The sequence below is a fragment of the Gossypium arboreum genome, chromosome 13, assembly GCF_025698485.1.
Source record: "Gossypium arboreum isolate Shixiya-1 chromosome 13, ASM2569848v2, whole genome shotgun sequence".
NCBI lineage: Eukaryota > Viridiplantae > Streptophyta > Magnoliopsida > Malvales > Malvaceae > Gossypium > Gossypium arboreum.
The window spans coordinates 33576400-33720578 of NC_069082.1; positions in this window are offsets into that span (position 1 = coordinate 33576400).

Below are 144179 nucleotides of genomic sequence, written 5' to 3' on the forward strand. Positions count from 1 at the left end.
AAGTTCTAACGAGTAGACTGAGAGTAACTTGTGAGACGCTGCCTATCAGCCCAATTATTGTTTGGCATATAGATTGGATGTATAGTAAGTATTAGAATATTAAATAAGCATTGTACTCATAATGCATTAAGTTATAAAGAAGAAGAGATTGGTAAGAGTGTTGAGGCCCTTGTAAGTAGGGGTTAAAGCCTAAGTTAATGTACGCTCAGTTCATTGGGTTATTAAACTAGTTATGTTTTAGATTTTTTGGTTAGAAGCTAATTGCACAAATGAACCAGAAACATGTCATATTGGGTTTTAACATTTTTAAACCATTTATAAAGGTAGTCCTTGAAGTCAGTGACACATGTCAAGTTCCACTAAGGACTCAGGTTATATTAATGGATATTCAGGTTAAGAAGGGGAAGTTTTACTACTTCCTTCTTCAAGAAGTACTTCTATCTAAATCTTAAGGAACCTAAAGTATGGCTTTTCATGTTACTCCATGTCAAGGAATGTTATATGGCTTTTCATGTTATGTTATGAAATATTAGGTCTGTAAGAGTGCATGAACAGTAAGATGAAGAAGTAAGGCTTTACATGAGCATTTTTTGGGTTTCAGATGATGGTAACAGCTTTAGAAATAAGTTTTAATAGTGTTATTCTATTTTTGAATAGTGGTTGTTACAATTTCTTATTGGATCTGAAGTTCAAACTGCTAATTGTGGATGTCAAGTAAGTCTTCATACTAATTCATGCATGTAGACTACTCATACGAGGTATTTTCGTAATAATTGACCGAAATATGAAACAAAAACCAGAAGAAAATATAGTTCGAATGTTTGTTGGGTTTGCATGTATAGTTTGTAATAATCTGACTAGTTATAGTATGATAGGTGTGTGACTATATAAGATATTATTTATGGATATTTGTGGTTGTGTGTTTGTTTGTTGAGGATGATAGATACATATGGTATACAACTAATGAATTCAAGTAATGTGATGGGAAGTATGATCGTGTATGTGTGTCTCAAATATATGCTATATAATATGTTTTGTTACGAGTCTGTCTTTGTCCCTGCAGTATTGTCAAAAATGGTATGTTAGGACTTTAAACACGAAATTTGAAAGGAAAAGCCCATGGCCATGGCACTCTCTCTAAGGGACTAATGGATGTTTATTACCCAATATGGATTTCTTCGTGTTCCAAGATATTGATGGGCAAACCTCACAAAATATAGGAAAATGTATATCACAAACATGTCAGGAAAGAAAATACCCTTACGGAGAACCTTGAAAGGAACACCATTGTGGCATAATATAAAAAGAAAACCTTTGTGGCTTAATATAAAAGGAATGCCTTTGCAGCGCAATATGAAAGGAACGCCTTTGTGACGCATTATAAAAGGAATGCCTTTGTGGTGAAATATGAAAGAGTAGCCTTTATAGTGAATTATGAAATAGTAGTGTAGCATCCCACTCGGTGAAGCGTTGGATGTTTGAGTGTTTTTTTTATAGAAATAAGGCCTATGGAGTGACTTCTGAGCATTTGATGTTAGGATGTAGGAACTCTTTGAGTGCACCTATAACACCCTAGTTCTGGCGAACACAAGATTGGGCACATATTCCTAAAGAAATAAGATTAGCAAAGTAATATTAGCCCAAAAGACCTTTCTAAAATATAAAGTGTGTAATGCCCTAAATTTTGGGCCTAGAAGTTTTAGGTTTTGAGCAGAGGAACAATTAGGAGGTAGCACATAAATGTTTAATTGTGTAAGAAAGTGACACAACAGTGTATTTGCTTCATTGGCTACATCTTCTGGGAAGTGTCTGAGAAGTCTTGGGTTCAAGCCTGGGCAAGTGCAAAAAGTTTTATTTTTAATAGATAAAAACCTTGCCTCTAATTAGTAGGCTTTTAAATAAATGTGGGTATTTTATGACAAAAAGGCTTACTGGTCTGGTGGATAGGGGCGTATGGAGTATTCCAAGAGGTCTGAGTTTCGAATCCTTGCATGCGCAAAGGGATTAAAATTTTACAGTGCTGGATGGCTAAAGTTTGTGTTTCATTTAAAGTCTAAATAGTAGGAAGGTTGGAATGATTTTAGGAGGAAATATGGGAAGTGGATGGAGGAGTGATTGGTTGAGGGATTTGAAGAAGGTTTTGAAGTGAGATTTCAGGAGAAACTTGTGGGAAGTTGAAGTGAGACGAAGTAGTGTGCCAATTTGGGTTTGTGGGCACTCAAAAACTTTGGCTAAGGTTGGTTTTCTCTCTAACTTTCAGTTTCTAATTGCTTTGGATGTTCTCTTTTTGTCTGGTGGCCGAATACTACTAGGGCTCCTTCCGAGTATCTTGCTGATTTGCATATTTGACTTTTACAGTTACTTCTTTCCTCTTCTGAGAGATTTGCTGCTCTCCTTGGCCAAACCTTCACTCGTTTCCCTCTTAACACTTTCAGGATTTCACAACTTCTTTTTTTAGTTTCCTTCTTGACCGACTACTCTATCTTCTTGCTCCCTCATTCGATTTGTTGCTTGGCCGAATACTTCTCTTCCCTTATTTGCTCTTTTTCCTTCTCCAATCGTTGCCCTTGTCATCTCTTCTCCTTTTGTTTACTTACCGAATACACTTTTCTTTTCTCCTCTCTTTCTCAACACTCTTTTCTTGTTATCCATTCATCTTAGTACCTTGACCATTTACTGCATCTCTCCTCTCCTTTTTCTCTCTATCAATTTTTAAGGTAATCACAATTTCTCAGTTTTACGTTCGATTGTATTTGAGGGCTTGGGTGATCGTCCTTTCTCGACTGATAAGGTGAAAAGGGCTTCAATTGATTTAGTCAAGGTAAGGGGTATCGATTGAATGTTTTAGTGTATTAGTATAATGTTATTTGATGCTGGTTGGTTAATTGTTTACCTATGTTCGATTAGTGTATAGGAACTTTCGAAGGAGAGGGAAATTGTCCTTAGTTGGCATAGAGTGGACGGATCTCTCCTCGTGGCTGGTTTGAAGGTATGTTGTGTGTGTTTAACGATTGGGATAATAGTGTATATGCGATTGGGTACTGGATTAAGTGTGTAACTGGAGACAGTTGTTTAAGTATAGGATTCAGAAGTGCGTGCATTCTCTTCTCTCAGAAAATAGAAGCAAGGTGTTTGTAACAATAATGCCATAATCGTAAATCGGCAAAAGTCGAAATAGGTGACCGCCGATGCTACATGAATGTGCACTCGTTCGTGTGGTAAATCGAATGCATAACCATGGGAATTTGATCGTAGAGGCCACCATGAACGATTTCATGGACTTAGCCCGTTTTGGACCATGTTGGACCGGAATAGGCCGTGTAGGCCTCACGAACTTGAGGGCCCCACATGGGTAAATTGCACGAATGTGTAGAGAATATTGGGCCAGATAGTGTATCCACAAGGCCATGGCCATTTCAGGGCTGTGTGGGTTGTACGGGCGCATGGGCCCACATGGGCCCGCAATATGGGCCTTGGGCCCATTTTCTCTATTTGACTGTTAAGGTTCCACGGGTCGCCCAAGATGACTGTGGACTTTTTGTTGGGTTGGTAAGTGTACCTAGACCCCTAAATGATAGAATGACTTTTTTACCCTTATGTGGTAAAATGACTGTTTTGCCCTTATGTGGTAAAATGACTGTTTTGCCTTATATGGTAAAATGACTTTTTTGCCCTTATATGGTAAAATGACTGTTTTACCTTTATGTTGCAAAATGACTATTTTGCCCTTATGTGGTAAGATGATTGTTTTGCCCTATGTACAATATATATATATGTGTACATTTATGATTGTATTTTAGCATGTTATTTAAACTGTAATGGGTACATGTATGATTCTATAATATGACATGACCTGTCTGTATGATGCATTGCATAGGGATGGGTTTATATTGATTGGAGGAAGTGTACAAAAAGGCTTCATGCCTAAGTTACTGGCATCTCTACTGTAAATACTACATAGTGCCACAACCAGTGCTACTTGGAGTGTAGGGATGGGTGGGTTGATTTTATCCCCACATAAAGTGTAGGGTTGGACAGAGATGGACTGCAGAGGTTGAATGGGTAGGAATTGCATACTGTTTACTGTTACTGCACTATTTACTGTTACTACAATGGGCCAAGGCCCGAACACATAACTGGTTCTGTATTGAGATGGGCTAAAGCCCAAACTGATATTGTCACTATTTCAAAAACGGGCTTAGGCCCAGACTGTGCTTGTTTTCTAGCTATGCTTATATGGGATTACACACTCAGTTTTTGTAAACTCACCCATCTGTTTATCTGTACAAGCAATCCCCAAGCTTAGGCGGATCGATGCTGAGAGGGACTCAAAGGCGGCCACACAACCACATTTACTATCTTATTTGCTTTATTTTTATAAGTAATAGTGTTTTGTGTATTTTTACTGTAATAAGGCCATTGTGGATTTTAACTTAAATTTGGGTTTTTATTTGCTTTGGCTTGAAACTACTAGAGATAGGAAAACTCGAGTTTTCAAAAGAAACAATATGTTTACAAAGTAAACGCAAGTACACAACAGTTTTAAAAAGCTTCTGCTATAAAATGATATTTTTGGAAATGAATAACAATTTTAAAGTAAATACTTTTTGGTTAGTGACGCAAGTTTTGAAATGAATGACTTAACTCAAAAACACACAAAGAGGTTAAATATATAGTAAGAGTTTTCATCGATATAACACTTTACGAAAAACACCCAATTTGACATCACCAGATTCAGCCATAACGTCCAGGCCGGGTTTGGGGTGTTTCATTTAGTTGTATCAGAGCAAAGTTGCAAAACTCGGCTATGGATTTGGGTTTCTTTAAAAACTTGGAATTGCTAAAAAGGAACTGTTTCAAATGATTTGAAGTATTTTTAAATATTTTCCTGAATGTGTGGTACACTAAGTCTCCACGCCGATCCTGTAAGTTCTCTCTGAAATCTATATTTTGATTTTGATTGAAACTACCATAGGTAGGATTACTGAGACTATTGTAGGTAGTATACTGTATTGCAAACTCTTTAGTAGTGTAGACTGAAACTGTAGAAAAATCGGTAGACATCGATAGACACTGCGTTGTGTGAAAATAAAACTCTATACTTGTGATACTGCCTTCATAAAATATTAGTTAATGAACAACTGGAACTGTAAAATGATGCATAAAACTGTTAATTCAAGATAAAATGCAATTCGATAATGAGCACCAGAGGTACTGGGTCTCTTGATCGTGCGGTTGGGGACGACACATTGTTCCAAGCTATGTTACGGATTCTAGAGAGGGTCGCTGGCCCAATACTAGATCTGAGGGTTGAGGGTTGGTCGAAACGACTCCAGTCTAATGGAGCTGAGTTTTTTAGGGGTATTGGTAGTGTCCCCCTTCATGTGGCTGAGTATTGGATTGACGCATTGTCCCAGTCTCTCTATAGACTGTAATGAAAGCACTCAAGTTAAATGTTGTAGAGCTTTGGCACCAGAGTGCGGAACGGGGACGTAGTGGTGTAGTCTATGTTATGCGACTAATCTGATAGCTGGAAATTTTGGGGATGAAATTTTTTTAAGGAGGGGTGAATTATAACGTGTGACAGCCCTAATTTGACCCTAGTCGGAATGTGGTTTCGGGACCACAAAACCGAGTCAAAAATGTATTTAAAATTTATTTGCATAACTTCTATGTGTGATAGTGCATATGTGAAAAATTTGATGTTTTAATTTAGTCTTATGAATGGGAATTTTACTTGAAAGGACTTAGTCGAGAAACCTTGAAATTGGGATAGGCAAATGTGTAGTAGCCAAACATTTTATGTTTTAGTATTATGGGGGACTTGCATGTCAAATAGACCAATTTTGAATGCAAATGGCCGGCCAACATGCATGTAATCATGGGTTCTATTATTTTTATTTTAATTGGTGGGAATTATATAATATAGAAATAAGCATATTAGGAGAATGTTTTTTTTTATGGGGAGAAGAACATTCGGCCACTTTGTTTTCATGCCTTAGAGCTGAATTTGGTTGAAAGAATTTATGAGAGGAGAGGAAAGAGAGCTTGATCTTCTTCTTTGTTTTTTTTTGGCTGTTGATTGGAATGGAGAGGGAGACCATGACACCGGCTGCATGGAGGGAAATCCATTTTCTTTTACTCCTCCATTGCCGTAGCTTGAAGTGAGGAGAAGGAAATTCCTTTGCTTAAATTTTCAGCTTAGGTGATGGCTATAATGAGAATGGCGAGGTGGTAGGTTGCATGAGGAAGCTAAAGGAAGTGAGGAGGACATGGGCAAGAAGGGAAGGCAAAGGTTGGGAGCTAGTTTCGCCTTGGGAGAAGAAAATTCGGTGAGTTCCTTGAGCACTTGTTTATTGATTGCATACTTAAGATTTTCCTTCAACAAGGGTGGTACATGCTCGTGAGGAAGAAAGTAATTAAATGGCTTGACTTCTATGCTTGAATTCGGGTATGTTTGATCATGGTTTAAGCTTATTTTGGTTAAAACGCTACATGCCATGCATGAATGGTATTTGTGATATGCTTGGTATAAATATGTTCTGGCATGAGATAATTGTATATGGCTTATGATTAGTTCTTTTGAAAATAAAAGCTTGACATATATATTTGTGGTTGATGAATCTGTTTTGGATTATTGATTGTTTATGTACTTATGTATTCAGTTACGTGATAAAATATAAGTGATGGTTATGAGCTATTTTGATTCGGCATGAGTAGCTAGTTGTGATTCGGCATTTATATTCATGAAATATGATGAATGGTTTGATATTTGATTCGGTTTAGTAGGGTAAAGAATGTTATACTTTAAATGTTATGTAAGGAAGTTATTAAGGACGGTTGAATATATATATTGAAAGATGAGTGATTTTGTGTATGCATTATTGAGCATGAAAAGTAACATATGAATTGGGTATATTTATCATTGTTAAATGTGCTTAAAAGGGTTCATTTATAATATGGTCCTATGCACATAAAATATGTAATAAGAGAAGATGTACAATTGGTATAGTTTTAAAGTCATTTTATGTGTAATATATAGGGATAAGTGTATATATATATCTTGTATATCGTGTATGTGAAATAAAATGCTGGTAATCCGGTATATTATGAATCTATCAATTGTGATCGAAAAAGGTGGTTGGAATAATAGTCGATGGATATAAATTATTGGTTAAATTGTTGGTTGTTTTGTTCATAGTAAATGGATAATAATGGATATGACTTGTGCTTAAAGCTTGATTGGTGTTTTGGTTATGTGTTTGTCTTTCAAATATGGTAATTTTGGCATGTGAATTGGCACATGGTTTTGTGACTTAAATAAATGTGTAAAGTATTCTTGTTCATAAAGACCATTATCAATGCCGCTTATGATAATAGATATAAAGATTGATATGTGATTTGTTTGGTTTGATGAGTGCATGAATCATGAAATAGGCATAGTTACTCTAGTAACAGATGCAGACACACAGCAGTGATGTGAAATTGAAAATCACTAAAATAGTAGAAATGGAATTAAATAATGAATAAATTGTGTAATCGAAGCTTAATGAGTTTATTTTCATATGGAAGAAACGAAACGACCATATGAGCTATATGTTATGAGGTGTTTAAATTCTTGTGAAACAGGGCCAGACCGATATCTGGATCCCCTGTTCTGACTTAGAAAATTCACCATAAATTTTATCGAGATAATTAAAGGTCGTGCTTTATATGTACAGATTTTTCATCGAGTCTAGTTTCATTAGAGATAAACGTCATAGACATTGAATCCCTGTACAGGGAGATATTTAAGATGTAATGCATAGAGGTCAGAGTAGTCGAACCTTGAAACAGGGGAGACTTTAACAAATAAACTGTACTGATTGGCCCAACCAAAAATTCTACAAAAATTTTCTCATATAGATATATGAGTCTATATTCAGGGAAAATTAACGAAACTTCATTTGGAGTTTCGTAGCTCCATTCTGAATAATTTAATGACTGTTTCTCGGGAAAAACAGCTTGTCTTGAATTTGTGATTATGTTGTAAACCTTAATAAAACTATTTGAGTTGCTTATAAGCTATCGATTAAATATTGGGAATCAAAGTACCAAATCCGTATTAAAGTTAAGCTATAAGTCGTAAATGACTAGTATACCTAGTCAATTTTGTTATGATGAAATTGATGAATGTGAAAGTGTATATATGTGATAAGGCCGAATGGCCAATGTGATGAATGTGAATGTGTATATATGTGATAAGGCCGAATGGCCGATGTGATGGATGTGAAGGTGTATATATGTGATAAGGCCAAATGGCCAATGTGATGGATGTGAAAGTGTATAAATGTGATAAGTCCCGAAGGGCATTTGTGTCAGTACTATATCCGGGTTAAAACCCCGCAGGCTTTATGCGAGAATATTATCTTGATTAATGTCCGAGGCTTCGCGGTTCGTACTATATCCGAGCTTTAAAGACCCGACGGCTAAATGCTAGGATTCAAGTAAGACTTTGATATTGAGTATCTGAAATAAGTTACCATCAAATAAGTGTTATGTATTTAAGATGTTCAGGTATGTATTACTAACTCATCGGTGGAGTGATTTCGAGGTGGATTATCGAGATCAAAGAGGTAGGTAAATGTGATTAATATTATAACTCTAAATATGAGAATGATCTAATTGGTAATGGTATGCTTGTATAATGAAGTATGTGATGAAATATTCTTATGTATTAGTGCATATTCGCCCAAAAGCCTTATGATTTGAGTATGGGTTGGATTCACTAGATGTGCCAAGACGAGGTAAGGATTATGTTTTGTAAGCTTACGATATGTGATAAGGAATATGTTTGGTTCTTTATGTGCCTACGGTAATTTAGTACTTGTCATGTTGAAATACTTAAAATATGGATGTGATTATGAACAAGTGGAAAGGATTATTGAAAGTTGAAAATTGATGAAGAATGTACTTCGGAAATATTTGACCATCTAGGTCATTATTATTCGAAAGTATATATGTGACAGCCAAGTGATACGTTTATTGATATTATAGTTTGAGGTGAAGCTCTAGATTAACTTCATCGAACGGTTGAAATGAATGACCAATGATAGTGAATGAGAACACTTTGTTTTGCTTAAAACTTACTAAGCATTGTAATGCTTACTCGCTTACTTTGTTTTCTCTGTTTTATAGATCTCATTTCAAGCTACAGGCTCGGGGATCGTCGACAACTAGTCACACTATCACTATCCACCGCTTGTTCTGTTATGTTTTGAATTATCTTATGGCATGTATAGAATAGACCAAAGGGTCAAGAATATTTCGGTTAATGTATATAAGCCATGCGAAAATGGCATCTTTTGAATGTGTACTTATAGAAGTTTAAATTGTATCACTGACTCTCTTTAGTACTTATTTAGATGAATGATCTTTATTTCAAGAAAAAGTTCAAAAATTTTACTGTTCTGATATGAGTTTCAAGTCCGGAATGCCCCTTTACCTATTCCACCGACGGATACGAGATTGGGGTGTTACATTTAGTGGTATGAGAGCTACGGTTTAGTCGATTCTAGGACTAATGTAGCACATGTGAGTCTAGTTATACATGCCATAGAGTGATAATAAGATAGTGTGATGATTTCTGACAGTTAAAAAGTGTTTCTCATATTGTAATGGATTCCGATCCCAATCGAGCTGTAGCTGATGGTATTGAGAGTACTGAGACATGCTTATGATGTGTCAATATTGAGAAAGGTATAATATAAGTAAGTTTTGAGAAATTGAATTTGGTATTTAATTTAAAATGCCATGATATACATGTATGATTGATGAATGATATCCTATTGTCCTTACCATAATAAGGTTATTGAGAAAGAAATCATAAACATGCTTGTGATGTAGCCGAATGGCTATTAGAGAATTTAACAAAGAATAAAATAGGGGATATATATATATTCTTATGTGTGTTTGCTCATTGAGTTGAAAGTTTGGTAAAAGGGGTATACATGTATCAGATTTGAATGATGTTTAGAACACAAAGTCAATGAGCATGTTATATGCCTATATGCGAATGAGTGGACTTGAATTTCAAATATGATTTTGCTATGTGAACCGTGGTAACATGTGAATGAATATGTATGAGTCAGTGATGTGAATCCGGGCTTAAGGACCCGATGACTATATGTGCGGAGATTATGTCTGGATCAAGATCCGCTGGCTTCGTGTGGAGATTTCATTTGAGCTAAAGATCTCGATGATGATTTGGGCTAAGTCCCGAAGAGCATTTGTGCTGGTGATATAGATATCCGGGCTAAGTCCCGAAGAGCATTCGTGCCGGTGATATGTATTCGGGCCTTCATGCCTAGCAGGCTTTGAGCCGGTGATATGTATTCGGGCCTTCGTGCCTAGCAGTCTTTGTGCCGGTGATATGTATTCGGGCCTTCGTGCCTAGCAGGCTTTGTGCCGGTGATATGTATTCGGGCCTTCGTGCCTAGCAGGCTTTGTGCCGATGATACGTATTCGGGCCTTCGTGCCTAGCAGGCTTTGTGCCGATGATATGTATTCAGGCCTTCGTGCCTAGCAGGCTTTGTGCCGATAATATGTATTCGGGTTTTCGTGTTTAGCGTGCTTAATGCCGATGATTCGAGCAAGGTTTAAGTGTTCATTACTATATGAATTCAAAGTTAAATGAAAGAATACATTTAAAGTGTACATATATGATGTTTTATAGACTTGGTTAAGTCATTTCAATGTGTAATAACGAATGAATATGGGCACTATGTGTGGGAAATCAGTAATTGAGGCACTGTGTATGCGAGTTCTTCAACTGAGCACTATGTGTGCGAGATCGGTCAGTGGGCACTAAGTGCGTGAAATAAGATTTATGTAAGACATCGTATGAAATGAAGGCATTGATTTTAGATGGTAGATATGTTGTTAAGAAATGAATTCATGTTATAAATTTATTACAGATTTGGTTTATGGGATGCTTGGTATATGAAGTCATATGTACTATTGCTAATGACCCCTATTTTTGTTAATCATGTTCAAGAAATTAATTCGAGTAAGTTCGACATTTAAAAGTCTGCAAGAATTTTTGATAAATGCTGATAATGTTGGATACATGGGTTATGTGCTAAAATAAATCCCATGCCGATGTACTATATGAGGCTTTATACCTAATCGATTGTATACGGGTATCGTTAACGGTGATTGAATGTGCTAAATGAATTCAATGCTCGTGCACGTGGAAGTTGATTTTCGATGGAAATAAGTTAATTTGAATAGTGAGATATGATGGAGCTATAAAGGATATTCATTGGGATGTGTGAGTAGGTGTATACTTTTGGCCAGGTTACAGCTTTTACATGAATGAAAATGTGGGGTATGAATATGTGAGTTGATATTATGTATTATACATGTTAATATGTGATTTATATGTGTTTGAAATGCAAGTATAAATTCAATTAAGTGATTATTACTTATGAAATCAAGAAAATGAGATGTATGTGCATACTTGTAGAAATGTTTATGTATTTGTTTTAAGATAAGAAAGTGATTTTGTAGATCGATGTGAAAGCAGTAATGAATTACAATAGTTATTGATGAGCTAATATTTATATGGTTATAATTCAATAAGAGGACGTTATCCTAACCTAGTCGTTACTAAGATTTTCGGGGACGAAAATCCCTAAGGAGGGGAGAGTTGTGACAGCCCTAATTTGACCCTAGTCGGAATGTGGTTTCGGGACCACAAAACCGAGTCAAAAATGTATTTAAAATTTATTTGCATAACTTCTATGTGTGATAGTGCATATGTGAAAAATTTGATGTTTTAATTTAGTCTTATGAATGGGAATTTTACTTGAAAGGACTTAGTCGAGAAACCTTGAAAATGGGATAGGCAAATGTGTATTAGCCAAACATTTTATGTTTTAGTATTATGGGGGACTTGCATGTCAAATAGACCAATTTTGAATGCAAATGGCCGGCCAACATGCATGTAATCATGGGTTCTATTATTTTATTTTAATTGGTGGGAATTATATAATATAGAAATAAGCATATTAGGAGAAAAATGTTTTTTTATGGGGAGAAGAACATTCGGCCACTTTGTTTTCATGCCTTAGAGCTGAATTTGGTTGAAGGAATTTATGAGAGGAGAGGAAAGAGAGCTTGATCTTCTTCTTTGTTTTTTTTTGGCTGTTGATTGGAATGGAGAGGGAGACCATGACACCGGCTGCATGGAGGAAATCCATTTTCTTTTACTCCTCCATTGCCGTAGCTTGAAGTGAGGAGAAGGAAATTCCTTTGCTTAAATTTTCAGCTTAGGTGATGGCTATAATGAGAATGGCGGAGGTGGCCGGTTGCATGAGGAAGCTAAAGGAAGTGAGGAGGACATGGGCAAGAAGGGGAAGGCAAAGGTTGGGAGCTAGTTTCGCCTTGGGAGAAGAAAATTCGGTCAGTTCCTTGAGCACTTGTTTATTGATTGTATACTTAAGATTTTCCTTCAACAAGGGTGGCTGTTAGTGAGGAAGAAAGTAATTAAATGACTTGACTTCTATGCTTGAATTGGGTATGTTTGATCATGGTTTAAGCTTATTTTGGTTAAAACGCTACATGCCATGCATGAATGGTATTTGTGATATGCTTGGTATAAATATGTTCGGCATGAGATAATTGTATATGGCTTATGATTAGTTCTTTTGAAAATAAAAGCTTGACATATATATTTGTGGTTGATGAATCTGTTTTGGATTATTGATTGTTTATGTACTTATGTATTCGCCACGTGATAAAATATAAGTGATGGTTATGAGCTATTTTGATTCGGCATGAGTAGCTAGTTGTGATTCGCATTTATATTCATGAAATATGATGAATGGTTTGATATTTGATTCGGTTTAGTAGGGTAAAGAATGTTATACTTTAAATGTTATGTAAGGAAGTTATTAAGGACGGTTGAATATATATATTGAAAGATGAGTGGTTTTGTGTATGCATTATTGAGCATGAAAAGTAACATATGAATTGGGTATATTTATCATTGTTAAATGTGCTTAAAAGGGTTCATTTATAATATGGTCCTATGCACATAAAATATGTAATAAGAGAAGATGTACAATTGGTATAGTTTTAAAGTCATTTTATGTGTAATATATAGGGATAAGTGTATATATATATCTTGTATATCGTGTATGTGAAATAAAATCTTTGGTAAACCGGTATATTATGAATCTATCAATTGTGATCGAAAAAGGTGGTTGGAATAATAGTCAGATGGATAAATTATTGGTTAAATTGTTGGTTGTTTTTGTTCATAGTAAATGGATAATAATGGATATGACTTGTGCTTAAAGCTTGATTGGTGTTTTGGTTATGTGTTTGTCTTTCAAATATGGTAATTTTGGCATGTGAATTGGCACATGGTTTTGTGACTTAAATAAATGTGTAAAGTATTCTTGTTCATAAAGACCATTATCAATGCCGCTTATGATAATAGATATAAAGATTGATATGTGATTTGTTTGGTTTGATGAGTGCATGAATCATGAAATAGGCATAGTTACTCTAGTAACAGATGCGCAGACAAAGAGCAGTGATGTGAAATTGAAAATCACTAAAAATAGTAGAAATGGAATTAAATAATGAATAAATTGTGTAATCGAAGCTTGATGAGTTTATTTTCATATGGAAGAAACGAAACGACCATATGAGCTATATGTTATGAGGTGTTTAAATTCTTGTGAAACAGGCCAGATCGATATCTGGATCCCCTGTTCTGACTTAGAAAATTCACCATAAATTTTATCGAGATAATTAAAGGTCGTGCTTTATATGTACAGATTTTTCGTCGAGTCTAGTTTCATTAGAGATAAACGTCATAGACATTGAATCCTGTACAGGGAGATATTTAAGTTGTAATGCACAGAGGTCAGAGTAGTCGAACCTTGAAACAGGGGAGACTTTAACAAATAAACTGTACTGATTGGCCCAACCTAAAATTCTACAAAAATTCTCTCATATGGATATATGAGTCTATATTTAGGGAAAATTAACGAAACTTCATTTGGAGTTTCGTAGCTCCATTTACGAATAATTTAATGACTGTTTCTCAGGAAAAACAGCTTGTACTAAATTTGTGATTATGTTGTAAACCTTAATAAAACTATTTGAGTTGCTTATAAGCTATCGATTAAATATTGGGAATCAAAGTACCAAATCCGTATTAAAGTGAAGCTATAAGCTGTAAATGACTAGTATACCTAGTCAATTTTGTTATGATGAAATTGATGAATGTGAAAGTGTATATATGTGATAAGGCCGAATGGCCAATGTGATGAATGTGAATGTGTATTTATGTGATAAGGCCGAATGGCCGATGTGATGGATGTGAAGGTGTATATATGTGATAAGGCCAAATGGCCAATGTGATGGATGTGAAAGTGTATAAATGTGATAAGTCCCGAAGGCATTTGTGTCGAGATTATATCCGGGTTAAAACCCTTGAGCTTTATGCGAGAATATTATCTTGATTAATGTCCGTAGGCTTCGTGCTCGTACTATATCTGAGCTTTAAAGACCCGACGGCTAAATGCTAGGATTCAAGTAAGACTTTGATATTGAGTATCAGAAATAAGTTACCATCAAATAAGGGTTATGTATTTAAGATGTTCAGGTATGTATTACTAACTCATCGGTGGAGTGATTTCGAGGTGGATTATCAGTATCAAAGAGGTAGGTAAATGTGATTAATATTATAACTCCAAATATGAGAATGATCTAATTGGTAATGGTATGCTTGTATAATGAAGTATGTGATGAAATATTCTTATGTATTAGTGCATATTCTGCCCAAAAGCCTTATGATTTGAGTATGGGTTGGATTCAGCTAGATGTGCCAGTACGAGGTAAGGATTATGTTTTGTAAGCTTACGATATGTGATAAGGAATATGTTTGGTTCTTTATGTGCCTACTGTAATTTAGTACTTGTCATGTTGAAATACTTAAAAATATGGATGTGATTATGAACAAGTGGAAAGGATTATTGAAAGTTGAAAATTGATGAAGAATGTGCTTCGAAATATTTGACCATCTAGGTCATTATTATTCAAAGTATATATGTGATGACCAAGTGATACGTTTATTGATATTATAGTTCGAGATGAAGCTCTAGATTAACTTCATCGAGCGGTTGAAATGAATGACCAATGATAGTGAATGAGAACACTTTGTTTTGCTTAAAACTTACTAAGCATTGTAATGCTTACTCTGTTTACTTTGTTTTCTCCGCTTTATAGATCTCATTTCAAGCTACAGTGCTCGAGGATCGTCAACAACTAGTCACACTATCACTATCCTTTGCTTGTTCTTGTTATGTTTTCAATTATCTTATGGCATGTATAGAATAGACCAATTGGTCAAGAATATTTTGGTTAATGTATATAAGCCATGCGAAAATGGCATCTTTTGAATGTGTACTTATAGAAGTTTAAATTGTATCACTGACTGTCTTTAGTACTTATTTAGATGAATGATCTTTATTTCAAGAAAAAGTTCAAAAATTTTACTATTCTGATATGAGTTTCAAGTCCGGAATGCCCCTTTACCTATTCCGGCGACGGATACGAGATTGGGGTGTTACATAACGCCCTAAATTTTGGGCCTAGAAGTTTTAGGTTTTGAGCAAGGGAACAGTTAGGAGGCAGCACATAAATGTTTAGTTGTGCAAGAAAGTGACACAACAGTGTATCTGCTTCAGTGGTTACGTCTTCTGGGAAGTGTTTGAGAAGTCTTGGGTTCAAGCCTGGGCAAGTGTAAAAAGTTTTATTTTTAATGGATAAAACCCTTGTCTCTAGTTAGTAGGCTTTTAAATAAATGTGGGTTTTTTATGAAAAAAAGGCTTGCTGGTCTGGTGGATAGGGGCATATAGAGTATTCCAAGAGGTCTGAGTTTCGAATCCTTGCATGCGCAAAGGGATTAAAATTTGGAGTAATTTTAGAAGGAAATATGGGAAGTGGATGGAGGAGTGATTGGTTAAGGGATTTGAGGAAGGTTTTGAAGTGAGATTTCAGGAGAAACTTGTGGGAAGTTGAAGTGAGAGGAAGTAGTGTACCAATTTGGGTTTGTGGGCACTCAAGAATTTCGGCTAAGGTGGGTTTTCTCTATAACTTTCAGTTTCTAATTGCTCTAGATGTTCTCTTTTTGTCTAGTGGCTGAATACTATTGGGGCTCCTTCCGAGTATCTTGCTGATTTGCATATTCGACTTTTACAGTTACTATTCTGAGAGATTTCCTGCTCTCCTTGGCCAAACTCTCACTCGTTTCCCTCTTAACACTTTCAGGATTTGACAAGTTCTTTTTTTGGTTTCCTTCTTGACTGACTACTCCATCTTCTTCCTCCCTCATTCGGTTTGTTGATTGGCCAAATACATCTCTTCCCTTCTTTGTTCTTTTCCCTCTCCAATCAATTCCCTTGTCATCTCTTCTCCTTTTGTTTACTTACCGAATACACTTTTCTTTTCTCCTCTCTTTCTCAACACTCTCTTCTTGTTATCCATTCATCTTAGTACCTTGACCGTTTACTGCATCTCTCCTCTCCCTTTGCTCTCTATCAATTTTTGGGGTAATCACAAGTGTTCAGTTTTGCGTTCGGTTGTATCCGAGGGCTTGGGTGATCTTCCTTTCACAACTAATATGGTGAAAAGGACTTCGGTTGATTTAGTCAAGGTAAGGGGTATTGATTGAATGGTTTAGTGTATTAGTATAGTGTTATATGATGCTGGTTGATTAAGTGTTTACCTATGTTCGATTGGTGCGCAGGAACTTTCGAAGGAAAAGGAAAATGTCCTTACTTGGCATAGAGTGAACGGATCTTTCCTCATGGCCGGTTCGAAGGTATGTTGTTGTGTGAGTTTAACTATAGGGATAATGGTGTGTATGTGATTAGGTACTAGATTAAGTGTGTAACTGAAGATTGTTGTTTAAGAGTAGGATTCAGGAATGCTGCCATTCTCTTCTCTCGGTAGAAAAAAAGCAAGGTGTGTGTAACAACACTGCCATAATTGTAAATCGGCAAAAGCCGAAATAGGTGACTGCCAACGCTACACTAGCGTACGGTTGCTCATGTGATATATCGAATGTATAAGCATGGGCATTTGATCGTAGAGGCCACCATGAGCGATTTCATGGGCTTAGGCCGTTTTGGACTGTGGGGGGCCTACCGACTTGTGGGCCCCACACGGGTGTGTAGAGAATATTGGGTCAGACCGTGTATTCACACGGCCGAGGCCATTTTAGGGTTGTGTGGGCCACTTGGGCATTTGGGCCCACATAGGCCCATAATATGGGCCTTGGGCCCATTTCTCTATTTCACTGTTAAGGTTGCACAGGTCGTCTAAGGCGACTGTGGACTTTCTATTAGGTCGGTAAGTGTAGCTGGACCCCTAAACAATAGAATGACTGTTTTTCCCTTATGTGGTGAAATGACAATTTTGCCCTTATGTGGTAAAATGACTATTTTTCCCATATGTGGTAAGATGACTATTTTGCCCCTAAGTGCAGTATATATATATATATGTGTGTGTGTGTGTGTACATGTATGACTGTATTTTAGCATGTTATTTAAACTGTAATAGATACATGTATGATTCTATGATATGACATGACATGACTGTATGATACATTGAATGGGGATGGATTTATATTGATCGGAGGAAGTGTCCTAAAAGGCCTCGTCTCTAAATTACTGGCAGCTCTACTGTAAATTTCGTACAGTGCCTCAACCGGTCCTACTTGGAGTGTAGGGATGGGTGGGTTGATTTTATCCCCACATGGAGTGTAAGGCTGGACGGAGATGGAGTGTAGAAGCTGGATGGGTAGGACTTGCATACTGTTTATTGTTACTGCACTGTTTATGATTACTACAATGGGACAAGGCCCGAACACATGACTGGTTCTGTATTGAGATGGGCTGAAGCCCAAATTGATATTGTCACTATTTCTAAAAAGGGCTTAGGCCTAGACTGTACTTGTTTTCTGACTATGCTTATACGGGATTACAGACTCAGTTTTCGTAAACTCACCCACATGTTTATCTCTACAAGTAATCCCCAGGCTTAGACAGATCGATGCTGAGAGGGACTCAAAGACGGCCACACAACCACATTTACTATCTTATTTGCTTTATTTTTATAAGTAATATTGTTTTGAGTATTTTTACTGTAAAAAGGCCGTTACGGATTTTAACTTAAATTTGGGTTTTTATTTGCTTTGGCTTGAAACTGCTAGAGATAGGAAAACTCAAGTTTTCAAAAGAAACAATATTTTTACAAAGTAAACGCAAGTATGCAACAGTTTTAAAAAGCTTCCGCTATAAAATGATATTTTTGGAAATGAATAACTATTTTAACGTAAATACTTTTTGGTTAGTGACGCAAGTTTTGAAATGAATGACCTAACTCAAAAACACACAAAGAGGTTAAATATATAGTAAGAGTTTTCATCGATATAACAGTTTACGAAAAACACCCAATTTGACATCACCGGATTCAGCCATAACGTCCAGGCAGGGTTTGGGGTGTTTCATTTAGTGGTATCAGAGCCAAGGTTTAAAACTCGACTGTGGATTTGAGTTACTTTAAAAACTTGGAATTGCTAAAAAGGAATTGTTTCAAATGATTTGAAGTATATTGAAATATTTTCCTAAATGTGTGGTACACCAAGTCTCCATGCCGATCCTGTAAGTTCTCTTTGAAAACTATATTTTGATTTTGATTGAAACTGTCAAAGGTAGGATTACTGAGACTATTGTAGGTAGTATACCGTACTGCAAACTCTTTAGTAGTATAGACTGAAACTGTAGAAAAATCGGTAGACACCGATAGACACTGCGTTGTGTGAAAATAAAACTCTATACTTGTGATACTGCCTTCATAAAATATTAGTTAATAAACAACTGGAACTGTAAAATGATGCATAAAACTGTTAATTCAAGATAAAACGCAATTCGATAATGAGCACCAGAGGTACTGGGTCTCTTGATCGTGCGGTTGGGGACAACACATTGTTCCGAGCTATGTTACAGATTCTGAAGAGGGTCGCTGGCCCAATACTAGATCTGAGGGTCGAGGGTGGATCGAAACGACTCCAGTCTAATGGAGCTGAGGTTTTTAGGGGTATTGCTAGTGTCGCCCCTAATGTGGCCGAGTATTGGATTGACATGTTGTCCCAGCCTATCTATAGACTGTAATGAAAGCACTCAATTTAAATGTCGAAGAGCTTTGAAACTAGAGTGCGGAACGGGGACGTAATGGTGTAGTCTATGTTATGCAACTGATCTGATAGTTGGAAATTTTGGGGATGAAATTTTTTTAAGGAGGGGTGTATTGTAACTCCCCAAATTTTGGGCCTAGAAGTTTTAGGTTTTGAGCAGGGGAACAGTTAGGAGGCAGCATATAAATGTTTAGATGTGCAAGAGAGTAACACTACAGCGTATCTGCTTCAGTGGTTACGTCTTTTGGGAAGTGTCTAAGAAGTCTTAGGTTCAAGCCTCAGCAATTGCAAAAAGTTTTGTTTTTAATGGATAAAACCCTTGTCTCTAGTTAGTAGGCTTTTAAATAAATGTGGGTATTTTATGACAAAAAGGCTTGTTGGTCTGGTGGATAGGGTGTATGGAGTATTCCAATAGGTCTGAGTTTCGAATCCTTGCATGCGCAAAGGGATTAAAATTTTGCAGTGCTAGATGGCTAAAGTTTTTGTTTCATTAAAAGTCTAAATAGTACGACGGCTGGAGTGATTTTAGGAAAAATATGGGTAGTGGATGGATGAGTGATTGGTTGAGGGATTTGAGGAAGGTTTTGAAGTGAGATTTTAGGAGAAACTTGTGGGAAGTTGAAGTGAGAGGAAGTAGTGTGCTGATTTAGGTTTGTGGGCACTCAAGAACTTAGGCTAAGGTGGGCTTTCTCTCTGACTTTCAGTTTCTAATTGCTCTAGATGTTCTCTTTTTGTCTGGTGGCCGAATACTGTTGTGGCTCCTTCCGGGTATCTTACTGATTTGCATATTCAATTTTTACAGTTACTTCCTTCCTCTTGTAAGTGATTTCCTGCTCTTATTGGCTGAACCCTTACTCGTTTCCTTCTTAACACTTTCGGGATTTAACATGTTCTTCTCGTAATTTCCTTCTTGACCAACTACTCCATCTTCTTCCTCCCTCATTCAGTTTGTTGATTGGCAGAATACTTCTCTTCCCTTCTTTGTTCTTTTTCCCTCTCCAATTAATTCCCTTGTCATCTCTTCTCCTTTTGTTTACTTACCAAATACACTTTTCTTTTCTCCTCTCTTTCTCAACACTCTCTTCTTGTTATCCATTCATCTTAGTACCTTGACCGTTTACTGCATCTCTCCTCTCCCTTTGCTTTCTGTCAATTTTTAGGGTAATCTCAAGTGTTTGATTTTACATTCGATTGTATCCGAGGACTTGAGTGATCGTCCTTTCTCAACTAATATGGTGAAAAGGGCTTCGGTTGATTTAGTTAAGGTAAGGCGTATCGATTGAATGTTTTAGTGTATTAGTATAGTGTTATTTTATGCTGGTTGATTAAGTTTTTACCTATGTTCGATTGGTGCATAGGAACATTCGAAGGAAAAGGAAAATGTCCTTACTTGGCATAGAGTGGACGGATCTCACCTCATGGCCGGTTCGAAGGTATGTTGTTGTGTGAGTTTAACTATAGGGATAATGGTGCTGAAGACTGTTGTTTAAGAGTAGGATTCAGGAGTGCTGCCATTCTCTTCTCTCGACCAAAAAAAAGCAAGGTGTGTGTAACAACATTGCCATAATCGTAAATCGGTAAAAGCTGAAATAGGTGACTGTCGACGCTACACGAGCGTGCGCTCGCTCATGTGATATATCAAATGTATAAGCATGGGTGTTTGATCGTAGAGGCCAACATGAGCGATTTCATGGGCTTAGGCCGTTTTAGACCACGTGGGCCCCATCGACTTGTGGGCCCCACACGTGTAGATCACACGGGTGTGTAGAGAATATTGGGTTAGACCGTGTATTCACACAGATGAGGCCATTTTAGGGTTGTGTGGGCCGCACGGTTTGTGGGCCCACATGGGCCCGCAATATGGGCCTTGGGCCCATTTTCTCTATTTCACGGTTAAGGTTGCACAGGTCGCCCAAGGCGACTGTGGACTTTCTATCGGGTCGGTAAGTGTACCTGGACCCCTAAACAATAGAATGACTATTTTACCTTTATGTGGTGAAATGACTATTTTGCCCTTATGGGTAAAATGACAATTTTGCCCTTATGGGGTAAAATGATTATTTTGCCCACATGTGGTAAGATGACTATTTTCCCCCTATGTGCAGTATATATATATGTGTACATGTATGACTATATTTTAGCATGTTATTTAAACTGTAATGGATACATGTATGATTCTGTGATATGACATGACATGACTGTATGATACATTGCATGGGGATGGGTTTATATTGATCGGAGGAAGTGTACTAAAAGGCTTCATGCCTGAATTACTGGCAGCTCTACTGCAAATTTTGCATAGTGCCGCAACCGGTCCTACTTGGAGTGTAGGGATGGGTGTGTGATTTTATCCCCACATGGAGTGTAAGGTTGGACGGAGATGGAGTGTAGAGGTTGGATGGGTAGGACTTGCATATTGTTTATTGTTACTGCACTGTTTACTATTACTACAATGGGCTAAGGCCCGAACACATGACTGGTTTTGTATTGAGATGGGCTAAAGCCCAAACTGATATTGTCACTATTTCTAAAAAGGGCTTAGGCCCAGACTGTGCTTATTTTCTGACTATGCTTATATGGGATTACACACTCAGTTTTCGTAAACTTTCCCATCTGTTTATCTCTATAAGTAATCCCCAGGCTTAGGCGGATCGATGCTGTGAGGGACTCAAAGGCGGCCACACAACCACATTTACTATCTTATTTGCTTTATTTTTATAAGTAATAGTGTTTGTGTATTTTTACTGTAATAAGGCCATTATGGATTTTAACTTAAATTTTGGTTTTTATTTGCATTGGCTTGAAACTGCTAGAGATAGGAAAACTCGAGTTTTCAAAAGAAAAAATGTTTTTACAAAGTAAACGCAAGTACGCAACTATTTTAAAAAGCTTCCGCTATAAAATGATATTTTTGGAAATGAATAACGATTTTAAAGTAAATTTTAGTTAGTGACACAAGTTTTGAAATGAATGACTTAACTCAGAAGCACACAAAGAAGTTAAATATTTAGTGAGAGGTTTCATCGATATAACACTTTATGAAAAACACAGAATGTGACATCGCCAGATTCGGCCCTAACTTCTAGCCGAGTTTGTGGTGTTACAAAGTGGGTGGACCCTAGTATGAAGATAAAAGAATAATGGTTCCATGCCAGATTTCAATAAGTTTCAAAATAAAATTTATTGTTAAGAAAAATGATTTTTAGGGCATGAGTTTACTCCATTGGTATAGTACACCTTATAATAATTATGGTCCTGTGCCAGTTAAGTTAGAAGGTAAGCTGACTAGGAACTAACTGAACATAAACTAATAAAAGTTAAAACGTAAAGAGATAATAGTGGCAAATTTTGTATAAGTTTACTTAGTATGGATGTGACGTTCACCAAGTTCCAATAGAAACTTGGGTTAAGTTAAAAGAGTACTCTGGTTTTGTTAAGAGGATTTATCTTCTTCCTTCTTTCCTCTAAGGTATTAAGATCTAGAGCTGGAGGAAACAAGAAGTACTTTTTTTGTTTAAGTAGGATCTAAAATTTTAGGATTTACTAAGTGATCTTTCTCCATGTCGAAGTGAGTTTTATGGATCTAGAAAAGTAGATCTACATGAATGTCTAGTGAAGTAAGGCTTTGTTTATGGGTTATTTGGGTTTGAAATGATTATAAAAGCTACTCGAATGGGTATTAATGGTGATCTTCTGTTGTACAAGGCAGTGTTTGCTGCAATCTCTTGTTGAGTGTGGGATTTGGAGTTTAAGTTTCCCTTCAAAGTTATTAGGTGAGTCCCTAAGTTGACTCTTGCTTGTATGTTATGTGTTCTGGAAATTTTTATGAAAAGATAATGAAACATGAATTAGAAACTAAATGAGTATGGTATAACAATTCTGATGTAAAAGGAATGTTTGATAGACCTTGTATATATGTTTGATAGACCTTATATATATGGATAGTATGAGATCTGACTGGTCGAAGTATGTGATATGAATTTTAAGGCTAAAGGATGATTTTTTATGAATGATTGAAATACATGTGTGTATGTGTCTTGAAAACATGCTATGGAATGTGTTTGTTATGAATGAGTCAGTATGTGTGATGAGTCTATGTTTGTCTCCATATAGTCGTTTAAAGGAGTTCGTCGGGATTTTAAACATGATTTCTTAAGAGGAAAACTCCATGGCACCATATCGTGTAAGACCATGACTAGACTATGGCATCATTTGGAAAGAAATAAAGGAAGGTTATTACCCAAAAGGGGGTTCTCTACGTGACCCCTAGCAATGAGGCGCTAAACCCACGTAAGGTGAGTTTACGCAAATTTTGTCGCATAAACATTAGAAAATGGAAAGCATTTGTGGTGAACCTATGAAATAGAAGCCTTTGTGGTGTATTTGTAAAGCAAAGCCTTTGTGGCAAATCTTTGCAAAGGAAAAGCCTTTGTGGCAAGCCTATGCAACGAAAAAGCCTTGGTGGCGAGCCTCTGAAAGGAAAGCCTTTGTAGAGAACCTTTGTACAAAAAGACTTTATGGAAAATCTCTGTAAAGGAAAAAGTCATTGTGGCAAACCTCTCTAAAGAAAGCCTTTATGGCGACTTCTGATCAACGAAGCCTCACGGCAACCTCTAGAATGAAAAGCCTATTTGGTGATTCATGAGAGGAAATGCCCTCATGGCACAGTCTAAAAGGGAAGCCTTGGTGGCAATTCTAAAATGAAATGCCTTTAAGGCATAATGTGAAAGGAAAGCCTCAGTGGCATATCATAAAAAGAGAAGTTTTTATGACATAGTATGAAAGAAAATCTTCTATGGCAAACTCGAGAGAATTTGTAGGTATGGTGAAGTCTTAAGGGTTAAATATTGTAGTGAGCCATAAAATGAATGGATATGGCACAACCAGTAAGACTCGTATGAGTAATTAGTATAATTTACATGATTTAGAATTAATTCACTTTGGTAAAGTAGAATACTAGATTGTTCTGATAAGGATAACAGATTGAAAGATTATAGAGAAGTTATAAGCTAACTTATGGAAGCTAATTTTCAATAAAGGATTTTAAATCCTGTAATTTGAATGAGTATTGATTAACTATGGGTAACCGTTAAAGGTTCCGATGAGACAACAACCAAGGGTTGATGAATGCTGAAATGCCAACGTTTTGGATGAATAGATCTCTAACAAGGAATAAATAGAGTAATTAGATGAGTAATCTCCAGAGTATGTGGTGAACACAAAAGAATGAGTCATTTAAGCTTGAAGGACTAAACTGAGTAAGGGCGATGTCTGGCAAGGTAAGGAATGAAAAATCTATAAGTCACTATGAACTACATGAATAGTTAAGGAAAAGGTGTTTTAGAATAGGGACATAAAAACAATAGTATTGTACCTAAATGGATTTCTAAAGTGAGTTTGGTTAAGGAAAGACATGGGAAGGTTAAGTGACGAACATGAGTATTGCATAAGGAAAGGAATAGATGTAAGGTATGATGTCAGGGTAAGGCACAACACCACGGTACGAAGAAGGAAAAACCAAGAATGATATATGCCAAAGTTTAGTTAAAGAATAAGTATAAGGAGGTTGATAAAGGAAGTGTCGAACGCAATTTAGGTCATTGATGTTTGCCTCCCTAATATCGCATGAACTTATTTCAGTGCTTTATATTTCAGGGGAGCTAGATTGGGTTTATGCCTGGAGGGACACTACCAAGACTATGCCAAAGAAGTGGCGTGTGAAAACTTGAATACATGGTTGTAAATCAGCATCTTATAGTAATTCGGTTTGATTTCGAAGTTAATCATAGGCGACACTGAAATTTAACTACCATATGTCATACTTGTAATCATGCATTGTATATATATATGCTTAGGTAATTCAATTTGAAGCTCTCATAACTATGTAAATGTTCTTGAATTGAAACTTTTTATTTAAGTACACAGTTAAGTTACATTCGTACTAGGGTGTGATACCCAATATTTGGGTTTGGATTATTGGAACGGGTTTAGGGCGTTACAATTAGCTTCTGTGGAGAAATATGAAAAGTAGCCTTTGTGGCGAAAAATGAAAAGTAGCCATTGTTGTGAAATATGAAAGCATAACCTTTATGGAAAAATATGAAAGAGTAGCCTTTTGTGGCGAATATGAAAGAGTACACTTTTTGGCGAATATGAAAGAGTAGCCTTTAAGGCTAAACATGAAACATAAGCCTTTGTGGCAACTTTGAAGGAATAGCTTTTGTGGCCCATTTTGAAGTAATGGCTTCTATGGAAAACCCTGTTAGAGATGCCTGTCATGGAGTACCCTAATGAAATATTTGTTGTGGCGAGTTCTGTACTAAGCTAGTTGACATAAACAGTGTGGTCCTTAAGAGTAATCAATATGTTATAATGTAACAGCCCGATTTAGACCTTAACATGTAATATCCCGAATTAAGGCCTAATCGGAATAGTGGTTTTGTGACTAAAAATCCGAGAAAGAAATAATTATTTTATAATTATTTTGAGGTTTGTGATATGATTGCATAATTGTGTGAAAATTTCGTGAAGAAATTTTTGGCATAACGAGTTTAATTTAAAGTTAGGGACTAAATCGAATAAGTTGCAAAACTTGCATTCTAGAAGTTTTTAGTATGAAATTGTTTTGAAATATTAATTAGGAGGTCTTAAATGGTACTTTGACCAATTTTAAGTTCATGGACAAAATTAGGACATGGAAGGAATTTTTTTTGAAAGTTTAGTAAGGAGGGCCATTTTGGTTATTTGGATATTAAATGAAATAAAAAGGGAAAAATAACACAAAATTGGTTATCATCTTCCTTAGTTGCTGCCGAATGCTACCTCTCTCCATAGCTAGGGTTTTTTCAACTTTCAAGCTTCATAGTAAGTGATTCCAAGCCCCGTTTTTAATGATTTTTACGTTTTCGAAATCCCGGTAACTCGGTATAGCTTATGATAGTAATATTTTGAGTTAGAGTTCATATTTGGAAAAATACCCATAGGTGAAATTTGTGAATTTTGATGTTTTATGATAGAATATGAGGTTTTAAATTATGTTAGACAACTTGTGCTACTCGGTTTTGAGTGAAAACGAGTAAAAGAGCTTAATCGACAAAAATACCTAATAGTCATAAGTACATGTTAGAGTGAGAATTTGATGTTGCCATAGAAGGGAAAAGTGATCAGCATGTTATAAAACATAAGAATAAGGAATTAAGTTTAATTCCCGATATTTGGGGCAAAAGTGTAAATATGCAAAAGTTTAGGGGTAAAATTGTAATTTTGCTAAAATTTGAATTAAAGACTAATTTGATAATGTGAGTATTAAATAAGCTAAATATGTTATTTTAGATCAATAAAGACTTGGAATCGACCCCAATCGAGGAAAAGAAAAGATTGTGGACTAAATTGCTAAATCATTATATTTTGGAACCAAGGTAAGTTCATGTGTGAATAATGTAGCATAATTGTTATTTATAAGTTATTGATGTTAATTATATGATATGCTGATTTTTATCATGAAATATATTATTTGTGGTTATTTTCGAATAAAATGCAAATTATGTGTATTATTTGTTAAATATAAAGTGCTACCGAGTATTGGTTTCGGTATTTTACGGAATATGGCAAGGATATGTGTTCGATGAAAATCTCGTTTGAACCTTAGGAATAGATTAGGATACAAGTGACATGTCACTAGGATGGTTGAGCATCCAAACTTGTTGAGTTGAGTCCGAGTTCGTGAGATGTAACTAGGCATCCTAACTCGTTGAGTTGAGTCCGAGTTCACTTATGGATGCGAACGCCAGAGCTTGTTGAGTTGAGTTCGAGTTCACTTAGGGGCGGGTTACATGACTTTACATATGTGGCACTTATGTGCAAATTATCCATGTATCCGAGTTATATTCCGATGTGTTCAACGGGTAAAATTTCTAGTGAAATGGAAGAACACTTAAGATGCAAGTGACGTTTTGGTAAGTGCTGTGAAATGGACACTTTGTAAAGGTATGTACTTAACCCTCGGGTTGAAAATAGATACAACAACGATAAGGTGGTAAGATGATGAATGACGTTTAGAAATGTGATATATGTTTTGGTGATACTATGATAAGGTTTTTTGGTATAATTGTATTGTTATGTTACTTGATATTTGCATAGGAACTTACTAAGCATTTATGCTTACTCCCTCCTTTTTATTCACTGTAGTTTTGAACAAGCCAGCTCGGGAATCAGGACAGGTCCAAGGTTCGATCACACTATCCGAAGGACACTTTTTGGTAAATGGCTTGTAAAACTTAAGTATGGCATGTATAGCAATATACCTATTTCGTGTAAATAATTTTGTGATATGGCGGTGATTTGGTTGAGAAAATGCTTGATAATGATAGGTCATGGAAATGACTAATTTAGAGCATGTTTGATGTCATGGAAAGTTAATAGGTCATCTAGTCCATAAAAACTCATGAAAAGATGAAATTTTCCATAAGCGAACATTGCAAACAACAACGGCGTGAGTTTGAAAATTTACTAAAATCATAGAAATCGAATTTGGTGATAGATTAAATATGAAATTGAAGCTCAGTATGTCTATTTTCACATAAAACAAACGAAACAGGTAAAGGAATTATATGTTAGAAGATATTTGAATTTTTATGAAACAGGGCCAGAGTGATTTCTGGATCCCCTGTTCCAACTTTAGGAATTCACCATAAATTGTACAGAAATAATTAGGTGTTTTATTGGAATCCTTATTGAGTCTAATTTCAGGATAAACAAACGGCACAGTCATATAAATTTTTCACAGAGAGATATATGGTTCGTAGTAAACAGAGGTCAGTCTAGCCAAGTCCTGAAATAGGGGTAACTTTAACTAATAAACTGTACTAATTGGCCCAACCAAAAATTATAGAAAAAGATTAGTAAATAGATATATGATTCTAGATTTAGGGAAAATTTACGGATCTTGATTTCGAGTTTTGTAACTCGAGATATGATTTTTCTTGTAACTGTGACGCAGGTAACTAGAAAGCTGTGTATGTAGAAACAAATGATTCGAAGTTCTTAATTTGATAAATTATGTTCGGTAACACCTCAAGCTCGACTCTGGTGACGGTTTCGGACTACGTGTTTATAAGAGCAGGTTTAGTGGTATCAGAGCAGGTTTAGTCGGTTCTCAGACTACGTGTTGTGCGTACGGATTTTGCTATACATGCCATATGTATAAATTGTGATAGTGTGACGACTTCTGACCTTTTTAAATGATTTTTTTATATATTAAATGGATCCCGATCCAGCTGTGGCAGATGAAGTAGAGAGTAATGCACCAGCTCCGACTGAAGGGGCAGCGCTGACTGAAAATCCACCCCCTACTGTTGGTCAGGGAGGAGGAGAAAGGGATCGGGAAGCCTTTCTCCAACTGATGAGTGCATGGAATACTGAGTTCGTTCGTACAAACCCAAATGTACGACCTCCCCCACCTCCCCCAATTCCTCAACCTACACCCCCGATGCCTCAGGGAGTGGATATGATAAAATTTCACAGAACTCCAGTTGACAGAATTCGTAAACAAGGGGCCGAAGAATTTAGGGAAAATATTGATGATGATGCCGAGAAAGCAGAGTTTTGGCTTGAAAATTCTATCCGAGTATTTGATGAATTATCTTGTACACCTGAAGAATGTTTGAAATGTGTTGTATCTTTGTTGAGGGATTCAGCCTATAATTGGTGGAAGACTTTGATTTCGGTGGTACCGAAAGAGAGGGTAACACAGGAATTCTTTCAAGAAGAGTTTGGAAGAAATATATTAGTGAAAGATTTATTGATCAGAAACGTAAAGAGTTTCTTGAGCTGAAGCAAGGTAATATGACAGTCACAGAATATGAAAGAGAGTTTGTTCGATTGAGTAAGTATGCCAGATATTATGTTCCTACAGAGGCCAAGATGTGCCGATGATTTGAAGACGGCCTCAACGAAGACATCAAGGTATTTGTTGGGATCCTTGAACTAAAAGAAATGGTGGTACTTGTCAATTGAGCTTGCAAGGCTGAAGAACTACTTATGGAAAAGAAAAAGGTAGAATCTGAGACACGAAATTGGAAGAAAAGACCAATGAGTAATGCACCCTCACAGCAACCCGGAAAGTCAAGAAATATGAATCCTCGTCCCCAAGTTTCAGCTGGGCAATCATATGGGAATTTTAAGAAGCAAAATGTGGGTCCTAAGTCCCAGACTACTTCGGCAACTAGTGTAGGGAACTCGATATTTGTTAAACCCGAGTGCCAGCGGTGCGGTAGAAATCATTTTGGTCCGTGCAAAGCAAATGAATGTTTTCGATGTGGTTCTCCAGATCATTTTATTAGAGACTGCCCAGAGAGAGCTGAGAAAGAAAAATTTTAGTATACAAAAGCAAGTGGTGCGGATTCGAGGGGAAGGTATCCAAGAAAAGCTGGGAGTGAAGCAAGTAGTAAGAATGTAGCCAGAGATGCAGCAGTTAGACCTGAAGGAAAAGCTCCAGCTAGAACTTATGCTATTAAAGTACGTGAAGATGCTTCCTTACCCAATGTGATTACCGGTATATTTTCTCTTTATGATGTTAATGTTATTGCTTTGATTGATCCCGGTTCTACTCATTCATATGTATGCATGAAACTGGTATCTAGCATGAATACACCTTTTGAGAACACAGAATTTATGATTAGAGTGTCGAATCTGTTAGGCAAATGTGTGATAGTTGATAAAGTATACAAGAAATGTCCTTTAATGATTCGGGGTCATTACTTTCCGACCGACTTGATGTTGTTGTCGTTTGATGAGTTTGATGTTATTTTGGGTATGGATTGGTTGACGTTGCATGATGATATAATAAATTGCAAAGAAAAGGTTATAGAATTATAGTGTGAAAATGGTGAAACTCTGCGGGTTGAATCAGATAAATCAGAGGCATTGTCTAGTGTGATTTCTTCAATGTCGGCTCAAAGATATTTGAGAAAGGGTTATGAAGCTTACTTGGCGTATGTAATTAATACAAAAGAAGTTGAAAAGAAAGTTGAATTAGTTCCGGTTGTGTGTGAATTTGCGGATGTATTTCGGAAGAATTCTTTGGGTTTGCCTCGGTCGGGGAAGTAGAATTTGGTATTGATTTGATACCGGGAAAAACTCCGATCTCGATTGCTCCATATAGAATGGCACCAACAGAGTTAAAAGAGTTAAAGTCATAGTTGCAAGAGTTGATTGATAAAGGCTTTGTGAGACCGAGTTTTTCACCTTGGGGTGCTACTGTGTTATTTCTGAAAAAAAAGGATGGTTCTATGAGGTTGTGTGTTGATTATCGGCAGTTAAACAAGATGACAATCAAAAACAAGTATCCGTTGCCAAGAATTGATGATTTGTTTGATCAGCTAAAAGGAGCAACATGGTTTTCAAAGATTGACTTGAGATCTGGGTAAAAGAGTCGGATGTGCCTAAAACTGCTTTTAGAACAAGGTACGGTCATTAAGAATTTTTAGTTATGCCATTTGGGTTGACAAATGCTCCTGCTGTGTTTATGGATTTAATGAATCGCATATTTTGGCCATACTTGGACAAATTTGTTGTGGTGTTTATAGATGATATTTTAATTTATTCAAAAGATGAGACGAGCATCTTGAGCATTTGAGGATAGTTTACAAACTTTGAGAAATAAGCATTGTATGCTAAATTTAGTAAAAGTGAATTTTGGCTCAGGAAGTTGGATTTTTGGGTCATATTGTTTGGTGATGGTATCGGGTTGATCCTAGTAAAATTTCAGCCATTTTGATTGGAAACCATCGAAAAATGTAACTGAAGTTAGAAGTTTTTTGGGGCTAGCTGGGTATTATCGGCAGTTTATAAATGGATTTTCTATAATTGCTGCTCCTATGACTAGACTACTCCGAAAGAATGTTAAATTTGAAAGGACGGAAGAATGTCAATAGAGTTTTGAAGAATTGAAAAAGTTATTAACAGAGGCACCAGTGTTAGTACAGCCCGAATCAGGTAAAGAATTTGTGGTGTAGAGTGATGCTTCTCTAAATGCTTTGGGGTGTGTACTTATACAAGAAGGAAAAGTGGTGGCTTATGCTTCGAGGTAGTTAAAACCTCATGAGAGGAATTATCCTACTCACGATTTGGAATTGGCTGCGGCGGTGTTTGCTTTAAAGATTTGGCGACATTATTTGTATGGTGAAAAATGCCGAGTATATACCGACCACAAAAGTCTTAAGTACTTGATGTCCAAAAAGACTTGAATTTGAGACAGCAAAGATGGTTGGAGTTATTGAAAGATTATGAGCTTGTTATTGATTATCATCCGGGAAAAGTGAATGTGGTTGCCGATGCTTTAAGCAGAAAGTTGTTGTTTGCTTTGAGAGCTATGAACACTGAGTTGAAAATGTCAGATGATGGTTCAATTCTAGCAGAGTTAAGAGCAAGACTGATGTTTTTACAAGAGATTTTTGAAGCTCAAAAAAATGATCAAGATTTGCAAGCCAAGAGAAAGCAGTGTGAAGCTGATACGGGATCAGATTTCAGAATCGGTTCTGATGGTTGCTTGATGTTTAAAAATAGGATTTGTGTACTGAAAAATGATGAATTGATTCAAAATATTTTACATGAAGCACATAATGGCTGTTTGGCGGTTCATCCGGGCAGTACGAAAATGTATAATGACTTGAAGAAAATGTACTGGTGGAGTGGAATGAAAAGAGATATTTCCGAGTTTGTATCAAAATGCTTAATTTGTCAACAAGTGAAAGCTGAACACCAAGTGCCTTCGGGATTACTTCAGCCTATTATGGTTCCTGAATGGAAATGGGATCGGATTACTATGGATTTTGTTTGAGGTTGCCATTGACTCGGAGACGTAAAGATGCAATCTGGGTAATAGTTGATGATTAACTAAAGGCTCATTTTATCCCGGTACGTATGGATTATTCTCTTAACAAGTTGGCTGAACTGTATGTTAGAGAAATTGTTAGACTACATGGAATACCATTGTCGATCATTTCGGATAGATATCAGAGGTTTACCTTGCGGTTTTGGCAAAAGTTGCAAGACGCGTTAGGTACGAAGTTAAATTTCAATACTACTTTCCATCCACAAACTGATGGGCAATCAGAGAGAGTAATTCAGATTCTTGAAGATATGCTTAGATGTTGTGTATTGGAATTTCAAGAAAGTTGGGAAAGATATTTACCGTTGGTAGAATTTGCTTACAATAATAGTTATCAGACGAGTTTGAAGATGGCACCTTATAAAGCATTGTATGGTCGTAGGTGTCGAACGCCTTTGTATTGGACTGAACTCAAGGAAAATTTGATATATGGAGTTGATCTAATAAAAGAAACCGAATAAAAAGTGAAGATAATTCGAGATTGTTTGAAAGCTGCTTCAAATAGACAGAAATCTTATGCAGATTTAAAATGAAAAGACATTGAATTTCAAGTTAGTGATAAAGTATTTTTAAAAGTGTCTCCGTGGAAGAATGTTCTTAGATTTGGACGGAAGGGCAAATTAAGTCCGCGTTTTATCGGGCCGTATGAAATAATTGAAAGAGTTGGACCGGTAGCCTATCGGTTAGCATTGCCATCTCAATTGAAGAAGATTCATAATGTATTCCATGTGTCTATGTTATGTCGGTATCGTTCGGATCCTTCACATGTGGTTTTACCGATAGAAATTGAACTACAACCAGACATGACCTATGAAGAAGAACCGATTAAGATTTTAGCTCGAGAGGTCAAACAGCTAAGGTATTGCACTTGTGAAAGTGTTGTGGCAAATGAATGGAATAGAAGAAGCTACATGGGAACCCGAAGAAACTATGAAGAATCAATACCCACATTTGTTTACCGGTAAGATTTTCGAGGACGAAAATGTTTAACGGGGGGGAGAGTTGTAATATCCCGAATTAAGGCCCAATCGGAATAGTGGTTTTGTGACCACAAATCTAAGATAGAAATAATTATTTTATAATTATTTTGAGGTTTATGATATGATTGCATAATGGTGTGAAAATTTTGTGAAGAAATTTTTGGCATAACGAGTTTAATTTGAAGTTATGGACTAAATCGAATAAGTTGCAAAACTTACATTCTAGAAGTTTTTAGTATGCAATTATTTTGAAATATTAATTAGGAGGTCTTAAATGGTACTTTGACCAATTTTAAGTTCATGGACAAAATTAGGAAATGGAAGGAATTTTTTGAACGTTTAGTAAGGAGGGGCATTTTGGTCATTTGGATATTAAATGAAATAAAAAGGGAAAAATAACACAAAATTGGTTATCATCTTCCTTAGTTGTTGTCGAATGCTCCCTCTATCCATAGCTAGGGTTTCTTCAACTTTTAAGCTTCATAGTATGTGATTCCAAGCCCCGTTTTTAATGATTTTTACATTTTCGAAATCCCGGTAACTCGGTATAGCTTATGATAGTAATATTTTGAGTTAGAGTTCATATTTGGAAAAATACCCATAGGTGAAATTTGTGAATTTTGATGTTTCATGATAGAATATGAGGTTTTAAATTATGTTAGACAACTTGTGCTATTCGGTTTTGAGTGAAAACGAGTAAAAGAGCTTAATCGGCAAAAATACCTAATAGTCATAAGTACATGTTAGAGTGAGAATTTGATGTTGCCATAGAAGGGAAAAGTGATCAGCATGTTATAAAACATATGAATAAGGAATTAAGTTTAATTCCCGAGATTTGGGGCAAAAGTGTAAATATGCAAAAGTTTAGGGGTAAAATTATTATTTTGCTAAAATTTAAATTAAAGACTAATTTGATAATGTGAGTATTAAATAAGCTAAATGTAACACCCCTATCCCGTAGCCGTTGTCGGAATAGAAAAGGGGTATTACCAGACTTGTAACTCATGTCGGAACAATAATTTTTTTTTTTTTAACTTTTTCTTGAAATAAAGATCATTCATTTAGATAAATGCTAAATACAGCCAGGGATAAAATTAAACTTCTATAAGTACACATTCAAAAGATGCCATTTTTGCATGCTTATATACATTAACCAGAATATTATTCCGCTACTAGTTTATTCTATACATGCCATAAAATAATCCAAAACATAGTAGCACCAAACAGTGGATAGTGATAGTGTGACGAGTTGCTGACGATCCCCGAGCAAACGCCAAATTTGATAATCTATAAAGCAGAGAAACGTAACAACAGAGTAAGCTTTCAAGGCTTAGTAAGTCTTAAGTAAAACAATTAACTTTGCTGGATTAAATACATTTATAACTTACACAAAATCCAAGTGAAGTCTCGATGGGCTTAATAAGCCTACACAAGTACATAATACATACCTGGCCAACTTAATGTGCTGATCATCCGTAATTGTTGATTTATTACTAAGTCGCTTAAGATTAGGCCTTACACAAATCACATTTTGAAATGTCAAGATATATCACCATTCGGTCAAATAGATTAAACCCTATGTATGCACATGTAATTCATCTATTTCATCCAAATTTAAGAGTATATACCCCTTCGCATTTAAAAATATCCATGCTACTTTTAGTTTAATCAGTCGAACTAAAACATAACACTATAATCACATTCGGTTTCCATATTTGGAAGCACATATTCATGTTTTCATCTTACATAAACAATTTGATAGAGTCAATACTCATTGAATATAACTTATAACCATCTCATAAGTTATTCCTCAAGTACATTTGTAATACAAACGAAATCGAGTTCACATAGCAAGTAAGTGTCACTTACCATATACTTAACCTTTGTACACTTACCGTTTCCATAGTTACCAATTACCAATTCAATCTTTCAATACCTCTAACCACTTAATCATATGCACTCATTTCGTGCACATACATAATTGTATATATGTATTTAGGAGCTTAGTTCTTTAGTTCATATTCACATTAATATTTCAAATAATCAAATCATGACAAGTATTAAAGTTTCGTATACGTATATAAAGGACCAAACATATTCCTTATCACATATACATAAATGACCAAACGCAATCCATACCTTGTATTTGCACATCCTGCCGAATACAACTCAAATTAGTAAATTTTTATGAAACTAATTAAATCCTTATCTTAAAGATATACAAATGGTCTTCGATTTGAAATATTTGAGGCACTTAGCCATAGCACGCTGAGTTTTAAAAAATCGAATCCGATTACGATTACCAAGCCTGCAGGACTTTAAGCTGGATATATCATCATAGTTAATTCACAAAGTTGTATACACATCAATTCACATACCTTCGATTTTTCCAACACGGAAACACATTAATAAGGTATCACTTCATTCGAACTTATTAGTATCTCAATATAGCTAGTCTCATTTCACAAGAGCCATTAGGCCACATCACGTAGTCGTGAGTCTTAACTGGATACTTTCCAAATTCCATGTATATTTAATCACATGTTACCACATTTCACACAAACTATCACCATTGTAATTCATTAACCTCATTTGAATATAAGCATATAGCATGTACCTTAACTTCATGTCCTAATATCATTCGACTTTAACACATATTTATATATATATATATATATCCCTTTCAATAAACTTCCAACTAAATAAGAAAATACACACATGACTTACATTCTTCTCATGACAATCATTCGGCTAAACAACATTTAAGTCACCACACCTTCAATTTATAAAACTATCAACACATATTACATATACATTGCTTACGTTTATAAAATAGCCATTCGGATAACTTGCACACATTTAAATTTTAGCCATTTTGGCCTCACCACCTATATACTTATCTTGTACATCAAATCAGCAATAGCTTATAAGCAATTCAATTAGTTTCATCAATGTTTACAACAAAATCATAGATTCACTACAAGCTGTTTTCTTGAGCAACAATCATTAAATTATTTGTAACTGGAGCTACGAAACTCCCAATGAAGTGCCGTAAATTTTCCCCGAAAATAGACTCATATATCTTCTATTCGTAAAATTTTCAGGATTTTTGGTTTGGCCAATCAAAATCAGAATTTTCTTAAAGTTTCCCCTATTTCACTATTTGACTATACTGAACACTCTTCACTACGAATCAAATTTCTCATTGTACAGATTTCAAAATATGTTCTTGTTTATTTCATTTGAAACTAGACTCATTAAGGAGTCTAAGAATATAAATTTTATCTTATAAAATTTTTGTACTATTTATAATGATTTTCTAAAAACAAAACAGGGATTTGATTCATTCGACCTTTGTGACACACAACTTTAAATATCTCTCTATAGGAAATTCCTTTGCTTGCCCTATTTATTTTATAAGAAACTAGACTCATTGATATTTGATTACATATTTTATTCAGTCTCTAATTCTACTCCAACAATTTATGGTGATTTTTAAAAATCACGCTACTGCTGCTGTCCTAAGTAGATTATTACAATTTGCTCTTAAATTTCCAAGTCCAAACACTTAAGAACTTACCATTTGAGTTTAAAACATATCATCATATATAAGTACTTCTTATTATCACATACAAATCATAATTTAAATATCACTTTTCTAATAACCAATCAGCTAAGGCTCATAGAGGTAACTTATTCCTTATCATTTTGCTACAGGTAATTACACCAATTCATAGTCCCATCTTTACCCGTATTCCATATCATTCTTCATTATAACTAAACTTATATGCTAGAAACTTATTTATTTCAATATGTAATTCAAGTAGAACCATTAGGTCACATTTTATTTATTATGTTCATATAAATATATATCATCGTTTATCAAATCTTAAGCTAAGTTCCATTACTCAAAGACTTACCTTATGTCGGATGAAAGCGGTTCCAAACGGCTACTCGATACACTTTGTTTTGCCCTTGCTTGATTCTCCTCCTTTGGGTTCTTGAGCTTAAATAAATAAATTAACTAGTTTAATTACCTTGCTAGTTATTTATATCCCATAACATTAATAGTTTCATATCAAAAGAATCATACGGCAACATTTGATTTTTATTCACCTTATGCTTTTACTAACTTTAAGCCATTAGGCTATTGATCACCTAAGATCCAATTACTATAATTAACCCAATAAATATTTCAATAAAACACACATAAATATTATATACATGGCAACCACCCTTGTTAATTACTCATATATATTTTAATAATTTTCGTTTCATCTTACAACCATTCTTGTTCAAAACATCAAAACCTTAACTAAAACTTATAGATTGTCTCAAGGCCGAATGCATTCTTACTTCCAAAGTAACATAGTCTATGATATATTTTATTTCAAGGTACATATTCATAAATCAAATTTAACCATATAAACCAATATCACCCACTTGATCAGTTATAGAGAATTAAAGTTAATATCACAATGTGTACCCTATATGGCCCATTATACATAATCAAATTTAACATCATCTATATATTTACTCATATGGCCGAATATACATACCCCCATATAATATCATTTTCATTTCATTTAACACTAAATTTCCACCACATAAACACTTGGCAGAATAATCCTAAACTAGCAAAACTCCATATTTGTTCATACCATCTTTTAAATTCACATATATCTATTTAGGTAGCTCATATTTTCCCCTTTCTAATATTTCTATCCAAAACATCAAAACACTATCCTTTTAGCATTTATCCAATAATACCGTATGCACAATTTGTCACCAAAACTAAAGAAAAATCAACATATGGGTTACAATAAGAGCTTGACTACTAACTAGATTCTCATAAAAATCAATAGAAATAACATGAACTCCTACCTTATTTAACCTCCAAGATAGCCGAATGCCCTAGACAAATTCCTTCCTCTTTCCCTTTTGTTTCTGCTTTGCAAGAAGGTAACGAAGATGAACACACTCTTACCTTTATTTCTTATTTTATTCATCTTTTTCTTATAAATTTATTACATCATTTCATGGCCGGCCAATACATGCTTTAAGGGTAAATTGACATGCAAACCCAAGCTTTCTCACCTCATTGTTTTTGGATCCTTACAAATTACCTACCATCTTTTCTAAAATTTTCAACTAAGTCCTTTCAAGAAAAATTTACATTCCTAAGACTAAATTGAAACTTTTAATTTTTCCTACATACTATCACACATAAATATATGCTACAAAAATTAAAATGAATTTTTGTGACTCGATTTTGTGGTCCCGAAACCACATTCCGACTAGGGTCTAATTAGGGATGTCACACTAAATGTGTTATTTTAGATCAATAAAGACGTGGAATCGACCCCAATCGAGGAAAAGAAAAGATTGTGGACTAAATTGCAAAATCATTATATTTTGGTACCAAGGTAAGTTCATGTGTGAATAATGTAGCATAATTGTTATTTATAAGTTATTGATGTTAATTATATGATATGCTGATTTTTATCATGAAATATATGCTTTGTGGTTATTTTCGAATAAAATGCAAATTATGTGTATTATTTGTTAAATATAAAGTGCTACCGAGTATTGGTTTCGGTATTTTACGGAAGATGGCAAGGATATGTGTTTGATGAAAATCCCGTTTGAACCTTAGGAATAGATTAGGATACAAGTGAAATGTCACTAGGATGGTTGAGCATCCGAACTCGTTGAGTTGAGTCCGAGTTCACTTACGGATGCGAATGTTCGAACTCGTTGAGTTGAGTCCGAGTTCGTGAGATGTAACTAGGCATCCGAACTCGTTGAGTTGAGTTCGAGTTCACTTATGGATGCGAACGTCCGAGCTCGTTGAGTTGAGTCCGAGTTCACTTAGGGGCGGGTTACATGATTTCTTGATTACATATGTGGCACTATGTGCAAATTATCCATGTATCCGAGTTATATTCCGATGTGTTCAACGGGTAAAATTTCTAGTGAAATGGAAGAACACTTAAGATGCAAGTGACGTTTTGGTAAGTGTTGTGAAATGGACACTTTGGACAGGTATGTACTTAACCCTCGGGTTGAAAATAGATACAACAACGATAAGGTGGTAAGATGATGAATGACATTTAGAAATGTAATATATGTTTTGGTGATACTATGCTAAGGTTGTTTGGTATAATTGTATTGTTATGTTACTTGTTATTTGCATATGAACTTACTAGGCATTTATGCTTACTCCCTCCTTTTTATTCACTATAGTTTTGAACAAGCTGGCTCGGGAATCGGGATAGGTCGAAGGTTCGATCACACTATCTGAAGGACACTTTTTGGTAAATGGCTTGTAAAACTTAAGTATGGCATGTATAGCAATATACCTATTTTGTGTAAATAATTTTGTGATATGGCGATGATTTGGTTGAGAAAATGCTTGATAATGATAGGTCATGGAAATGACTAATTTAGACCATGTTTGATGTGTAACACCCCGTACCCAAGTCCGTTACCGGAGTTGAATACAAGGTGCACACAGACTTAACTTAATTGTTTTCACAGTCCATAAAAAAAAAATTTCCAGACAAGCTGGTTACTGCATCACTGTCCCCTTAAAAATCATATCTGGAGTTTCAAAACTTGAAAATCATTTTTGTAATTTTTCCATGAAACTAGACTCATATTTCCATCTACAAATTTTTTTCTAGAATTTTTGGTCGAGCCAATTAGTTCAGTTTATTAGTTAAAGTCTCCCATGTTACAGGGGTCGACTACACTGACCTTCGTGCATTACAACTTGAATATCTCCCTGTGCAGGGCTTCAATACTGATGCCGTTTATTTATATAGAAACTAGACTCAAAGAGGAATCTATACATATATGGTATGACTCCTAATTATCTCTGGTTAATTTATAATGAATTTCCAAATTCGGAACAGGGAATCCAGAAACCGTTCTGACCCTGTTTCACGAATACTTAAATATCTCTCAATATACAACTCATATGACCGTTTCGTTTCTTCCATATGAAAGTAGATTCATCAAGGCTCATTTACATAATTTATTTGCTATTTAATTCCACTCCTGCTATTTTTAGTGATTTTTCACATTCACACCACTGCTGCTGTCAGCATCTATTACTAAAACAAACTATGCCTATTTCATGACTTTTCCTTGATTTAACTAATAATTCATCATGCATGTCCCAAATTATAACCATGATTGTGTCCAAACATCACAAAACCAATTCCAACCGAAAATTTACGCCATTTTCGCATGGCTAAAAGTTTACATACCAAATTTCAACAAAGCATAACAGCCTATACATGCCGAAATGTACTCCTAGACCAACTACGAAGAAAATACCAAAAGTTGTTAGCCGGTGTGATGACTTCGATGACGGTCCCGAATGCACAAAAAGTCGAGTCCAAGGAACCTAAAATAAGTGACAAGCAATCACCGAATGAGTATATAACTCAGTAAGTCATAAGCAATGCACTATCATCCATTAATAACATTATTACAAGAGGAAACAAAATGGAACGAGGTTAATTACTCCATCCAAACCGAACTATACCATAGTTCCTTAGACCTTTCGGTTCAATCTCATACCAAGTTACACATTCACATTCCATATACTAATCAATAGGATATTAGAGGCATTTTTATACATCATTTTGTTCTCGTTACAATCATACAACTAAATGACCTCTCACTTATTCCACGATAAGTCTTATGTACGTGACTTCAATTAAAATTGTCACATAGGTTCAAAACTTACCGAACTCAACTCCAAATATAAACACAGCGCCTATTAGCCATGAGCGCAAGGTACTTACCCGATCCGCTGTCCGTGATCAACTCAATAATGTCGCACACTCAGTGTCAATAGTGATTTCAAAACATATAGTGAGTCCGCACACTTAGTGCTATATAATCAACTCGCACACTTAGTGCTATATAATCAAACTCGCACACTTAGTGCTGTACAAATTTTAAACCTGCACACTTAGTGCCAATCTCATGATCATAAATGTTTATACCCGCACACTTAGTGCCGAAATCAACAACTCAATACATCTCACCTCTTTTCTTTTCATTCAATACTTTCATCACCACATACATACATGTATATAAATTTATCATTCCTTTCGGCATAATTACATAGACATTATGTCTATTTAAATCAATACAAAATATATGCTTAGTGACCTACCTTGTGTGGTGTAAAATAATTCCAAGTCGGCTACTCGATGACCTTCGATTTCCCCTTGTTGGACGCCTCTCCTTTAGGATCTTGAGCTTAAACAAATAAATTAACTCATTCAACCGCTTTGCTACACATATTGATAGTCACAATTTAATGATTTTATGACCTACGGAACGTCATGGTAAAAATTTTTATCTTGCTACCTCATGCTCTTAGCTATTCGGCTCATAACCATATGCTATAGCCCTACTATCAATAATCCAATCACACAAGCATATATATATATATATATGGCCGAATGTACAAAGCATAGACTCATCATCACCTATGCTCTTAATTTGATGGCCGAATATGCATACATGTATATACACTATTAATCAATCACTAACATTGCACTTCACCTTAATAGCTAGCTTAGCAAACCTCGATTTAACACATAGTTGTTCATAACACAACTTAAGCATACTCTCCATTCCATCAATTCCAAAACTTAATGTCTTACTCAAAAATGCTAAAAAGAAAATCCAAGAGTCATCAATCCACCATCACATGTATCATTAACAAGAAACTTAACACATCCATATAACTAACACGTTAATAGCATCAAGGTATCAACTAAAATTTTTAAGCTTCTTTGTCAAATCCCAACTCTCCAACAACCCCAAATCCAACCATGGGATAGATAGAATTCAAACTAACAACTAAAAACATGCATGAATCTCATGGACAACATCAAACATACCTTGGTCTAGCAACTACCATGGCTGATTTTCTCAAGCTCTTCCCCCCCTTCTTCTTAGGACATTCGGCCAAGCAAGGGAAATGAAAGGATCGACACTTTTTTTTTCTTTTCTTTGTTTTCATCATATTTCTTTTTTTCTTTTTTTTTTCATTATTTTATCACCCATGCACCTTATTTTATTTATTCCAACATAAAGCACTTACACAACATGTTTCATGACATGTTTTGCCCATAATTCCTTGTCATGGCCGGCCACTAGCACTTGGGGGGGGAAATTTGACATGCAAGTCCTCCCTTTTGACTACATGCACTATTAGGTCCTTATAGATTAGCCTATCACTTTTCAAAAGTGTCACACAAGTCCTACTAACTGAATTCACATGCAATCGACTAAATCGAAGCTTGAAATTTTCACACATTCATAAATACATATTCTAGACAATAAATATTATGTTCAAACATTTCGGTGACTCGGTTTAGCGGTCCCGAAACCACTTCCGACTAGGGTCAATTTTGGCTGTCACAACTCTCCCCACTTAAGAAATTTTCGTCCCGAAAATCTTACCGGTAAATAGGTTTGGGTATCGCTCTTTCATAGAGTTCTCGGGTTCCCAAGTAGCTTCTTCCATCCCGTGTTTGAGCCATAACACTTTTACTAACGGAACCCTTTTGTTTCGCAACTCCTTCACTTCACGAGCTAGGATACGAATCGGTTCTTCTTCATAACTCATATCGGCTTGAATTTCAACCTCTGATGGACTAATTACGTGTGACGGATCAGATCTATAATGTCGAAGCATCGAAACATGGAAGACGTTGTGAATCTTTTCAAGTTAAGGGGGCAAAATCAAACGATACACAACTGGACTGACTCGTTCGGATATCTCATATGGCCCGATGAACCTCGGACTCAATTTGCCTTTGACCAAATCGAGTATCTTTTCCAAGGCGAAACTTTAAGAAACACTTTATCTCCCACCTGATACTCAATGTCTTTTCGTTTCAGATCCGCGTATGATTTCTGGCGATCTGTGGCCGCCTTCAGACTTTCACGGATTACCTTTACTTTCTGTTCAGCATCTTTAATCAAATCAACTCCGAAAATTTTACTTTCACCGAGCTCGGTCCAAAACAATGGTGTACGGCATTTACGACCGTACAAAGCCTCGTAAGGTGCCATCTTAATACTTGATTGAAAACTATTGTTGTAAGCGAATTCAATCAAAGGTAAGTACCGTTCCCATGAACCACTGAACTCGAGGATGCAACATCTCAACATATCCTTAAGTATCTGAATTATCCGCTCGGATTGACCATCGGTTTGGGGTGAAAAGCGGTCTTTGAAATGCAACTTGGTACCTAAAGCTTCTTGCAATTTCTTCCAAAATCGCGAGGTGAATCTCGGATCTCTATCCACACACTGTAAATCGGTACCCCATGTAATCTCACAATCGAGAAGCGTACAATTCAGCTAGTTTATCAATGAAAAATCCGACGCACGGGGATAAAGTGAGCCGACTTAGTCGGTCTATCAACAACAACCCAAATCGCATCCTTCTTACTTGCGGACAATGGCGGTCGGACACAAAATCCATGGTGACTCGATCCCATTTCCACTCGGGTATCATGATCGGTGAAGTAACCACGAAGGCACTTGATGTTCCGCTTTCACTTGTTGACATATTAAACATCTCGAAACAAAGTCGGAGATGTCTCGTTTCATACCATGCCACCAAACCGACATTTCAAATCGTTGTACATCTTCGTACTCCGGGTGAATTGACATTCGGCTACAATGAGCTTCGTTCGAATCATCGAAATGAGTTCGAATTTCTTGGAACACAGACGATTTCGAACCTCAAACAATCGTCATCATCAACTTGAAACTCGATTCCACATTCGGAACATATTCAGCCCGTTTTGCAACCAATTCATCATCGACTTTCTGAGCTTCACGAATTTGACGAATCAACAAGGGTTTGGCCTTTAATTCCGCCACTAGTACATTGTCGAATAGAACGGACAAGTGTACATTCATCGCTCGCAAGGCAAACAGTGATTTACGACTTAAGGCATCCGCAACCACATTAGCCTTTCCCGGGTGATAATCAATGACAAGCTCATAATCTTTTAAAAACTCGAGCCAACGTCTTTGTCGCAGATTCAAGCCTCTTTGAGTCATGAAATATTTGAGACTTTTGTGATCCGAATACACATGGCACTTCTCCCCAAATAGGTAGTGTCGCCATATTTTCAAAGCGAATACGATGGCAACTAGTTCGAGATCATGGGTCGGATAATTTTTCTCATGTGATTTAATTGTCTCGACGCATAGGCCACAACTCAACCTTCTTGCATCAATACGCAACCCAACCCAAGTAGGGAGGCGTCACTATAGATGACAAACTCTTTGCACGATTCGGCTGCACTAAAATTGGAGCTTAGTCAAATAAGTTTTGAGTTGATCAAAACTTTTCGACATTTTCCGTCCATTCGAACTTAACATCTTTTGAAGTAGCTTTGTCATGGGTGTGGCTATCATCGAGAAACCTTTCACAAACCGTCGGTAGTAAGCAAGTCCCAAAAGCTCGAACCTCGATAATATTTCTCGAGATGCTTCCGGTTGAGTATGGCTGAAATTTTGCTCGGGTCGACTCGAATACCGATCTGCAGATACCACATGACCCAAGAAGCTAACCTCCCTTAACTAGAACTCGCACTTACTGAACTTAGCATATAACTGCTTATCCCGTAAAATTTGCAACACTAATCTCAGGTGCTCAGCATGTTCGGTCTCATCTCTTGAATAGACCAAGATGTCATCAATGAACACAACTACGGAACCGGTCCAAATACTGTATGAAGATCCGATTCATCAAATCCATAAATACCGCAGGGGCATTAGTGAGCCCAAACGGCATCACTAAGAACTTGTAGTGACCATATCTCGTTCTGAAGGCAGTTTTGGGTATGTCCGAATCTCGAATTCGCAATTGATAATAGCCGATCTCAAATCTATTTTGAGAACACCGAGGCTCCTTCAGTTGATCGAACAAATCATCGATCTGTGATAGCGGATATTTGTTCTTTATTGTCACTTTATTAAGGCGGCGATAGTCGATGCACAACCTCATGGTTCCGTCCTTCTTTTTTACAAACAACACAGGTGCACCCCAAGGTGAAAAACTTGGTCGAGCGAAACCTCTATCCGTCAACTCTTGCAGCTGAGCTTTCAACTCCTTCAACTCGGTTGGTGCCATACGATACGGAGCTATCGAAATTGGCGTAGTCCCAGGTACAAGCTCAATACCAAACTCTACTTCCCGAACAGGTGGTAAACCCGGTAATTCTTCGAGAAAAACATCCGGGTATTCACAAACCACCGGCACAGATTCGAGTTTCTTTTCTAACTCTTTATCATCAAGTACATACGCAAGGTATGCTTCGCACCCCTTTCTTACATATTTCTGAATCAACATTGATGATATTACAGCTGGCAACCCCTTTAAGTCCGTAGACTCAACTCGGATTATCTCGTTATTTGCGCACCTTAAATCAATGGTTTTTCTTTTACAACTCACCACTGCGTCATATACGGTCAACCAGTCCATACCAAGGATAACATCAAATTCATCAAATGGTAAAAGCATCAAATCGGTAGGAAAAGCGATTCTCGGATCATTAGAGGCATCTCTTACACACTTTGTCAACAAGCGCATATTGACCCAAGGATTTGACACTCAGTTACAAACTCGAGAGACTCAGCGGTGAGAGTCTTCTTTGGATGCTAAGGTTTCACATACATATGAATGAGTAGAGCCGAGGTCAATCAACGCAATCACACTAGTATCAAAGAGAGTGAAAGTACCGGTGATAACATCGGGGAGGATGCCTCCTCTCGTGCATAAATGGCATATGCTCTAGCAGAGTCTGGGTCTCAGATCGAGCAGTCGTGTCGAGGCCCCTCTCGACTACCACCTCTACCTCCTGAAATTCTCGGTGGTCTACCTCTAGTTGTCATTCCACTAGGTCTTGCACCTGCATCCTATTCTTCTCATCAAGCTCAGTGCAATCTCTAATGAAGTGGTCCTTGAACCGCATCCGTAATGAGCCCTGTTGGTAGACCTACCCCAACATTCACCCATGTGTCTTCTCCCACATTGGGGGCATTGAGTTTCTCTTGACGGTTATTGCCCACACTAGCTACCGAAGTAGCTCGGAGTCCGTCGATGGTCGTGCTCTAATGGAAATTCCCTGATCGTCCTCGATTTATTAGTGTCCTCTGAACTTCTTTACTGCCGAGAACGGAGCTTTACCGTCGATCTTTTGTAATAGTCTCTAGCTTCAAATTCAGCCTTCTTCTTCTCCTTTCCAAGTTCCTCCGCCTTGCAGCTCGTTCAACTAGTGTTACGAATTCTTTTATATCCGAATACCCACTAGTAGCTTTAAATCTTCATTCAATCCTTCTTCAAATCTCTTGCACATAGCAACCTCATCACCACACACTCCCGGGCATACCGGTGAGTCTTATGAACTCATGTTAGATTCAGAATCTTGTCAAACAGCCTTGCTTGAGTTCCAAGAATTCCTTACACTTTTGATCGATGAACCGTTGACTAATATATTTCTTTGAAATTCTATTTGAAAGAAATCCCAAGTAACTCGTTCGTTTGGGACTATGGAAATCAAAGTCCTCCACCAATAGTAAGCTGAGTCTCGCAACAAGGATATAGCACACTTTAGACATTCATCGGGTGTGCATGACAGTTCATCAAACACCGAATGGTGTTATCAAGCCAAAACTTCGGCCCTTTCGGCATCATCAAGTAACTATGGCCTTGAACTCCTCAGCCCGCTTCCTAATCAAGTCTCTGGTGGCTTACTCAGCCTCACAGGATCGATGGCGATGGCATTACGGGCTCTTGGGGTGGATTATTCAAATTCGGAATTGTTGGACAGCCGGATTGGTTCGGGCATATTCGCGACCCACTCATTCATCATGGTAAAGAAGGCTTGTTTAGCCCCTCACCTTGATTATTCGCAGATGACCGAGGTTCAACAGCGGCATCCCTTGTGCGGGAGCAGCCGCTACACTTTCAACGTCATCCGCCAAGGTTCTCTCTACACGGGATCCATTTACTAATCAAAACAAAAATTTTAACCGTCGAAGTTCTCACACATTTAAACATTAACATTAAGGCATGTATAGCTAGACTCATACGTGCTATGGTTAGTCCTAGAACCAACTAAACCATAGCTCTGATACCAATAAAATTACAACACCCCGTACCCGAGTCCGTTACCGGAGTCGAATACAAGGTGCACACAGACTTAACTTAATTGTTTTCACAGTCCATAAAAAAAATTTCCAGACAAGCTGGTTACTGCATCACTGTCGCCTTAAAAATCATATCTGGAGTTTCAAAACTCAAAAATCAGTTTCATAATTTTTCCCTGAAACTAGACTCATATGTCCATCTACAGATTTTTTTCTAGAATTTTTGGTCGGGCCAATTAGTACAGTTTATTACTTAAAGTCTCCCATGTTACAGGGGTCGACTGCACTGACCTTCGTGCGTTACAACTTGAATATATCCCAGTGCAGGGCATTAATACTGATTCCATTTATCTCTATAGAAACTAGACTCAAAAAGGAATCTATACATATATGGTATGACTCCTAATTATCTCTGGTTAATTTATAATGAATTTCCAAAGTTGGAACAGGGAATCCAGAAACTGTTCTGGCCCTGTTTCACGAATACTTAAATATCTCTCAATATACAACTCATATGACCGTTTCGTTTCTTCCATATGAAAGTAGATTCATCAAGGCTCATTTATATAATTTATTTGCTATTTAATTCCACTCCTGCTATTTTTAGTGATTTTTCACATTCACACCACTGCTGCTGTCAGCATCTATTACTAAAACAAACTATGCCTATTTCATGACTTTTCCTTGATTTAACTAATAATTCATCATGCATGTCCCAAATTATAACCATGATTTGTGTCCAAACATCACAAAACCAATTCCAACCGAAAATTTACGCCATTTTCGCATGGCTAAAAGTTTACATACCAAATTTCAACAAAGCATAACAGCCTATACATGCCGAAATGTACTCCTAGACCAACTACTGAAGAAAATACCAAAAGTTGTTAGCGGTGTGATGACTTGATGACGGTCCCGAATGCACAAAAAGTCGAGTCAAGGAACCTAAAATAAGTGACAAGCAATCACCGAATGAGTATATAACTCAAGAAGTCATAAGCAATGCACTATCATCCATTAATAACATTATTACAAGAGGAAACAAAATGGAGCGAGGTTAATTACTCCATCCAAACCGAACTATACCATAGTTCCTTAGACCTTCGGTTCAATCTCATACCAAGTTACACATTCACATTCCATATACTAATCAATAGGATATTAGAGGCATTTTATACATCATTTTGTTCTCGTTACAATCATACAACTAAATGACCTCTCACTTATTCCACGATAAGTCTTATGTACGTGACTTCAATTAAAATTGTCACATAGGTTCAAAACTTACCGAACTCAACTCCAAATATAAACACAGCCCTATTAGCCATGGCGCAAGGTACTTACCCGATCCGCTGTCCGTGATCAACTCAATAATGTCGCACACTCGGTGTCAATAGTGATTTCAAAACATATAGTGAGTCCGCACACTTAGTGCTATATAATCAACTCGCACACTTAGTGCTATATAATCAAACTCGCACACTTAGTGCTGTACAAATTTTAAACCCGCACACTTAGTGCCAATCTCATGATCATAAATGTTTATACCCGCACACTTAGTGCCGAAATCAACAACTCAATACATCTCACCTCTTTTCTTTTCATTCAATACTTTCATCACCACATACATACATGTATATAAATTTATCATTCCTTTCGGCATAATTACATAGACATTATGTCTATTTAAATCAATACAAAATATATGCTTAGTGACCTACCTTGTGTGGTGTAAAATAATTCCAAGTCGGCTACTCGATGACCTTGATTTCCCTTGTTGGACGCCTCTCCTTTAGGATCTTGAGCTTAAACAAATAAATTAACTCATTCAACCGCTTTGCTACACATATTGATAGTCACAATTTAATGATTTTATGACCTACGGAACGTCATGGTAAAATTTTTTATCTTGCTACCTCATGCTCTTAGCTATTTGGCTCATAACCATATGCTATAGCCCTACTATCAATAATCCAATCACACATGCATATATATATATATATGGCCGAATGTACAAAGCATAGACTCATCATCACCTATGCTCTTAATTTGATGGCCGAATATGCATACATGTATATACATTATTAATCAATCACTAACATTGCACTTCACCTTAATAGCTAGCTTAGCAAACCTCGATTTAACACATAGTTGTTCATAACACAACTTAAGCATACTCTCCATTCCATCAATTCCAAAACTTAATGTCTTACTCAAAAATGCTAAAAAGAAAATCCAAGAGTCATCAATCCACCATCACATGTATCATTAACAAGCAACTTAACACATCCATATAACTAACACGTTAATAGCATCAAGGTATCAACTAAAATTTTTAAGCTTCTTTGTCAAATCCCAACTCTCCAACAACCCCAAATCCAACCATGGGATAGATAGAATTCAAACTAACAACTAAAAAATGCATGAATCTCATAGACAACATCAAACATACCTTGGTCTAGCAACTACCATGGCTGATTTTCTCAAGCTCTTCCCCCCTTCTTCTTAGGACATTCGGCCAAGCAAGGGAAATGAAAGGATGGACACTTTTTTTTTTCTTTTCTTTGTTTTCATCATATTTCTTTTTTTCTTTTTTTTTTCATTATTTTATCACCCATGCACCTTATTTTATTTATTCCAGCATAAAGCACTTACACAACATGTTTCATGACATGTTTTGCCCATAATTCCTTGTCATGGCCGGCCACTAGCACTTTGGGGGGGAAATTTGACATGCAAGTCCTCCCTTTTGACTACATGCACTATTAGGTCCTTATAGATTAGCCTATCGCTTTTCAAAAGTGTCACACAAGTCCTACTAACTGAATTCACATGCAATCGACTAAATCGAAGCTTGAAATTTTCACACATTCATAAATACATATTCTAGACAATAAATATTACGTTCAAACATTTCGGTGACTCGGTTTAGCGGTCCCGAAACCACTTCTCGACTAGGGTCAATTTTGGGCTGTCACATGATGTCATGGAAAGTTAATAGGTTATCTAGTCCATAAAAACTCATGAAAAGATGAAATTTGTCATAAACAGAACATTGCAGCAACAGTGATGTGAGTTTGAAAATTTACTAAAAATCATAGAAATCGAATTCAGTGATGGATTAAATATGAAATTGAAGCCCAATATGTCTATTTTCACATAAAACAAACGAAACAGGTAAAGGAATTATATGTTAGAAGATATACGAGTTTTTGTGAAACAGGGCCAGAGTGATTTCTGGATCCCCTGTTCCAACTTTATGAATTCACCATAAATTGTACAACGATAATTAGGTGTTGTATTTTATATTCTTGAAATCCTTATTGAGTCTAGTTTCAGGATAAGCAAATGGTACAGTCATATAAATTTTGCACAGAGAGATATATGGTTTGTAGTAAACAGAGGTCAGTCCATCCAAGTCCTGAAACAGGGGTAACTTTAACTAATAAATTGTACTAATTGGCCCAACCAAAAATTCTAGAAAACAATTAGTAAATAGATATATGAGTCTATATTTAGGGAAAATTTACAGATCTTGATTTCAAGTTTCGTAACTCGAGATATGATTTTTCTTGTAACTGTGGCGCAGGTAACTAGAAAGTTGTGAATGTAGAAACAAATGTTTCGAAGTTCTTAATTTGATAAATTATGTTCGGTAACACCTCAAGCTCGACTCCGGTGATGGTCTCGGGTCTGGCGGCGTTACATAACAAGAATGGTGGTTTCAGGACCACAAATCCGCATTAGAAAAATATTTAAAAACTATTTTCTGCATTTATTTTGTGTGAATATATATCTGTGAAATTTTCGTTATTTAATTTCGTCGTTTAGGTGTCCGATTAAATAAAAGGACTTAATTGCATAAAATAAAAATTTAGTGGTTAAATGTGGAAGTGCCTAATTGTTGTTGTCTTTATTAGTGAAGGTACTTATAATGCAAATAAACCTTTGAAATTTTGCACGGACACATTCAATCAAGAGTAGGTGAATTATAAATAGTTTATATTAAGGTTAAAATAGTAATATAAGATATATCATAAAATAATAAGACAAAACATAATGTGTGCATATTTCCTCATTGCCGAATATCAAAATAACCAAAGAAAAGAAAAGAAACCTAGGTTCGGCCATATTCAAGCTTAACCAAGGTATGTATCTAGATCGGTTTGTGATAATTTTTACGTTTTTGAGATCGTTGCTTAGTAACCTTCAAGACCCATGCTTTAATTTTTTATTTTGATGAATATTTTGAGTTGTGCTGTTGTTGATAGCTTGTGATTTTTGTTATTTGATGATGAAAAATGGAAGCTATGTTTTAGATTAACATATTTTGTATTGGAGTTTTTGATGATTTTGAGTAATTAGGACTTAATTGCAAAAAATTATAAATGTTAGGGGTAAATGGTAATTTGCGTATTTATGTGTTTTTGGACTAAATTGAATGAAAATATGTTTGAATGAGCTTAATTTGAATACGTTTAGATCAAGTACCAAAGAAAACGGATTTGGATCGGGGAAAAGCGAAAGTTGTTGACTAGCAGCCCTGTCCCGTTTTACGACGTCCAAGGTAAGTTTATAAGCAAATAGACGTGCTTATCATTAGTTTAATGTTATAATCATATGCTATTATGAAATGTTATAATTGAATTATGCTATGGCCGAATATGTTAAATTTGGCTATGACATTTTCGAGTTTGATACGACCGAGATACGACGTCTGAAAGCCCCGTATGAACCTTAGGAATAGCTAGGAAACATATGTCATGACATAGGATTCTGATATATGTGTGCGAGTAAGTCCATGGCATCGATTTGTGATTCTGATATGTGTTTACAAGTAAGACTCTGTCTAGGACAGTGGCATCGATATGTGGTACGTGTAAGACCACGTCTGGGTTGTTGGCATTGTACGGATTATGTGATTATCTGAGTGTCCTATCCAATTTCGAATGGTTTATCAGGAAAAGGTAATCGTGTATGGATTGTGTAATATGAGTTAAATGGCCATGTATGAGTTAGTTTGATTATTAATGAAAATAAGGTAAGTATATTCGGTCTATTGTACATTATTGAATAAGTGATAATTTTGTGTATGTGCATTTATTTGTATTTGGTCAAATGATTTAACATAGGTACATGGGATTATATTATGAACATGTGAACTAGGTACTTATTGATCATCCATCCTTAAAGGTTAAATAATGTTTGTTAATCTTGATTATATAAGCATTCGGTTTAAGTAAAGTACTATTGTATACAAATGTACATGATATTGTTAGTTAAATTCTTGTGTTTATGCGAATAAGTATATATATGTATTTAAGTGTATAGTGATATCATAACCTAGGAAGTTGGTTTCACATTCTGCTATTGTGGTTGTGATAGCATTTGGTTAAATACAAATATGCAAGATAATGCTACCATTTATTTCTCTTATAAATTCGAAGTTAAATTTTGTTTAGTTTATAACATTTGGCTTAGCTTGAAAGGAATGATTAAATCTTGAAATTGTATATTTGTTTTAAACTTACTAAGCTATGTTAGCTTACTCGTGTATTTGATTCTTTATTTTATAGATTTTGGAACCAAGCTACAAGCTCGGGAGACCGTCAGCCAAGTTTATCACACTATCTACCGTTTTGGTATCTTATTAGCTAATCTTAAATTATGACATGTAAAGGCTGGAATATACTTTTGAAATGTTGATTTTGGCTATGTAACTAAGGCCATGCAAAAATGGCTAGTTACTTATGTTTAGTTTTAGTTTTATATGTGCTTAGTTTTGCTGTCCATGATTTGGGCTTGATATATGCTATGATGCTTGGTCATGGTTTGGTAGGTGGTAAGTATTTTGTGCAATGATAATGACTTTATGTCTTAGGTGGAAATCGGTTTGGGGTTGAGTTATTGTTCAAACCTTTTGATAATTATATTACATGTCGTGGTCTTTAAAAATACTTGTGGTTCGGTCATATGTTTATAAATGATGATATTTTTGCTAGGGTTTGTCATGTCTTTGCTAGGTAACAACTATGTCATGTGCTTGTAATAAATTAAGAACCAGCAACGTATATACTAGGATATGTGTATATGAAATATTCGGTCACCTTAATTGAGTTGAAAATTTACTTATACTTTACTTGGGCATACAATGATTATATTATAGATGTTACATATATATATATATATGTAAATATGCGTATGGTTGATTTTATTAAATGTGTAGGTTGCTTTTATATTATATATGTTAGGTGTTATATACTTGAATCGGTTAAGTGATGAATATTGTATGTGTCTTGTGAATAAATGGTCAATTTTCCTACCATGTGTTTAATGCTAAATCTGACCGCTACCTTAGTGCTGATTGCATATTATGTATAAGTATATGTTAGCCTATTCGGCTATGGTCTAATGTATTAAACATTTATTTGTGATTATTTATTAAAATATATAATATGGTGGCATGATTTGACATGGATTCTAAGGATTTTCTCTTAAAGTTAAATTTTGAATGGTATTAAAGATTAATAGTTAAGAAATCCAATAGTTGATTCACTATGTATTAAAGAATAAAGCATGCAAGTTCATTTTTCCTATTATCTAAGTTGCATACGTGGTGGTTTGTATACGTTTTATGGCTTACTAAATTTAAAATGTGTATATGATTTGGTTACCATATGAATAACCACATAACTAGTATTAGAAGTATGTTTGACCTTGTGGATGTTAGTTAATATTGCACATGCAAATACTTTAATGCAATAAGTAATAAGTGGAGTTTAGTTGCGACTCGTATAGGCAAGATATAAGTCATTACTTGTTTTGAAATGTTAAATTGATTTTATTTCCAAATATAGATGAATTTGACTTGAACAAATATATATATATATACATAAATGTCTGGAATTGAACTATTGATCAGTAATGCCTCCAAATCCTAATCCGGCGACGTATACGGACTAGGGTGTTACATTTTATTGGTATCAGAGCTACGATTTAGTCGGTTCTAGGACTACGTAGCGTGTGTGAGATTAGCTTTACATGCCATAATTATATATTATGATAGTGTGATGACTTCTGACATTTGAAATGTGTTTTCATATAGTAAGTGGATCCCAACAGAGCTGTAGCTGATGATGTCGAGAGTGTAACGCCTGCTCCCGCGCAAGGAACAACGCAAGCTAATTCTTGACCAACTTCGAGTAATCCAGAAAGTGAGGCTAAACAAGCCTTCTATCAAATGATGAATGACAAGTTCACTCAATATATTCGGACTAATCCGGCTGCATAACAACCACCACCCCTGATTAATCCATCTTCCGTGCCTACTGTACCTCAAGTAAGTGATCCATTGCAAATGAATAGGCCACCTGTTGATAAAATCAGAAAATATGGAGCTGAAGAGTTTAAAGCTACTGATGATGATGACGCTGAGCTGGCTGAGTTCTGGCTTGATAATACCATCCGTGTGTTTGATGAGTTGTCCTACACTCAAGATGAATGTTTAAAATGTGCTATATCCTTGCTCCGAGACACAGCATACCACTGGTGGAATACCCTAGTATCCGAAGTTCTGAGAGAGCAGGTCACCTGGGAATTCTTTCAGACTGAGTTCCGTAAGAAATATATTAGTCAGAGATTTATCGACCAGAAGTGTAAAGAATTTCTGCAGCTGAAATAGGGTAGGATGACAGTGACAGAATACGAACAAAAGTTCGTGAGACTCAGTCAGTATGACCGAGAGTGTGTTTCTACTGAAGCCATAATGTGTAAAGGATTTCAAGATAGGCTGAATGAAGTTATCAAACTGTTAGTTGGCATACTTGAGATAAAAGAGTTTGTGGTACTTGTTGAGCAAGCCTGCAAAGCTGAAGAGCTCGGGAAAGAGAAAAGAAAAGCTGACCTTGAAGCTAGAGATCACGCAAAAGAACATCCAATAAGTCATTCTAGTCGACATCAAAGAAGTTTCGAGATGATTTTAGCCATTCCAAAACCACTCCAGGTTACTCCAGACGGGATCAGAATAGACCACCAGTGAGCTCGAGAGCTACCTCAGTAGCGAGTGTGGGTAATGTCAGATCGAATCAACCCGAGTGTAACCACTGAAGTAAATGACATGCCGACAGTTGCAGGTTGCATGATCGGGCCTGTTTTAAATGCGGATCGACATATCATTATATTCAAGCTTGCCCAATGTTTGCAGAGGAAAATCGAGTGCATAATACAAGATCGGGTAACACTGGAGCTCGAGATAGACAACCCAGAAATGCTGGTAATACGAGTGGTAGTCAGAGAGGGACTAAAGATACGACAATCAGATCTGAGGCTCATCCACCTGCCAGAGCTTATGCTATACGTGCAAGAGAGGAGGCTTCATCCCCAGATGTTATTACTGGTACATTTACTCTTTATGGTACTAATATAATTGCATTGATTGATCCTGGTTCTACTCATTCATATGTATGTGAGACATTAGTATTCAGCAAGACTCTGCCTGTTGAGTCTACTGAGTTTGTGATTAGAGTATCAAACCCCTTGGGCCAGTCTGTTATGGTTGATTAAGTGTGTAAGAATTGTCCCTTGATGGTTCAAGATTTGTGCTTTCTGGTTGATTTGATATTTCTACCATTTGATGAATTTGACTAAATTCTGGGTATGGATTGGCTGACTTTACATGATTCCATTTTAAACTGCAAAAGAAAGACCATTGATCTAAGGAGCCAGAATGATGAAGTCATTCAGATTGAATCTAGTGATTTGTGTGGTTTACCAGCAGTGATTTCTTTGATGCTTGCTCAGAAATATGTGAAAAAAGGATGTGAAGCTTATTTTGCCTATGTGCTCGACAGTAAAGCGGCTAAAAGAAATGTTGAACCAGTACCTATTGTGTGTGAGTATCCGGATGTGTTTCCTGAGGAATTATCGGGTTTGCCACCTATTCGGAAAGTAGATTTTGGTATTGAGTTAATGCCTGGGACAACTCTGAGAGCTATACCACCGTACAAAATGGCACCTACAGAATTAAAAGAATTGAAAGCTCAGTTGCAAGAATTGACAGATAGAGGTTTCGCAAGACCGAGTTTCTCTCTTGGGGTACACCTGTGTTGTTTGTGAAAAAGAAAGATGGAACTATGAGAATGTGCATCGATTATAGACAGCTTAATAAGGTGACTATAAAGAATAAGTATCCGTTGCCACAGATTGATAATTTGTTTAACTAACTAAAAGGGGCTACAGTATTTTCAAAGATAGATTTAAGATTAGGCTACTATCAGTTGCGAGTTAAAGATTTAGATGTTCCAAAGACTGCTTTCAGAACGAGGTATGAACCCTATGATTTTTTGGTTATGCCATTCGGACTCACTAATGCACCTGCTGTTTTCATGGATTTGATGAATCGGATATTCAAATCATATCTGGACCGGTTTGTGGTTGTGTTTATAGATGACATTTTAATCTACTCTCGTGATGAAGCTGAACATGTCGAACATTTAAGACTTGTGTTGCAAACCTTGCGAGATAAACAGTTGTATGCAAAATTCAGTAAATGTGAGTTCTGGTTAAGTGAAGTCAATTTTCTGGGTCATGTGGTATCAACATCGGGTATTCGGGTTGATCCGAGTAAAATTTTAGCTATACTAGATTGGAAACCTCCAAAGAATGTTTTTGAAGTCCGAAGCTTTTTGGGACTTGCTAGTTATTATAGACGATTCGTGAAAGGTTTCTCTATGATTGCAGCCCCAATGACAAAGCTATTGCAAAAAGATGTTAAGTTCGAGTAGTCAGAAAAGTGCCAAAAAAGCTTCGATCAGTTGAAAGCCCTTTAGACAGAAGCTCCAGTGCTAGTTCAGCCAGAATCGGGTAAAGAATTTGTTATTTATAGTGATGCATCATTAAATGGTTTGGGCTATGTTTTGATGCAGGAAGGCAGAGTGATAGCTTATGCCTTAAGATAGTTGAAGCCACATGAAAAGAATTATCCGACACACAACCTAGAACTGTCAACCATTGTGTTTGCATTGAAAATTTGGTGTCACTATCTGTTTGGTGAGAAATGTCATCCTTATTCTGATCATAAAAGCCTGAACTACTTGATGACTCAGAAAGATCTGAATTTGAGACAACGCCAATGGTTAGAACTACTAAAAGACTACAAGCTTGTGATTGACTATCACCCGGGAAAGGCTAACGTTGTTGCTGATGCTTTAAGCCGAAAATCATTGTTTGCTTTGCGTACAATGAATACGCATTTGGATATATCTGATGATGGTTGAATAGTGGCTGAATTGAAAGCTAGATCGTTGTTTGTTCAACAAATATGTGATGCCCAGAAAGTTGATAATGAATTGGTTGCAAAATGAGCTCAATGTGAGATGGACGCTAATTCAGAGTTCAGAGTTTTTGCTGATGACTGCTTGAGGTTTAGAGACCGAATATACATCCTAAGGAATTTAGAATTGATTCAGATGATTTTGAACGAAGCTCACAGCAATTGGTTATCTGTTCACGCAAGTAGTACAAAGATGTATAATGATCTGAAATAGTTCTATTGGTGGCCTGGCATGAAACGCGACATCTTTGACTTTGTTGCAAGATGTTTAGTCTGTCAACAAGTAAAAGCCGAGCATCAGGTGCCTTCAGGGTTACTTCAGCCGATCATGATACCTGAGTGGAAATGGGATAGAGTTACGATGGATTTTGTATCTGGTTTACCGTTGACACCGAACAAGAAAGATGCAATCTGGGTTGTTGTTAATAGATTGACCAAATCAACTCATTTTGTCTCGATACGTACAGACTACTCACATGATAAGCTGACTGAATTGTATGTTTCTCAGATTGTGAGACTACATGGTGTGCCTATATCTATTGTTTCGGATAGAGATCCGAGATTTACATCGCGGTTTTGGAAGAAATTGCAAGATGCACTAGGTACGAAATTACATTTCATACTGCTTTCCATCCGTAAATAGATGGCCAGTCTGAGCAAATCATTCAGATGCTTGAGGATATGTTGAGATGTTGCATTCTCGAGTTCAAAAGTACGCGGGAACGATACTTGCCTCTGATTGAATTTGTGTACAATAATAGCTATCAATCGAGTATCAAAATGGCACCTTTTGAAGCTTTGTATGGTCGAAAATGTCGTATGCCATTGTACTGGACTGAGCTCAGTGAAAATAAGATACACGGGGTTGACTTGATTAGAGAAACTGAACAGAAAGTGAAAGTGATCCGTGAAAGTTTAAAAGCAGCATCAAATCGTCAGAAATCTTACGCGACTTGAAACGTAAAGATATAGAGTTTCAGATTGGAGATAAAGTTTTCTTGAAAGTCTCACCATGGAAGAAAATACTCAAATTCAATCGTAAAGGCAAATTGAATCCGAGATTTATTGCGCCGTATGAGGTAATAGAGCGTATCGATTGCCACCTGAGTTAGACAAGATCCACAATGTATTCCACATTTCGATGCTTTGGAGTTATCGATCTGATCCTTCACATGTGATAGTCCGTCTGAGATTGATATTCAGCCTGATATGACCTACGAGGATGAACCGATTCGCATTCTGACTCGTGAGATTAAAGAGTTGAGAAATAAGAAGATTCTGTTAGTTAAAGTATTGTGGCATAAGCACGGTGTCGAAGAAGCAACATGGGAACCAGATGATACAATGAAAGAACGCTATCCGAACCTATTCACTGGTAAGATTTTGTGGATGAAAATCCCTAAGGGGGGAGAGTTGTAACAGCCTAATTTAGACCCTAACTGGAATGGTGGTTTCAGGATAACGAATCCTCGTCAAAAAAATTTTAAAAGTTATGTTCTATATTTATTTTGTGTGAATTTATATCTACGAAATTTTCGTGATTTAATTTCGTCATTTAGGTGTCCGATTAAATAAAATGACTTAATCGCGTAAAATAAAAATTTAGTGGTTAAATGTGAAAGTGCCTAATTGTTGTTGTCTTTATTAGTGAAGGTACTTATAATGCAAATAAACCTTTGAAATTTTTCATGGACACATTCAATCAAGAGTAGGTGAATTATAAATAGTTTATATTAAGGTTAAACTAGTAACTTATGAAATAAAATGTTATAATATAAGATATATCATAAAATAATAAGAAAAACATAATGTGTTCATATTTCCTCATTGCCGAATATCAAAATAACCAAAGAAAAGAAAAGAAACCTAGGTTCGGCCATATTCCAGCATAACCAAGGTATGTATCTAGCTCGGTTATTGATAATTTCTACGTTTTTGAGATCGTTGCTTAGTAACCTTCAAGACCCATGCTTTAATTTTTTATTTTGATGAATATTTTAAGTTGTGCCATTGTTGATAGCTTGTGATTTTTGTTATTTGATGATGAAAAATGGAAGATATGTTTTAGATTAACATATTTTGTATTGGAGTTTTTGATGATTTTGAGTAATTAGGACTTAATTGCAAAAAATTGTAAATATCAGGGGTAAAATGGTAATTTGACTATTTATGTATTTTTGGACTAAATTGAATGAAAATATGTTTGAATGAGCTTAATTTGAATATTTTTAGATCAAGTACCAAAGAAAACGGATTTGGATCGGGGAAAAACGAAAGTTGTCGACTAGCAGCCTCGTCCCGTTTTACGACGTCCAAGGTAAGTTTATAAGCAAATAGACGTGTTTATCATTAGTTTAATGTTATAATCATATGCTATTATGAAATGTTATAATTGAATTATGCTATGGCCGAATATGTTAAATTTAGCTATGACATTTTCGAGTTTGATACGACCGAGATACGACGTCCAAAAGCCCTATATGAACCTTAGGAATAGCTAGGATACATATGTCATGACATAGGATTCCAATATATGTGTGTGAGTAAGTCCATGGCATCGATTTGTGATTCTGATATGTGTTTACGAGTAAGACCCTGTCTAGGACAGTAGCATCGATATGTGGTACATGTAAGACCACGTTTGGGACGTTGGCATTGTACGGATTATGTGATTATCTGAGTGTCCTATCCAATTCTGAATGGTTCATCGGGCAAAGGTAATCGTGTACAGATTGTGTAATATGAGTTAAATGGCCAGGTATGAGTTAGTTTGATTATTAATAAAAATAAGGTAAGTATATTTTGTCTATTGTACATTATTGAATAAGTGATAATTTTGTGTATGTGCATTTATGTGTATTCGGTCAAATGATTTACATGGGATTATATTATGAACATGTGAACTAGGTACCTATTGATCATTCGTCCATGAAGGTTAAATAATGTTTGTTAATCTTGATTATATAAGCAGTTGGTTTAAGTAAAGTACTATTGTATACAAATTTACATGATATTGTCAGTTAAATTCTTGTGTTTATGCGAATACGTATGTACATGTATTTAAGTGTATAGTGATATCATAACCTAGGAAGTTGGTTTAACATTCAGCTATTGTGGTTATGATAGCATTTGGTTAAGTAAAAATATGCATGATAATGCTACCATTTATTTCTCTTGTAAATTCGAAGTTAAACTTTGTTTAGTTTATAACATTCGTCTTAGCTTGAAAGGAATGATTAAATCTTGAAATTGTCTATTTGTTTTAAACATACTAAGCTATGTTAGCTTACTCGTGTATTTGATTCTTTATTTTATAGATTTTGGAACCAAGCTACAAGCTCGAGAGACCGTCAGCCAAGTTCATCACACTATCTACCATTTTGGTATCTTATTAGATAATCTTAAATTATGGCATGTATAGGCTGGAATATATTTTTGAAATGTTGATTTTGGCTATGTAACTAAGGCCATGCGAAAATGGCTAGTTACTTATGTTTAGTTTCAGTTTTATAGGTGCTTAGTTTTGCTATCCATGATTTTGGCTTGATATATGATATGATGCTTGGTCAGTTTTGCTATCCAAGATTTTGGCTTGAAATATGCAGTGATGCTTGGTCATGGTTTGGTAGGTGGTAAGTATTTTGTGCAATGATAATGACTTTATGTATTAGGTGGAAATCAGTTTGGGGTTGAGTTATTGTTCAAACCTTTTGATAATTATATTACATGTTGTGGTCTTTAAAAATAATTAGGGTTCGGTCATATGTTTATAAATGATGATATTTTTGCTAGGGTTTGTCATGTCTTTGCTAGGTAACAATTATGTCATGTGCTTGTAATAAATTAATAACTAGCAACATGTATACGAGGATATGTGTACATAAAATATTCGGTCACCTTAATTGAGTTGAAAATTTACTTATACTTTACTGGGGCATACAATGATTATATTATAGATGTTACATATATATATGTAAATATGCGTATGGTTGATTTTATTAAATATGCAGGTTGCTTTTATATTATATATGTTAGGTGTTATATACTTGAATCGGTTAAGTGGTGAATATTTTATGTGTCTTGTGAATAAATGGTCAATTGTCCTACCATGTGTTTAATGCTAAATGTGACCGCTGCCTTAGTACTGATTGCATATTATGTATAAGTATATGTTTGCTTATTCGGCTATGGTGTAATGTATTAAACATTTATTTGTGATTATTTATTAAAATATATAATATGGTTGCGTGATTTGACATGGATTCTAAGGATTTTCTCTTAAAGTTAAATTGTGAATGGTATTAAAGATTGATAGTTAATAAATCCAATAGTTGATTCACTATGTATTAAAGAATAAAGCATGCAAGTTCATTTTGCCTATTATTTAAGTCGTATATGTGGTGGTTTATATACATTTTATGGCGAACTAAATTTGAAATGTATATATGATTTGGTTACCATATGAATAACCACATAACTAGTATTAGAAGTATGTTTGACCTTGTGGGTGTTAGTTAATATTGCGCATGCAAATAATTTAATGCAATAAGTAATAAGTGGAGTTTAGTTGCAACTCGTATATGCAAGATATAAGTCATTACTTGTTTTGAAATGTTAAATTGATTTTATTTCCAAATATAGATGAATTTGACTTGAACAAATATATATATACATAAATGTCTAGAATTGAACTGTTGATTAGTAATGCCTCCTAATCCTAATCCGGCAATGGATACGGACTAGGGGTGTTACATATAAACTCTCTAAGAATTACACAGTGGAGTATTTTATGATCGTGTAAATTGATTGGAAATAATAAATTAAAGTGATATAAAGAAGTAAAGGTTTAGTACTGAAAATGTGTTCTGCAAAAAGATATAAAATTTTAATGTTTGAAAGAAGAAGATGTCATCCGAGTATGAGTTCTTCTTGAATTGTGATGAAGTAATGGTTTAGGGTCTATAGGATGTGTATGATGTATCGATGACATTGAAAGGAAAGAAATAGACTCAAAGTAAGATATAGTAACAGACGAGCATAAAAGAAAGAACTTGAGAGAGAATTCAACAGAGACAAGGTTGAAGGTTAAGAACAATGGGATCACCAATTTAAATGATCAGTTTTAGTTTGCCAATACAACTCAGGGTAATGAAGTTTTCCGCACTAAGTTCTTATGAACTTATGTATGTGTGTGTTATGTTACAGGCGAGATGATGTGGGTCCGTGTAAGGAGGGACAATGCCAAGAGTAAGCCAAGAAGTGGCGTATCAAGTTATTATGCATACAGAGCGAGTTTGATGGTGTGTCTGAGGTTTAAGGTGTCACTAGGAAATCCCTACTTTGGGGCTTCTATAATGGATTAAAATTTTTATAATCGACATCGCATTTTTTTCGTGATAAGTTTTAAATATTTAAATTAATCGTTCTTGAAACTAACTATTATCGCGATGTAGGCAAGTGTACCTATCGAACAGTAGTATAGTTTTAGCAAGACCGATTTGTCAAACCCAAAGGAACTAAAAGTACTAGTAATGACTGTCTTTTTTTTATCTAGCCTAAGAATAATGGGGTTTTGTTTTAATTAACTAATTATCTAAACTAAGAACTCACAGAGAAAAGAATTGGGGAATTGCTTTTGGGAAAAATCGATTGACTTAAGACAATACCTAAGGAAAAATCCACCTAAACTTTACTTGTTATTCTGGCTCCGAATCGGACGATTTATTCATTCAACTTGTTCCGTATAGATCCCTAAGTTATGTTATTATCCCTATTCAAGACTAATAACATCTAATCCCTAGATTGAATAACCAAGACTTTTCTCTAATTAACACTTTAGGGTTGCATTAACTCGATCTATGGATCCCCTTACTAGGTTTCACCCTAATCCGGCAAAATCTTATCACCCTATGTCTAGGCGCGCAATCAACTCCGCTTAATTATGATAAATGTACTCTTAGCCACGGTCTATTCCTCCTCTGAATAAGAGCTTATCTTGAATCAGTATCCTGGGATATCAAAACAAGAATTAAGAACACATAATTAAGAACAAGTTAAATATTTATCATATAATTCAGAAAATAATAACAAGATTCGTCTTAGGTTTCATTCCCCTTAGGTATTTAGGGGATTTAGTTCATAACTAAATAATAAAACATCTCAGAAAAATAAAGAATACAAAACATAAAGAAAACCCAAAACTCCTGAAGTGGAATTGAGGAGAGATCTTCAGTATTGATGATGAATCCGGCTTCTGAGATCAATCAATCGGCTTCATTGGTGTAACACCCCTAACTCGTGACCGACGCCGGTGTCGGACACGAGGGGTTAACGGCCAAACCCTCTCAAGATACCAACCAATTTGACATTACCAGTCAGGCTGGAAAACTGCATCACCGTCACCTTAAAAATCATATCTCGAGTTTCAAAACTTGGAAACTGGTTTCGTAAATTTTCCCTGAATTTAGACTCATATATCCATCCATGGATTTATTTTTAGAATTTTTGGTTGGGCCAATTGGTACAGTTTATTAGTTAAAGTCACCCATGTTACAGGGACCGACTGCTCTGACCTTCGCGCGTTACAACTTGAATATCTCCCTGTACAGGGCTTTAATACTGGTGCTGTTTGTTTCTAATGAAACTAGACTCAAAATGGAATCTTTACATATAAGGCATGACTCCTAATTCTTTCTGGATAATTTATGGTAAATTTTCAAAGTCGCGACAGGGGACCCAGAAACCGTTCTGGCCCTGTCTCACGAGAACCTTAATATTTCTCAGTATACCGCTCATATGGTCGTTTCGTTTCGTCCATATAAAAATAGATTCATCAAGGTTCAGTTCCATAATTTACTTACTATTTAATTCTACTTCAACTATTTTTAGTGATTTTTCAATCTCATCTCACTGCTGCTGTCCGCAACAGTTACTGCAGTAGACTATGCCAATTTCATGAATTTTTCCTTGGCCTTAATCATCCATCATACATGACACAAACTATGGCCACCTTATCAAGATTTGAGTTTCTAAGACTCGTGGCTATAGGTTCTAGCATCCCACTCGACAACCACATAGGCCATTTTCACATGGCTTAAAGTTTACAACCCACAATTCGACAAAATATAATAGCCTATACATGCCAAATGTTCTTCAACAACAAAAACAATACCACAAGATTTCAGCCGGTGTGATGACTTCAACGACGGTCCCGATCACGCAAACAATACGAGTCCGAGAGACCTAAAATGGGTGACAAGAAAAACACCGAGTGAGTTTACAACTCAGTAAGTCATAAGCATTCATCAATCCACTGATAAAGTTATTACAACATGAAACAATAAACGAGGCTAGGTACTCATCCATATCGAATCTATACCATAATTCCTCGGACCTTTCGGTCCAATCTCATACCAAGTCATACATCCACATTTCATATTCTACACAACAAGATATTTGAGGCATTTTCACACACTAACTCATTTCCACCACAATCATACAATTTCAATCATCACATAGATTTAAGGCTTACCAAATTCAACCCCGAGCATGAACATATTTTCTATTCGTCAAGAGCTCGAGGTACTTACCCGATCCGCTGTCCGGATTAGCTCGATAATGTCGCACACTCAGTGCCAATTGTAATGCAAGAACATATAGTGAATCCGCACACTTAGTGCTATATGTATTCAACTCGCACACTTAGTGCTATATAATCAAACTCTCACACTTAGTGCTGTACAATTTTAAACCCGCACACTTAGTGCCAATCTTGTCACCGTGTCCATTTATACCCGCACACTTAGTGCCGAGACCAATACCTTATGTATTTTGCTGCCTTTATACATTCAACAATGGCATCATTCCATACACATACATTTCCATTTACACACCAACTCATTTAAACACGTTTGCATATATATATTGATCATTTAAATCAACACCAAATATACGCTTAATGACTTACCTTGTGTTGGGTAAAACAGTCCAAGTCGGCTACTCGATGACCTTCGTCTTTCCCTTGCTTGATTCTCCTTCTTTAACTCCTTGAGCTTAATCAATAAATCAACTAGTTTAACCCTCTTGCTAAACATTCATAATTCAATTACACATGCATATGTATGTTTGTATATTCGCAACCATCCTCACTTATTACCCATTTGGTCAACAATCTAAGCCAAGATAAGGCTTCAATATGGTTGCCTCTAACCGAATACATGCACACCAATCTACTTCCTTTGGCGAATATGCATGTCTATGTGGAGGCTAACTTTACTCTTAATACTACACAAAAAAACAGCATACATTTTCCTAATTAACGCATTACATATTGTAGTTCTATACACATCTCTCATTTATTTCATAACAGAAACAACATCACAAGCAAATAGACACCTTAAAATAGTATACATGTCATACCAATTCATCATGTGCAAACATATATTCATGTAGGTGCAATGGCGAATTCTCAAGTGGCTTATATCCAAATATACACACATATCCAAAGCTTAAATCTTACTTACCATGCAACATGCATGAATCATACTTATGGATACAACATGGCGAATACCACAACACCATACCGTTTCAATTTGGTCATGGTTAAACAAAGAACTTAGTATCTCATTCAAAATGCTAAAAGAAAATCTAAGAATCCTCAATCCACCATCACATGAATCATTATCAAGCTTGATATTTAGCATGCAATGGCATTAACACCATATTCACTTTGGCGAATTTCATTCCCATGACATAACAAAGATTTGAACCATGGGCTAACAAGAACATCAAGCTAGCAACTAAAATATACATGAATCTCATGGCAAAACATCAAACTTACCTTAATCTAGGTACAAGTATGGCCAAACCTCCTCCTAAACCTCTTCCAAACCAACATGAAACAAGAATTCCTTCCTTCTTCCTTAGAATTTTCAGCCCAAAGGAAATGAAAAATGATGAACAAAAATTCTTCTTTCTTTCTCCACACTCACGGCAATGGGCATGCATGAGACCATTTTTTTCTTTTTTTTTTTTGTTCCCTTTCATTATTAAATTCCCATGCTCACTATTTTATTTTTTTCTTACATACACCATTGTCCCAACATGTTTTATGACATGTTTTTACCCATAATCTCTTGTCATGGCGGCCACTAACTATTAGGGGGAAATTTGACATGCAAGTCCTCCCTTTGACTACATGCACTATTAGGTCCTTATAGATTAGCCTATCACTTTTCAAAAGTGTCACACAAGTCCTACTAACTGAATTCACATGCTATCGGCTAAATCAAGCTTGAAATTTTCACACATTCATAATTACATATTCTAGACAATAAATATTACGTTCAAACATTTGGTGACTCGGTTTAGCGGTCCCGAAACCACTTCCGACTAGGGTCAATTTTGGCTGTCACAACTCTCCCCACTTATGAAATTTTCGTCCCCGAAAATCTTACCGTAAATAGGTTTGGGTAACGCTCTTTCATAGAGTTCTCGGGTTCCCAAGTAGCTTCTTCCATCCGTGTTTGAGCCATAACACTTTTACTAATGGAACTCTTTTGTTTCGCAACTCCTTCACTTCACGAGCTAGGATACGAATCGGTTCTTCTTCATAACTCATATCGGCTTGAATTTCAACCTCTGATGGACTAATTACGTGTGACGGGTCAGATCTATAACGTCGAAGCATCGAAACATGGAAGACGTTGTGAATCCTTTCAAGTTCAGGGGGCAAAATCAAACGATACGCGACTGGACCGACTCGTTCAGATATTTCATATGGCCCGATGAACCTCGGGCTCAATTTTCCTTACGGCCAAATCTAAGCACCTTCTTCCAAGGTGAAACTTTGAGAAAGACCTTGTCTCCAACCCGATATTCAATATCTTTTCTTTTCAAATCCGCATACGACTTTTGGCGATCCGAAGCAGCTTTCAAACTTTCACGAATTACTCGAACTCTTTGCTCGGCATCCTTAACCAAATCAACCCCGAAGAATTTACCTTCACTAAGTTCAGTCCAGAATAATGGGGTACGGCATTTACGACCAGTATAAAGCCTCGTAAGGCGCCATCTTAATACTTGATTGAAAGCTATTGTTGTGCGAATTTAATCAAAGGCGATACCGTCCCATGAACCACTAAACTCAAGGATACAACATCTCAACATATCCTCGAGTATTTGAATTATCCGTTCGGATTGACCATCGGTTTGGGGTGAAAGGCGGTCTTGAAATGCAACTTGGTACCCAAAGCTTCTTGAAATTTCTTCCAAAATCGCGAGGTAAATCTCGGATCTCTATCCGACACAATAGAAATCGGTACCCGTGTAATCTCACAATCGAGAAACGTACAATTCGGCTAGTTTATCCAATGAAAAATCCGACGCGGGGATAAAGTGAGTCGACTTAGTCAGTCTATCAACAACAACCCAAATCGCATCCTTCTTACTAGCCGACAATGGCAGCCCGGACACAAAGTCCATTGTGACTCGATCCCATTTCCACTCGGGTATCGTGATCGGCTGAAGCAATCCTAAAGGCACTTGATGTTCCGCTTTCACTTGTTGACATATTAAACATCTCGAAACAAAGTCGGAGATGTCCCGTTTCATACCATGCCACCAAAACCGACGTTTCAAATCGTTGTACATCTTCGTACTCCGGGTGGATTGCCATTCGGCTACAATGGGCTTCGTTCAAAATTATTGGAATAAGTTCAATTCTTTGGGACACAGACGACTTCGAACCTCAAAAATCGTCATCATCGATTTGAAATTTCGAGTCCTTGTTCGAACACACTCATCCCGTTTTGCAACCAACTCATCGTCGACTTTTCGAGCTTCACGAATTTGACGTATCAATAATGGTTTGGCTTTCAATTCAGCTACTAACACATTGTCGGGTAGGATAGACAAGTGTACATTCATCGTCATAAAGCAAATAGTGATTTCGGCTTAAGGCATCCGCAACCACATTAGCCCTTCGGGTGATAATCAATGACGAGCTCATAATCTTTTAACAACTCGAGCCATCGCCTTTGTCGCAGATTTAAGTCTCTTTGGGTCATCAAATATTTGAGACTTTTGTGATCCGAATACATGGCACTTCTCACCAAATAAGTAATGTCGCCATATCTTTAAGGCGAATACGATGGCACCAATTCGAGATCATGGGTCGGATAATTTTTCTCATGTGGCTTTAATTGCCTCGACGATAGGCCACAACTCGCCCTTCTTGCATCAATACGCAACCCAACCCAAGTAGGGATGCGTCACTATAAATGACAAACTCTTTGCCCGATTCGGGTTGCACTAGAATTGGGGCTTCAGTCAAATAAGCTTTCAGTTGATCGAAACTTTTCGACATTTCTCCGTCCATTCAACTTAACATCCTTTTGGAGTAAGCCGTCATTGGCGTGGCTATCGTCGAGAAACCTTTACAAATCGTCGGTAATAACCAGCAAGCCCCAAAAGCTCCTAACCCGGTAACATTCCTTGGTGGTTTCAATCGACTATGGCGAATTTTGTTCGGGTCCACCCGACACCGATCGCGGACACCACGTGCCCCAAAAGCTAACCTCTTTCAACCAAAATTCACATTTCTTGAACTTTGCGTATAATCGCTTATCTCGTAAGATTTGCAACACTAGCCTCGGTGTTCAAGATGCTCGGTTTCATCTCTCGAATAGACCAAAATGTCATCGATAAATACAACTACGAACCGATCCAAGTATGGCCTAAAAATTCTATTCATTAAATCCATAAACACCGAGGGCATTAGTGAGCCCAAACGGCATCACCAAGAATTCAGTAGTGACCGTACCTCGTTCTAAAAGCGGTTTTGGTATGTCCGATTCTCGGACCCTCAACCGATAGTACCCGACCTCAAATCTATCTTTGAAAACACCGAGGCTCCCTTTAATTGATCAAACAAATCGTCAATTCGTGGCAATGGATATTTATTCTTTATCGTCACTTTATTGAGTTGACGATAGTCGATGCACAACCTCATGGTTCCGTCCTTCTTCTTCACAAACAATACAAAGCGCCCCATGGAGAAAAAACTCGGTCGAGCGAAACCTCTATCCGTCAATTCTTGCAATTGAACCTTCAATTCCTTTAATTCCGTTAATGCCATACGATACGGGGCTATTGAAATCGGCGTAGTACCGGTACAACCGATGCAATTCCACTTCTCGAACGGTGGCAATCCGGTAACTCCTCGGAAAAACATCTGAATACTCACAAACCACTGGTACCGATTCGAGTTTCCTTTCCGTCTCTTTACTTCCAAACACATACGCAAGGTATGTTTCACACCCTTTTCACATACCTCGAAGCGGTCATAGAAGATATTATCATTGGCGCTCCTTTTAAATCGAGAGACTCGACTCGGACTACCTCATTATTTGCACTCCTCAAATCAATGGTTTTCCTTTTGCGATCCACCAACGCATCATGTACGATCACCAATCCATACCAAGAATAACATCGAATTCATTAAATGGTAGAAGCATCGATCGGCCGGAAAAGCGGATTCTCGAATTGTTAGGGGCATCTCTTGCACACTTTATCAACGAGCACGTATTGACCCAAAGGGTTTGACACTCGAATTACGAACTCAAGAGACTCAACGGTAGAGTCTTCTTTGGATGCTAAGGTTTCACATACATATGAGTGAGTAGAGCGGGGTCAATCAATGCAATCACAATAGTATCAAAGAGAGTAAAAGTACCGGTGATAACGTCGGGGAGGATGCCTCTCTCGTGCGCGGATGGCATATGCTCTAGCAGAGTACGGGTCTCGGATCGGACAGCCGTATTAGAGGCTCCTCTCCGATTACCACCCCTACCTCCAGAGATTCTCGGGGCCTACCTCCACCGTCGTTCCACTAGGTCTTGCACCTTGCGTCTTATTCCTCTCATCTAGCTCGTGCAATCTCTAATGAAGTGGTCCTTGAACCGCATCCATAACAGCCCTATTAATGACTTACCCCAACATTCACCTAGGTGTCGTCTTCCACATTGGGGGCATTCAGGTCTCTCTTGACGATTATTGCCCACACTAGCTACTGAAGTAGCTCGGGAGTCCGTCAATGGTCGGGCTCTAATGGAAATTCTCGCAGTCGTCCTCGACTTACTGGTGTCCTCCCTGAACCTCTTTATAGCCGAGAACGGAGCTTTACTCGTCGATCTTTTACGGTAATCTCTTGCTTCAAATTCAGCCTTCTTCTTCTCCTTCCCAAGTTCTTCCGCCTTGCAGGCTCGTTCGACTAGTGTCACGAACTCCTTTATCTCCAAAATTCCCACTAGTAACTTTAACTCTTCATTCAATCCTTCTTCAAATCTTTTGCACATCGCAACTTCATCAGCCACACACTCCGAGCATACCGACTAAGTCTTACGAACTCATGTTCAGATTCAGATCTGATCATCCGGCCTTGCTTGAGTTCCAAGAATTCCTTACGCTTCGATCGATGAACCGTTGACTAATGTATTTCTTTCAAATTGGATTGGAAGAAATCCCAAGTAACTCGTTCATTTGGGACTATGGAAATTAAAGTCCTCCACCAATAGTAAGTGAGTCTCATAACAAGGATATAGCACACTTAAGACATTCATCGGTGTGCATGACAGTTCATCTAACACTCTAATGGTGTTATCGAGCGAACTCGCCTTTTCGGCATCATCAAGAACTATGGCCTTGAACTCTCTCGCCCCACGCTTCCTAATCAAGTCCATGTGTGGTTTACTCAGCCTCACGGGATCGATGAATCGGAGGCATTGCGGGCTCTTGGGGTGGAGTATTTAAATTCGGAATGGTTGGACAGCCAAAGTTGGTTCGGGCATATTGCGCGACCCACTCATTCATCATGGTGAAGAAGGCTTGTTTCGCCTTCATTTTGATTATTCGCGGATGACCGAGGCTCAACGGCGGTGTCCCTTGCGCAGAGCAGCCGCTACACTTTCAACGTCATCCGCCAAGGGTCTCTCTACCCGGGTTCCATTGCTAATCAAAACAAAAATTCCAACCGTCAAGTCATCACATTATTAAGCGCTAACAATTTGGCATGTATAGCTAGACTCACACGCTATGGTAGTCCTAGAACCGACTAAACCTGGCTTTGATACCAATAAAATTGTAACACCCTAACTCGTGACCGACGCCGTGTCGGACACGAGGGGTTAACGCCAAACCTCTCAAGATACCAACCAATTTGACATTACCAGTCAGGCTGGAAAACTGCGTCACCGTCGTCTTAAAATCATATCTCGAGTTTCAAAACTCGGAAACTGGTTTCGTAAATTTTCCTGAATTTAGACTCATATATCCATCCATGGATTTATTTTTAGAATTTTGGTTGGGCCAATTGGTACAGTTTATTAGTTAAAGTCACCCATGTTACAGGGACCGACTGCTCTGACCTTCGCGCGTTACAACTTGAATATCTCCTGTACAGGGCTTTAATACTGGTGCCGTTTGTTTATAATGAAACTAGACTCAAAATGGAATCTTTACATATAAGGCATGACTCCTAATTCTTTCTGGATAATTTATGGTAAATTTTCAAAGTCGCGACAGGGGACCCAGAAACCGTTCTGGCCCTGTCTCACGAGAACCTTAATATTTCTCAGTATACCGCTCATATGGTCGTTTCGTTTCGTCCATATAAAAATAGATTCATCAAGGTTCAGTTCCATAATTTACTCACTATTTAATTCTACTTCAACTATTTTTAGTGATTTTTCAATCTCATCTCACTGCTGCTGTCCGCAACAGTTACTGCAGTAGACTATGCCAATTTCATGAATTTTTCCTTGGCCTTAATCATCCATCATACATGACACAAACTATGGCCACCTTATCAAGATTTGAGTTTCTAAGACTCGTGGCTATAGGTTCTAGCATCCCACTCGACGACCACATAGGCCATTTTCACATGGCTTAAAGTTTACAACCCACAATTCGACAAAATATAATAGCCTATACATGCCAAATGTTCTTCAACAACAAAAACAATACCACAAGATTTCAGCCGGTGTGATGACTTCAACGACGGTCCCGATCACGCAAACAATACGAGTCCGAGAGACCTAAAATGGGTGACAAGAAAACACCGAGTGAGTTTACAACTCAGTAAGTCATAAGCATTCATCAATCCATCGATAAAGTTATTACAACATGAAACAATAAACGAGGCTAGGTACTCATCCATATCGAATCTATACCATAATTCCTCGGACCTTTCGGTCCAATCTCATACCAAGTCATACATCCACATTTCATATTCTACACAACAAGATATTTGAGGCATTTTCACACACTAACTCATTTCCACCACAATCATACAATTTCAATCATCACATAGATTTAAGGCTTACCAAATTCAACCCCGAGCATGAACATATTTTCTATTCGTCAAGAGCTCGAGGTACTTACCCGATCCGCTGTCCGGGATTAGCTCGATAATGTCGCACACTCAGTGCCAATTGTAATGCAAGAACAAATAGTGAATCCGCACACTTAGTGCTATATGTATTCAACTCGCACACTTAGTGCTATATAATCAAACTCGCACACTTAGTGCTGTACAATTTTAAACCCGCACACTTAGTGCCAATCTTGTCACCGTGTCCATTTATACCCGCACACTTAGTGCGAGACCAATACCTTATGTATTTTGCTGCCTTTATACATTCAACAATGGCATCATTCCATACACATACATTTCCATTTACACACCAACTCATTTAAACACGTTTGCATATATATATTGATCATTTAAATCAACACCAAATATACGCTTAATGACTTACCTTGTGTTGGGTAAAACAGTCCAAGTCGGCTACTCGATGACCTTCGTCTTTCCCTTGCTTGATTCTCCTTCTTTAACTCCTTGAGCTTAATCAATAAATCAACTAGTTTAACCCTCTTGCTAAACATTCATAATTCAATTACACATGCATATGTATGTTTGTATATTCGCAACCATCCTCACTTATTACCCATTTGGTCAACAATCTAAGCCAAGATAAGGCTTCAATATGGTTGCCTCTAACCGAATACATGCACACCAATCTACTTCCTTTGGCCGAATATGCATGTCTATGTGGAGGCTAACTTTACTCTTAATACTACACAAAAAAAACAGCATACATTTTCCTAATTAACGCATTACATATTGTAGTTCTATACACATCTCTCATTTATTTCATAACCAAACAACATCACAAGCAAATAGACACCTTAAAATAGTATACATGTCATACCAATTCATCATGTGCAAACATATATTCATGTAGGTGCAATGGCCAATTCTCAAGTGGCTTATATCCAAATATACACACATATCCAAAGCTTAAATCTTACTTACCATGCAACATGCATGAATCATACTTATGGATACAACATGGCGAATACCACAACACCATACCGTTTCAATTTGGTCATGGTTAAACAAAGAACTTAGTATCTCATTCAAAAATGCTAAAAGAAAATCTAAGAATCCTCAATCCACCATCACATGAATCATTATCAAGCTTGATATTTAGCATGCAATGGCATTAACACCATATTCACTTTGGCGAATTTCATTCCCATGACATAACAAAGATTTGAACCATGGGCTAACAAGAACATCAAGCTAGCAACTAAAATATACATGAATCTCATGGCAAAACATCAAACTTACCTTAATCTAGGTACAAGTATGGCCAAACCTCCTCCTAAACCTCTTCCAAACCAACATGAAACAAGAATTCCTTCCTTCTTCCTTAGAATTTTCAGCCCAAAGGAAATGAAAATGATGAACAAAAATTCTTCTTTCTTTCTCCACACTCACGGCAATGGGCATGCATGAGACCATTTTTTCTTTTTTTTTTTTTTGTTCCTTTCATTATTAAATTCCCATGCTCACTATTTTATTTTTTCTTACATACACCATTGTCCCAACATGTTTTATGACATGTTTTACCCATAATCTCTTGTCATGGCCGGCCACTAACTATTAGGGGGAAATTTGACATGCAAGTCCTCCCTTGACTACATGCACTATTAGGTCCTTATAGATTAGCCTATCACTTTTCAAAAGTGTCACACAAGTCCTACTAACTGAATTCACATGCTATCGGCTAAATCGAAGCTTGAAATTTTCACACATTCATAATTACATATTCTAGACAATAAATATTACGTTCAAACATTTCGGTGACTCGGTTTAGCGGTCCCGAAACCACTTCCCGACTAGGGTCAATTTTGGGCTGTCACAATTGGAGTAATTCCATACTCCCTATGGTGTATTTATAGGCTTTGGAATGCCTAGAAGCCCTCAAAATTAGCTTTTTTTGAATTGGACTCAACTTGGGCTCGGCAGGGACAGGCCCGTGTGACACGCCCGTGTGCGATTACTTCAGGCCATGTTCGAGCCTGTTAGAATGGCATGGGCATGTGCTATACTCATGTGAGTCATGCTTCGATTCTGCCAGATTGGCAGGGACATGTGGTCTACCCGTGTGAGGAAGTCTAGGTCATGTTAAGTTCGTACCTTGGCCCATTTTCTCTGTTTTTGGCCCGTTTCTCATTCCTTTCGCTCTCCTATGCTCTCCTAAGTATAAAACATGAAATTAAAGCATTAGGAGCATCGAATTCACCAATTCTAATGAGAAATCATCCATAAAATGCATTAAACATGGGGTAAAAATATGTATAATTTACGGTTTATCAATCGACGTGACCTTTTATACATGTTGAAGTTGTATATATAATCATGCATCTTAGTTTCAAAACTTTGTAATTATTTAACTTGTAAAAGTAGATTCAGTTTTTGTTTGTATTAGAGTGGTCATACCTAAGATTCAGATACGGCCAATTTGATCAGGTTGAGGGTGTGACAGTGTTCTCAATGAACTTAGCCACTCATCTCTTACTTTGCAGGTAAGTAGGTCGTGTAACACCCCCTACCCGTGTCTGTCGTTGGGACAGGATACGAGGCAAGCAATCAAGAAAATCGAGCCATAAAATTTTATTTATTTTTTTAAACACTCAATCACATTAACATAGTCCCTTATTTAGGTCTACGAAACCCAAAACATACTTTAGAAAACATTCGAGACTAAATTGAGGACTTTGGAAAGTTCTGGGAAAACTTAAAAATTTTTCACATGAAACAAGGTCACACACCTGTGTAGACACAGGGGCACGCCCCTGTCCTCAGGCCGTATAACTCTCTATTTATGACGTCAATAAAAAAATTGAATCACATGACCAGGCCACATGCCTGTGTCACCAAGTCGTGTCCCTCACACAGTTGAGACACACAGCCGTGTCTCAACCCGTGTAGTCAATACTTAGGCTATTTTCCAAGCCTTCATGTTACCCATGAACCCTTACAAACTTATATACATTAAAGCCACAAATCATGGCATCACTTTAGTGATTAAATACTCTTTATCAAGACATATTCATAACATTTACATGTCCTCTTGCATGCAATGCATCTACTCATGAAATACCAAGTTTAGATTCCTTAATTCACATTCATAAGACTTGTCATAATGATGACCACTTTTACCATTATACTATGGTTACTAACTTATCCATCGAGCACTGATGTTCAACCATTATCATGTTTTTTTTATAGCATACAATTACTTCATGATTATGACCACCTCAATTGGTCATAGAGCATACATCCAACACACATATCATACCACCAAACATGCATGTCAAACAACATATTCAAATTATCCCATTATATGCATTAAAATATGACATGATTAGTTATACTTACAAACCATAATCAATATGAGCCACATCTCATGGCCATATATAATAGCTCGATATGGACCAATACATTAAGCCAAATCAGAATAACACATGTCATAGAACTAGGTCTCTATACATGTAACTCACTTGATAATTTCTACCATATGTATCAATACTCTGAAGGTATTGGCTTGATAGTGAGATACTGCCTCCGATGATCTCCAACCTCGAGCCAACTTGAGAACACTAAGGAAATGGAAAGGAGGGGGACGCTTAGTAAGCTCGCATGAAAAATAATAAGCAATGTATTAACATGCCATTTTCAAATTCTTTCTATTTCTTCAAAGTCCAGTCAAGTTGTTTTCTCGAGTCACAGTGATTAAATTATTTATATCTGGAGATACAGAACTCCAAACTAAGATCCACTAATTTTCCCTGAAACTAGACTCACATATCGTCTTACCATAAAATTTTTGGAATTTTCTAGCCAATAAGTACAGTTTATTCTTCAAAGTTACCCCTGTTCTGCTGTTTGACAGCTTCGACCTTTCTTTACTAAAAATTAATTATCTCACAATACGAGATTTGGATAATGTTCCCATCTATTTATCTTGAAAATATACTCATTAAGGATTTAGTCATATGAATTCTAACCCATAATTATCTTTGTACAATATCTAGTGATTTTCCAAAATTGAGATAGGGGAGCCCGAAATCACAATGACTCTATCTCACAAAAATTTAAATATCTCATAATATGAAATTCTTTTTCTTACACCATTTCCTCTATGTGAAACTAAACTCAATAAGATTTAATTTCATATTTTATTCAGCCTCTAATCCAACTTCCACAATGTTTGATGGATTTTCAAAGTCGGACTACTGCTGCTGTCCAAAACTGTTTTAGTGCAACAAAATGATAATCATCATAAGATTACCATAAAAATTATTCACATATGAATCACTTATTCATTTGTATTCTTACCACAAATCCATTTCATTTCACATGTCAAACACATGTTCATGGGTTTCGAGTACGTACCTATGCTATCTCTTAGCACAACCACTTGTGCAAACATGACAATCATATATATATATATATATATAGTAAGAACTTTTAATTCATTTCCCGTATTAATCCCTTTGAATTTCTCAAAATCTCGATGGATGTCCCATTTACCATCAATCTGTATAAGTGATCATTTCAAGTATGCACTCTTGTGAACCTCGCATCCTACGGCGAGATTACCTGTCCAGGCTAAATCTCCCGTAGTATAAACTCATAGAGTAAATGTCGGGATTACCAGTCCAGGATAAATCCCCTGCAACGACAAAAACTCCAATGAGCCCAGATCTGAATTACAAGTCCAGGCTAAATTCAGATCCTAAATCGGATTACCTGTCCGGGCTAAATCCATATTGCACACATATTCTTCGGGAGGCTAGATCACTTTAGGAACACTTGTTCGGGCTAGATCATTTTTACCGTTAATTCATTTCTAGAAATCCATCGATTATCCTTTTCATTCAACTAGGATTTTCTTCCTCTTTTTATTAATTACATCATTGTTTCATAAATTTCTTATACAATGGGCATTCAATTCATACTCACATCAACAACATACAATTCAAGCATTTAAGAATATAATTCATCATGTTAATAAAACATTATAACATGATACATCATTGCATTAACCAAGTTAACATTTATCATAAAATTTTCAAGTAAGCATTCAAAAAGCATTATGTTCACAATATATTCATTACATGAACTATCAAACATTTCATGCATTACTAGTCATGTACCATTATAATTACAAGTTCATGTACCATTCCTTCATAGCATTTTCTCACATTATAAATTCATTCCACCACCTTTTCAATATACTTAATTATACAATTTATGCCTTATTAACAAAGAATTTAATTCTTAAATAACATTGCACTATTATTAACACACGAACTTACCTCGAATACGAAAATGGAAAATTTATCATTTTAGTCCATAACCTTGTATTTTCTCAATTTAAGCTCGAATCTCGATTTCCTTGATCTATCATTTCAAATATATAGCCAATTTAGGACTCACATTATTCAAATTGACCCAAAAATCATATTTTGGCAAATTTACAATTTTTCCCTTAAACTTTCACATATTTACAATTTAGTCCCTAGGCTCGTAAAATGAAATGTATTCAATTTCTTGATTACCCAAGCCTAGCCAAACCATATTCAAGGTTATGGTAGCCCACATTTCTCATTAAAACAGATTTTTAGTTACCTATTTTACACATTTTTCAATATAGTCCTTTTTAGGCTTTTTCATGAAAAATCACTTAGTAAAAGGTGTTACAACACTCCAATCTTTCTTATTCTACCATTAAACATCAAAATACTAGCATGCCATGCATGGTTAAATTTTCAAACATAAGCCTTAGCTCAAAATAATGTCTAAAATGAATAGGTCATGTTACCGGGACTTCAAAAATGCATGAAACGTTAAAAACGGGGCTCGAGATCACTTACAATTGAGCTTGGAAGCTTGGAAACCCTAGCCATGGCTCCCCTCTTGATTCACGCAGCCATGGGAGGAATATGGACACTAATTTGGCTTTTATTTTGTCTTTTAGTTCATTTTACCCCTAAATGACCAAAATGCCCTTTTACTATTCGTTCAATTTTTACCCATCCAAGGCTATTTTTGTCCAAATTTTTAAAACTTGGTCAAATTACTCTTTAAGGACCATTAACTAATATTCTAATTCAATTTCAAGCAAATTGCTTCTAGAACACAAGTTTTATAAATTATTCGATTTAGTCCTTAAAGTCTAATTAAGTACTTTTCACATAAAGTTTCCTCATCAAATTTCCACACAAACATAGAGACATAGCATAGACCTTAGAATAATCACAAAATAATTATTACCATCTCAGATTTGTGGTCTCGAAACCACTGTTCCGACTAGGCCCTAATTCGAGATGTTTCAGAACTAGATCGAGGAAAGCAAAAGGTTTCAGATTAGTTCAAATTCAAATACGAACCATTTTCAAGTTAAGTTTGTGTAACTTAAAAATGCATGTTTGTAACAACCCATTTTTTAGTTAAATCAGAACAATGGTTTCGAGACCACAAATTTGAAGTCAAAATTTTTAATTTATTATTTTATTAAAGTTTACAGCATGATTGAATTATTGTTTGAAAGTTTCATAAAGAAATTTTACCGTTTAAATGCTCAATTTGTAAAAAAGAGCTAAAGAGCATAAAATGTAAAATGCATGTTCTATTAGTTAAAGGAGTCAAATAGCTTTGGCTTTTAATTAAGATGGCCTTAAGTGGTAATTAGATCATTTTAATAGTAAGTGGACATTAATGGACATCAAATGGATTATATAAATGTTTTATCATTAAGGTTAGTTTGGTAATTCATGAAATAATGGTTAATTAGTAAAACAAAAACAAAATTTGGTTCATTCATCTTTATCTTTCTTATTGCTAAAAATAGAATAAGAAAATATTCATGAAAACTTGCTAGGGTGAGTAAATTTTGTCCCATTTTTAATGAGTTCTATGTTTTTGATATCGTTGTAGCTAGTACTCGCTAACCCAGGGACTAATTTGTAAAACTGTTAAAGATTTTGAATGATGTCATTAATGAATAAGCATGTGTTTTGAAGTTTCTTGATAGATTATGAATGTTTGTTAATAGATATACAAGTTTTGTTAAGTGTTTTTTAGTGAAAATGTAAAATAGGGATTGAATTGAGAAACATGTAAAGTTATTGGTTAAAATGTGAAATAAATGAAAAATATGGGCTACTAGGGCATATTAGTAATTCGGCTAGCATGGGTATATTTTAAATTTCACTAATTTGTGATTTTATGAAATAAGGACTAATTGTGAAACATGTGAAATATGTGGGGCAAAAGTGTAAATGTGTTTTAAAGTGTGTTTTGGATTAAATTGAATGAATAGATGATTAAATAAGTCAATTTTGAAAATATTTAGATCAAGAAAAGTGAAATAAGGACCTGTATCGGGGAAAAGTTAAAGTTATCGACTAATCAACTTATTTCTAGTTCACACGTTTAAGGTGAGTTCTTATGTATTAAGCACTATAATAATTATGCTTTTTGTGCTTTGATATTGCATAAATTGTATATACGGGACTACATTTATGTTTGATGACAAATCAGCTATTTCTGGCACTTAGTGTGATATTCAACATAGTTTTGGCTATATATGACACTTAGTGTGTGATTTGACATAGCTTCAGGTATATATGGCACTTTGTGTGTGATTCAACATAGCTTCAGCTATATATGGAACTTAGTGTGTGATTTGACATAGCTTCAGCTATGTACGGTACTTAGTGTGTGAGACATTGAGTATTCAACAGTATTCCATGTATGTATGAACTTGTTAAGGATTGGTACGGGTATGTACATGTAAATTATGAGCTTAAAATCGAAGAAGTTACAAAGTTTGTATATAAGCTTATGAATAAGCAGGTGAAAGGTTTGATAGAAATCATAAAGTACATGATAATATGTTTGGATTGATGAATGTTGTATTTGTGATTAGTTAATTTTATATCATACGAGATTACTAAGATTATTAGCTTACTTTGTATATTTTCCCGTGTTTTATAGTGATATCGAAGATAGCTCAAACTCGTGATCGTCGGAGACTACGTCACACTATTCAACCATCACTTTGGTACTTTTAAGCTCTTGGTTTGGTCATATGGAATGTATAGGATTATGGTCATTTTGGTTATGTTTTGATAGTGAATTTTTCCATTTGAAAAGGCTTGCGAATGGTTATGTTTTGTTTATATATATAGCCATGAGATTTGGCTTAACTTGGTTAGTTAGGTTGTATATATATGTCTGTTTATGGTTTATATTATGAGATTTTTGGAATTGGTGTTATGCTTGTGGATTGGAACAATGATGTATGTTTGGTATATGTTATTAGATATGTTAATGCCATTTTATAATGTGCTTAATGATATTTGAAAATGGTATGAATTTGTCCTGATTGTGACTGAATTGAGTGATATTTATGTTATGATTTGGAACCATTTGGGTTGTTTAGGTATATGCATATATAAGGTGGCAAAATGGCTTTTTAAATGCCTATATTTGTCCACACAGACAGAGACACGAGCATGTGTGACACACGGTCATGTTACATGGCCGTGTGTCCCCTGGTGTTGAAATTGAAATGAAGTCAGTAAGCTCCACACGGTCTCTCACACGGGCGTCTGATCGGCCTTGTGGTACAAGTCAATATACCCCTTATTTTGCACACGACCTAGCACACGGGCGTGTAACTTGACTTTGTTGCATAAGTCTGTATACCCTACAGGTTTGGCACGGCCTAGTACATGACCTGGCACACGGGCATGTGTGGCCACTTCGAAGGGCACATGGGCTAGACAGACTGGTGTGTGGTTGGCCATGTGACCCAAGTCAATATGTACCCCTTGTTTTCACATGGCTTGTGACATGGGCGTGTCTGGTGGTTGTGTGAGACACACGACCTTCCCACATGGGTGTGTGTCCTCTATTTTGAGAAAAATTTCAAAGTTTTGTGAAAGTTTTATAAGTTATTGGTTTAGTCCTGAACCGCTCTCAAAGCATGTTTAAGGCCTCCTATGCTATTATAAGGGACCAATTAATTGAGAATGAATGATGATTGTATGAATTGATTGAATGTATGAGAAAAGTACAAATCTATGTGTTATAAGTTCGGTAATGCTCGTAACCCCATTCCCGCATGAATTTTTATTTTATTTTATTTTATGGTTGGCACCATGATTGGAAAGTCACATGAAAATTGTGGTACGAAAATTTTACCGATTGTGTGTTCAATTAGGGAAAAGATTAAATTGCATAAAATGCAAAAGTCGAGTTCTAGTAGCTATAGGTATCAAATAGCTATGGAATTTAAAACTTCAGGTCCTTATATGGTAAGTAGACCATTGAAGAGTAGTTAGTAGATATTTTAATAACTCATCCATGGAAAAATAAAAAAGGGTAGGGAATAAATTGGAAATCAATAAATTATTAGATGATAATTAATTAAAAAAAATCATCTAATTTGATATCATCTTCCCCAATTTTTCTATGGAAACCCTAGGAGAGAGGAAGAAAACTTTTCAAGCTTAATAAGGTATGAAATCAAGTCCCATTTTTAGTAATTTTTATATTTTTGGAATCGGGATAGTCTAATCTTTCTATTTAGGCGATTTATTTGAAAAGTTATAAGGTATGAAATTTGGGTCATGGATAAATATGCTGAAAATTAGAAATTTATGATAGAAAATGAAAAGTTATTCATAGATAAACAACATTTACAAAGCAATTTTTGATGAAAACTTGATTTAAGGACTAAAATGAAAAAGTGATAAAACCTATGGAAAGTTTTAAAATTTGTGAAATGTATGTGTTGTAATTGTAATATATAAATTTTGGCTAGGCTTGGAAAGAGGGTTGAATTTCATGAATATCATTTTCTAAACCTAGGGATGAAATCGAAATTTTTGAAAAGGATAGGGGCAAAATGATAATTTTGCCTAGGATATAATAGGATGCAAATGTATATGAAATGTGATAGATTAATAGCTAAATTCACCCATATAGATCCAAAAAGGCCAACCATGGAACTTGTAACACCCCTTACCCGTATCCAAGGCTGGGACAGGGTTCGAGGCGTTACCGAACTCAAGGATTCACAAACATGCAAAGCCGAGTCATAAAATTTTGTTCAAATTTAAAAATTTTCAATTTCTACCTTAAAGTCTCTTATATGGGCCTACAAGGCCTTAAACATGCTTTGAAAATAATTAGGGACTAAACTGAGAACTTTGGAAAGTTCGAGAAAATTTATAATTTTTTTCCATGAAAGAGAGTCACATGCCCGTATGGACACAGGGAGAAGCCCGTGTGTCTTCAACACGCCCGTGTCCTCAGGCCGTGCAACTCTCTGACTATGACGTCATCTTGCAAAATGGACCACACAGCCAAGCTACACGCCCGTGTGCTAGGTCGTGTCCTCCACACGGCTGAGACACATGGCCGTGTCTCTGCCCGTGTGGCCAACACTTAGGCTATTTCCAAGCTTTTTGTTGTCCTTAATTCTCTCCCATACTCAAACACATCATAGACACAAATTATAACATCAATTTGATGGTTAATCATCCTTTAGTAAAATTCAATTAAAGCATGTGCATGTTGTCATACATGTGTTTATCACAAATACTCATGTTACACCAAGTTGGGCTTACCAATTCGCACCCAATAGTCTTATCATATTGATGACCATTTTTACCAATTAACCATAATATTTTACCCAACACTCAATCTCTACTTAATCAACAATGTTTATGTTCAATTCTTATCAACTTATTACCATGCCACACATTTATTCCATGGCCATGACCACCTCGAATGGCCCTAGGGTATTCATCACGTACATATGCTATGTACTACCCATACATAGTAATAAGCATAATCACATTACAAGGTATTAACACATAGCATGGATAAATAGGCTTACAAGCCATAACTATTATAAGCCACATCTCATGGCTATATACAATGAATCAGTATAAGCCAATACATTTGGCTAATCATAACAACACCTATCATAAAAACTAAGTCCCTATACATGCCACTCACTTGAAGGTGCTTATTACACATATGCCAATACTCCAAAGGTGATGGCTTGATAGTGTGATGCTGCCTCCGACGATCTCCAACCCCGAGCAGAACTGAGAACACTAAGGAAATGGAAAGGAGAGAGTAAGCTTTATGCTTAGTAATCTTTATGCTTAGTAACCTCGCATGAAAAATAATAAGCAATGTATTAACATGCTATTCTCAAATTCTTTCTATTTATTCAAAGTCCAGGCAAGCTATTTTCTCGAGTCGCAGTCATTAAATTATTTATATCCAGAGCTACGAGACTCCAAATTAAGATCTGCTAATTTCCCTGAAACTAGACTCACACATATTATTACCATAAAAGTTTCAGAATTTTTGGTTTAGCCAATAAGTACAGTTTATTCTTTAAAGTCTCCTCTATTTTCCTATTTGACAGCTTCGACCTTTCTTCACTAAAATTTATTTATCTCTTAGTACGAGATTCAGATAATTTTCTTGTCTAATTCTCTTGCAAATAGACTCATTAAGGGTTTAGTCATATGAATTATAACCCATAATTATTTTTGTACAATTTCTAGTGATTTTCCCAAGTCAGAATAAGGGATTCTGAACTCATTCTGACTCTGTCTCACAAGAATTCAAATATTTCATAATATTAAATTCTTTTACTTAAAACGTTTCTTTTATATGAAACTACACTAAATAAGATTTAATTTCATATTTAATTTAGTCTATAGTTCAATTTCCAAAATGTTTAGTGGATTTTCAAAGTCGGACTACTGCTACTCTCCAAAACTGTTTTAGTGCAACATAATGATAACCATCACAAATTTGTCATTAAATTATTCTCATAAATATCACTCATCCATTCGCATTCTTATCAGAAGTCCATTTCATTTCACATGTCAAACACATGTTCATGGGTTTCGAGTACGTACTTGTGCTATCTCTTAGCACAACCACTCATCCAAACATGACAACCATATGCATCATACTAGTATCATCTAAGCATCGATGAGTTTATCATTTCAAGTATTTCCATTCCATTTCTCATATTAATTTATGTTGAATTTCTCGGAATCTCGATGGGTATCCCATTTATCGTCAATTCATACAAGTGCTCATTTCAAGTACGCACTACCCGCGAACCTCAGTCCTTACGGGGGGATTACCAGTCTAGGCTAAATCCCTTGCAACGACAATTACTCTAATGAGCTCGGATCTGAATTACTAGTCCAGGCTAAATTCAGATCCTAAATCGGATTACTCGTCCGGGCTAAATCCATATTGCACACATATTCTTCGGGAGGCTAGATCACTTTAGGAACACCCGTCCGGGCTAAATCTTTTTTACCGTCAATTCATTTCTACAAATCCATCGATTATCCTTTTCATTCAACCAGGATTTTCATCCTCTCTTTTTTTTATCAATTACATAATTGTTTCATAAATTTCTTATACAATGGTCACATAAACAACATACAATTCAAGAATTTAAGAATATAATTCATCATGTTAATAAAACATTAAAACATGATACATCATTGCATTAACCAAGTTAACATTTATCATAAAATTTTCAAGTAAGCATTCAAAAGGCATTATGTTCACAATATATTCACTATCATAAAGCAAGTCATCATTACATGAACAATCAAACATTTCATGCATTTGTAATAGTCCGATATAGACCCTAGTCGGAATAGTGATTTTGGGACCACAAATTCGAGTCTGAAAAATATTTTAATATTATCTGTGATATGTGAATTTATGTTTGCTAGATTTTTGTAATTTAATTTGTTTGTTTATGTTCTTGATTTGGAAAAAGGACCAAATCGCATAAGTTGTAAAAGTTGCCTTCTAGTTGCCTAAGTGCCTAAGTGCTATGGTTTATTAAAGTTGAGGCCCTTGCATGTCAATAAGACCATTATATGATAGTGGGAGACATGGTTGGCAATATAGTAAATAGATAAAGTTTTAAAGGATGGTTAGGTAATTAGGTAATATATGCTACTAAATAAAACAAATACATGAAAATTTGTTCATTCATGCATATCCTTCCTGAAAATACAAAAGAAAAAGAGAGGAAAAGAACAAGCTAGGGTTTGGCAATTTGATCCTTGATTAAGATCAAGAACAAAGAAAATCAGACTTAGATCAAGGGAAATCCAAATTTGTAACACCCCGTATCCGAGTCTGTTACCGGAGTCGAATACAAGGTGCACACAGACTTAACTTAATTATTTTCACAGTCCATAAAAAAAAATTTCCAGACAAGCTGGTTACTGCATCACTGTCACCTTAAAAATCATATCTGGAGTTTCAAAACTCAAAAATCAGTTTCGTAATTTTTCCCTAAAACTAGACTCATATGTCCATCTACAGATTTTTTTCTAGAATTTTTGGTCAAGCCAATTAGTACAGTTTATTAGTTAAAGTCTCCCATGTTACAGGGGTCGACTACACTGACCTTTGTGCGTTACAACTTGAATATCTCCCTTTGCAGGGCTTCAATACTGATTCCGTTTATTTCTATAGAAACTAGACTCAAAGAGGAATCTATACATATATGGTATGACTCCTAATTATCTCTGGTTAATTTATAATGAATTTCCAAAGTCGGAACAGGGAATCCAGGAACCGTTTCGGCCCTGTCTCACGAATACTTAAATATCTCTCAATATACAACTCATATGACCGTTTCGTTTCTTCCATATGAAAGTAAATTCATCAAGGCTCATTTAAATAATTTATTCACTATTTAATTCCACTCCTGCTATTTTTAGTGATTTTTCACATCCACACCACTGCTGCTGTCAGCATCTATTACTAAAACAAACTATGCCTATTTATTGACTTTTCCTTGATTTAACTAATAATTCATCATGCATGTCCCAAATTATAACCATGATTTGTGTCCAAACATCACAAAACCAATTCCAACCGAACATTTACGCCATTTTCGCATGGCTAAAAGTTTACATACCAAATTTCAACAAAGCATAACAGCCTATACATGCCGAAATGTACTCCTAGACCAACTACGAAGAAAATACCAAAAGTTGTTAGCCGGTGTGATGACTTCGATGACGGTCCCGAATACGCAAAAAGTCGAGTCCAAGAAACCTAAAATAGGTGACAAGCAAACACCGAATGAGTATATAACTCAGTAAGTCATAAGCAATGCACTACCAACCATTAATAACATTATCGCAACAAAATGGAACGAGGCTAATTACTCCATTCAAACTGAACTATACCATAGTTCCTTAGACCTTTCGATTCAATCTCATACCAAGTTACACATTCACATTCCATATACTAATCAATAGGATATTTGAAGCATATTTATACACCATTTTGTTTTCGTTACAATCATACATCTACATGACATTTCACTTATTCCACGATAATTCTTATGTACGTGACTTCAATTTAAATTGTCACATAGGTTCGAAACTTACCAAGCTCAACTCCAAATATAAACATAGCGCCTATTAGCCATGAACTCAAGGTACTTACCCGATCCGCTGTCCGTGATCGACTCAATAATGCCGCACGCTCAGTGTCAATAGTGATTCAAAAGCATATAGTGAGTCCGCACACTTAGTGCTATATAATCAACTCGCACACTTAGTGCTATATGATCAAACTCGCACACTTAGTGCTGTACAAATTTTAAACCCGCACACTTAGTGCCATTCTCATGATCACAAATGTTTATACCCGCACACTTAGTGCCGAAATCAACAACTCAATACATCTCACCTCTTTTCTTTTCATTCAATACTTTCATCACCACATACATACATGTATATAAATTTATCATTCCTTTTGGCATAATTACATAGACATTATGTCTATTTAAATCAATACAAAATATATGCTTAGTGACCTACCTTGTGTGGTGTAAAATAATTCCAAGTCGGCTACTCGATGACCTTCGATTTCCCTTGTTGGACGCTCTCCTTTAGGATCTTGAGCTTAAACAAATAAATTAACTCATTCAACCGCTTTGCTACACATATTGATATTCACAATTTAATGATTTTATGACATACGGAACGGCATGGTAAAATTTTTATCTTGCTACCTCATGCTCTTAGCTATTCGGCTCATAACCATATGCTATAGCCCTACTATCAATAATCCAATCACACATGCATATATATATATATATATATGGCCGAATGTACAAAGCATAGACTCATCATCACCTATGCTTTTAATGTGATGGCGAATATGCATACATGTATATACACTATTAATCAATCACTAACATTGCACTTCACCTTAATAGCTAGCTTAGCAAACCTCGATTTAACACATAGTTGTTCATAACACAACTTAAGCATACTCTCCATTCCATCAATTCCAAAACTTAATGTCTTACTCAAAAATGCTAAAAAGAAAATCCAAGAGTCATCAATCCACCATCACATGTATCATTAACAAGCTTCATATTTAGCATGCAATGACATTAACACAAAATCTACCTTGGCCGAATATCATCCCCATGATATAGCAAAGTTTTGAACCATGGACTAATTAGAACTCAAGCTAGCAACTAAGAACATGCATGAATCTCATGGCACAACCTCAAACATACCTTAATCTAGACACAAGTATGGCCAAACCTCCTCTTAATCCTCTTCCAAACCAAGCATGAAGCAAGAACCCCTTCCTTCTTCCTTATAATTTCAGCTCAAAGAAATGAAAAAAAGGATGAACAACAAATTTTTTTCTTCTCTTTTCTTCAACTCACGGCAAGGGGGTGGGACACTCACCATTCTCTTTTTTTTTTTGTTCCCTTTCATTATTAAATTACCATGCTCATTATTTTATTTTTTTCTTACATACACCATTGTCCCAACATGTTTTATGACATGTTTTTACCCATAATCCCTTGTCATGGCCGGCCACTAGCTATTAGGGGGGGAAATTTGACATGCAAGTCCCCCCTTTTGATTACATGCACTATTAGGTCCTTATAGATTAGCCTATCACATTTCAAAAGTGTCACACAAGTCCTAATAACTGAATTCACATGCAATCGACTAAATCGAAGCTTGAAATTTTCACACATTCATAAATACATATTCTAGACAATAAATATTACGTTCAAACATTTCGGTGACTCGGTTTAGCGGTCCCGAAACCACTTCCCGACTAGGGTCAATTTTGGGCTGTCACAACTCTCCCCCACTTAAGAAATTTTCGTCCCTGAAAATCTTACCGGTAAATAGGTTTGGGTATCGCTCTTTTATAGAATTCTCGGGTTCCCAAGTAGCTTCTTCCATCCCGTGTTTGAGCCATAACACTTTTACTAACGGAACCCTTTTGTTTCGCAACTCCTTCACTTCACGAGCTAGGATACGAATCGGTTCTTCTTCATAACTCATATCGGCTTGAATTTCAACCTCTGATGGACTAATTACGTGTGATGGATCGATCTATAACGTCAAGCATCGAAACATGGAAGACGTTGTAGAATCTTTTCAAGTTCGGGGGCAAAATCAAACGACACGCGAATCGGACCGACTCGTTCGGATATCTCATATGGCCCGATGAACCTCGGACTCAATTTGCCTTTACGGCCAAATCTGAGTATCTTTTTCCAAGGTGAAACTTTAAGAAACACTTTGTCTCCCACCGATACTCAATATCTTTTCGTTTCAGATCCGCTGCACGATTTCTCGACGATCTCGCCACCTTCGACTTTCACGGATTACCTTTACTTTCGCTCAGCATCTTTAATCAAATCAACTCGAAAATTTTACTTTCACCGAGCTCGGTCCAAAACAATGGTGTACGGCATTTACGATCGCACAAAGCCTCGTAAGGTGCCATCTTAATACTTGATTGAAAACTATTGTTGTAAGCTTAATTCAATCAAAGGTAAGTACCGTTCCCATGAACCATCGAACTCGAGGATGCAACATCTCAACATATCCTCAAGTATCCGAATTATCCGCCGGATTGACCATTGGTTTGGGGTGAAAGGCGGTGTTGAAATGCAACTTGGTACTCAAAGCTTCTTGCAATTTCTTCCAAAATCGCGAGGTGAATCTCGGATCTCTATCCGACACAATGTAAATCAAGACCCGTGTAATCTCACAACTGAGAAACGATAACAATTCAGCTAGTTTATCCAATGAAAATCCGACGACGGGATAAAGTGAGCCGACTTAGTCACCTATCAACAACAACCCAAATCGCATCCTTCTTACTTTGCGGACAATGGCGGTCCGGACACAAAGTCCATTGTGACTCGATCCTATTTCCACTCGTATCTTGATCGGTCAAGTAATCCTCAAGGCACTTGATGTTCCGCTTTCACTTGTTGACATATTAAACATCTCAAACAAAGTCGGAGATGTCTCGCTTCATACCATGCCACCAAAACCGACGTTTCAAATCGTTGTACATCTTCGTACTCCCGGGTGAATTGACATTCGGCTACAATGAGCTTCATTCGAATCATCGAAATGAGTTCGAATTTCTTGGAACACACAGACGATTTCGAACCTCAAACAATCGTCATCATCAACTTGAAACTCGATTCCACATTCGAACACATTCAGCCCGCTTTTGCAACCAATTCATCATCGACTTTTCGAGCTTCACGAATTTGACGAATCAACAAGGGTTTGGCCTTTAATTCCGCCACCAAAGACATTGTCGGATAGAATGCATAAGTGTACATTCATCGCCATAAGGCAAACAAAGTGATTTACGACTTAAGGCATCCGCAACCACATTAGCCTTTCGGGTGATAGTCAATGACAAGCTCATAATCTTTCAACAACTCGAGCCAACGCCTTTGTCGCAGATTCAAGTCTCTTTGAGTCATCAAATATTTGAGACTTTTGTGATCCGAATACACATGGCACTTCTCCCCAAATAGGTAGTGTCGCCATATTTTCAAAGCGAATACGATAGCAGCTAGTTCGAGATCATGGGTCGATAATTTTTCTCATGTGGCTTTAATTGTCTCGACGATAGGCCACAACTCGACCTTCTTGCATCAATATGCAACCCAACCCAAGTAGGGAGGCGCCACTATAGATGACAAACTCTTTGCCCGATTCGGCTACACTAAAATTGAGCTTCCACAAATAAGTTTTCAGTTGATCAAAACTTTTCGACATTTTTCCGTCCATTCAACTTAACATCTTTTGAAGTAGCTTCGTCATGGGTGTGGCTATCATCGAGAAACCTTTCACAAATCGTCAAGAGTAACCAAGAAGTCCCAAAAGCTCCGAACATCGAATATTTCTGAGGCTTTCGATTAAGTATGGCTAAAATTTTGCTCGGTCGACTCGAATACCCGATGCAGATACCACATGACCTAAGAAGCTAACCTCTCTTAACCGTAAGTCACACTTGTTGAACTTAGCATATAACCGCTTATCCCGTAAAATTTGCAACACTAATCTCGTGTGCTCCACAAGTTCGGTCTCATCTCTTGAATAGACCAAGATGTCGTCAATGAACACAACTACTAATCGATCCAAATATGGTCCAAGATCCGATTCATCAAATCCATAAATACCGCAGGGCATTAGTGAGCCCAAACGGCATCACTAAGAACTCAGAGTGACCATATCTCATTCTCAAGGCGGTTTTGGGTATGTCCGAATCTCGAACCAAGAATCGATAATAGCCCGATCTCAAATCTATTTTGAGAACACCGAGGCTCCTTTAGTTGATCGAACAAATCATCGATACGCTGTAACGGATATTTGTTCTTTATTGTCACTTTATTAAGTCGACGATAGTCGATGCACAACCTCATGGTTCCGCCCTTCTTTTCACAAACAACACAGTGCACCCAAGGTGAAAAACTTGGTCGAGCGAAACCTCTATCCGTCAACTCTTGCAACCGAGCTTTCAACTCCTTCAACTCGGTTGGTGCCATACGATACGGAGCTATCGAAATTGGCGTAGTCCTGTACAAGCTCAATACCAAACTCTACTTCCGAACAGTGGTAAACCCGGTAATTCTTGGAAAAACATCCGGTATTCACAAACCACCCAAGACCGATTCGGGTTTCTTTTCTAACTCTTTGTCATCAGTACATACGCAAGGTATGCTTCGCACCCCTTTCTTACATATTTTCGAGTCAACATTGATGATATTACGGTGGCAACCCTTTAAGTCCGTAGACTCAACTCGGATTATCTTGTTATTTATGCACCTTAAATCAATGGTTTTCTTTTGCAACTCACCATCTGCGTCATATACGGTCAACCAGTCCATACCAAGAATAACATCAAATTCATCAAATGGTAAAAGCATCAAATCATTAAAAACAGATTCTCGGATCATTAGAGGGCATCTATTACACACTTTGTCAACAAGCGCATATTGACCCAAGGATTTGACACTGAATTATTTAATTCAAGAGACTCAATAGGTAGAGTCTTATCGATGCTAAGGTTTCACATACATATGAATGAGTAGAGCTAGGGTCAATCAACGCAATCACACTAGTATCAAAGAGAGTGAAAGTACCGTGATAACATCGGGGAGGATGCCTCCTCTCGTGCGCTGAATGGCGATGCTCTAGCAGAGTACTGGTCTCGGACCGAACAGCCGTATCGAGGCCCCTCTCGACTACCACCCCTACCTCCTGAAATTCTCGGTGGTCTACCTCTAGTGTCATTCCACTAGGTCTTGCACCTTGCATCCTATTCTTCTCATCAAGCTCGTGCAATCTCTAATGAAGTGGTCCTTCAACCACATCCGTAATGAGCCCAGTTGGTAGACTTACCCCAACATTCACCTATGTGTCTTCTCCCACATTGGGGGCATTCAGTTTCTCTTGACGGTTATTGCCCACACTAGCTACCAAGTAGCTCGAGTCCGTCGATGGTCGTGTTTCTAATGGAAATTCCCGCAATCGTCCTCGATTTATTAGTGTCCTCCCGAACTTCTTTACACCGAGAACGAGCTTTACCCGTCGATCTTTTGCGATAGTCTCTAGCTTCAAATTCACCTTCTTCTTCTCCTTTCCAAGTTCCTCCCTTTGCGTGCTCGCTCAACTAGTGTTACGAATTCTTTTATCTCCAAAATACCCACTAGTAGCTTTAAATCTTCATTCAATCCTTCTTCAAATCTCTTGCACATAGCAACCTCATCAGCCACACACTCGGGCATACCGATCGAGTCTTACGAACTCATGTTCAGATTCGAGACATTGTCATACGGCCTTGCTTGAGTTCCAAGAATTCCTTACGCTTTTGATCGATGAACTGTTGACTAATATATTTCTTTCAAATTCTATTTGAAAGAAATCCCAAGTAACTCGTTCGTTTGGGACTATGGAAATCAAAGTCCTCCACCAATAGTAAGTGAGTCTTGCAACAAGGATATAGCACACTTTAGACATTCATCGGTGTGCATGATAGTTCATCAAACACCGAATGGTGTTATCAAGCGAACTCGGCCCTTTCGGCATCATCAGCAACTATGGCCTTGAACTCCTCAGCCTGCGCTTCCTAATCAAGTCTACTGGTGGCTTACTCAAATTTCACAGGATCAAGAATCGATGGCATTACGGTCTCTTGGGGTGGATTATTCAAATTCGGAATTCTTGGACAGCCGGATTGGTTCGGGCATATTATGCGACCCATTCATTCATCATGGTAAAGAAGGCTTGTTTAGCCCCTCACCTTGATTATTCGCAGATGACCGAGGTTCAACAGCAGCGTCCCTTGTGCGAGAGCAGCCGCTACACTTTCAACGTCATCCGCCAAGGTTCTCTACACCGGATCCATTTACTAATCAAAACAAAAATTTTAACCGTCAAGTCATCACACATTTAAACATTAACATTAAGGCATGTATAGCTAGACTCATACGTGCTATGGTAGTCCTAGAACCGACTAAACCATAGCTCGATACCAATAAATTGTAACACCCTGCACCGATTCCGTTACGAGTCGAATACAAGGTGCACACAGACTTAACTTAATTGTTTTCACAGTCCATAAAAAAAAATTTCCAGACAAGCTGGTTACTGCATCACTGTCACCTTAAAAATCATATCTGGAGCTTCAAAACTCGAAAATTAGTTTGTAATTTTTCCCTGAAACTAGACTCATATGTCCATCTACATATTTTTTTCTAGAATTTTTGCTTGAGCCAATTAGTACATTTTATTAGTTAAAGTCTCCCATGTTATAGGGGTCGACGACACTGCCTTCGTATGTTACAACTTGAATATCTCCCTGTGCAGGGCTTCAATACTGATGCCGTTTATTTCTATAGAAACTAGACTCAAAGAGGAATCTATACATATATGGTATGACTCCTAATTATCTCTGGTTAATTTATAATGAATTTCCAAAGTCGGAACAGGGAATCCAGGAACCGTTCTGGCCCTGTTTCACGAATACTTAAATATCTCTCAATATACAACTCATATGATCGTTTTGTTTCTTCCATATGAAAGTAGATTCATCAAGGCTAATTTACATAATTTATTCATTATTTAATTCCACTTCTGCTATTTTTAGTGATTTTTCACATCCACACCACTGCTACTGTCAGCATCTATTACTAAAACAAACTATGCCTATTTCATGACTTTTCCTTGATTTAACTAATAATTCATCATGCATGTCCCAAATTATAACCATGATTTGTGTCCAAACATCACAAAACCAATTCCAAAAGAACATTTACGCCATTTTCGCATGGCTAAAAGTTTACATACCAAATTTCAACAAAGCATAACAACCTATACATGCCGAAATGTACTCCTAGACCAACTACGAAGAAAATACCAAAAGTTGTTAGCCGGTGTGATGACTTCGATGACGGTCCCGAATACGCAAAAAGTCGAGTCCAAGAAACCTAAAATAGGTGACAAGCAAACATCGAATGAGTATATAACTCAGTAAGTCATAAGCAATGCACTACCAACCATTAATAACATTATCGCAAGAGGAAACAAAATGGAACGAGGCTAATTACTCCATTCAAACCGAACTATACCATAGTTCCTTAGACCTTTCGATTAAATCTCATACCAAGTTACACATTCACATTCCATATACTAATCAATAGGATATTTGAAGCATTTTTATACACCATTTTGTTTTCGTTACAATCATACATCTACATGACCTTTCACTTATTCCACGATAATTCTTATGTACGTGACTTCAATTTAAATTGTCACATAGGTTCGAAACTTACCAAGCTCAACTCCAACTATAAACATAGCGCCTATTAGCCATGAACTCAAGGTACTAACCCGATCCGCTGTCCGTGATCGACTCAATAATGTCGCACACTCAGTGTCAATAGTGATTCAAAAGCATATAGTGAGTCCGCACACTTAGTGCTATATAATCAACTCGCACACTTAGTGCTATATGATCAAACTCGCACACTTAGTGCTGTACAAATTTTAAACCCGCACACTTAGTGCCATTCTCATGATCACAAATGTTTATACCCGCACACTTAGTGCCGAAATCAACAACTCAATACATCTCACCTCTTTTCTTTTCATTTAATACTTTCATCACCACATACATACATGTATATAAATTTATCATTCCTTTCGGCATAATTACATAGACATTATGTCTATTTAAATCAATACAAAATATATGCTTAGTGACCTACCTTGTGTGGTGTAAAATAATTCCAAGTCGGCTACTCGATGACCTTCGATTTCCCCTTGTTGGACACCTCTCCTTTAGGATCTTGAGCTTAAACAAATAAATTAACTCATTCAACCGCTTTGCTACACATATTGATATTCACAATTTAATGATTTTATGACATACGGAACGGAATGGTAAAAATTTTTATCTTGCTACCTCATGCTCTTAGCTATTCGGCTCATAACCATATGCTATAGCCCTACTAGCAATAATCCAATCACACATGCATATATATATATATATGGCTGAATGTACAAAGCATAGACTCATCATCACCTATGCTCTTAATGTGATGGCCGAATATGCATACATGTATATACACTATTAATCAATCACTAACATTGCACTTCACCTTAATAGCTAGCTTAGCAAACCTCGATTTAACACATAGTTGTTCATAACACAACTTAAGCATACTCTCCATTCCATCAATTCCAAAACTTAATGTCTTACTCAAAATGCTAAAAAGAAAATCCAAGAGTCATCAATCCACCGTCACATGTATCATTAACAAGCTTCATATTTAGCATGCAATGACATTAACACAAAATCTACCTTGGCGAATATCATCCCCATGATATAGCAAAGTTTTGAACCATGGACTAATTAGAACTCAAGCTAGCAACTAAGAACATGCATGAATCTCATGGCACAACCTCAAACATACCTTAATCTAGACACAAGTATGGCCAAACCTCCTCCTAATCCTCTTCCAAACCAAGCATGAAGCAAGAACCCTTCCTTCTTCCTTAGAATTTCAGCTCAAAGAAATGAAAAAAGGATGAACAACAATTTTTTTCTTCTCTTTCTTCAACTCACGGCAAAGGGGGACACTCACCATTCTCTTTTTTTTGTTCCTTTCATTATTAAATTCCCATGCTCATTATTTTATTTTTTCTTACATACACCATTGTCCCAACATGTTTTATGACATGTTTTTACCCATAATCCCTTGTCATGGCCGGCCACTAGCTATTAGAGGGGGGGAATTTGACATGCAAGTCCCCCCTTTTGATTACATGCACTATTAGGTCCTTATAGATTAGCCTATCACATTTCAAAAGTGTCACACAGGTCCTAATAACTGAATTCACATGCAATCGACTAAATCGAAGCTTGAAATTTTCACATATTCATAAATACATATTCTAGACAATAAATATTACGTTCAAACATTTCGGTGACTCGGTTTAGCGGTCCCGAAACCACTTCCCGACTAGGGTCAATTTTGGGCTGTCACAAAATTAGTCGAGTAGTCCACTCGTTTACATCCGAAATTCGTACGAGGTAAGTTGAAATACAATTACGTGTTAATTGACTGAATGTTATATATGTATATTTGTTATAATCTGTATTGGATGGCCTTGAGAGCCTAATGAATGAACTCTGAGTAGATTCTGATAATATGTTAGTATTTGAAAAGTATTTGTATGGTTCCAAAGGAACGTTGAGTTCGATCTGAAATATCGTGTAAAACCGTGTCTGAGACACAGGCTTCAATTTGAGATTTACGTATAAGACCATGTTTGGGACATCGACATCGATATTGAATTACATGTAAGACCACGTCTAGGACGTTGCCATTGTACTTATTTATGAGTATCTGATCGCTTCCGAACCGTCTGATGATAGCATAAGAAATATGAGAATGTGTATATGAAATGTATAACCTATGCAGGTACGTTTGTATCGTACTAAATTTTGGAATATGAAAAACTCTGTCTCTGTGAAATATGTATGGAATTAGATATGAAGCATGCCATACATGCAAACAAAGAAGCATGGTTAGGTTTATGAATTATTCTATGAAATGGTTATGAATCTTTATGATTAAATTGTACTTATATGCTTTAGTAGTTAGACCAATTGTATTTGTCTTACTAAGCTCTTTGTAGCTTACTCTGTGTGATTTCTGCCTGTTTTACAGTTATTGTAGCTACTGAAGGCTCGGGGATAGTCAAGGATTGTCACCACACTATCAAACTCATTTTGGTACTTTTGAAGTGTACATATTTATAAGTTCGGCATGTATAGGCTAGAATGTTTATATATTTAAGCTTTAATTTGTATATATAGATATGTTATGCCATAAGAGTTGGCTAGAAAATGGTGTGTTTGTGTTAAGTTTTGGTATGGTTTTGAATGGGTTGTTGAATGATGATGATATAGTTGTAATGAAGCATGTTTTGAGCATGAAATTGGCTAAAAATTTTTGTATGAATGTTGCTTAACGGTGGCAAGTTGGCTTAAACCAAGCCGGCATTGTGCCACACAGTTAGGGCACACGGGCGTGCGTTATGGCCGTGTAAGAAAAACAGTAACCTAATAAGTTTCACACGGCCATAGTACACAGGCGTGTCATAAGGCCTTGGCTTAAGTCAATAGCTAGCTAAGTATCACACGGCTATAACACACGGACGTGTTTATTGGTCGTGTGAAAAAGTCAGTATAGGACCTCTTTTTGGCACTGCTGGATCACATGGGCATGGTTTATACCTGTGTGAGGCACACGTCCTAGATTCACAGGCATGTGCCTTTGACAGTTTTGAAATATTTGGTAAAGTTCTGAAAATTCTGGATGAGTTCGGTTTAATCCCGATCTTTCCTAAATGTATGTTTTAGGTCTCATAGACTATATTAAAGGTTAAATTGTCAATGAATATCTATGTATTGATATTATATGATATCAATGATACTGTATTGTTCGGTAATATTCTGTCTGTCCGATGACGCCCCTTATCTATTCTGGTGATGGTTACAGCATAGGGGTGTTATATTTTATTGGTATCAGAGCTATGGTTTAGTTGGTTCTAGGACTACCATAGCATTTTTAAGTCTAGCTATACATGCCATATATCTGAATCTGTGATAGTGTGATGACTCCTGACATTGAAATGTGCTTTTATATAGTGAATGGATCCCGATAGAGCAGTAGCTTGGAAATGTGTATCGAATGAAGCAATAATGTGCAAAAGGTTTGAAGATGGACTAAACGAAGATATTCATCTGTTAGTTGGGATTTTCAAAATTAAAGAAATGGTAGTGCTCGTTGAGCGAGCATGTAAGGCTGAAGAATTAAGTAAAGAGAAAAGAAAAGCTGATTTTGAAGCTAGAGATGCAAGAGATCTTCGAGTAAATCATTTCAGTCTGGGTTAAAGAAATTTCAAGATGATTAGAACCGTTCAAATACTAATGTCGGACATTTGAACAGAGATCGAACTAGATCGTATTCGAACATCAGAGCTCCTGTTACATCTGTTGAAAGTGTTGGAAATGTCCGATCTGAGAAACTTGAATGTAAACACTATGGTAAAAGACATCCGGGAAATTTTAAATTGAATGACCGAGCCTGTTTCTAATGTGGATCCTTGGATTATTTTGTAGGAGATTGTTCTGAACTCGCTGAGCAAGAAAATGTACAAAATCCGAGATCGAGTAACACCTCAGCTAGAGGTAGACCTTCTAGAAATGCAAGAAATACAAGTAGTGGTCAAAGAGGTACTGGAGATACTACTATTAGATCTGAGGCCAGAGCACCTCCCAGAGCCTAGCTATTCGAGCTCGTGAGGAAGCTTCATCACCAGACGTGATTTCTGGTACTTTTACTCTTTATGATACTTTTGTGATTGCAATGATAGACCCTGGATCAACACATTCTTATATCTGTATGAAATTAGTGCATAGTAAGACTTTGCCTGTAGAGTCTACTGAATTCGTAATTAGTGTATCAAACCCCTTAGGTAAAAGTGTTATGGTTGATAAAGTCTGCAAGAATTGCCCGTTATTGATTCGAGATATCTGTTTTCCTGCTGATCTGATGCTTTTTCCTTTTGATGAATTTGATATAATTCTGGGAATAGACTGGTTAACTTTGCATGATGCTATTGTGAATTGCAAATGAAAAGTCATTGATTTAAGGTGTAAGAATGATGAAATAATCCGAATTGAGTCTAGTGATCTGAATGGACTATCAGCTGTGATATCTACAATGAAAGCACGAAAATATGTAAAGAAAGGTTGTGAAGCCTACTTAGCTTATGTGTTAGATTCAAAAGTGAATGATAAGAAAGTTGAATTAGTGCCTGTTGTCTATGAATTCTCTGATGTATTTCCTGAAGAGCTACCTGGTTTGCCTTCAATTCGAGAAGTTGAGTTTGGCATTGAATTAGTACCTGGTACTACCCCGATTTCGATAGCTCTTATAGAATGGCTCCGACCGAGTTAAAGGAATTAAAATCTCAGTTGCAAGAATTGACCAATCGAGGATTTGCTAGACCGAGTTTCTCACCTTGGGGTGCTCCTGTTCTGTTTGTGAAAAAGAAAGATGGCACAATGAGAATGTGTATTGATTACAGACAGCTTAATAAAGTGAATGTAAAGAACAAATACCCTCTTCCTAGAATTGATAACTTATTCGATTACTTGAAAGGTCATACTGTGTTTTCTAAGATAGATCTAAGATTGGGTTACTACCAGTTGTAAGTAAAGGATTCTGATAGTCCGAAAACTACTTTTACAACGAGGTACGAGCATTGTGAATTTTTAGTTATGCCTTTCGGACTAACTAATGCACCTGTTATCTTTATGGATTTAATGAATAGAATTTTCAGATCGTATCTAGATCAATTTGTTGTTGTATTCATTGATGATATATTGATTTATTCATGTGATGAATCTGAGCATGCCGAGCATCTGAGAGTAGTGCTACAAATTTTGTGAGATAAACAATTGTATGCAAAGTTTAGTAAATGTGAATTCTGGTTACGAGAAGTTGGTTTTCTAGGTCATATTGTATCAGCTTCCGGTATCCGAGTTGATCCGAGCAAGATTTCAGCTATTCTGGATTGGAATCTTCCGAGGAATGTATCTGAAGTCTGTAGTTTTTTGGGACTTGTCGGTTATTACAGACGATTTGTAAAAGATTTCTCTGTGATAGCAACTCTGTTGACAAATTTGCTTCAGAAAGATGTCAAATTTGAATGCTCTGAGAAATGTCAGAAAAGTTTTGATCGGTTAAAAGCTCTGTCAACTGAAGCTCTAGTATTGGTACAACCTGAGTCAGGTAAAGAATTCGTTGTTTACTGCGATGCTTCGTTGAATGGACTAGGTTGTATTTTAATGCAAGAAGGAAAAGTTGTTGCTTATGCTTCGAGACAATTAAAGCCGCATGAGAAGAACTATTCGACACATGACCTTGAGTTAGCTGCCATTGTGTTTACTTTGAATATTTGTTGTCACTATCTGTTTGGTGAGAAATGTCATGTGTTTTCTGATCATAAGAGTCTGAAGTATTTAATGACTCAAAAATATTTGAATTTAAGACAGAGAAGATGGTAAGAACTGTTAAAAGACTATGAACTTGTGATTGATTATCACCCAGGAAAAGCAAATGTGGTTGCTGATGCTTTGAGTCAAAAATCATTATTTGCAATGAATGCTCGTTAAGTTCTGTCTGATGATTGCTCAGTTTTAGCTGAACTAAAAACGAGACCTTTGTTTCTACAATAGATTATCAAAGCTCAGAAGGTTGATAATGAGATTATGGCTAAACGAACTCAGTGTAATTTTGATTCTGATTCTGAATTCAGGATAGATGTTGATGACAATCTAAGGTTCAGAAATAAACTTTGTGTTCCAAGAAATCCAGATTTGATTCAAATGATTTTGACAGAAGTCCACAGTAGTATATTTTTAGTACATTCCGGAAGTACGAAAATGTATAACGATTTGAAACAACTATATTGATGGCCAAGAATGAAAAGAGATATTTCTGACTTTGTTTCGAGATGTTTGATCTTTCAGCAAGTTAAAGATAAGCATCAGATGCCATCTGGGTTATTAGAACTGATTATGATTCCAGAGTGGAAAGGGGATCGAGTGACCATGGATTTTGTTTCCGGTTTGCCTCTGTCTCCAAAAAAGAAAGACGCAATTCGGGTTGTAGTTGATCGTTTGACAAAATCAGCTCATTTTATTCTGATTCGGTTTGATTATTCGCTTGATAAGCTAGTTGAGTTGTATATTTCTGATATTTTGAGATTGCATGGTGTGCCATTGTCAATAATGTCTAATAGAGACCCGAGATTTACATCGCGATTCTGGAAGAAATTACAAGATGCTATGGGTACTAAATTGCATTTTAGCACTGCTTTTCATCCACGAACGGATGGTCAATATAAACGAATTATTCAGATACTTGAGGATATGTTGAGATGTTGAATTTTGATTAAATTCGTCTATAATAATAGCTTTCAATCGAGTATCAAAATGGAACCGTACGAAGCCTTATAAGGTAGAAAGTGTAGAACTCCGTTAAATTGGTCTGAGCTCAGTGAGAACAAGATTCACGGGGTTGATTTGATCAAATAAATAGAACAGAAAGTGAAAGTAATCCGAGATAGTTTGAAAGCTGCCTCTGATCGTCAGAAATCTTATGCAGATTTAAAATGAAAAGATATTGAATATAAGATCGGTGATAAAGTGTTTCTAAAAGTATCTCCGTGGAAGAAACTGTTCTGATTTGGTAAAAAGGGGAAGTTGAGTATCACTAAACGAGTTGGGCCGGTTGGATATAGATTGAGACTACCATCTGAATTAGAAAAGATTCACAATGTATTTTGCGTATCGATGCTTCGACGATACAGATCTAATCCTTCGTATGTAATTTCTCCGTCTGATATCAAAATCTATTCTGACATGACTTATGAAGAAAAGTCGGTTCGTATTCTGTCTCGTGAGATTATAGAATTACGTAATAAAAGAATTTCGCTAGTTAAAGTGATGTGGCATAAACACGGAGTAGAAGAGGCTACGTGGGAGCCTAAGGATGCAATGAGACAACAATATCCAAATCTGTTTAATGGTAAGCTTTTTGCGGATGAAAATCCCTAAGAGGGAGAATTGTAATAGTCCAGTTTAGACCCTAGTCAAAATAGTAGTTTCGAGACCACAAATTTGAGTCTGAAAAATATTTTAATATTATTTTCTATGTATGTGATATGTGAATTTATATCTGTTAGATTTCTGTAATTTAATTTGTCTGTTTCTGTGCTTGATTTGCAAAAAGGACCAAATTGCATAAGTTGTAAAAGTTGCCTTCTAGTTGCCAAAGTGCCTAAGTACTATGGTTTATTAAAATTGAGGCCCTTGCATGTCAATAAGACCATTATATGATAGTGGGAGACATGGTTGGCAATATAGTAAATAGATAAATTTTTAAAGGATGGTTAGGTAATTAGGTAATATATGTTATTAAATAAAACAAATGCGTGAAAATTTGTTCATTCATGCATATCCTTGCCGAAAATACAAAAGAAAAAGAGAGGAAAAGAACAAGCTAGGTTTTGGCACTTTGATCCTTGATTAAGATCAAGAGCAAAGAAAATCAAACTTACATCGAGGGAAGTCCAAATTAGTCGAGTAGTGGACTCGTTTACATCCGAAATCTGTATGAGGTAAGTCAAAATACAATTACTTGTTAATTGACTAAATGTTATATATGTATATTTGTTATAATCTGTATTGGATGGCCTTGAGAGCCTGATGAATGAACTCTAAGTAGATTCTGATAATATGTTAGTATCTAAAAAGTATTTGTATGGTTCCAAAGGAACGTTGACTTTGATCTGAAATATCGTGTAAGACCGTGTCTGGGACACAAGCTTCGATTTGAGATTTACGTATAAGACCATGTCTGGGACGGTATCGTATCTGATTTCGTGTAAGACCCTGTCTGGGACAAAGGCATCAATATTGAATTACATGTAAGACCACATCCAGGACGTTGGCATTGTACTTGTTTATGAGAATTTTTGTATCGCTTCGGAACCATCTGATGATAGCGTATGAAATATGAGAATGAGTATATGAAATGTATAACCTATGTAGGTACGTTTGTATCGTACTAAATTTTGGAATATGAAAAACTCTGTCTTTGTGAAATATGTATGGAATTGGAAATGAAGCATGTCATACATGCAAACAAAGGAGCATGGTTAACTTTATGAATTATTTTATGAAATGGTTATAAATCTTTATGATTAAATTGTACTTATATGCTTTAGTAGCTAGACCAATTGTATTTGTCTTACTAAGCTCTTTGTAGCTTACTCTGTGTGATTTCTGCCTGTTTTACAGTTATTGTAGCTACTGAAGGCTCGGGGATAGTCGAGGATTGTCACCACACTATCAAACTCATTTTGGTACTTTTGAAGTGCACATATTTATAAGTTTGGCATGTATAGGCTAGAATGTTTATGTATTTAAGCTTTAATTTGTACATATAGATATGTTATACCATAAGAGTTGGCTAGAAAATGGTGTGTTTGTGTTAAGTTTTGGTATGGTTTTGAATGGGTTGTTGAATGATGATGATATAGTTATAATGAAGCATGTTTTGAGCATGAGATTGGCTGAAAATTTTTGTATGAATGTTGCTTAACATTGCTAGTAGAAAAGACCCATATAGGGGTGGCAAGTTGGCTTAAACCAAGCCTGCATTGTGCCACACAGTCAGGGCACACGGGCGTGCCTTATGGTCGTGTAAGAAAAACAGTAACCTCTTAAGTTTCACATGGCCATAGAACACAGGCGTGTCATAAGGCCGTGGGCTTAAGTCAGTAGCTAGCTAAGTATCACATGGCCATAGCACACGGGCGTGTTTGTTGGTCGTGTGAAAAAGTCAGTATAGGACCTCTTTTTGGCAAGGCTGGATCACATGGGCATGGCTTATGCCTGTGTGAGCACACTTCCTGGACGCACGGGCGTGTGGCTTTGACAGTTTTAAAATATTTGGTTAAGTTCTGAAAATTCTGGATGAGTTCGGTTTAATCCCGATCTTTCCTAAATGTATGTTTAAGGTCTCGTAGACTATATTAAAAGTTGAATTGTGAATGAATATCTATGTATTGATATTATATGATATCAATGATACTGTATTGGTCGGTAATATACTGTCTGTCCGGTGACGCCCCTTACCTATTCCGGTGATGGTTACGAGATAGGGGTGTTACAGCATTACTAGTCATGTACCGTTATTATCACAAGTTTCATGTACCATTCCTTTATAGCATTTTCTCACATTATAAATTCATTCCATCACCTTTTCAATATACTTAATCATACAGTTTATGCCTTATTAACAAAGAATTTAATCCTTAAATAACATGGCACTATTATTAACACACAAACTTACCTCGAATACGAAAATGGCAAACTTACCATTTTAGTCTATAACCTTGTATTTTCTCGATTTAAGCCCGAATCTCGATTTCCTTGATCTATCATTTCATATATGTAGCCTATTTAGGACTCACATTATTCAAATTGGCCCAAAAATCATATTTTGGGAAAATTTACAATTTTGCCTCTAAACTTTTACATATTTGCAATTTAGTCTCTAGGCTCGTAAAACGAAATGTGTTCAATTTCTTGATTACCCAAGCTTAGCCGACCCATATGCAAGCTTATGGAAGCCCACATTTCTCATTAAAATAGATTTTGAGTTACCTATTTTACACCTTTTTCAATTTAGTCCTTTTTAGGCTTTTTCATGAAAAATCACTTAGTAAAAGGTGTTAAACACACTCCAAATTTTCATATTCTACCATTAAACATCATAATACTAGCATGTCGTGCATGGTTAAATTATTTAAACATAAACCTTAGCTCAAAATAATGGTAGAAATGAATAGGTCATGTTACCGGGACTTTAAAAATGCATAGAACGTTAAAAACAGGGTCGGGATCACTTCCTATTGAGCTTGGAAGCTTGGAAAGCCTAGCCATGGCTCCCATCTTTCAAATTTTACCCATCCAAGGCCTTTTTTGTCCAAATTTTTAGAACTTGGTCAAATTAATCTTTAAGGACCCCTAATTAATAATCTAATTCAATTTCATGCAAATTGCTTCTAGAACACAAGTTTTACAAATTATTCGGTTTAGTCCTTAAATTCTAATTAGGCACTTTTCACTTAAAATTTCCTCGTGAAATTTCCACACAAACATAGAGACATATCATAAACCTTATAATAAACATAAAATAATTATTCCCATCTCGAATCTTTGGTCTCAAAACCACTGTTCCGACTAGACCCTAATTCAAGATGTAACAGTTTGCGAATGGTAGTGGTGTGGTAGATGACTTGGGCAAGGCTAGACCCTGAACAAATACTAGCAAACCCATGGAAAAATATGATGGGGTTAATTGTGTGGGCTTAGATTTATTATAGTTGTTACTTCTATTGAAACAATTTCCTTAAGTTAGAGTTTATCTTATTTTACGAAACCTTGAATTTAAACCATTGCTGTTAATTTCTTCCTTTCGATATGAATAAAGTTTAATGTTTATTTCCTCCTTGCATGTGTGCCATGTTGTATTCTTTTAATTTTCCCAAAGCATGTCTTAATTCCACATGCTAGTAATTATATTGCGTAATATTGTTTCATGCAACCCTTTTATGTTGCGACACCCAGTATGCATGTAAATCCTTAGTAGTGACAATCTTACTATTTAGCAAACCATATAAAAGTGTGAGAACACTTGTATAAATGACTCCTTTGTTGCAAAGCCTATTTTGTATGCAAACCTCTGATATTTTGTGAACTCGTGCTTTTTGTGCAAACTCATGCTGTATGTTATAATGTGAACTCATATGTTACTTTGTTATGCAAAACTATGTTGTATGATGTATGCAAACCTTAATAATAACTTCTATGTACTTGTATTTATGGTTGAGTATGTGTATCTTAAAATAATTTGTTTATTTCTTTTATGCAAACCTTTAAGTTTTACAATATAGACGAAATTCGAACCCTACCTTTGTTTGTTTCAAGCTCGCATGTCTTACATTTTATGCATGCCTTTATGACACTCTACTATTGTGTGATACCTTAGCACGATTTAGGTGCTTTAATTCTGTGGTGTGTTGGAGGTTAGGTTGGGAGTTAATGGAGAGTCACTTCATTGGCTAATGTAGCTCACCAAATTCGATTCGAACCAACTCGACCAGGTTTGGGGTGTTACAAGTACAAAGAACTTAACATATTTCTAATTATGGATAGTCTAAGTGTCTGCCAGACTTGAGTTTGTCTATGTTATGTATAAAAGTTATTTAAATTCTATGGTATCTGCCAAATTTGAGTATTTTCACACAATGTATAAAGGTTATCTAGAGTTTAAGTTGTCTGGGAAGCTTAGGAGTTCTCATGACATGTAACATGGTTGTGTTAGGAAATGTGGCCATATTATAGTAAACATGTAACTGTTTTCTATTTATTTGAAAAATGAATAAATAAATAAAGTTAATTTCACATTTCACTATTATGTCTTTTGTATTTTTTCTTTTATATTTTGCATGCATAGCGAAATTGTGACAAGTAAATATTAGCTAATTGATTGTCTAAGTTCAAACTGAAGATAAGTGGCATTGTAAGAACATTTACATTGCGAGAAAGACAACTTACTTCAGTAGATAATCTAAATGAGTTCGTAATCTTGTAAAAGAACCAAAGTGAGCATTTGATTCAAATACTAAGAAGGATTATTATGTCGTCTACAATTTCGATTAGGGAGATGGCTGGTCTTGCCTATCTGAGCATTTGACTTCACGAGTAGAGACATAGATGTATTCATTGGTAAAATGATACATCAAACTGGACCCAAGATTAAATAATTCTGAATCTATTTTTTAATTAATTCACTTGTGACGTTCATAGTGTGATTTACCTAAATCCTGAGTTAGTTACTGACCATGCGTATCCAACTCATGTGCTTTGATATAAGTGGGGCTTATGCTTTAAAGATGATCGAGCCCATAGCCGGTATATTGGTTACATGGTTTTACTAGCAATAGTAGAATTCATAGCTCAATTAAAGAGTTAATGGTACCTCTCATTGGCATTGTGTGGATTGATAAATATAGAACATGGCAACTGGTTGCTTGTTCTTGAACGAGCAATTTATCACTTTCATTTGTTGAAAGTGATCATATTAATCATTAAAAAGACACAATGGTGAAAATGAGATAAAATAGGATTGTATTGAGTGAACAGATTTAACTCAAAAGAATCAAGGATATCATATTAGGGTAACACACACATGACGAGGCCATTGGAAAAAGTAGTTGGATGAATTGCTTTCATAAAGAATATACAATAAGGAGTTTTCAATCATGGTACTTCTTGTGGATTGACTCCATGATTAAGTAATTGTGAATTACCAGAACGATGCTTTTGGACATAATTACAATTACTAGAGCCTAATTGTATATTTTTTATTGGTCCTTCTGCTAGTTTAGCGAAAGCTCGATCGAGCTGCCTTTGAATCAGAAGAAAATTATATGACTTTGGAAATAATTTAATTGAGTCAATTTATTTGATGTGGAATTAAATTCGGTGGTCGTGAGAATTGGTCAACTAGAGAATTTGATTAAAGAATTTTCTTGAAAAATTAATTTGGAAAATCTAAGTGATTTTTGGAAAAATTAATTTTGATCAAGTAAAATTAAATTAATCAAATTAATCAAATTAATTCAAATTAATATGATATTTTTAGAAATTAATTTTCAAGTCAAACAATTGGTCCAGTGGGTAATTGAACTTGAAAATTGGACTTGAGATCATAAATTGGGCTTAGGAGGCCAATAACTGAGGCAAAGTTCCAAAATTTGGTCAAACAGGGCCCGGTTTATGAAACCGAGCCAACAGTCCAACTGGTGGCAAGACCGGATCGGTCTGGTCATCACTATCCTGGACTAGTTGGATTATCACTGCCCTAGACCAAATCAGAAGAACCGAACCAGGTCGAAGTGCCATAAAGGTGTCGCACCTACATCACCAAACACAATAATGTCAGCGACTGCGATGGCAGTCTTCCTATATAACACCCTTTACCCGTATTCATCACCGGAATATGGTTACGGAGTGTTACTGGACTTACAACTTAAACAACCATCCAACTCAAATAAAAAATCATCAACCAAATGTAATTCCAATCAAATACAATCACATTGTCCCTATTCCAAGCCTACAAGGCCCTAAACATACTTTGGAAGTAGTTCGGGACTAAACCGATAACTTAAGAAATTTTTACAAAACTTAGAAATTTTACCAAACTGTAAGGGTCACATGCCCGTGTGCCCCAGCCGTGTCTCTCAAATGGCCAAGAGACACGCCTGTGTCTCAGGCCGTGTGGACATTCGAAATGGGATCACATGGCCGTGTCCCAGCCCATGTCTGACCCCGTGTAACTCTCTAAATACCTTACACGACTAGACCACACACCCATGTGTCTAGCCCGTGTACTACTTAAAACAGCCACACACGCCCGTGTGTCAGGCTGTGTACTAGGTCATTTGAAAACTGGATGGTATACGGACTTGTGCCACACGGTGATTCACACGCCCGTGTGTTAGGCCGTGTGGAGCATATTGACTTGGTTTCTAAATCCACACTAGGGAACACACGGGTGTGCAACATAACTGTGTCTCACACACGACTGAGACACATGCCCATGTCTCTACTCGTTTGGAAAAAAATAGGCTATTTACCAAGCCAATTTTCCACCCAAATTTGCATCTACCTACACAACCCAAATGGTACAAATTCATAGCATAAATGAACATCAACTTAACAAAAATCAAGGCTAAATCATACCATTTCCAATACTAAAAACCAACATGCTTTTAAACTCATGTTTTACTAATTCAAAACTTACCGAAAATACATATACAAATCAACTAACTAACCTTTCTTAAACATACATCATTTTGCACCAATTCACAAGTACAATTCATATCTAATATCAACCATTTAGCAACCATATTACCTATCACAAGCAATTATGAACACATCAATAAATAGTATTAACACAAGTATATATATATGTATACATCACCATCTTAGACAAAATATGCCAACTCTCATGGCTAAAAACAAAACCAAACATAATATCTACAAGCCAACACAAATGGCCAAAATACATATGTAATAGCCACGTTTCAGCTAAATCTGAAAAATGGTTTTCGAACCATAAATCTGAGGTCCTAAAATTATTTTAATACTATTTTTGGTGTTTATATAATGTGATTACATATGTGTGAAAATTCTGTGAGTTAATTTTAGCGTTTGAGTGCTCAATTTGATAAAAGGACTTAATCGCTTAAAATGTAAAAGTTGCATTCTACTTGTTTAAAGTGTTTAATTGCTATGGTTTATTAAATGAAAGGTCCTTATGATGTTATTAAACCATTTATAGTGGAATTTTACATAAATGGGCATATATTAGGTGATTTAATAATGGTTTCATTAAGGTTAAATATGTAATTTAATTAATTAAGTTTGATTAAATAAAACAAAGACCAAAATCATCTTTATTTCTTCATCTATAACCGATTATTGAAGAGAAAATAAATCTTCCAAGTCTATTTTGGGTTCGACACATTGAAGGATTAATTAAGGTATGTTCTTTGCTTGGTTTTTGATGATTTTTAAGTTTTTGAGATCATTGCTTTGTATTCTAGCTAGCTTGTGCCCTAATTTTCAAGTTTGTTGATGATTTTTTGAAGTGCCATTGATGAATGTTTAAGCTTTTAAATGTTTGATAATGGAAAATGATCATTTTTTTGATAGATTTAAATGCTTTGTAAAGTGATTTTTGACAAAAATGTCAAAATGGGATTAAATTAAGAAATTTGTAAATTGAGTGGTTGAAATGTGAAATAAATGAAAGTTTTGGGCTACTAGATGTCCTTATGAAATTTGGTCAAGCATGGGTTAAATTGAATTTCATGAATTTCTATGTTTTTATTAAATAGGGTCTAAATTGAGAAAATATAAAATTATAGGGATTGATGTGAAAAATGCCCCAAATTGTGTGTTTTGGATGAAATTGAATGAATTGAGGAATAAAAGAGTTAATCAAGAACGAAAAAAATTAGACTTAGATCGAGGCAAGAACAAAGTACTTGATTAATCAGCTAGTTTCATTGTTTCTACGATTGAGTTAAGTTCATATGCAAATAAATATCTTTAAATTGAATTATACATGTTTAATTGTCATTGAATTATTATGAATGTTGAACGAGAAAATACGAGCAAGAATCGATAGAGTTACGACATCTGAAAGTCCCGTACGAACCTTAGGAATAGTATAGGATACAAATGTCATGACATTAGATTACCAATTTATGATTACATGTAAGACATGTATGGGGCATCGTTATTCAATTTCATGTAAGACCCTGTCTGGGACAGTGGCCTCAATATGTGATAATGTGTAAGACCATATCTGGGATATGGCATTGTACAAGCTTTATATGATTTTTGAGTATCCTTAACGATTTCGAATGGTTCAACGGGCAAAGTCAAGTCGAGAAAGAATGTATGAATGAGTTAAATGGCTCAGGTACGTACAAGATTCATACAAGTAATGAAAGGGAAGTATTTGATGAATTCAATTATGATATTGAATATGTGTACAATGAGAAAGGTTTGTGATCTTATAAATGTTTATTCATGGTTGTCTATTGATGGAAATGATATTGATTCATGTGATAATTTATTTGTATATGGCTTACTAAGCTTTTAAAGCTTACTTTGTATGTTATTTTCTTGTTTTATAGATAATCAAAGCTAGCTCGGATTCGGGGATCATCAAGAAACGTCATCACACTATCGGTCAACTTGTTGGTACTTTTGAAGCTTTGTATATATGGTATATGGCATGTATAGGCTAGTGTCATCTTGATATGTTTTGAGTTATGACTTTAGCCATGAGATTTGTCTTGTAAATGGTGGTGTATATGGCTATTTAAGTTGGCTTAAATTATGTGTTTGATAAGTGATATATATGGTGTATATATATGGCCTTATGTTTTGGCATATTCTGTGATGATTATATGTTTGATTGTGTAGCTAGTTGATAATTGGTGTATTAATGTTTGGAAGATAGCATGTTGTGGCTTGATTTTGAGGTGATGAAATGGTACATTTTGTGACAAGAATTAGTAATTGAAATGATGAAGAAATGCATTTAAAAGTTATGCAAATTTGAAGATTTTGACTTATTGATTTGGTATGTTTGGCCATGTATTTCAGTAGTTAAAAGAATGGTTTCTAAATGGTATGATATGTGTATGAATAGTTATGAAATGGCTACCAATTGGGTTGAATTATTGATGCAAATTATACTTGTGTATGCTTGTGAAAATAGGGTGGCAAAAATGGTTGTGCAAATAGCCTATTTTTGTCCACACCGGCAGAGACACTGGCGTATGTCTTAGCCGTATGCAACATGCGATCATGCTACACGGCCATGCGTCCCCTAGGGTACCCTTTGAATTTAAGTCAGTATACCCTATAGGTTTGACATGGTCTAGACACACCGGCGTGTCTATTGCCCATGTGTGAAACACGGTTGGAACATGGGCATGTGGCTGGCCGTGTAACCCAAGTCAGTAACCCCTCCAGTTTTCTCGTGGCTATGGCACACGGGCGTGTCCTCGGCCATGTGGTGCAAGTCAGTATGTATGCCCTGTTTTCACACGTTCTGTGACATGAGCGTGTCTTGTGGCCGTATGAGACACACAGCCAGTTCACACAGGCGTGTGACCCTTGAATGCTTGAAAATTTTATAAATGTCTCAAAGTTTGCAAATGTTATCAGTTTAGTCTCGAACCTCGTTTAAGCATCTTTTAAGGTCTCGTAGAACCTTATAAGGGAAAATATGATTATGTTAGATAGATATTTATGGGGAATTGAATCATGTATTGGAAATGTATATTATATGTTGTGCTTTGATTGGTAATGCCTCATAACCCTATTCCAGTGACGGACACAGGTTAAGGGTGTTATATTTGATTGGTATCAGAGCTACAATTTTGTCAATTCTATGACTAACGTAGCTTGTGAGAGTCTAGCTATACATGCCATAGATATAAACTATGATAGTGTGAAGATTTTTGACAACTTAAAGTGTGTTTTCATATAGCGAATGGATCCTGATTGAGCTCTAGCTCACAATGTAGAAAGTAATGCACCCGCTCCTACTCAAAAGGCAACGCAGGCTGACCCTAGGCCAATTTCAAGTAGTTAAGGGGGAGAGGCTTCTTCCAAATAATGAGTGAGTGGTTCTCGGAGTTTGTTCGAACGAATACATCTGCTCAACAATCTCCACCCCCGCCTATTCCTCAACAAACCCCTGTAGTTCCTCAAGGTATTGATCTTTTGCAATGAAATAAACCCCTTGTTAATAAGATTTGTAAGCATAGGGCTGAGGAGTTTCGGGCTACCGTTAATGATGATGCTAAGAGGGTTGAGTTCTAGCTCGTGAACACGATACGAGTATTTGATGAATTGTTTTGTAATCCTGATGAGTGTATCAAATGTGTGGTATATTTACTTAGAGATAATTCGTACCATTGGTGGAAAAAATTGATATCAATGGTTCCAAGAGAACAGGTTACCTGGGAGTTCTTCCAATCCGAGTTCTGAATAAAATATATAAGTCAAAAATTTCTCGATTAAAAGCATAAAGAGTTTCTAGAATTGAAACAGGGTCGAATGACTATGACTAAGTACGAAAGAGAATTTGTACGATTGTGCAAATATTCTCGGAAATATGTTTCTATCTAAGAGATTATGTGTAAGTGGTTCATTGATAGATTGAATGAAGATATAAAGCTTCTAGTTGGGATTCTACAAAATCAAAGAATTCATTGTTTTGGTTGAAAGGGCTTGTAAAGCCGAGGATCTCAGCAAAGAAAAGAGAACAGTAGACTCAAAAGCTAGAGACTCGAGAAAGAGATCAATGAGTAAGTTGTATCAATCTTCATCAAAAAAATTTTGAGACTCATTTAATTTGTAACACCCCTAACCTTTTTTCGTCGTCGGATTAGGATTAAGAGGTATTACCGATCAAACACAACATTTAACTAACATTTCACAACTCAATAAACATCCATTATCGAATAAACATTCATTCACATATATAATGTCCCATAAATAGGTCTACATGACCTAAAACATGCTTTAGAGAAGGTTTGGGACTAAACCGATCTTGTAAAGAAATTTTCGGAAACTTAAAAATTTTTCTAAGTTACAGAGGTCACACGCCCATGTGAGCAGACCGTGTGCCTCACACAACCTCGACACGCTCGTGTGTCTAGGTCGTGTGAAAACAAGGCATACATACTAATTTACACCACACGACTGAGGACACACCCGTGTGCCATGTCGTGTGAAAACTAGAAGGGTTACTAACTTGGGTCACACGGCCAACCACACGCCCATGACGGCCAGTAGACACGTCTGTGTGTCTAGGCAATGCCAAAACTGTAGGGTGTACTGACTTAAATTCAAAGGGCTACCCCAAGGGACACACGGCCGTATAGCATGACCGTGTGTCGCACACAGCTGAAACACACACCCGTTTCTCTGCCCATGTGAACAAAAATAGGCTATTTGCAAAGTCAATTTGCCACCCTTGCCTCTTGCACATCTAACAACCAAAATGGTATCATTTCAATACATTTATAGGCATCCAAAACATTCCAATTCATACACAATTTATGCCATTTATAAACCATCCTCTTAACCACTAGAGTTCATAACCAAAACATATCAAATCAATATGTCAAAATCATCAAACTTTAATAACTTCTAAATGCATTTCCTCACCATCTTAACATCTATTTCATGCTTCAAAACATACCATTTCATCATCTCAAAATCAAGCTAATTCACAACATGCCATTTTTCAAACAATATTACAGACAATTTACTAATTAAGCAACCATACCAAAAATGCCAAGACACAAGGCAATATATACATCACATATCACTTACCAAGCTCATAAATCTAGCCAACTCAAATGGCCAACATACACACCATTTACAAGCCAACTCACATGGCTAAATCATAACTCAAAACATATCAAGATGACATTAGCCTATACATGCCATATACCATATATACAAAGCTTCAATAGTACCAACAAGATGATCGATAGTGTGGTGACGTTCTTCAATGATTGCCTGAGCCTGAGCTAGCTTCAATAATATATAAAATAGTGAAAAAAAAAACATGGTAAGCTTTAAAAGCTTAGTAATCCGTATACAAATAATATAACATCCTGAATTAGGGCCTAGTCAAAACAGTGGTTTCGAGACCACAAATCTGAAGTAGAAATAATTATTTTATGGTTATTAGGAGGTCTGTGATATGATTCCATGCTTGTGTAAAAATTCATGAAGAAATTTCTTTGATAAAGTGTCCAATTTGACATTTAGGACCAAATTGTAAAAGTTGCAAAATGTGAGTTCTAGAATCCTTAAGCATAAAATTGCGATGGATTATTAATTAGAGGTCTTTAAATAGCAATTTTCCCAATTTCTATTTTTATGGACAAAAATAGGCATGAATAGGAAAATTTTGAAAGAAAGGCCTTAAGGGCATTTTTGTCATTTGGTTAATAAAAGAATAAAAAGGGGAAAATAAGTCAAAATTTTGTCCATCATCTCCCACCATCTCCCACCTTGGTTGAAAATCCCAAGGGTTCCATAGCTAGGGTTTCTTCAACTTTCAGGCTCAATAGTAAGTGTATCTTAGCCCCGTTTTTAATGCTTTTTACATTTTTGAAACCCTCGTAACCCGATTTACCTATTTCTAGCCATATTTTTTAGTAGGGTTCATGTTTGAAATTTGACCCATGTATGACATACATGTGTTTTGATGTTTAATGGAGGAATATGAATGTTTCATGAGTGATAAGCATCTTTTACCAAGTGATTTCCAGTGAAAATGGTTAAAAAGGACTTATTTGTAAAGTTTGTAAAATGGGTAGTAAGATGTATGATTTAATGAGAAATGTGTGCTTCTATGAGTAAGTTATAAGTTCGGCTAGGCTTGGGTAAAAAAGAATATGAAAACATTTAATTTTACAAGCCTAGGGACTAATTTGCAAATATGTGAGTTTAGGGGCAAAATCATAATTTTTCCTAAATATAGTTTTTGGACTGATTTGAAAATGTGATTATTAAATGAGCTGAATTTATAGATCAAGAAAAATGGAGTCCAGACCTAGACTGGGGAAAGAATAAGATTTTGGACTAAATCGAATTAAATGTCCATATTTTGTACCGAGGTAAGTTCATGTGTAAATAATGCAATATTGTATCATGTTTTAATACTTTATTAATGTACCAATTCCTATGTTTGATTTTTATAATGAGTGTATGAACGATATTATGGTCATTGAGGATGACATTGGGAACGAGTTCGATGAATATGTGATATCGAGAAAAATCCCGTTTGAACCTTAGGAATAATTTAAGATACAATGCGACATGTTACTAGGAACTATGTGATAGCTCATAAGATTATGTGTATATGTAACTATGTGAATCCGGGTGCTAGTCATGTACGTCCTACCGATGGCTGGGTTGTAACACTCCTAACCCGTATCCGTCGCTGGAATAGGGTTAAGAGACATTACCAGACAAATCGAAACATTTCACAAATAAATTTACAAGTATCATTCAAACAAATTCATATATCATTACAAAGGCCCTTACATAGGTCAATGAGACCTTAAACATGCTTTAGAAAAGGGTCGGGACTAAACCGAATGCATACAAAATTTTTCTAAACTTAAACATTTTTCAAAGTTGTACAGGTCACATGCCCGTGTGAACAGGCCATGTCAAAACAGGGCTACATACTGACTTGTCCACACAGCCACAAGACACACCTGTGTGCAAGGTCGTGTGAAAATTAGGGAGGCTACAGACTTAGGTCAGATGACTGACCACACTCCCATGTGTGCGATCATGTGGTCTACTCAGGCTCATTTCAAAATTGCCCTCGAGCAACACGGCTGAGACACACACCCATGTCCCTACTCCTGTGGGCAAAAATAGGCCAGGGCCAATTTGCCACCCCTTTAAGGGTCCTCCCTACAAGTATCAAAACAACATCATTTTATACCAAATTCTTAACCATTTCTCAACCAAAACATATACCATTCATGTCATAACATTATTCATTAATTTCATACTCAATATATAAACCGAAACATACCCAAACCCTAAGCCAAAATCATACCAAAACATAGGTTTCATAATCTCTAATCACACAATCAAATCTCATGCCAAATTCTTACCAAATTCTATAATAAGCACATATCAAAACCTGCCTAATTGACCAATTCTTTTGGCCATTCAAGACCATATCATAAAGACAACATTGCATCACATAATTCATACCAAAAACTCATTCATATTCATAACCAAAACCAAGCCAAATCACATGGCTAGATATACACATTACCAAAACATATACAATTACTTCTAGCCTATACATGCCATACTTCAATATACACATTTTCAAAAGGTACCAAAATGAAGTTTGATAGTGTGGTGATGGATGATCCCCAAGCTCCCGGTAGCTACGATATCTATAAAGCACTTGAAAGACACACAAAGTAAGCTTTCAAAAGCTTAGTAAGCCGTATACAAATAAACTTAACAATATAAACATATAAGCATCATAATATCCATATACTCTCTAGCCAGTGCTATCACAAACCACATAGCTCAAATACATTTCATATATTCCTAATTCATTTGCACATATATCATATTTTCTCATACTTTTGTCACATGTAATCACTTGATCACAAAGATACATATACTTACCTTTCAACATCAAATGTGATACTTAATTTCAAACGAACCTAAATTGGATACACATTTCATATAATCATTCATTTCTCGAAATGCCCGTTGAATTGTTCAGAATCATAAGGATACAATGCCAACGTCCCAGACGTGGTCTTACATGTAATCAAATATCGATGCCACTGTCCCAGACAGGGTCTTACACTAAATCAAATATGATGACAATGTCCCAGATATGGTCTTACACGTAAATCATAAGTCGATGCTAACGTCCCAGACGTGGTCTTACATGATAACACATATCGGATTCTATGTCATGACATATGTATCCTAACTATTCCTATTACTTATACGAGGCTTTTCAGATGTTGTCACATTATCGGAGGTTTCTCGGATAACACTTATTGAGCTCGAATAGTCATTCATCACAATTCAATACCATATAAGCAATAATACTTCAATTCAAACACATTTATTTGTATATTGACTTACCTCAGATTTGGGAGAACGGAATCGACTACTCGACGACTTTCGACTTTCCCCAATCTAAATCTGTTTTTCTTTGGTTCTTGATCTAAACACATTCAAATTTAACCCTTTTATTCCCCAAATCATTCAATTCAATCCACAAACACACATTTAGGGCATTTTACAAATTAGCCCTCACATTTTCACATTTTGACACTTTAGTCCCTAATTCACAAAATCACAAAATACACAAAATTTTCTTCCACATATAATTGGCAAAATTTTCATAGTATTCATATAAGTCCATATATTTCATTTATTTCTTATTTTAGTCCCTCAATTTACAAATTTCACAATCTAGCCCAAATTACTCAAATTCATCAAAAATTCAAAGACAAAACTTAGTAATCTAACACATATCTTTAATTTACCATCATCAACTTCATAAAGCTCACATTATCAACAATAGCATAACTCAAAATCGTCAACAAAATCAGAAATTAGGGCATGGGCTTGATAAATTACTAAGCAACAATTACAAAAACGTCGAAATTATCAAAAACCGATCAAAACACATACCTTAATCCACAATCACAAGTGCCAAAACCCTAAGACCTTTTATTCTTTCTTTTGTTCTTCAATTTTCAGCAAGATGAGCATAAAATGAACTATTTTCATGTTTTGTTTAATTTAATTAACATTAATAAATCAATTACCAATTTACCCTTGCATTATAAACATTTAAAACATTAATATCAAGGCCATTAATGTCCACTCATATGTTCAATGGTCAAATAACAACATAAGGACCTCTCAATTATAAAGACATAGCAAATAGGCACTTTAGAAAATAGAACACATCTTTTACATTTTCAGCTGTTAGGTCTTTTTTCAAAATTAAGCACACAAACGATCAAATTTCATACGAAACTTTCACACATGTCAATTCACATATTATAAGCACAAAAAATAATATTAAAATATTTTTCTGACTCAAATTTGTGGTCCCAAAACCACTAGTCCGACTAGGGTCTAAACCGTACTGTTACAACTCTCCCCCTTAGGGATTTTTGTCCCCGAAAATCTTACCATTGAACAGATTCGGATATTGCCATCTCATAACATCTTCAGGCTCCCACGTAGCCTCTTCTAGACCGTGTCGATGCTAAATTTCTTTTACTAATGAAATTTTCTTATTTCTCAATTCTTTAATCTCACGAGCTAAGGTACGAATAAATTCTTCTTCGTAGGTCATATCAAACTGAACTCAATCTCAGACAGAGAAATCACATGTGATGGATCAGATCTAAACCGTCGAAGCATCGATACGTGGAATACATTATGAATCTTTTCTAGCTTAGGTGGCAACAACAATCTATAAGCAACTTGCCCGATACGCTCGGTAATCTCATACGGCCCGATGAACCTCGGACTTAATTTTCCTTTTCTGCCAAATCAGACTACTTTCTTCCACGGGGATGCTTTCAAAATACTTTGTTGCCAATCTCAAATTAGATATATTTTCATTTCAAATCTGCGTAAGATTTTTGACGATCAGAAGCTGCTTTCAAATTATCTCGAATCACTTTTACTTTTTATTCAGTCTCTTTTATCAAATCGACCCCGTGTATCTTATTCTCACTGAGCTCAGTCCAATACAAAGGTGTACGACATTTGCGACCATATAAGGCTTCGTACGGTGCCATTTTAATGCTCGATTGAAAACTATTATTATAAGAGAATTCAATCAAAGGAAAATATTGTTCCCACGTACCTTCAAACTCAAGAATGCAACATCTCAACATATCTTCAAGAATCTAAATAATCCGCTCAGATTGACCATCCGTTTGCGGGTGAAAAGCAGTACTGAAGTGCAATTTCGTACTCAAAGCATCTTGAAATTTCTTCCAAAATCGCGATGTGAATCTGGGATCCCTGTCTAACAAAATAGATAATGGCACACCGTGCAATCTCACAATATCGGAAATGTATAACTCAGCTAACTTATCAAGCGAGTAATCGGATTGTACCGGAATAAAATGTGCTAATTTTTTCAATCGATCAACCACAACACAGATAGCATCTTTCTTTCGCGGAGGCAGGGGCAAACTTGAAACAAAATCCATTGTCACTCTATCCCATTTCCATTCCGGAATCATAATCGATTGTAACAAACCGGATGGCACCTGATGTTCAGCTTTAACTTGCTGACAGATTAAACACTTAGAAACAAAGTCAGAGATATCTCTTTTCATTCCAGACCACCAGTAATGCTATTTCAAATCATTATACATTTTCATACTACCCGGATGAATAGATAAACGACTATTGTGAGCTTCGTTCAAAATCATCTGAATCAACTCTGAATTTCTCAGAACACAAATCCGATCTTGAAGTCTCAGACAATCATCTTTATCAACTCTAAATTCTAAATTAGAATCTAAATCACTCTGAGCTTGCTTTTCTATTATCTCATTATCAACTTTCTGAACATCAATAATCTGTTGTAAAAACAATTGTTTCGCTTTCAATTCCGCTAAAACTGAACCATCATCATACAAAGCTAAATGAGTATTCATGGCACTTAATGCAAATAGTGATTTTCGACTCAAAGCATCAGCAAAAGCATTTGTTTTTCCCGAATGATAGTCAATCACAAGCTCATAGTCTTTTAGCAATTCTAACCACCTTCTTTGTCGCAGATTTAGATCTTTCTGAGTCATTAGATATTTCAAACACTTATGATCAGAATATACGTGACATTTCTCACCTAACAGATAGTGGCGCCAAATCTTCAAAGCAAATACAATCGTAGCTAACTAAAGGTCATGCGTTGGATAGTTCTTTTCATGTGGCCTTAACTGTCTCGAAGTGTAAGCAATAACTTTTCCTTCCTACATCAAAACACATCCCAAACCGTTTAACAAAGCATCACTGTATATCACAAATTCTTTACCCGATTCAGGTTGTACTAACACTGGAGCTTCAGTCAATAGGGCTTTCAACTGATTAAAGTTTTTCTGAAACTTTTCAGACCATTCAAATTTCACATCTTTCTGAAGTAGTTTCGTCAATGGAGTTGCAATCATAGAAATGCCTTTTACGAACAGTCTATAATAACCGGCAAGTCCCAGAAAACTGAAGACTTTAGTAATATTTCTCGGAGGCTTCCAATCCAAAATAGCTAAAATTTTACTCGGATCAACTCGGATACCTGATGCTAACATAATATGGCCTAGAAAACCAACTTCCTGCAACCAAAACTCACATTTGCTAAACTTCGCATACAATGCTTATCACGCAAAGTCTGTAGTGCTATTCTCAGATGCTTGGCATGCTCAGATTCATCACACGAATAAATCAATATGTCATCAATGAATACGATAACAAATTGACCTAAATACGTTTGAAAATTCTGTTCATCAAATCTATAAAGATAGTAGGTGCATTAGTTAATCCGAAAGGCATAACTAAGAACTCATAGTGGCCATACCTCGTTCTGAATGCATTTTTCTGAATGTCAGAGTCTTTTACTCGTAATTGATAATAGCCTGATCTCAAATCTATCTTCAAAAACATGGTAGCTCCTTTCAACTGATCAAACAAATCATCAATTTGAGGTAGAGGGTATTTACTCTTGATAGTCACTTTGTTCAACTGACAATAATCAATGCACATTCTCATTATACCATCTTTCTTTTTCACAAATAGAATAGGAGCACCCCAAGGTGAGAAACTCAGTCTTGCAAATCCTCTATCTGTCAACTCTTGTAACTGAGAATTTAATTCTTTTAACTTGGTCGGAGCCATTCTATACATAGCTATCAAAATCGGAGTAGTTCCCAGTACTAACTCAATGCCAAACTCAACTTCTTGAATCAAAGGTAACCCAGAAGTTCTTTAGGAAACACATCAGGGAATTCACAGACAACAAGCACTGATTCAACTTTCTTTTCTGTTACTTTCAAATCAATCACATAAGCAAAGTAAGCTTCACCACCTTTTCAAACAATACTCACAACTTTCATCGAAGATATCACAGCAGGTAATCCATTCAGATCACTATATTCAATTCAAACTATTTCATCATTCTTGCATTTCAAATCAATAGTTTCATCTTTTCAATTCACAATAGGATTATGTAAAGTTAACCAATCCATGCCCAAAATTATATCAAAACTCATCAAAGGGTAATAACATCAGATCAGCCGAAAAGCAAATGTCTCGAAATATTAACAAACAATTCTTGCAGACATTGTCAACCAAAACCATTATTTCGACTAGGGTCTAAACCGGACTGTTACATAGGTAGCTTGGCATGTGTTGCGGGTACTTGTCAGCTTGTGTGAGCAACCTGAGTAGTTACGTCCTGATTATCAGCTTGTGTGTGTAGGCCTGTGATTAGCTCAAGATCGAACAATGTGTGATTGTGATATGAGTTGGCATCTGGCTACGTTTCAAGTACTATGTGCAAATCTTCTGTGTATCCAATAGTATTCCAAGTGTTCAAGGAGTAAATCAGTGAGTTATTCGACAAATATGTCATTGATGAGTAAAAATGAGAATGTATTATGAATTGGTACAGGTATGTACAAAAAACTCTTATGAATGAACTCAGTATGTAATGACCTTTTGGTAAGATTGAAAATGTGTAAGTTATGTCTACAAATTTAAGTTATGCTTATGAATTTATGATGACACATATGTAAACTATGTTATGTCAATGGTATTTATATATATATATATATATATATGATTATGCTGCTATTTATTTGCATGTGAACTTACTAAGCTTTATGCTTACTCTCCTCTATTTTCCATTTTCTTGTAGTGTCGCTAAGCTAGCTCAGGGATCGAAGGACGTCAGAGACTCGATCACACTATCAACTGGACATTTGGGCATAGTTAGTCTCAACATTTGAAGTATGGGATGTATAGGGACTTGGTCTTTTTGTTATATGTCATATTGGTCTAGCCAAATGTGTTGGCTTATGGTAATATTTGATTCATTTTGTATATGGCCATCTGATATGGTTCATATTGATTATTTGGGTTGTAACCCTAATTAATTATGCATGCATGCAATGTGTTATGCTTGATGTGGTTGTTTATGGATGATATGTGTGATGAATGGCATATGTGCTAAATGAATGAATCATGTCTAATAAGTATAACCAAAGCTATGGTATAATTGAGTAAATTGAAAGTAGGTTTATCATGATGAATAAATAAGAAATTGGTGTAGAATTCCATATGAAAGCATGATGGTTTGGAAACGTGATATGTTGACATTACTGTAACGCCCCAAAAATCCCAAACCTAAAAATCTTAAAATCTCAAACTTTCTTTCTTTTCAGTTTTGACAAATATTGTGTTTTATGTTCCTAGTCATTTGATAATTATAGTAGGTCATAATTAAGGTTTGAGTTTGAACCTAGGAATAAATGAAATTATAGTTTAATTATTAAAACAATCAGGGTTGGCAAGTAGGTGGGCTTTTAAATAAAAATAGGGGAAAAATAGCATCAAAAATGTAACACCCCATACCCGAGACCGTTGCCGGAGTCGAACACGAGGTGTTAACGGACTTAATTCATTAATTAAACAGCTCATACAATTCATTTTAAAATTTCCAGACAAGCTGGCTAACTGCATCACAGTCGCTTTAAAAATCATATCTCGAGTTACGAAACTCGAAATCCAATTCCGTAAATTTTTCCTGAAACTAGACTCATATATATATCTACTAATTTTTTCTAGAATTTTGGTTAGGCCAATTAGTACAGTTTATTAGTTAAAGTCTCCCTGTTTCAGGGTTCAACTACTCTGACCTCTGTGTATTACGAATCAGATATCTCCCTGTACAGAGCTCCAATGACTATTCCGTTTATCTCTAATAAAACTAGACTCAATAAGGAATCTGTACATATAAAGCATGTCTTCTAATTATCTTTGTAAAATTTATGGTGAATTTCCAAATTCAGAACAGGGATCCAGAAATCGCTCTGGCCCTGTTTCACAAAAATTTAAACATCTCATAAAATATAGCTCATATACCTGTTTTTCTTATTCCATATGAAAATAGACTCATCAAGCTTCGATTCCATAACTTATTCATTATTTAATTCCATTTCTACTATTTTTAGTGATTTTTCAAACTCACGTCACTGCTGCTGTCTGAATCTATTTTATGGTAAATTTTACCTATTTCATGGTTTCCATGGATTAGCTAGCAATTTGACATACATAATACCAAATATGATCATGATTAGCCATTCCAATGGCTAATCATTACCAAGCATTTCTATCTCCATACCACTCAATAACCATATCATAAGACCATATATACAAAATGATTATAATGCTATACATGCCATACTCAAAATATACAAGCCATTATGTCAAGATGGTATACGGATAGTGTGAGCGTGCCTCCGACCGTTTCCGATTTCGAGCTGGCTTGTCAACACTACAAGGAATGAAAAGGAGGAGTAAGCATAAATGCTTAGTAAGCTCACATGCAAATAGCAAGTAACATAACCATATAAGCAAACATAAAACATCATTTGCATAATCATCACCAAGACATTCATATCACCTTTTCATTTATCATCTTACCATATTGTTGTTATATCGAGTTTTCAACCCGAGGGTTAAGTACATACCTGTTCAAATTATCCATTTCACAACACTTACCAATACGTCCCTTTCATCTTGAGTATTCCTCCATTTGAGTAGAACTTTACCGTTGAACACATCGGAATATAATTGGATACATGGATAACTTGCACATAAGTGCCACATATGTAGCCAAGCTACCATGTAACCCGCCCATAAGTGAACTCGGACTCAACTCAACGAGCTCAGGCGTTCGCATCCATAAGTGAACTCGGACTCAACTCAACGAGTTCGGATGCCTAGTTACATCTCACGAACTCGGACTCAACTCAACGAGTTCGGACGCTCGCATCCATAAGTGAACTCGGACTCAACTCGACGAGTTCGGATGCCCAAATATCCCAGTGACATGTCACTTGTATCCTAATCCATTCCCGAGGTTCAACGGACCTTTTTCCCAATCATGTGTCTCAACCATCTTCTACGGAATGCCGATACCGATACTCGGTAGTATTTCACATTTTCCAAGTATATCACATAATTTGACATATTATCAAACAATTATCACAAGTATAATATTTCATAATAATTATCATATCATTTAAAAACATTAAAACATTTAAAATAATAACTATGTTACCAACATTTACATATGAACTTACCTCGTATGCGAAAATGGCTATTTTACCATTTCGTCCACAACTTGGTATTTTCCCCATTTTAGCCCGAATTTCAGTTTTCCTTGCTCTATCATTTAAAATATAGTCTAATTAGGACTCACATTATTCAAATTGACCCAAAATCATATTTTGGAAAAATTACAATTTTGCCCTAAACTTTTGCATATTTACACTTTTTCCCCAAAGCTCGTAAATTAAAATTCAGCCTATTTTCTTATGTTTTATGACATGCTGATCATTTTTCCTTCTATGGCAACATCAAATTCTCACTCTAACATGTACTTATGACTATTAGGTATTTTTACCGATTAAGCCCTTTTGCTCGTTTTCACTTAAAACCGAGTAGCACAAGTTGTCTAACATAATTTAAAACCTCATATTCTATCATAAAACACCAAAATACACAAATTTCACCTATGGGTATTTTTCCAAATATAAACCCTAGGTTAAATTATTGCTAGCATAAGCTAAATCGAGCTAGGGACTCCAAAAACGTAAAAATCATTAAAAGCGAGGCTAGAACGGACTTACAATCGAGCTTGGAAGCTTGAAAACCCTAGCCATGGTTTCTCCTTGCTATATTCGGCCATGGGGTTGAAGATGAGCAAAATTGGCTTTTAATTTTGTATTTTAATTCATTTTACCCTAAATGACCAAAATGCCCTTACTACTAAACTTTCCAAAAATTCCTTCCATGTCCTAATTTTTGTCCATAGACTTAGAAATTGGTAAAATTACTCTTTAAGGACCTCTAATTAATAATCTAATTCAATTTTATGCAAAATACTTCTAGAACACAAGTTTTGCAATTTATTCAATTTAGTCCCAAATTTCAAATTAAGCACTTTATGCATAAAATTTCTTCACGAAATTTTCACACAATCATGCAATCATATCATAGACCTTAAAATAATCATAAAATAATTATTTATATCTCGAATTTTGTGGTCATGAAACCACTCTTCCGACTAGGCCCAAAATTAGGATATTACAACTCTCCCCCCTTCAGGGATTTTCGTCCCCGAAAATCTTACCAGAAAAGTGGTCTTCACTTTTAATCTCATATTTGGTGCCGAAGAACTTGCACTTAGACTGTACCTCCAATACATCTCTTCAATTTCTCGTATGATCTAAAAGCTTACAGTCTCAACTCTCAACTGTTCTTAAATTTTCAACCCTTCTCAATTTCCCATGATATCATGACATAAAACACGGATCTCAACTTGATTTAATGGAGACCGAATTCCAAGAAATCCGACAATTAAAGAGACACGAAATTCCATGAATCGATGAGTAGGAATTCATTCAATACAGATGTGATTTATAGATCTCGCCAAACATTTAACAATAGGATACATCCCATTTTCCTTTTTCCGCCATAGAAATAATTCGATATGGCCTCAAGAATAATCCTTCTCATTTCCATCCCAATATCAACATTGACAAGGATAATTTTGATAGATCCCAATGCTCGCTTTAACCCTTTAACAACTCCGATTTTATGTAACATCGGATGCTTTAAACTATCACATTACCTCACCGTCTTGAAACACATCACAATTCATACAACAATACATTCTTGAAAGTCGAAGTCATTGCTCAATGTAGACTAGTCTAGTTCGGGACGCTTTGTTACCAATATTCTCATCTATCCGAACTCTGTCAACATGTAATAAACTTTTCAGCTTTCACAAGATGGAAACCTTATCATTCGTAGTGACTTAAACTAATATTCAACTCTTTCTAATAAATATACACTTCTCGTTCAAACTATTTACTCTTTTATATCGTACAAAATGAAATTCTATTATCGGACTTGGGAAAAATAATCCGACATAATTGTCACATGAAATCTTTCAAATAAATAATTTACCATACCGACTAAAACTCGCGCTTTTATCACCTATGCCTTTACCGATGTCAAATCCTTACGTAAATTAGAAAAATCCCAATACTAAAATCACCACATTACCAAAATCAAATTAGAAGTATAGTCATATTTGACATGATTATCACGAGTGAAGAACGTTACTTGAACATGAGTCATAATTGACAAATTATGGAACAAAGATAACAAGAAAACCGAATAAAGAAATCCAAGATAGAGAAACCGGAATAAAGAAATCCGAATAAAGAGATCTAGGATAAAGAAACCCAAGATACGATATTATGCGGAGAATCGAAAACCAAATTCATAGAGAAAATACGAGAATACCACGATAATTCTTCAAAGAAAGAAAGTCGAAAAGAAAACATCATTTAATCCCAATGAAATCAAATATAACAAGATCAATATATCTTCCCATACATATATATCGGATGAAGCATCAAGTAGAAGAAAGCAGAATCATAATATCATATGAATTCTCTCATCAATTCTTATCGATGAAATGAAATAGAATACCCGATGAAATAGAGCAATATAAATTATAAACCATCAGACTACCAATGCTTTCATCCAACACCTAATTAGAAGACATTCCCATATAACAAGAATTTCTTCGGAAGATCAATAGCCATAGAAATATTTCGAGAACGGGTGAACACATAGAACATCTCAAAAGAGATCGCTAAATCTGTCCGGTCATAATCTGTCACACTCAGATAATTCACATTTGAAATATCATTTCCCCAACTAGTTCTGCCGTCACAAATTTTATATTAAACCATTCACTAAAAAGGCCAATTCGAATAAATTTCGATTTACACTTTTCTCGACCTTGCACTTGAGTAATTCGATTTACCAAGGAGAATTCCTTTTCTAACTAGGACGATGCATAACTCCAATAATTTTACGTCAATCCGATACTTTCGGCTCGACTTTACTTATCAGCTCATTTTCAATCTCGGATCATACTTATAATTATTCTATCCTTTGAACTCTTTGGGTTCTCAACCGAAAACTTATTCAATACAAATCTCATGAAATTCCATTATAAGTACCACTTTGGTAAGGGGGAGGGTTGTAGGACCTCTGACTCGACTTTCTTATACATACACATATGACACAACTTCCATCATCATAGTAACATCATCAAAATCATGTCATTCATTCATGTTGGCTTACACCAATTTTCCTATTGTCCCATTTAGACAATATACTTATCCATACATTCTATGTTTTCTAGATAGCTTTACTTATCCATTCATTTAATTAAATTAATTCATGCTCATGACATTATATAAGGCCAAACAAACATAAATATTTGCATCACAATCACAACTTTCATTTCGTGCATCATCATGTACATATCATTACAATCATACAATTCAGTCCAACAATTTAACATAGATAAGTTCATTTCATTATAATCCTTTATCTCATAAAAAATTGTATATCATTAACATTCATCAACATTCAACGTCCAATCAAGACAAGGACATTTTCATTCGTATCATAATATTATGACCTTTATTCATACCTCTACTACTTTCTATTTATTCCGTTCATCTTATCAAGTAAGCCACATACACTACATCATATGAGCATTAAGCAAATATGAATATTTATCACAACATGAACTTTCATCTCACATATTATCACATATGTATCATAAACCTTTATTCATACTTTTCTGAACCGAGACTTATCATAATCATAATTTTACTCAAATACCTTTACTTAACATTGAACATGGTTGGCGCAGCTCGGTTGGAGAGTACCTGTCTAAATAAGACGGTACTTATACGCCGTCGGAAGACATCACACTATCACGGATCGTGGCATGTATAGCTAAACTTTTACACATGCTAGGTTAGTCCGAGAACCGACTAAACCTGCTCGATACCACTAAATGTAACACCCCATACCGAGACCGTTGCGAGTCGAACACGAGGTGTTAACGGACTTAATTCATTAATTAAACAGCTCATACAATTCATTTTAAAATTTCCAGACAAGCTGGCTAACTGCATCACAGTCGCTTTAAAAATCATATCTCGAGTTACGAAACTCGAAATCCAATTCCGTAAATTTTTCCTGAAACTAGACTCATATATATATCTACTAATTTTTTCTAGAATTTTTGGTTAGGCCAATTAGTACAGTTTATTAGTTAAAGTCTCCCTGTTTCAGGGTTCAACTACTCTGACCTCTGTGTATTACGAATCAGATATCTCCTGTACAGAGCTCCAATGACTATTCCGTTTATCTCTAATAAAACTAGACTCAATAAGGAATCTGTACATATAAAGCATGTCTTCTAATTATCTTTGTAAAATTTATGGTGAATTTCCAAATTCAGAACAGGGGATCCAGAAATCGCTCTGGCCCTGTTTCACAAAAATTTAAACATCTCATAAAATATAGCTCATATACCTGTTTTTCTTATTCCATATGAAAATAGACTCATCAAGCTTCGATTCCATAACTTATTCATTATTTAATTCCATTTCTACTATTTTTAGTGATTTTTCAAACTCACGTCACTGCTGCTGTCTGAATCTATTTTATGGTAAATTTTACCTATTTCATGGTTTCCATGGATTAGCTAGCAATTTGACATACATAATACCAAATATGATCATGATTAGCCATTCCAATGGCTAATCATTACCAAGCATTCTATCTCCATACCACTCAATAACCATATCATAAGACCATATATACAAAATGATTATAATGCTATACATGCCATACTCAAAATATACAAGCCATTATGTCAAGATGGTATACGGATAGTGTGGCGTGCCTCCGACCGTTTCCGATTTCGAGCTGGCTTGTCAACACTACAAGGAATGAAAAGGAGGAGTAAGCATAAATGCTTAGTAAGCTCACATGCAAATAGCAAGTAACATAACCATATAAGCAAACATAAAACATCATTTGCATAATCATCACCAAGACATTCATATCACCTTTTCATTTATCATCTTACCATATTGTTGTTATATCGAGTTTTCAACCCGAGGGTTAAGTACATACCTGTTCAAATTATCCATTTCACAACACTTACCAATACGTCCCTTTCATCTTGAGTATTCCTCCATTTGAGTAGAACTTTACCCGTTGAACACATCGGAATATAATTCGGATACATGGATAACTTGCACATAAGTGCCACATATGTAGCCAAGCTACCATGTAACCCGCCCATAAGTGAACTCGGACTCAACTCAACGAGCTCGAGGCGTTCGCATCCATAAGTGAACTCGGACTCAACTCAACGAGTTCGGATGCCTAGTTACATCTCACGAACTCGGACTCAACTCAACGAGTTGGACGCTCGCATCCATAAGTGAACTCGGACTCAACTCGACGAGTTCGGATGCCCAAATATCCCAGTGACATGTCACTTGTATCCTAATCCATTCACGAGGTTCAACGGACCTTTTCCCAATCATGTGTCTCAACCATCTTCTACGGAATGCCGATACGATACTCGGTAGTATTTCACATTTTCCAAGTATATCACATAATTTGACATATTATCAAACAATTATCACAAGTATAATATTTCATAATAATTATCATATCATTTAAAAACATTAAAACATTTAAAATAATAACTATGTTACCAACATTTACATATGAACTTACCTCGTATGCGAAAATGGCTATTTTACCATTTCGTCCACAACTTGGTATTTTCCCCATTTTAGCCCAATTTCAGTTTTCCTTGCTCTATCATTTAAAATATAGTCTAATTAGGACTCACATTATTCAAATTGACCCAAAATCATATTTTGGAAAAATTACAATTTTGCCCCTAAACTTTTGCATATTTACACTTTTTCCCCAAAGCTCGTAAATTAAAATTCAGCCTATTTTCTTATGTTTTATGACATGCTGATCATTTTTCCTTCTATGGCAACATCAAATTCTCACTCTAACATGTACTTATGACTATTAGGTATTTTTACCGATTAAGCCCTTTTGCTCGTTTTCACTTAAAACCGAGTAGCACAAGTTGTCTAACATAATTTAAAACCTCATATTCTATCATAAAACACCAAAATACACAAATTTCACCTATGGGTATTTTTCCAAATATAAACCCTAGGTTAAATTATTGCTAGCATAAGCTAAATCGAGCTAGGGACTCCAAAAGCGTAAAAATCATTAAAACGAGGCTAGAACGGACTTACAATCGAGCTTGGAAGCTTGAAAACCCTAGCCATGGTTTCTCCTTGCTATATTCGGCCATGGGGTTGAAGATGAGCAAAATTGGCTTTTAATTTTGTATTTTAATTCATTTTACCCTAAATGACCAAAATGCCCTTACTACTAAACTTTCCAAAAATTCCTTCCATGTCCTAATTTTTGTCCATAGACTTAGAAATTGGTAAAATTACTCTTTAAGGACCTCTAATTAATAATCTAATTCAATTTTATGCAAAATACTTCTAGAACACAAGTTTTGCAATTTATTCAATTTAGTCCCAAATTTCAAATTAAGCACTTTATGCATAAAATTTCTTCACGAAATTTTCACACAATCATGCAATCATATCATAGACCTTAAAATAATCATAAAATAATTATTTATATCTCAATTTTGTGGTCATGAAACCACTCTTCCGACTAGGCCCAAAATTAGGATATTACAACTCTCCCCCTTCGGATTTTCGTCCCGAAAATCTTACCGTAAAAGTGGTCTTCACTTTTAATCTCATATTTGGTGTCAAGAACTTGCACTTAGACTGCACCTCCAATACATCTCTTCAATTTCTCGTATGATCTAAAAGCTTACGTCTCAACTCTCAACTGTTCTTAAATTTTCAACCCTTCTCAATTTCCCATGATATCATGACATAAAACACGGATCTCAACTTGATTTAATGGAGACCGAATTCCAAGAAATCCGACAATTAAAGAGACACGAAATTCCATGAATCGATGAGTAGGAATTCATTCAATCTGAGATGTGATTTATAGATCTCGCCAAACATTTAACAATAGGATACATCCCATTTTCCTTTTTCCGCCATAGAAATAATTCGATATGGCCTCAAGAATAATCCTTCTCATTTCCATCCCAATATCAACATTGACAAGGATAATTTTGATAGATCCCAATGCTCGGCTTTAACCCTTTAACAACTCCGATTTTATGTAACATCGGATGCTTTAAACTATCACATTACCTCACTTGTCTTGAAACACATCACAATTCATACAACAATACATTCTTGAAAGTCGAAGTCATTGCTCAATGTAGACTAGTCTAGTTCGGGACGCTTGGTTACCAATATTCTCATCTATCCGAACTCTGTCAACATGTAATAAACTTTTCAGCTTTCACAAGATGGAAACCTTATCATTCGTAGTGACTTAAACTAATATTCAACTCTTTCTAATAAATATACACTTCTCGTTCAAACTATTTACTCTTTTATACGTACAAAATGAAATTCTATTATCAGACTTGGGAAAAATAATCCTGACATAATTGTCACATGAAATCTTTCAAATAAATAATTTACCATACCGACTAAAACTCGCGCTTTTATCACCTATGCCTTTACTGATGTCAAATCCTTACACAGAAATTAGAAAAAATCCCAATACTAAAATCACCACATTACCAAAATCAAATTAGAAGTATAGTCATATTTGACATGATTATCACGAGCTGAAGAACGTACTTCGAACATGAGTCATAATTGACAAATTATGGAACAAAGATAACAAGAAAACCGAATAAAGAAATCCAAGATAGAGAAACCCGGAATAAAGAAATCCAGAATAAAGAGATCTAGGATAAAGAAACCCAAGATACGATATTATGCCGGAGAATCGAAAACCAAATTCATAGAGAAAATACAGAATACCCTGATAATTCTTCAAAGAAAGAAAGTCGAAAAGAAAACATCATTTAATCCCACTGAAATCAAATATAACAAGATCAATATATCTTCCCATACATATATATCGGATGAAGCATCAAGTAGAAAAGCAGAATCATAATATCATATGAATTCTCTCATCAATTCTTATCGATGAAATGAAATAGAATACCCGATGAAATAGAGCAATATAAATTATAAACCAGTCAGACTACCAATGCTTTCATCCAACACCTAATTAGAAGACATTCCCATATAACAAGAATTTCTTCGAAGATCAATAGCCATAGAAATATTTACGAGAACGGGTGAACACATAGAACATCTCAAAAGAGCGCTAAATCTGTCGGTCATAACTGTCACACTCGGATAATTCACATTTGAAATATCATTTCCCCAACTAGTTCTGCCGTCACAAATTTTATATTAAACCATTCACTAAAAAGGCCAATTTGAATAAATTTGATTTACACTTTTCTCGACCTTGCACTTGAGTAATTCGATTTACCAAGGAGAATTCCTTTTCTAACTAGGACGATTGCATAACTCCAATAATTTTTACGTCAATCCGATACTTTTCGCTCGACTTTACTTATCAGCTCATTTTCAATCTCGGATCATACTTATAATTATTCTATCTTTGAACTCTTTGGGTTCTCAACCGAAAACTTATTCAATACAAATCTCATGAAATTCCATTATAAGTACCACTTTGGTAAGGGGAGGTTGTAGGACCTCGACTCGACTTTCTTATACATACACATATGACACAACTTCCATCATCATAGTAACATCATCAAAATCATGTCATTCATTCATGTTGGCTTACACCAATTTTCCTATTGTCCCATTTAGACAATATACTTATCCATACATTCTATGTTTTCTAGATAGCTTTACTTATCCATTCATTTAATTAAATTAATTCATGCTCATGACATTATATAAGGCCAAACAAACATAAATATTTGCATCACAATCACAACTTTCATTTCGTGCATCATCATGTACATATCATTACAATCATACAATTCGGTCCAACAATTTAACATAGATAAGTTCATTTCATTATAATCCTTTATCTCATAAAAAATTGTATATCATTAACATTCATCAACATTCAACGTCCAATCAAGACAAGGACATTTTCATTCAGTATCATAATATTATGACCTTTATTCATACCTCTACTACTTTCTATTTATTCCGTTCATCTTATCAAGTAAGCCACATACACTACATCATATGAGCATTAAGCAAATATGAATATTTATCACAACATGAACTTTCATCTCACATATTATCACATATGTATCATAAACCTTTATTCATACTTTTCTGAACCGAGACTTATCATAATCATAATTTTACTCAAATACCTTTACTTAACATTGAACATGGTTGGCGCATTTCGGTTGGAGAGTACCTGTCTAAATAAGGCGGTACTTATACGCGTCGGAAGACATCACACTATCACAGATCAGTGGCATGTATAGCTAAACTTTTACACATGCTAGGTTAGTCCGAGAACCGACTAAACCTGCTCTGATACCACTAAATGTAACACCCCATACCCGAGACCGTTGCCGGAGTCGAACACGAGGTGTTAACGGACTTAATTCATTAATTAAACAGCTCATACAATTCATTTTAAAATTTCCAGACAAGCTGGCTAACTGCATCACAGTCGCTTTAAAAATCATATCTCGAGTTACGAAACTCGAAATCCAATTCCGTAAATTTTTCCTGAAACTAGACTCATATATATATCTACTAATTTTTTTCTAGAATTTTTGGTTAGGCCAATTAGTACAGTTTATTAGTTAAAGTCTCCCCTGTTTCAGGGTTCAACTACTCTGACCTCTGTGTATTACGAATCAGATATCTCCCTGTACAGAGCTCCAATGACTATTCCGTTTATCTCTAATAAAACTAGACTCAATAAGGAATCTGTACATATAAAGCATGTCTTCTAATTATCTTTGTAAAATTTATGGTGAATTTCCAAATTCAGAACAGGGGATCCAGAAATCGCTCTGGCCCTGTTTCACAAAAATTTAAACATCTCATAAAATATAGCTCATATACCTGTTTTTCTTATTCCATATGAAAATAGACTCATCAAGCTTCGATTCCATAACTTATTCATTATTTAATTCCATTTCTACTATTTTTAGTGATTTTTCAAACTCACGTCACTGCTGCTGTCTGAATCTATTTTATGGTAAATTTTACCTATTTCATGGTTTCCATGGATTAGCTAGCAATTTGACATACATAATACCAAATATGATCATGATTAGCCATTCCAATGGCTAATCATTACCAAGCATTTCTATCTCCATACCACTCAATAACCATATCATAAGACCATATATACAAAATGATTATAATGCTATACATGCCATACTCAAAATATACAAGCCATTATGTCAAGATGGTATACGGATAGTGTGGCGTGCCTCCGACCGCTTCCGATTTCCGAGCTGGCTTGTCAACACTACAAGGAATGAAAAGGAGGAGTAAGCATAAATGCTTAGTAAGCTCACATGCAAATAGCAAGTAACATAACCATATAAGCAAACATAAAACATCATTTGCATAATCATCACCAAGACATTCATATCACCTTTTCATTTATCATCTTACCATATTGTTGTTATATCGAGTTTTCAACCCGAGGGTTAAGTACATACCTGTTCAAATTATCCATTTCACAACACTTACCAATCGTCCCTTTCATCTTGAGTATTCCTCCATTTGAGTAGAACTTTACCGTTGAACACATCGAATATAATTGGATACATGGATAACTTGCACATAAGTGCCACATATGTAGCCAAGCTACCATGTAACCCGCCCATAAGTGAACTCGGACTCAACTCAACGAGCTCGGCGTTCGCATCCATAAGTGAACTCGGACTCAACTCAACGAGTTCGGATGCCTAGTTACATCTCACGAACTCGGACTCAACTCAACGAGTTCGGACGCTCGCATCCATAAGTGAACTCGGACTCAACTCGGCGAGTTCGGATGCCCAAATATCCCAGTGACATGTCACTTGTATCCTAATCCATTCACGAGGTTCAACGGACCTTTTTCCCAATCATGTGTCTCAACCATCTTCTACGGAATGCCGATCCGATACTCGGTAGTATTTCACATTTTCCAAGTATATCACATAATTTGACATATTATCAAACAATTATCACAAGTATAATATTTCATAATAATTATCATATCATTTAAAAACATTAAAACATTTAAAATAATAACTATGTTACCAACATTTACATATGAACTTACCTCGTATGCGAAAATGGCTATTTTTACCATTTAGTCCACAACTTGGTATTTTCCCCATTTTAGCCCAATTTCAGTTTTCCTTGCTCTATCATTTAAAATATAGTCTAATTAGGACTCACATTATTCAAATTGACCCAAAATCATATTTTGGAAAAATTACAATTTTGCCCCTAAACTTTTGCATATTTACACTTTTCCCCAAAGCTCGTAAATTAAAATTCAGCCTATTTTCTTATGTTTTATGACATGCTGATCATTTTTCCTTCTATGGCAACATCAAATTCTCACTCTAACATGTACTTATGACTATTAGGTATTTTTACCGATTAAGCCCTTTTGCTCGTTTTCACTTAAAACCGAGTAGCACAAGTTGTCTAACATAATTTAAAACCTCATATTCTATCATAAAACACCAAAATACACAAATTTCACCTATGGGTATTTTTCCAAATATAAACCCTAGGTTAAATTATTGCTAGCATAAGCTAAATCGAGCTAAGGGACTCCAAAAGCGTAAAAATCATTAAAAACGAGGCTAGAACGGACTTACAATCGAGCTTGGAAGCTTGAAAACCCTAGCCATGGTTTCTCCTTGCTATATTCGGCCATGGGGTTGAAGATGAGCAAAATTGGCTTTTAATTTTGTATTTTAATTCATTTTACCCTAAATGACCAAAATGCCCTTACTACTAAACTTTCCAAAAATTCCTTCCATGTCCTAATTTTTGTCCATAGACTTAGAAATTGGTAAAATTACTCTTTAAGGACCTCTAATTAATAATCTAATTCAATTTTATGCAAAATACTTCTAGAACACAAGTTTTGCAATTTATTCAATTTAGTCCCAAATTTCAAATTAAGCACTTTATGCATAAAATTTCTTCACGAAATTTTCACACAATCATGCAATCATATCATAGACCTTAAAATAATCATAAAATAATTATTTATATCTCAAATTTTGTGGTCATGAAACCACTATTCCGACTAGGCCCAAAATCAGGATATTACAAAAAAGCCTTGTGGAAGAGTGGCTAAGTGACGCCACTTAGAGTGCAGGGAGGTGGTGTTAGTAGCTAGCAACGAGGTCCAAGGTTTGAATCCTAGTTTTGTGTTTTAGAAGTTTAATTTTGGCCTTCTAGAAGGATGGAAGTAGGGTGAGGATGGACTCTAAGGGGAGTGTTTAGAAGAGAAAATTAAGGAAAGGATCAAGGGGTTGTCAGGGAGAAAAACGAGGAGATGAGAAGGGAGAAGTGATGGAGCCGAATTGGGAATTGAGCATGGAAAATTCAGCTATAAGGGCTATAAATAGGGGCCGAATACAGGATTGCCAGGGTACTTCCTAAATTCTTCTTCACCTTGTTACTAGAAACCCTTTCTCCAAAAGCCGAAATCCCTTTTATTTTTCTTTCATTTCTTCCTGCCGATTTCTATTCTTCACAACACAATTTTCTTTGTTTCACTTAGTCGATTTATTCTTCTACTCTTCTTCTTTAATCTGTACCAAATAAACCTTATTCACCATACTAAGTTTGAAAAGCCAAAAAGCCGAATCTCCCAGAGGCTAAATACTCTTTGACCAAATCTAGTGGAATTAGTATCAGATCTCGGATATTAGCTCTCTGCTAAATTGCTCTTTAGGTGTTTGTGGTTTTGATCTAGGAGTTGATCATGGTTAATGATTTAAGAAAGGGCTGGTCGCGCAAGGTAAGGTTAATGTAAGGTTTCAATTTTAGTAAGGATATGTATTAAGCATGCGATTAATGGAAGGGTGATATCGTTTGTAGGTTTGGACTAAGGGAATCACAGCACGCTTGCTTACCAGATGTGTACATACACTGCACACACATTATGTATCAGCAAAAGCCAAAATGCCGAAAAGCCGAATGTTTGGCTATGGTAGTCTTACGAGTGCGCGAACACTCGTAAGGGGGAGACCGATAGGTTGCCTGAGGCCCATGAGCGATTTCGTGGACTTGGGTTGTGATTTGACCATATGGGCCGGAATGGGCTAAATGAGCCCCAATGGGCTGTTGGGCCCATAATAGGCAAAAACTGGATGTTGATGCTATGTGATAGGAACTTGTATGTGAGCATGATTATGAATATGACTAGGCCTAACAGGCCATATAAATGTGATTTGGGTCTAATGGGCCATATACAGGTGATTTGGGCCTAATGGGCCATATGTATATGATTGGGCTTAATGGGCTAGATACAGGTATGTGAAATTGTTTGGGCTTTGTAAAGGGTTTTGGGCAGAGTATATGATATCCACATAAGACTTAATTAATATATTGTGACCGTGGACAAGTCAAAGGGTTAAGGTGTGGCAAAGGGTATATGCATGTCTAGGATTGGATCTAGGGAGAGCTTGGTACTTAAGCGGTCTTAATGACTCACCTCTTCTTCTCTGGAATCCTACTTGGTGCATAGTGTTCATTCATCTTAGCTCATGGGACTCGTTAACGGGCCAAGATAAGTGAAAACCGTAATTATGGGAAAATTACCGAAATTCCCCTAAGGGCAAAAATGACCAAAATACCCCTAGATGTAGAATGTAAGTTTTAAGGATGTGACATGCATACATATGATATTCTGCTTAGGTTGCATATGGGTGGGAATTATGGAATGGAGGAAGTATATGAGGATCGCATGGCTGCTTGACAATCGTGGATTCACCGACGACTTTTAAAGCCCAATATGTAAATGAAGGTAGTTCCGCAGCCAGGCTACCATGGTGTGTGGGCTGGATGGGTTGATCTTCATATCCCCACATGAGGTGACGGGGAACGGAGCTGGTTTGTAGCGGATGGATAATTTGGATGGGATTGCATTGCATGATTGATGAATGATGTGTTTTTTGAATGGTTGTTTTTCCCGGGGGTTGTACACACTGAGTTCGCGAAAACTCACCCCCCTCTTTTATTTTATTTTCAGGTGATGCTCAGTAGAAGGTTCGATATTTGGAGGGACTCTGGTGGCTGGCTAGATGGATAATTCGGACTTGGTTTTTTTAAACATTTAAGTTTTTATTTCTTTTTAAGTGTGTTCAGACCAGATTGTAATAAGGTTTTCAATTACTACTTGAATTATTATTATTTTCATTGTAATTACGAGAAGTTGAACATAGATTTCTTAAATTATAGTATGTTTTCTACGTCTCCGCAACTAAGTTTTTTTTTAAAAAAAATATCAAATGATTTAAACAAGGCTTTCATAACTGAAAGGTTTTTTTTAGTTAATTAGGGTTTTTTTTAAGAAGGGTTTTCAATGAAAACACAGTTTTCGCTAAAACACTTCAATGTAACACGCCAGATTCAGCCATAACGTATGGGCCGGGTTTGGGGTGTTACAATTACAAAGTCATGGATTAATCATGTTTATGAGTATTTGAGTGACTAATTATACTAGTTGCATGCCATTAAAAATGTATGAGTGAATGAGCATTTAAGGGTGACAAATGGCTTGGAAAATAGCCTCAATGTTGTCCACACGGGTAGATACACGGGTGTGTTTCTAGGCCGTGTGTGACACACGGTCTGCCCTATGGGTGTGTGCTCTGGCCATGTGTCCCCTGCACCCTAATTAATGCAAAATAGAATGCCCAGTAGTAAACATACGGGCAGAGACACAGGCGTGTATCTCTGCCTTGTGAAGGGCACAACCTTAAGACATGGGTGTGTGCCCAGGCCGTGTGAAGTCTACACCTGATTTTGGAATTTAATTTGCCACACGGCCTGAGCACACAGGTATGTGACTTGGCCGTGTGACCCTATTTGTGTTGATGACGTCATAAATAGAGAGTTACACAGGCTGAGGACACGGGCGTGTGTGATCACACGGCCTACCCACACGGGCGTGTGACCCTGTTTCATGAAACTTTTTCTACGTTTTTCTAAAGTTCTTAGATTAGTTCCAAACTACTCCCGATGTATATTTTGGGCCTAATAGGCCAATATAAGGGACAATTTGCATATGTAATTTATTTTGAACGAACTTTTATGGCTGATTGTGTATGTTTGCTGGTGTTTAAGTCCGGTAATGCCTCGTATCTTGTCCTGGAGTCGAACACAGGTAAAGGGTGTTACAAATAAAGTCATCATATGAATATTTGCATATCAATTCAAATATGCTAAGCATAGCTAAACACATTCATGTTCACAAACCTTTCTCATTGTACACATATTCAATATCATAATTGAATTCATCAAATACTTCCTTTTCATTACTCGTATGAATATCATACGTACCTGAGCCATTTAACTCATTCACACATTCTTTCTTGACTTGACTTTTCCCGTTGAACCATTCGGAATCGTTAAGTATACTTGGAAATCACATAAAGCTCGTACAATGCCATATCCCAGATATGGTCTTACATGTTATCACATATCGATTCCATTGTCCCAGACAGGGTCTTACATGAAATCGAATAACAATTCCAATGTCCCAGACATGGTCTTACACATAATCACAATACAATGCCAATGTCCCAGACATGGTCTTACATGTAGTCACATCTAGATAACCTAATGTCATGAGATTCGTATCCTATACTATTCCTAAGGTTCGTACAAGACTTTCGGATATCGTAACTTTATCGATTCTTGCTCGTATTTACTCATCCAACATTCATAGCTATTCAATGATAATGAAACATATATAATTCAATTCAAAAACATTTATTTGCATATGAACTTACCTCGTAGTCGGAATAAAAGGACTGGATCGACTATTCGATAACCTTTAATTTTCCCCGATCTAAATCTGATTTCTTTCTTTCTTGATCTATATACATTCAAAATTAACTTTTTTATTCATCAATATATTCAATTTCATCCAACACACACAATTTGGGGCATTTTACACATCAACCCCTATAGTTTCACATTTTCTCAATTTAGTCCCTATTTCATAAAACTAAAAAATTACACCAATTCAATTCAAACCCATGTGTGCCGAATTACTATAGTACCCCTAGCAGCCCATATTTAACATTAATTCGAACTCTTAATCCCACATTTTCATCTTTTCACAATTTAAACCCTAATATGCATTTTTACTCAAAATCACTTTACAAAACATAGATATCTATCACTAAGCTTTCATAATTCATCATCAATCATTCAAAAATAGATGAATTCATCAATGGAAACTTTCAAAACATTAAGCAGTTTTGCAAATTAGTCCCTGGGCTAGCTAGTACTCGATACAACGATCACAAAAACATAGAAATCATAAAAAATCGAGCTCAAAACATACCACAATCAAGCTATGTGTATGCCGAACCCTAAAGGAACAAAATGAATTCTTTTCTACTTTAATATTTGGCCAACAAGAAGAAAGATGGACTATTTTAATTAACATAATTACAAAATTACTTATTTACCCTTAGTGAATAAACATTAAAAACATGTAATGGTTGTCCATAATAGTCCACTATCATTTAAAATGGTTTAATTACCATTTAAGGCCATCATAGTTAAAATCCAAGTTAATTTGACACCTTTAACTAATAACACACAACTTTTACATTTTATGCGATTAAGTCCTTTATCAAATTGAGAACTCAAATGCTAAAATTATCTCACGAAATTTTCACACATATATAATCACATGTTGTAAACACCAAAAATAATATTAAAATAATTTTATGACCTCATATTTGTGGTTCCAAAACCATTTTTCTGATTTAGCTAAAACCAGGCTGTTACATAATCGTTCTAATTCATCAGCGGGACATTCAATCAGGGATCGTGAAAAGCAACCTGTGAGTTCTAAAGCTCAAGCTACATCTATTACTAGTGTTGGCAGTGTAAGACAAAATTGATTCGAGTGTAGACATTGTGGAAAGCGGCATTTTGGTGATTGTAGATTGAATGGTCGAGCCTATTTTAAATGTGGATCATTAGATCATTTCATTCGCTACTGCCCTAAGTTGGCTAAGCAAGATACAGTACAGAACACAAGACCGAGTAACACTGCAGCTAGAGATAGACCACCTCGAAATGATGTTAATGCGAGTGGTAGTTAGAGAACAACTAAAGACTCTGCTGTGAGGTCTGAAACCAGAGCACCTACACGAGCCTACGCTATTTGCACTCGCGAAGAAGCGTCATCTCCAGTTGTTATTACTAGTACTTTTACACTCTATAATACTAAAGTTATTGCATTGATAGATCCAGGATCAACTCATTCGTATATATGTGAGAATTTAGTATCCAGTAAGACTTTGCCTGTAAAGTCCACTGAATTTGTAATTAGAGTATCGAACCCCTTAGGCAAGTGTGTGTTGGTTGATAAAATGTGCAAGAACTGTCCGTCGATGATTCAAGATTTCTATTTTCCGGCTGATCTAATGTTGTTACCATTTGATGAATTTGATATAATTCTGGGTATGGATTGGCTAACACTACTTGATGCTATAATGAATTGTAAAAGAAAGACATTGACTTGAGATGTCAAACTAATTGTAATGCCCCGTACCCGAGACCATCGCCGGAGTCGAACACGAGGTGTTAACAGACTTAATTCATTACTTAAACAGCTCAAACAATTTATTTTTAAAATTTTTAGTCAAGCTAACAATCTGTGTCATAGTCGTTTAAAAATTCATATCTCGAGTTACGAAAGTCGAAATCCAATTCCGTAAATTTTCCCTAAAACTAGACTCATATATCTATTTACTAAGTTTTTTCTAGAATTTTTCATCAAGCCAATTAGTACAGTTTATTAGTTAAAGTCTCTCCTATTTCAGGGTTCGACTGCTCTGACCTCTGTGTATTACGAATCAGATATCTCTCTGTACAGAGTTTCAATGACTATGTTGTTTGTTTCTAATAAAATTAGACTCAATAAGGAATCTGTACAAATAAATCATGACTTCTAATTATCTTTGAAAAATTTATGGTGAATTTCCAAAGACAGAACAGGGGATCCAGAAATCGCTCTGGCCCTGTTTCACAAAAATTTAAACATCTCATAAAATATAACTTATATACCTGTTTTGTTTCATCCATATGAAAATAGACTCTAATTGTATCTCTACTATTTTTAATGATTTTTCAAACTCACATCACTGCTGCTGTCTGAATCTATTTTATGGTAAATTTTACCTAATTCATGTTTTCCATGGATTAGCTAGTAATTTAGCATACTTAACACCAAATATGATCATGATTAGCCATTCCAATGGCTAATCATTACCAAGCATTTCCATACCACTCAATAACCATATCATAAGACCATATACACAAAATGATTATAATGCTATACATGCCATACTCAAAATATGCAAGCCATTATGCCAAGATGGTATACGGATATAGTGTGAGCATGCCTCCGACCGTTCTCGATTTCCGAGCAGGCTTGTCAACACTACAAGGAATGAAAAGGAGGAAGTAAGCATAAATGCTTAGTAAGTTCACATGCAAATAGCAAGTAACATAACTATATAAGCAAACATAAAACATCATTTGCATAATCATTCGAGACATTCATATCACATTTTCATTTATCATCTTACCATTTGTTGTTATATCGAGTTTTCAACCCAAGGGTTAACTACATACCTGTTCAAAGTATTCATTTCACAACACTTACCAATACGTCCCTTTCATCTCGAGTATTCCTCCGCTTGAGTAGAATTTTACCCGTTGAACACATCGGAATATAATTCGGATACATGGAAAGTTTGCACATAAGTGCTACATATGTAGCCAAGCTACCATGTAACCCGCCCATAAGTGAACTCGGACTCAACTCAACGAGCTCGGATGCCTAGTTATATCTCTCGAACTCGGACTCAACTCAACGAGTTCGGACATTTGCAACCATAAGTGAACTCGGACTCAACT